Consider the following 121,896-nt stretch of genomic DNA (forward strand, 5'->3'; position numbering starts at 1 on the left):
TTATACAATTTTCCTTAGGCCTTTGGTACAATAAACGCTTTGGCTGTACCTACCGGCATTTACTATACAACAGGGATATTTATTCCCCATTTTGCTATTTTATGTAGAAAGAATGTTATCACCAACATATCTCATTGTTACTTCCATTTCAATTGCTCTCTTGTGATGCAATTCAGAATTGAGGTATTTTTCATTAATGTGGTTTGCCATGGAAACTCATGTTAGGTAAATGTTGGCTGGATCTGTTGGTAATACATAGGACGTCTTTTTCTCGGTTATCATTGACTTCCTGACAGTGTAATTATTTCCTAGCACACACTTTACTGCAAATGGAACCAAAGCACAAGCTGTCATATTAAAAATATATTTGTTAGAACTGGTCAGGAATTGTCCAGCAAAATGTTTCCCCTTGGAAAATGATGATTTGTCAAAACCAAAACACTTTGTGGGAGTCAGTTTCAATGAATCTCCTCGTTCAAAAAAAAGAGTTTTGACAATTAAGAATAGGTCAAAACAAAACTTTCTGAAATTGAAACAAAACATTTAAGCTGACCTATTCCACCTTTTTTTTATTATTGGTTGGAGAAAGTTTCCAAGATTTTGACTTTTCTTCTTTATTTGAGACAGAACAATTATGTGAAATTTCAAAAATTCTTGTGGGCTGGGAAAACCATATCCTGCCCTGCTCTAATTTATATAGGGCCAGATTATACTAATTTGCCCTTCACGCAGAAGGACATTCCATACACAGATCGTAGAATCATAGAATATCAGGGTTGGAAGAGACCTCAGGAGGTTGTCTAGTCCAACCCCCTGTTCAAAGCAGGACCAACTTCACTTCCACATGAAAGGAGGGCTGAGCCACTTCCAAAACACCATCCATCTCACCCCAGATCTACCTGAATCCTCTCTGTGCAATCTGGGTTTCACTGAAACTTTGGTACATGCATGGGATGCTGGCCCAAGGGCCAGAAGCTTCCCTGGTGCCCAGACTGTGGCTCTGCCCTGAGGCCCTGCCCCTGTTCAGCCACCTCCCCTAGGCCCCCCTGCCCACTGCTGGCCGAGTCCCTCCTCTCCTCCGCCCCCCTCCCCTGTGAGTTCTCCCTGTCTGCCACTCCCCACATCCCTCCTTTCCTCAAGACCCTCCCTCATCAGTCCCCCCTCATCCTCTGCTGGCTAAGTCCCTCCTCTCCTCTACACACCCCTTCCCTTGAGGCCCCCACTGCTTGAGCTCTCTGCCCCTCCCCCAAGACAAGTGCTTCCCCCACCCAACTTGAACAAGTACAAAAACTTGGATGGAAGCATTCACTGCCTAATTCCCCCCCTCCAATTGCTTACCAGGAGGAGGGACATGGTGAGCAGCAGGGTCCTTGAGGGGAAGGGGGGTCGATGAGAGAAGGGACTCAGCCTTGGGCGGGCAATGGGGGTCTAGGAAAAGGGGCAAAGCATGTATGGGAAGAGGTAGAGTGTAGGTAGGGCCATCACGGCCCAGGCGCCCATGCTCTGAAAGGCAGTGAGTTGGTGGCTGTGCCGCAGGGGAGGCTAAGCCTCCCCTGAACTATTATACCCATTTTTTTGGGTGCATGCTTCATTTGCTGAATATGGATGGGACTACTCATAAGTTTAAGCACCTTGCTGAAATAATGCCAAGGGCTTTGTCTTGATGAGGGAAATTGCTCAAGTTTAGGTCAAGATTAGCTAACGTATGGCACCAAAATCCAACTTTAAATCTTCTAAATCTTTTTCACGGTAGATACCTCCTCAGCTTGATTTCAGTTGGTCACCCTCGGCAATAGCATGATCAGCTAAAATTGAGCTACAAGGCATTCCCCTGCATCTACACTAGGAAAAAAGTTAAATTTAAGTCAGCTTTAGCTCCCATATGCTTACCTAGTCAAGACAAAATTTATGTGACTTACCCAAAGTCACACAAAGGTCTGTGGCACAGCCAGGAATTTAAGCTACATCTCTGCGTCTGTCTAGTGCCTTAATCACAAGATCATCCTTCCTTCCAATCCACAAGATTAGTCCAACTTCCAATTAGCAGAATTTTAATTAATGTACTACAATTATAATTTGAGCTAGCTAACATACAGTATACAATCTTTGAACTTTCCTTTCTGATTATTACTGGTTAAAAATAAGAAAAAATATCTGGGCATCACTCAAATCTATAGCTATGTCTGATGCCATTAGTCAGAACAAAGCCTTTCTGCAGTGTTATTTCATAGGTTTCTTAAGGCTGTAATGAACCTATAATGGGTCATCCCTAACCTCTGTGTGTGCTGGATTCTAAAAATAATGAACAGCTGCTGGAGATAACCTCCATGATAAGGGAGTAAACAAGCCTGCTCTAAGAAGTATATAATTATAACGTTAACAAAAATGAAAGTGACTAAGCCTTTACTAAAGCAAGAAGATGTCTCTAACTACTGAGCTGGGAGAATGTTTGGTACTGATTTCTTACTTTGACAGTACGAACACTACCTAGGAGAGCCTCAGAACAAATGCTAAAACTACAAATATTGACTTGATTTTTTTTTATAGAATGTTTGACCCACAGTTATCAAGGGCAGGATCCACAAAGTTACTTAGGTGCCTAAACCCCACATTTAGGTGTCTATGTCTCAAGTTTAGGTGCCTAAATCCCAATTTTGGCCCCACTGTGATCCACAAAACTCCTGCTGAACTATGTAGGCACCCAAACCAATTTTTCAGTGTAAAAGTTCCCTACATGCATAAGTTTCTGCCTCCGGACATGTGCACTGCTGCCTTATTCTAGGCGTCCAGGTGCCTATCTCCAGCCTATGTCCCAGAGCAATTCATGAACCAAGGACAGAAAAGGTGTTCAGATACCTAAGCCCCTTGAAAGATCCCACCTTGTGTCTAGCACATTGTTGGTACTGTGTCCCTAATTAAAAAAGCATTTAAGAACCTGCTTAAGTCCATCCCTATTTACAAAAGTGCGTGAGCATGCACTTAAATCCCAGTGAAGTGAATGGGATTTGAACACATGGGGAAATGCTGTGGTGGATAAGGCTGGATTGCTGAACTAGGGCCTCTTTAGATAACAAAATAGAACAATAATAATAGTGTTCTCCCGATTACCTCCTTTCCCTCTGATTTATAAAAGCATTTCTTGCTCTCTTGACTCCTTTCACAGTTTTGCTTTTTTACTACCCTTATATGTTTCCCTAGAAGCTATTACCTAGGCGCTAATATTATGTGGCTATGGAATTTGCCATGGAATTCACCCTTATTGCAGAATTGTCCTCGAGAATCTCAGCTTTCATTAAAAAAAAAATCTAATGTTTATGGATGCAAAAGAAAACATGAACCAAATATAAATAGATGCAGCTACATCGGCCAGAGTTTACAGTTTGGGAGGCCTAACTCTGCAACTTCAAGATGACAGTTTAAAATGTCAATCTTGTTAATATTTAATTGTTGACCATTTCATCTGAAATAATCCAATAGTTTTCTTATCCTGTAACCCCTAAAATAACCAACACAGGGGATATTGAGCTGACCAAAATGTTCATTTTAATATTTATTTCAATAGAACATAATATTTTAAACAGCCATAGAATCTCTCCAGTTTTTCACCAGCATGCTGTGGAATCCAGGGAATTTGCTACAAAATTTAGACCCAGCTTGACACAGAGTACACAAGGCTTTGCTCGTGAAGTTTGCAGTGCTCTTGTTTGCGTTCCTCCTCACTTTTCCATTTCCAGTACAGGGTTTCCATTTAGCCTCAGATCTTTGAGAAGCCCCTTATGAAACTACAGTCTTTTATTTCTTTGATTCTTCTTTTTCAGAGAAACTGCAGTTTGTTCTGCTTTATTTACAGTTTATCTTAGAAAAAAGAAAAGGAGGACTTGTGGCACCTTAGAGACTAACCAATTTATTTGAGCATAAGCTTTCGTGAGCTACAGCTCACTTCATCCGATGAGCTACAGCTCACTTCATCGGATGAAGTGAGCTGTAGCTCACGAAAGCTTATGCTCAAATAAATTGGTTAGTCTCTAAGGTGCCACAAGTACTCCTTTTCCTTTTGCGAATGCAGACTAACATGGCTGTTACTCTGAAACCAGTTTATCTTAGGATTCCTTGGTCTTTGCCTACAGAATAACCTCTATGCTGCTTCTTTTATGACTCTTGCAGGAGGGAGGACCCATGTAGTGAGGGATTTTTTTAGCTCCCTCCCTGTCTGTCCTCAGTAAACCACTGTAACAATATATACTTGTGCTTCACAATGCTTATGTCCTATGGATGGAGTGGAGCTTCCTGATGGAATTCTTCTAGAATCCTGATATCACCTGACTCCATAAAGAAGAGGGGCCCACACTATGTACAGAAAAGAACTGGGAAACGGTGGGTCTTAATCAAGACAAAGATATAGATTCTATAGCTACTGAATTATGGAAGCAAATCGTTTGATATTGGTCTCCTTTTTTGTGAACTCTTCTCCTCTTATGACCAAGACTCAACAATTTCTCATAATTTTGTAAAAAATATTATTTAAATGTTGGGTTTTTGCATTGTTTCACATTATTTTTCCCCTTGGAAATTCACTCTGCACTCATGCTATGGAAACAGAAGAAAATGGTTTCCTTGCGCTGTTCCCATCCATTAGCAAGGCAATTTCCCTTATCTGTTTATATTCTGTACTCTTCCTCTTGTGTTCAAAAAATGGAACCTATTGATCAGGAATACCAAAAATACAATCCAAACTACAGGTTTATTAATCTTCTATTAACTTTATGATTGAATTAGTGAAAAGCGTTTGATGAGTAGGTCCAGACAGAGAATATAGCATGCCTGAGGCCTCTTCGCTAAACACATGTTTTGATAGAGGTTTATGGGTCAAAAACAAGGCTGTCACACAGATCTACCAGGTTTCAGGGTAGCAGCCGTGTTAGTCTGTATTCGCAAAAAGAAAAGGAGTACTAGTGGCACCTTAGAGACTAACCAATTTATTTGAGCATAAGCTTTCGTCAGCTACAGCTCACTTCATCGGATGCATGAGCTTATGCTCAAATAAATTGGTTAGTCTCTAAGGTGCCACTAGTACTCCTTTTCTTTTTACAGATCTACCAGTTACGCTTTTGATATTGTAGACAGGATCTTCACTAATCTATATGTTTTCTCAGAGAGAAAGCTGGTAATATTTCAGGCAGCAAAGGGTAAACAACACTCCAGGGCAAGATTATATATATATATACACACAGAGAAGGGGGGGCGGGAGCAGTAGGGTACCAACTACATCTCTTTCAGACCAGTAGACAAGTCAAAATACAGACATCATGCATACCAATATTTTTCCAGAAGCCAAATAAGCATGAAGCTCTAAAGAGCCATGCATCTCTCCTGACCACAATAAGGATCATAGGAATTAGAGAAAGAAGAGACCAATTAGATCATCTTGTCTCTCTCCCTGCCAATGTTCCCTCCAGTCTATATGGAGTGCTTTGTGTCGACTGGTAGTGAAGTTTCACATAGATGCTGCTTCCCTCTAAAATGCTAGTCACTTTTCAAATACTCAATACTAAGGAGTACATTTAATGAGGCAAAGCATTGTCTGAAACACTACATATGTGCAACGTGGTGGATAACATTGGTGGTGTGAATCCTATAGAATTTCCTGAATTTGGGGTATATATGTTTTGATCCTATATATTACATTTTAATTTTTTAAAAAAAATCTATAATAATGTGAAGTATATTATAAAAATTGGTGGATAAGTGCATTACTAATGTCTTATTTTTACTTATTCATATTTTGTAAATTAGAAAATCAGAACTGTACTAGCTTTGTACACTCAATAAACAAAGTTTTACTGCCTAAAGCTACCTACCTATTTCTAGTAACTCCATTTGCCTGTTTAGCAGAAACCCTAATACTACTATGATGAATGCTACCTAACAAGCTGCGGTCATTATTAACACCAAACTCCATGACACTCAAGGCTGTTCTTTAGGGTCTCATCCTACAAACCTTATTCATGGGAGTAAATGCTATTCACTTGTCCAGCTCTATTTGAAGTTAATAGAACTACCTGCATGAGCAAAGACTATTCAGGTGACGTTTTGCAGAGTAGGGAGTTATGCTATCAATCAGAATGTTTACTAAAAAATATATCACACAGTACACACACCTGGAGAGTATAATCAGCCAGTTTCTGATGCCCCAGCTTACACTGGTTTCAACTGAAGTAGCTGCTCACCAGTGGGAGCAAGGGGTTCATGATGTGGCCCACAATGACTGAAGGCATCAGAGTACGTCCCCAAATTAGATTGTGAGTGTTTCTGCTTTGGATAGTCTTTTTCTACATAATCAGAGTATAAAGTGAATACATTATATGGGATGAGCTGATTTCTTATCAGTTGTTTTTACTGAACAGCACCTGCACTGCACTACTTTCATCTAAAGAATCAATCAAGAGGCAAACAGCTTAAAGATTAATTGCTTCTTTGTTAACTCTTCTGTGCACTCAGCTAAAAATGGCTCAGCCTTCATTAAGTCCATGAATAATTCTTTAACAAACACTGCAGCGTAGTCCACCATTAAAGGCATTGGTCCCCATATTATAAAGCATACCTCAGAGCTACTGAAGATGTGATTAGATGGGTATGATTCCCCACAGGCCATGTGCATGATCAAAAAGTCTCCCCTTGACTCCAATGGGTTTGGTTCAGGCCTTGTCTGTCTTGAAGGCACTTTCCTTCCTTTTATATGGGAAGGTGATTTCAAGGAAGAAGAAGAAGAAGAAGTTAAAGTTGGTGTTGTTGAGGGCTTGTCTACACAGGGAGTTATTCTGGAACAGCTATTCCTGATTAATACTGTGTGTGGACACACTTATTCTGGAATAAGAATGCCTTATTCAGAATTAGCAGAAAGTATGTTAACGCTAATTTTGAATAAGGCACTCTTATTTCAAAATAGGAACATCCACACATTAAGTTGATCAGGATTAGTTAATTGCTTTAAATTCACACTCAATTTTATTCTGTATTAACTTTCATGTGTAGAGAAGCCCTTAGATGCTGTGGAAAATTTTACCCTAAGTCTTTCTTTTCTAAAGTAGTTAGGAGTTCAAATTCTGCCCTGAGTTAAAATGAAAATACCTGGTGGCTTCATCACAGCCCCATATGTACATTTTACATGCTTGGTTGTGATTTGCTATCCCTGCTTAAGAGAAGCCCTGATCAAACCTGTACTGAGGTACACCAGCAAGATTACCTGCACAGGCCTCACTGAGAGGGCTCATTAAAAAATGTGTTTTGTTTTCTGTCAAAAATTGCACAACAGCAAAAACTTTTTATTTCTTCGACTTCTTTTGCTGATTTTTTTTTTTTTTGGAGGGGGGTTGGATTTCAGGAAAAAGGAAAATTTTTGAGGAAAATGAAAAAAATTCACAACAAAATTTGATTGAACAAAAAGCCATTTTTCAAAAAAGAAGTCTTGACTAGCAATACTCACTGGTTTGTGTTCACAGCTGTTAGGTCTTCACTGTTAGGAAGGGCAAAGGGACTTTCTGACTTGAACGAGATAGTCCCCCGGTGACAGGTTTTCTACATATTCCATCTGGTAACTTTGATATTCTGTCATCCTCTGCAACATTTGTATGGCGTGGCAGTGATCATTTGTGGATTTCTTTTTTATCCTAATTTTAATTTTGGCAGGATAGGTCCATCCAAAACCCATAAAAACTTGTAACAAGGAGGAGCTGCTGAAAGCACTCCATGAATCAATACATTGTACTGTGTGTGTATTTGTTGCCATTCTCAACTAACCTCCTTATGTAGAAAATCAGTTCAAACAGTTTATTACTATAAAAACCGAAAGGGCTGGACGTGGGACATGAGAAGAGCTGTGTGTGCAAAGGCAAGTTTAAGCCACCTTTCTGCCTTTCTAGCTTGGCCCATGTCATAAATATAAAGGGAAGGGTAAACCCCTTTGAAATCCCTCCTGGCCAGGGGAAAGCTCCTCTCACCTGTAAAGGGTTAAGAAGCTAAAGGTAACCTCGCTGGCACCTGACCAAAATGACCAATGAGGAGACAAGATACTTTCAAAAGCTGGGAGGAGGGAGAGAAACAAAGGGGTCTGTGTGTCTGTCTATGGTCTGTCTATATGCTGGTCCTTGTCGGGGATAGACCAGGAATGGAGTCTTAGAACTTTTAGTAAGTAATCTAGCTAGGTATGTGTTAGATTATGATTTCTTTAAATGGCTGAGAAAAGAATTGTGCTGAATAGAATAACTATTTCTGTCTGTGTATCTTTTTTGTAATTTAAGGTTTTGCCTAGAGGGGTTCTCTATGTTTTTGAATCTAATTACCCTGTAAGATATCTACCATCCTGATTTTACAGGGGGGATTTCTTTATTTCTATTTACTTCTATTTTTATTAAAAGTCTTCTTGTAAGAAAACTGAATGCTTTTTCATTGTTCTCAGGTCCAAGGGTTTGGGTCTGTGGTCACCTATGCAAATTGGTGAGGCTTTTTATCCAACATTTCCCAGGAAAGGGGGGGTGCAAGTGTTGGGAGGATTGTTCATTGTTCTTAAGATCCAAGGGTCTGGGTCTGTAGTCACCTAGGCAAATTGGTGAGGCTTTTTACCAAACCTTGTCCAGGAAGTGGGGTGCAGGGTTTTGGGAAGTATTTTGGGGGGAAAGATGCGTCCAAACAGCTCTTCCCCAGTAACCAGTATTAGTTTGGTGGTGGTAGCGGCCAGCCCAAGGACAACGGGTGGAATATTTTGTACCTTGGGGAAGTTTTGACCTAAGCTGGTAAAGATAAGCTTAGGAGGTTTTTCATGCAGGTCCCCACATCTGTACCCTAGAGTTCAGAGTGGGGGAGGAACCTTGACATGGTGGCATAGTGGTGGGATTAACCTGAAATCATTTTGAGATGCAGTTGAGATTTTTTGAACTAGAAATACAGATTTTAAAAAGGAATTTTTTTTCCTTTGGAAAGGAAGTCCAGAAAGCAGCTGAAACTGAAAGCAGCTTGTTTGTTCTCTGCTTTGTGGCCAAGCAGAGACAAAAGGGGATTATCTTTGTGAATTGCAGGTTTTCTTTGCCTGGAGGCAGGGTACTTAACTCCTGCCGGGAAATTCACAGTCTTCCAACCCAGAGTTTTTTTTTTCTTTTCTTCCTAAAAGTAAATAGGGGGTGTGTGTTCTACCCATTTGCTTTTTCTTTGGGCTGGGTAAGCAGGTTTCCAAGTAGTTGGAGGTTTTTTGCTTTAATTTGGGCCCAGAGCAGAGACAAGGGAATTGTCTTTTTCTGTAGGTTGACAATCACTATCAGAGAATAGGTATTCTATTCCAGCACAGCAAAATTTTACAGCCAAGTTTTGTTTGTTTATTTCTAAAGCTCGAGTGTAAAGTTAGTTAAAAACCGAGAGGTTAGAATGACCAAATCCGCATCTCGACTACAGCTGGAATTAGCCAAATTTCAGGCTGAGGAAAAACAAAGGGAACATGAAAGACAGATAGAACTCATGCGGCTGAAGAAGGAGGAGAAGGAAGAAGAGAGGAGGCATGTGGAGGAGGAGAAGGAAAAAGAGAGGAAGCATGTGGAGGAGGTGGAGAGGATAAAGGCCCGGCAGAATATACCAACAAACCCTAGCAATCCTTCTCCAGGTACCACTTCCCATCCCAGAAAGTTCCCCACCTACAAGGCAGGTGATGATACTGAGGCCTTCTTAGAAAACTTCGAAAGGGCCTGCCTTGGGTACAACTTCTCTACTGATCAATACATGGTAGAGCTGAGGCCGCAGCTCAGTGGACCCTTAGCTGAGGTGGCAGCTGAAATGCCTAAAGAACACATGAACAAGTATGAACTGTTTAAATCCAAGGCGAGAGTCAGAATGGGGATAACACCTGAGCAGTCTCGTCGGAGGTTCAGAGCCCTAAGGTGGAAACCAGACATGTCATTTACCCGACATGCCTACCACATTGTGAAACATTGGGATGCCTGGATATCAGGAGCAAGTGTTGAATCTCCAGAAAATTTGCCCTTCCTAATGCAAATGGAACAATTCTTAGAGGGTGTTCCTGAGGAAATAGAAAGATACATCCTAGATGGGAAACCCAAAACTGTAATCGAGGCAGGAGAGATTGGAGCCAGATGGGTGGAGGTGGCAGAGAAGAAGAAAACTGGTCGCAGTTGGAGCGGAGACCAGAAGGGACCACCCCAGACCACACCCTATTACCGGGGGCCGCCCAAGGCCCCACCTACCTCCCAAAGAACCCTCCAGACCCCTTATCGTCCCGCCACCCCGTTCTCCAGCAACCCTCCTCGCCCCAGTGACCCGTCAGCTGGACGATGTTTTAAATGTAACGAGCTGGGGCATGTAAAGGCCAACTGCCCCAAGAACCCCAACAGATTACAGTTCATTGCACCGGAATCACACCAGAGGTCCACAGGCCCAGATACCTCCCAGATACCCTTGGAGCGGAGGGAAACTGTGAGTGTGGGCGGGAAGAAGGTCACCGCGTGGAGGGACACCGGAGCACAAGTGTCAGCTATCCATGCTTCCTTAGTGGACCCCAATTTAATCAACCCAGAGATCCAAGTGACGATTCAACCCTTCAAGTCCAACTCTTTCAATTTGCCTACAGCCAAGTTGCCTGTCCAGTACAAGGGCTGGTCAGGAATGTGGACTTTTGCAGTCTATGATGATTATCCCATCCCCATGCTGTTAGGGGAAGACTTGGCCAATCATGTGAAGCAGGCCAAGAGGGTGGGAACGGTCACCCGCAGCCAGGCTAAACGAGCCGTGAGGCCTAGCTCTGTTCCGGAAACTTCTATCAGGACCCGATCAGAGGTGATGGACCCGGACCCCAGGCCAATGTCTGCAACAGCAGTAGTGGATCCAGTCCCAGAGACCCAGACGGAACCAGTCCCAGAACTGGAACCAGCCGAACAACCAACACCAGACCCCGTGTCAGCACTGAATCCAGTACTTGCAACCTCAACACCAGAGGGCCCCACCGAACCTGAACTGGCAGCAGCCGATAACCCCTACACAAGAGGCTCAGCCGGAGCCTGAATCCCAACATAGTGCACCAGCGGAGAGCGGTTCACAGTCAACAGAAACAGCTCCATCCCCTATATCGCTTCCCGAGGGACCAAGCCTAGGTCCCCAATCCAATGAGGAACTGATGTCTCCAGCATCAAAGGAACAGTTCCAGACCGAACAGGAAGCAGATGAAAGCCTCCAGAGAGCTTGGACGGCGGCACGGAGCAACCCACCGCCTCTCAGCTCTTCTAATCGATCCAGGTTTGTTGTAGAAAGAGGACTTTTATACAAGGAAACTCTTTCTGGTGGACACCAGGAAGACTGGCATCCTCAGAGACAGTTGGTAGTTCCAACTAAATACCGGGCCAAGCTCTTGAGCTTAGCCCACGATCACCCTAGTGGCCATGCTGGGGTGAACAGGACCAAAGACCGTTTGGGGGGGTCATTCCACTGGGAGGGAATGGGCAAGGATGTTTCTACCTATGTCCAGTCTTGTGAGGTGTGCCAAAGAGTGGGAAAACCCCAAGACCAGGTCAAAGCCCCTCTCCAGCCACTCCCCATCATTGAAGTTCCATTTCAGCGAGTAGCTGTGGATATTCTGGGTCCTTTTCCGAAAAAGACAGCTAGAGGAAAGCAGTACATACTGACTTTCATGGATTTTGCCACCCGATGTCCGGAAGCAGTAGCTCTAAACAATACCAGGGCTAAAAGTGTGTGCCAGGCACTAGCAGACATTTTTGCCAGGGTAGGTTGGCCCTCCGACATCCTCACAGATGCAGGGACTAATTTCCTGGCAGGAACTATGAAAAACCTTTGGGAAGCTCATGGGGTAAATCACTTGGTTGCCACTCCTTACCACCATCAAACAAATGGCATGGTGGAGAAGTTTAATGGAACTTTGGGGGCCATGATACGTAAATTCGTAAATGAGCACTCCAATGATTGGGACCTAGTGTTGCAGCAGTTGCTCTTTGCCTACAGAGCTGTACCACACCTCAGTTTAGGGTTTTCCCCATTTGAACTTGTATATGGCCGTGAGGTTAAGGGGCCATTGCAGTTGGTGAAGCAGCAATGGGAGGGATTTACACCTTCTCCAGGAACTAACATTCTGGACTTTGTAACCAACCTACAAAACACCCTCCGAACCTCTTTAGCCCTTGCTAGAGAAAACTTACAGGATGCTCAAAAAGAGCAAAAAGCCTGGTATGATAAACATGCCAGAGAGCGTTCCTTCAAAGTAGGAGACCAGGTCATGGTCTTAAAGGCGCTCCAGGCCCATAAAATGGAAGCATCGTGGGAAGGGCCATTCATGGTCCAGGAGCGCCTGGGAGCTGTTAATTATCTCATAGCATTCCCCACCTCCAACCGAAAGCCTAAGGTGTACCATATTAATTCTCTAAAGCCCTTTTATTCCAGAGAATTAAAGGTTTGTCAGTTTACAGCCCAGGGAGGAGACGATGCTGAGTGGCCTGAAGGTGTCTACTACGAAGGGAAATGTGCTGGTGGTGTGGAAGAGGTGAACCTCTCCATGACCCTTGGGCATATGCAGCGACAGCAGATCCAGGAGCTGTGCACTAGCTACGCGCCAACGTTCTCAGCCACCCCAGGACTGACTGAACGGGCATACCACTCCATTGACACAGGTAATGCTCACCCAATTAGGGTCCAACCTTACCAGGTGTCTCCTCAAGCTAAAACTGCTATAGAATGGGAGATCCAGGATATGTTACAGATGGGTGTAATCCGCCCCTCTGAAAGTGCATGGGCATCTCCAGTGGTTCTAGTTCCCAAACCAGATGGGGAAATACGTTTTTGCGTGGACTACCGTAAGCTAAATGCTGTAACTCGCCCAGACAACTATCCAATGCCACGCACAGATGAACTATTAGAGAAACTGGGACGGGCCCAGTTCATCTCTACCTTGGACTTAACCAAGGGGTACTGGCAGGTACCGCTAGATGAATCTGCCAAGGAAAGGTCAGCCTTCATCACACATCTCGGACTGTATGAATTTAATGTACTCCCTTTCGGGCTGCGAAATGCACCCGCCACTTTCCAAAGACTTGTAGATGGTCTCCTAGCGGGATTAGGAGAATATGCAGTCGCCTACCTTGACGATGTGGCCATATTTTCGGATTCCTGGGCAGACCACCTGGAACATCTACAAAAAGTCCTTGAGCGCATAAGGGAGGCAGGACTAACTGTTAAGGCTAAGAAGTGTCAAATAGGCCTAAACAGAGTGACTTACCTTGAACACCAGGTGGGTCAAGGAACTATCAGCCCCCTACAGGCCAAAGTGGATGCTATCCAAAAGTGGCCTGTCCCAAAGTCAAAGAAACAGGTTCAATCCTTCTTAGGCTTGGCCGGTTATTACAGACGATTTGTACCGCACTACAGCCAAATCGCTGCCCCACTGACAGACCTAACCAAAAAGAAACAGCCAAATGCTGTTCAGTGGACCGGAAAGTGTCAGAAGGCTTTTAACAAGCTTAAAGCGACACTCATGTCTGACCCTGTACTAAGGGCCCCAGACTTTGACAAACCGTTCCTAGTAACCACAGATGCATCCGAGCGTGGTGTGGGAGCAGTTTTAATGCAGAAAGGACCTGATCAAGAATTCCACCCTGTAGTGTTTCTCAGCAAAAAACTGTCTGAGAGGGAAAGCAACTGGTCAGTCACTGAAAAAGAATGTTACGCCATTGTCTACGCTCTGGAAAAGCTATGCCCATATGTTTGGGGACAGCGTTTCCACCTGCAAACCGACCATGCTGCACTGAAGTGGCTTCACACCGTCAAGGAAACTAACAAAAAACTTCTTCGGTGGAGTTTAGCTCTCCAAGATTTTGATTTCGACATCCGACACATCTCAGGAGCTTCTAACAAAGTGGCTGATGCACTCTCCTGTGAAAGTTTCCCAGAATCAACTGGTTAAAATCGTCCTTGAGATGTGGAAAATATTGTTAGTCTTTATGTACTTGGTAGTATATTTAGGGATGCATATGTCTTATTAACTCTGTTGTTCCTAGAGCTCCAGGAAGAAATCCCAGCCAGTGTTTCACCCTAGCTGAGATTTGGGGGGCGTGTCATAAATATAAAGGGAAGGGTAAACCCCTTTGAAATCCCTCCTGGCCAGGGGAAAGCTCCTCTCACCTGTAAAGGGTTAAGAAGCTAAAGGTAACCTCGCTGGCACCTGACCAAAATGACCAATGAGGAGACAAGATACTTTCAAAAGCTGGGAGGAGGGAGAGAAACAAAGGGGTCTGTGTGTCTGTCTATGGTCTGTCTATATGCTGGTCCTTGTCGGGGATAGACCAGGAATGGAGTCTTAGAACTTTTAGTAAGTAATCTAGCTAGGTATGTGTTAGATTATGATTTCTTTAAATGGCTGAGAAAAGAATTGTGCTGAATAGAATAACTATTTCTGTCTGTGTATCTTTTTTGTAATTTAAGGTTTTGCCTAGAGGGGTTCTCTATGTTTTTGAATCTAATTACCCTGTAAGATATCTACCATCCTGATTTTACAGGGGGGATTTCTTTATTTCTATTTACTTCTATTTTTATTAAAAGTCTTCTTGTAAGAAAACTGAATGCTTTTTCATTGTTCTCAGGTCCAAGGGTTTGGGTCTGTGGTCACCTATGCAAATTGGTGAGGCTTTTTATCCAACATTTCCCAGGAAAGGGGGGGTGCAAGTGTTGGGAGGATTGTTCATTGTTCTTAAGATCCAAGGGTCTGGGTCTGTAGTCACCTAGGCAAATTGGTGAGGCTTTTTACCAAACCTTGTCCAGGAAGTGGGGTGCAGGGTTTTGGGAAGTATTTTGGGGGGAAAGACGCATCCAAACAGCTCTTCCCCAGTAACCAGTATTAGTTTGGTGGTGGTAGCGGCCAGCCCAAGGACAACGGGTGGAATATTTTGTACCTTGGGGAAGTTTTGACCTAAGCTGGTAAAGATAAGCTTAGGAGGTTTTTCATGCAGGTCCCCACATCTGTACCCTAGAGTTCAGAGTGGGGGAGGAACCTTGACAGCCCACTACAGCACTGGGAAAGTGCATAGGAAAAATTAGAATAGCTCGGGGCTGGTCAGAATTATACCCAGTTACCCAGAGCCCCAAGGGTTCACTCTGATAGCTGGGGATTGCTGGATCACAGCAACCCTCTTAGCATACGCCAGCCACACCCCTTTTGCCCAAGGACTGAGAGGGAGGTGGCTTAGAGCCCGGCTGCATGTCGCTTCCTGGATATGGTCTTAATGGAAAATGTCCTAACATAGTACGTGCTGTTTTACAACAAACTAAAGAAATGGCATATCTTGGAAAAATGCATAACACCAACAATGAATCTTTTTGTCTTTCATGATCATTAATTACTTGATAAATTCTCAAGAGCCTAAGTATGGAAACAACTGACTGGTAATGCAATGGCCAGCATAATTTTCATTATTATGTAAGCATAACTCACTGATCTGCATGGTTTTTTTATGACTAGTTGATTTCTTCAACATGCTTTTCAAGGAGGATCAGCAATGACTTGGCATTTATGCTTCTGTCCCACACAGAATGTTTTCATATTACATTTTTGTAAACCTGAGTGGCTTATTTGGTGTTTTGTCTCTCTCAAATTTGATTATAAAAACAAAACAAAAACTTACAAACCCAGATGCCCGTCTGGTTCTTTTAATCTTTTACATGTCTTAACAACAATGTATCAGTGTACCCTTGTAGCTTATATTTATTGCAATAGTTTATCTGATGATCTCTATAAAGTGCTAGTTAGTGTTGTTGCAAATATTAAATTCTTAATCGAATGAGCGACTATCACAGCTCCAGGCATTTTTTCCGTATTTAAATGCTAGGGAGAAACATGGGATTCATTTTCTGAATCAGAACACTTTTCAGAGTCCAGTTTTAAGAAAATCCTTGTCCTCTGTTATTTTAGCAAATATCACGCAGTGTATTTTCTGTTGAAATATCTGCTCCTGCATTGTGGCATCACTTTTCATTTCCTATTGAAAATCTACCAAATTTACTGCATGCATGTTTAACTGCTACTTATCTAAAATACTGCTGTCACTTTTTTTTCTATTCACATTATAGATTTTAGGTGCCATTAGTTAACTGATAAGGTGTCCCAGCATTCTAAACACAAGTGTAGAAGTCCTAATAGTTGATTCAGTTACCAAGACTATTGTCCCATATATGAAACTGTATGGAGAGAGAAGAGGCCTCATAATTTGGGATCTCAACATGACCAGTAATAAGGTTGTTTCTTGGACAGTATTATCTCTTGAAACAAGCCAAATAAACCAGCATTATCTAATCACCATAACACAATAACTTTAGGTACGCATTGTTTTGCCCTGACACTGCATCTGTCCTCTCATCATTTGCTGGTGTGTGTGTTCATATTCTATCCAGTATTTTACCCTTTTGAAGTATACAAGGCACAGCTGCGTAAGCACTTGGAGCAACACCCATTTTTCACCTCATATAGTAAAGGTGCAAATGCACGTAGTTAATGTACAGAAGCCATTACTTTGATCGCTATAAATATGTCTGGGAAGCAAAGGGAAAGCCCAAGAGAGAATTCTTTCAGGATGTGTTAGGGCCAAAGTGGAATATCATTAGGGACCACTTCAAAGTTCTTCTTATCCATTAAGGAGGCTTAAATTACATCACATGAGCTGCTCTAATTACTTTATGTGAGGTTTTGGATTGCTTGGAGAATGAACCCACTATACAGGGTGGTGGGGGGTGGAGGGTGAGAAAACCTGGATTTGTGCTGGAAATGGCCCACCTGTTGATCACTTTAGATAAGCTATTACCAGCAGGACAGTGGGGTGGGAGGAGGTATTGTTTCATATTCTCTGTGTGTATATAAAGTCTGCTGCAGTTTCCACGGTACACATCTGATGAAGTGAGCTGTGGCTCACGAAAGCTCATGCTCAAATAAATTGGTTAGTCTCTAAGGTGCCACAAGTACTCCTTTTCTTTTTAGTGTTCAGTTAGTTATTTGTAATTTTGTGCTAAGCTTGGCAATATTTTACTATAATTTAATGTATTGCCATTTTGCATATTTATATTGCCTTATTCAGTTGCAGTTGTGATGATATGTTTTGGAGAATAAAGAATACTTCTATAATATTACATTATCTGTAAAGTAACAAGAAGTCACATTGCCCACAGTATGAAGTTTGCTTTGTACACTTATATTTGCTTGGTAATTTAGTAACTTTCCCCCTGTTGTGTGAACAGGTCAATTTGATAACTTTATTGACTGACTTTCCTTAAGGGAAATTTCCCTTACGGGAAATAAAAGGAACTAGCCAGGGGAGAGTGGCAAGGTGGTAGAGGAATTGGGGATAATCTTTATATCTTTCATTAGGAAGAAATGACTATTTAAACTTGTATTATCAGGACCTGGCAAACTACCACCTGACCACTGTACCTGTATTTTGTGTCCATTTCTCCTATACTCCAATCTTGATACTGAGCTGTACCATTCTAGAGGGGGGCAACGGTGACTATACCATCTTTGCACTTCCAGGTGGGTTGCCAGGGACCAGCACAGTTCCTGACATAAAATGTAACAGTTCCAAGGGTTAGTCTAACATGCTGACTCTGCAAAAGTGCTCAGAGGACAGCCAGGCAATCCCAGAATAACTGGAGCACAGAGTGCTCTGGCCTCCTCCCTTCTCGTAATCCAACATGTCCCCTCCCAACGCCGTGATAACCGGCACTATGCCCCTTTGTAAGTAAGGCCATGTCTACACTTACAAGCTTACAGCAGCACAGCTGTGCTGCTGTAAGAGCGCTTCTGTAGCCGCATGATGCCGTCGACACAATAAAACCAGCTCAATGAGCGGTGGTAGCTATGTCGGTGGGAGAGCGTCTCCTGCTGTCGTAGCACTGTGCACAGGAGTGCTTATGCCGGCAACACTTATGTCGCTCAGGGAGTGTTTTTTCACACCCCTGAGTGCCAAAAGTTTTGCCAATATAAGTGCTAGTGTAGACATGGCCTAAGACGAGCAAGATTCCCCCCATATCTTTTTGTGTAAACAATAGGTGTGCTAGTTGCATAGGCTAGGGTTATTATGCCTGCAGTGTGCCAGGTGCAGCACGAATATAAAAAAGGCACACTCCCAACCATAAAAGCTCACACTCTAGAAGGACAAAAACAGGAGACCTGTGGCCCTGATTCTGCATTCAGGGGCTATGAATGGGGCCAGTGTTGCACTGTTGATGTAACAGCTATGCAAAGGAACACTCCTGCACCGGAATAAGTTTCAGGTAGGGAGAGCCAGATATTTTGTGACCCATTTATACACTTGAAGCATCATAAAGAGGCCAGAACACAGAGCAGAATCTGGGCCATACTTCTCCCTGTCTTTGTCCTTTAGAGTGTGAGCTTTTTATGGTAGGGACTGTGCCTTCTGATATTTGTACAGCACCTGCCACATTGTAGGCATGATAATAACAACTAGCCTATGAAAATGGGACACTAATTGTTTAGGTAAAAAGATAAAGGGAGAAATCCTGCTGATCTTACTTAGAGGTAGGTCCTTTGAAGTCAATGGGACTACTTGCCTGAGTTGGAGAGAGTTGGTTTTGGCCCATATTTGCATATATTTATTTCATGTTTAATGAAATACTAGGCCAGCCCCTTGGGGTCTGCCAAAATGCCCAGAGCACACGTGAGGGGAGTGATGGGCATTAGTCTGATCCTGGTGCTTCTCTATGCATTTCTTCTACCATGCAATGTACTGAAGCAGCCTGAAGAGGCTACAAGGGCCAAAACATTAACCCAGATGGCATAAGAATAGCCCATTCTTCCCTCCCTCCATCATCCATGCTCTCCCTTTTCCTGCTACGCTCATAACTGGGAGGATGTGTAGTATGAGCCCCTATGCCAGCTATATGGCATTGTAGAATCAACCTTACACTGGGCTGATCCTCCCTAGGTCCATTACTCAGGTTTTGTGGCCAAACGTTGCAGGTGGTGTTGCTCAAAGCAGAAGCAACACATTCAGGAATCTGGCTCATTATGTTTACAACGTGCCAATGTTTACTCTGTTTACAACATTGTCAAAGTATTCAGTTTCATGTTACTAAATATGATGTATAAAATAAACATGACACAATTATACTGAAAGTAGAGGATGCTCTGGCTCATAATAGTGAGCTTAGAAAGTATCTTTTATATGGAGGGGAAAAAAGCTCCCCTAGGGGAAATGAGACGAATTCTCATTCATGGAGTTCCCCCTATGCCATTCCATCACAGGCTTGGGCAGAGAGTTTTGCTCTACCCCTGTGGAACTGACAGGGGGGTTGACTCTATAAATCTGTGGGACATGAGAGATTAGTGGAGTCCTGGTACTTCTATGCTGAGATCCTGTGCCGCAGTACTGTTTTCATGATGCTCTGGACTCCATGGCAGCATGTTCACTCTTGAGGCCATGATCCCATGCTGTGGCCTAACAGTCTCCCATTAAGGAGCATGTTTGAACCACCCAGATCGGATCACGGTGAATAGGTCAGCATGATCCTTACCTTGGTAAAACCCGTGGGTTAATTGCATGGCCATGTCACCAGCTAAGCCCTTCCTGTCCTAGCCGACCGCCTCACATACAGGTTCCAGTCATCATCGTGCAGCTATAGAGCAGCTTCTGTGGAGTCAGGGGAATGATGTTGCAGAAGAGAGACTCTCTGCCCTTCCACTGGGATCAGCTCAGCCGGTTGTATTCAGTTACATCCATTAAAATAGATGATGTGCACATCTGTGCACTTCAACAATCCCCATAGCTGCAAGACTGATTCTCACATTGCCATGGGGGCAAACATAATAGAGTGTTTTATAACCTGTCTCTCTTGTGGAACTACTGATAGGTTTCACTGTAACATAGCAAAGGGGAGAGGAAGCTGCAGCCAGATCAGAATAACATAAAAAATATTCTCCAACTGACTGACTCACTGAGAAAGGTTGAACGGGAACAATCAAGTAAGCCTCTTTCTTCCCTATCTCTTTTGAGGCTGCTGGGAAAGAATACAGTATGCATTTTCTCCTGAGAATTCGATTTTTTGTGACTTTTCCCATTATTCTGAGTACACGATGTAACAGTTGTTGCGTAGCACTTCTAACACATGAATAGAAAGCTTTATTGAATGGATTTTTCATTTTAAGTGTTTTACTGGTGTTTTTGTCGTAGACAGACCTCCCTTCTCCCAGTAAATTAAGGATTTTGTAGACAGCTAGCTACTCGACAGCCAGAAGTTAAATATCTTTGACTGCTAGGCACACGAGCTAGCCCTCTGCTCAAGCACTAAGAATCACTGAAGTAGACTATATGAACAATAGAACAGATATTCTTCTTTTGTACGAGGACTTGTCAGTGTGGGTCAAATACCCAGAGACTAGACTTTGAAATACATGTATATTGAAAACAAAAAATATAAATCATCCCAGTGCCTTGGCAACTGCCTTTTGCCTCAGAACCCCTGCTCCCTGCTGGAGTTTTGGCAATGTCACTTCAAGTTGCCTGGGGAGCAAACAGGTCACAGAACTCAAGCTTCTCTTCGTGGCTAATGTTTGAGGCCGAGTTCTAATGCTTTGGAAAAGTGAAAAGCCCAGAGGGGAAATAAGAAGCTGGAAACTATTAGGATTAGAACAACAGACGGACAAGAATTCAGTTACTCTACATGTTTCACTTCCTCATTTTGGTAGGGACTGTATTATGCAAGTTGGAGTCTTTGTTACAGATAAATCTGGGCCAGGTGTACAAGGAAGAGCTTATCCTCACACTGTTTAGGGCTCCCTCCTAAAAACCACCACCACTGTCAGGGCTGGATGAGCTCTCCTGTGAGCCCGGGGCTGTTAGATTTTGTGGGGCCCCTGTATACAAGTCTTTTTCCTAATTTAAAACAAAATGATCACAATTATGGCATTGAGGCTGATAATGCTATATTAAACTTGCCTTTTAATTAACAGAAAGCCTTTCTATGGTTACATTTCAGTCTTAAAACATGTAGAAGATAGTTAATTCAAAATAACCTACTTCTTACCTTAGAACGGCTGTTATATTAGTTCCTTTCGGGGAGGGAGTTTGGGTGCAGGAGGGCGCTCCAGGCTGGGGCAGAGTGTTGTGGTGCAGGAGAGGGTGAGGGGTGCGGGCTCTGGGAGGGAGTTTGGTGCAGGAGGGGATTCTGACGTGGGGCTCATTTTTTCTGAATATACAGATGAGAGCAATCCAAGCTGCACTTTTGGTAGTTCTGTCCTCCACCTTAAATCACCCTTGGCATAAAGACATTTCTCCTAAACTACTTTTAGAGCTTGTCTTCACTGTGGGGATAAGTCGACCCAAGTTACACTTCACATAGCTGGAGTTGACGGAGCTTAGGTCGACTTACTCCGGTGTCTTCACTGTGCTGCGTTGACAGGAGAAGCTTTCCAGTCGACTTCCCTTACTCTTCTCGGAGAGCTGGAGTACTGGGGTCGACCGGAGAATGCTCGGCCATCAATTTAGCGTGTCTTCACTAGGCCTGCTTGTAACAGGGCCTCCTTGGTCCCGCTTCTGTCTCCGTCAACAAAATCATGCAGAGACCCTTGTGCTGGTTCAACCCCCTGTGCGGTTTATTTACAATTGCGTCCCACACCTTTATAGCATACCTACCACCTTTACAAGTAGGGGGAGAGTGGTCTCCCTCTCACTTCCTGCTTCCTCTCTTCCTCTTGCACTTCCCTCCTGTGCCTATTTATAGGCTTGGGCCAATGCAGTGGTGGGCAGCCTGTGGGCCACACATGGCCTGTTAGGGTAATCCGCTGGCAGGCCATCAGACCGTTAGTTTACATTTCCATGGCTGCCTGCAGCTCCCAGTGGCTGCGGTTCACCGTTCCCAGCCAATGGGAGCTGCGGGAAGTGAGAGAAGTTATTTATGCCTTTGATGTATTTATAGAGAGTAATCATATCTCCCCTCAGCCTTCTTTTGGTTAGGCTAAACAAGCCAACCTCTTTGAGTCTCCTCTCATAGGGTAGGTTTTCCATTCCTTGGATCATCCTAGCAGCCCTTCTCTGCACCTGTTCCAGTTTGAATTCATTTTTCTTACAGATGGGAGACCAGAATTGCACACAGTATTCCAGAAGAGGTCTCACCAGTGCCTTGTATAATGGTACTAACACTTCCCTGTCTCTACTGAAAATATCTTGTCTGATGCATCCTAGGACTGCATTAGTCTTTTTCACAGTCGCATCACATTCGTGGCTCATAATCATCCTGTGATCAACCAGTACTACCCAGGTCTTTCTCCTCTGTCACTTCCAACTGATAAGTCCCCAGCTTATAGCAAAAAATCTTGTTGCTAGTCCCTAAATGCATGACCTTGCATGATTAAATTTTATCCCATTTCTATTACTCCAGTTTTCAAGGTCATCCCGAGCTTCTTGTATAATATTCCAGTCCTTCTCTGTATTGGCAATACCTCCCAACTTTGTGTCATCTGCAAATTTTATTCGCGCACTTACACTTTTTGTTAAATAAAATTGGTCCCAGGACTGATCCGTGAGGAACTCCACGAATAACCTCCCTCCAACCTGGGACAGTTCACCTTTCAGTATGACCCATTGTAGTCTCCCCTTTGACCAGTTCCTTATACACCTTTCAATTCTCATATTAATCCCCATCTTCTCCAATTTAACTAATTGTTTCCCATGTGGAACTGTATAAAATGCCTTACTGAAATCCAGATATATTAGATCTACTGCCAGAGGCGCCAACTTTGAGAGTTCCTGGGGGGTACTCGACCCCTCCTCTGCCCCAAGTTCCGCCCCCACTCCACCCCTTCCACCAAGCCCAGTCCAGTCAGCTTGCCTAACTAATTCCTTTAATTTTTTAAAGTTTTCCTTTTTGAAATCAAGGACACTAGTTGCAGACCTATTTTTGTTTATCCATCCATTTAGTTTAAACAGATGGTTTAAAGTTTCCTCCCACTATCATCCGTGGACCCTTTTCTTGATGAGTGCATTGCAACCTTTAGAAAATAGCCATTTAGAAAAAAAAGGAACAACCTTGCTTACGTCAACATAAATAGAAGTATTGCCATTGACTTCAATTGGGACTAAGTTTTACTAGTGATCCTTTTATCAGTTTTCAGCCATGTCCTCATTGCTTTATATTTATCTACATGAAATTGAAAATATCATTTTCATTTCATTCTTATATCCCCCTTCCTCACAAGCTGCTCCAGATTTAGCTTCCCTCCTTTTGGGTATTGGTAAACCCACCCAATTGTGTCATCTGCAAAATGGCACCATTTGCTGCAGATTTCTTTTGCAGGTAATTTGAACAAACTTGAGCTCAACACCAGTCACCATAGCAATTGCAATTGATTCCTACATGATTTGCCACCATTTACCACTACTTTGGCTTCAGCTACCCAGCCATGTTTTGTGTGTTTATTTGAACACTGCATTTCACTGTAGGACCCTTAGCTTTTAATGTGTTTTAAATAATACTAAACTTGGCCAATAAGAGTTCAAGGATGCTGAACAGTGAGTGTACAACTATGCAGTTATTTCTAAGTTGTGTGTAGTTCCCTGCACTCAAACTGGTTGTAACTGTGATTTACACCATCACTGCAGTGTTATTTCTCAATAACAGTTCAGTAGTCAGTCTATCCTCTGTGGGCAACATCAATCAATATGCTGTGACAGCTGTGATTAACCACTCACAGTGCAGAGGTTTGCATAATCATATAATTGTTATTTTAAAATAACTTTACTGTGAATATGAAAATACCTCTCTTCTTATTGGCTTCTAAAATTCCTCTGCTCTGGTTGGCTGCTGTACTTAGGTTTTTCAAGTGTCAGCCAGCAACAGATACTATCTCAGATTTTCTTTCATGCTGATTTTGGACAGAAGGGATTGCGAAGAGAGGGGAAAAAACAACACAAAATATAAGAAAATGAAGCCGAGGAGGGGTAAAGGTGGGGAAAGGACATAATAGGAAGGCAATAAAGAAGAAAAATATGATGGGAGGCTAAAGACATGACATGCTGTAAATCATAGAAACATAGAACTAGAAGGGACCTTGAGAGGTCATCTAGTCCAGTCCCCTGCACTCAAGGCAGGACTAAGTATTATCTAGACCAGGGGTAGGCAAACTTTTTGGCCCGAGGGCCACATCAGGGTTGCGCAACTGTATGGAGGACCAGGTAGAGAAGGCTGTGCCTCCCCAAACAGCCTGGCCCCTGCCCCCTATCCACCCCTTCCCACTTCCTGCCCCCCTCAGAACCCCGACCCATCCAAACCCCTCTGCTTCTTGACCCCTGACCGCCCCCTCCCGGGACCCCCGCCTCCCAGGACCCCTGTCCCCCTATCCAACTCCCCCTGCTCCCCATCCCCTGACTGCCCCCCCCCCGAACTTCCGCCCCATCCAACTGTCACCTGCTCCCTGTCCCCTGACTGCCCCCCTGGACCCCCCTGCCCCTTATCCAACCCCCCTGCTCCCTGCCCCCTTACCATGCAGGAGCCAACTACGCTGCCACGCTGCCCAACAGGAGTGGCAGGCCAGAGAGCTGCCGGGGAGTGGGGACAGCAGGGGAGTGGCCGGGGGCAAGCCTCCCTGACCGGGAGCTCAGGGGCTGGGCAGAATGGTCCCGTGGGCCGGATATGACCCGCGGGCCGTAGTTTGCCCACCTCTGATCTAGACCATCCCTGACAGGTGTTTGTCCAACCTGCTCTTAAAAGTCCCCAATGATGGAGATTCCACAACCTCCTTAGGCAATTTATTCCAGTGCTTAACCACTCTGACAGTGAGGAAGTTTTTCCTAATGTCCAACCTAAACCACCCTTGCTGTAATTTAAACCCATTGCTTCTTGTCCTATCTTCAGAAGTTAAGAACAATTTTTCTCCCTCCTCCTTGTAACAACCTTTTATGTACTTGAAAATTATGTCCCCTCTCAGCCGTCTCTTCTCCAGACTAAACAAGTCCAATTTTTTCAGTCTTTCCTCATAGGTCATGTTTTCTAGACCTTTAATCATTTTTGTTGCTCTTCTCTGGACTCTCCAATTTGTTCACATCCTTCCCGAAATGTGGTGCCCAGAACTGGACACAATTCTCCAGCTGAGGCCTAATCAGCGTGGAGTAGAGCGGAAGAATGACTTCTCGTCTCTTGCTTACAACACTCCTGCTAATACATCCCAGAATGATGTTTGCTTTTTTTGCAACAGCATTACACTGTTGACTCATATGTAGCTTGTGATCCACTATGACCCCCAGATCCCTTTCCACAGTACTCCTTCCTAGGCAGTCATTTCCCATTTTGTATGTGTGTAACTGATTGTTTCATCCTAAGAGGAGTACTTTGCATTTGTCCTTACTGAATTTCATCCTGTTTACTTCTGACCATTTCTCCAGTTTGTCCAGATCATTTTGAATTTTAATCCTATCCTCCAAAGCACTTGCAAACCCTGCTAGGTTGGTATTGTCCGCAAACTTTATAAGTGTACTTTCTTAAAGGAGGAAGAGCCAGAATGGTGTCTTAACTTCTTAAAAACTATTTGCCTTTTAGCAAAAACCATTTGCCTTTCCCCCTTTAATTTAAGATTAAAATATTTAAACATTCAGTATAATGATTTGGTAATATCTCACTATGGCTAATAAAGTCCTTGGTCTTCAGCCTTGTAATTTATTAGTTCACATTATGCATATTGACTTGTAAACAAGAGGCACCCTCAAGCTGTTATTATAATCCGATTTCTTGTTAACTTCTACTACAGAAAACACTAACAAGTATTCTTTCAACTTAAATGTAATACAATAACTAAACTTGAATGACTAAATACAATAAGTACTTTTAAATATGAATAATCCCCATACAAATATTTTGTTAGTATAAGTTAGCTTCAATTGTTCAAACTACAAACAAGTTTATGCTTTGAAGAACTTTATGGGCCCCAGTCAAAATGGTGAGAAGAAAAATCTCGATTTCTCTTGGTCTTGTAGATCTGATGAAAACACAGTTATTCACAGGCTGTATGATTGTTATATTCCAAGTTTTTCTGCACTCAAGTGGGGTCTTTTATTAATGAAATATTTATATACAGACTTCATTTCTCCTTCAGTTTCGTTACTCTTGATTTACAAGTGAGAGGAGAATCAGACCTGTTGTTTTCATGTGACTTTAAGCAAGTGCTTTTGTTATGTTTAAATTATAGTTTGTTCATAGCATACACACAGAGAAGTTTGATAAAAATATACATGTGTCTGCTGGAAGGTTGCAACCTAACACTACTTCCTGTTTTAGAACTCAGAATGATTACACACCAGAACCCCAAAAAAGAGAGTAAAACCAGGTTTCTCTCTAAGGCAGTGAGGCACAACTCACTACACTTTGCTTTAAGCTGGCTCTTTCCTGTGTGGCTGACACTGATTAAACACTTTCCTACAGAGCCCCCTGCTTTGCAAACATGATCTGGAATTGCCCCCTTCCTCCCTCCCCCCTACTCAAAGTGATAGTTTGCAATTCCAACACAGACTTCAGTACACCACATATTTAAATCCTATTTTTATTATGCTGATCAGCCCCCTGAATACCTTGGCAGAAGGGAGCATGTCATCAGTTATCTGTTGAAAAACAAAAGCCACTTGAATTCTCCCATATTCATTTGGTCTGAAATATGCTATCAAATAATAAGAATGTTTTGATGACTTGCATCTAGGAATAATTTTGAGTCAGTTGCAATGATTCAGTTTCTACGAGTACCAGAGAGTGCCAAAGTTCCAACCATTGCTTGGCTCTATGTAGTGTTATTCATCCCCAATTTTTAAGAGAAAAAACCCAAGGAGAAATCATTTAAAAACACAAGCAAAATTAAATCTTAATATGAAAGAAAGTTTTCACTGATTGTACAACATGATATTGTCTTAGTTCTTTTTGACCTACAGCAGGTGATAGAGTTTCAAAAATGTTTGGACACATAAAGAGGCAGCTAGACTCTTAGTGAAACTTTAAAATCCTAACCTGTTTAGGCATCTTTGAAAATCCCACGAGGCACCTAGCTGCATATTTAGGCACCTATGTACTTTTGAAAATCTGTCTCTTGGTACACGCGAAGAGGATAACTAACAATTTCTGCTTGTGTCCTGTGCTTAGGAATGGCATTCACAAATGCCAGCTTTGGTTTGGCTAGGCAGGCCTGAAACTTCATTTTAATTATTTTATTAGGAATGCTAAAAATGAGAAACAAAACAAAGAAACAACCTGAAATAAACCTGTCTATTATCTGGAGTAAAAGCATACTGATTATTCACTCACTCCACATTGCTATAGCAGAGCCGAGCCAGCATATAGAAATTGCACTTTTAATTCTTAAAAGTAATAACAGATATTAATTACATAAATAATGTACTGCTTGAATAAATACGTATGGATAAAAATCCCCCAGCTACAGTATTTACTTTGTTAGGCTTAGCCGAATTCAATTTTTTAAATAATTTTGACAGATATCAATGTTTATTTTTAAGCATTTAAAAATGTTTCCAATTTAAATGTTCACAGTTGTGCAAAATTCTGGGTTGTAAGCATTTTTTATGGTTATTGATCAAAATTTTCACACTTGCGGGAAATTATGGGGGTGTTAGACAATAATTTAATGAACATAGGTATTGAGATTCAAAAAGTTAAATCTTTATTAACCCTTGAGATGCAAATTGTCAACATCACGTCTAAAATAATATATATCTCCTTAAATTAAACTCTAATAAGTTCTCAAGCAGCATTTTTCTTACTTTGCCTATCTGCAAATGTCAATTATCACTGATGGAAATATTTTTTCATCAGCCTATGTGTGTACAGTGAAATCGATGTTTACCGACATTTACTGATAAAAATCGAATCCTTCCAAGTCTAATGATAGTAAATGAAGACTGCATCCCACTGTGCCAGAATACTGCCAATATTAAAGTGACATCCAGAACGTGAAGATGATACATGAATGCAGAATATTATCGGAACTGTGAGTGTTTATTTTTCAAACATTATTTTTGTTCCTCTCCTTGCTCGCCCACTCAAGACTTTCCCCCTTCTTGCCATTGCTTCTGGTGAATACTATAGTATGATACCAAATTCCCATGTCTGCATGACAGAGAGAAAACCTGGTTTAGAGCTGAGGCTAATACTGTTTCCTAGACTGGCTTATGTAACATGACAACTATATTACTGTCAAAACAATCCTCTTCCTTCCCAGAAATTATAAGTACTTATTTACTACTAGGATCACTTTCTGTCTTCTCAGAACCTAGACACTTGAATTGGCTCTTTGGTGTTCTTATATGGTATATCATTAAATATCACTGAGGACCCCATAGGTTGCATGCTAAATATTGAATACAAGCAAATGCAACATCAGTGATTTAAATCACTTCTTACATTTGGAGATGGTAATCTCTACAACTCAGGTTTGATGTACTGTCTTACCATCTCACATCTGATGAAGTGAGCTGTAGCTCACAAAAGCTTATGCTCAAATAAATTGGTTAGTCTCTAAGGTGCCACAAGTACTCCTTTTCTTTTTCTTTTGTCTTACCTTTTCTTTTTGTCTTACCATTATGTGTTATCTACCATGGTAGCACTAATTGCATGGTCTGCTCACAATGCAGAGGTGCCTTTCGTGTGTGTCTCATGCCAGCCAAATAAATGTGAGATCAGAATTTCACCTGGCAGCGCTAGTGTCTTCTACCTGCTGCAGCATTTTCACACATGTATTGTTTGTTTATCAAGCAGGCCCAGACTGACATGTAGCTACAGTTTGGAAGATCTCTTTTAAGCAACCCACAGGGTAATTTTTGACAAGAAGAATAAAGCTCTTATTGGGAAGGTTTGGAAGTATTCTTCCCCCCGGGAAGTAGATTTAGCCAATGATAACGGTTATCCCTTATAGGGATGGTTTAAACAATATCCAGGCAAGGCAGGGATGAATGGGAACATTGACATTACCAGATCAGGCCAGAGCAATGATCCTCTAATCCTATGGCTCCTAAACCTTTTAGGACTGTGACTTCCTCACTGATCCACCAAATTTTAAAGTTTCTCTACAACCAAATACCATTTTTATTTATTTAACCAGCTCAGAACACTACAGTTTTGCAACTTTATTCAGCTACATATAGCTTGATTATATAATCTGATCTAATCTGGGTTTTTAAAATTGTCATTTGAAACTGGATTTTTTTGCCATGTTTAGACTCAGACTTAGATTTTAGTGACAAGAAGGCAGTTCAAAACAGTCCCATAGCTGCACAATGTTTGGCTGAATCTAATAGGCCCAGACATAAGTCGTTTTCCAAGTTTAAACAGTTTCTATGTTTAGTCTTCATAGATATCATTGCTGAAAATCCCGCCTCTCAGAGATAACTGGAAGCAAATGGAAGCAGCATTTTCATAGCTTCATCACTGAATTCTTCAGAACTCTCCTTTTACAGAACTCCAGAATTTCAGGTTGGTTAGATTTGAAAACTTGGTCTTCGGCATGTGATCCCTTGATAATTCTAAGAGCTTTTATTAAGCTGATATACTTAAAGTTGGAGGAGAGTCAACTCTTACAGAGAATGTATTTCAGATCCAATCAGTATCCAGCAATACATGTTCAATTCCAGGAAAATCATCAACATGGGAATACAGTCCAGACAAATGAGTTAATATTTGGTCTTTAATAACATTTTGATTTTTTAAAAGAACAGAGTGAAAGCAGTCTGATAAAGCTGGAAACATCTCAGTAACTCCTATTTCAAAATCCCCCCCAATTTTTATTTTCACATCTAGTACTGTATATTTGTATTCCTGCCTTGAAGTATTAGGATCAATGCCTTCAGTTTGCCAAATACAGTACACCAGCTAAGCTAACATAGTCAAGGAGACCACATTACCTTCGAAATCTACAAGGTTTGTTTTCCCAAGGAGAAATATTCTAATTTTGTCATGTGATTCAAAGATGTGCTGTAACACTTTCCCATATGCTAGTCACCTGACTTCACTATGAAACAGAAGGTCTGTGTGGTCCGAGCCCTTCTCTTTGCACACCTGTGTATTCACTGCTCAAGATTTAATAAATTTAACAATTTTAATAACAATGTTGAGGGCCTCACGTACTTCAGGTTGCAGCTTCTTTGATGCTATAGCTTGGTGAAGGATCATGCAGCGTGTCCAAATTGCTGCTGGTGCCACTTTCTTTTCTTGTGCTACAGCCCCACTATTCTTTCTGGTCATGACGGCTGCCCAAGAGTGCACAACGGCACACACATGGTCCAGTTAAGACTTTCATCCACGTTGAATTTATCAAGGTTCTAGACTATTTCCTCATCGGTTGTTTGGGTTGGAATTTCTTTGCAAAATAAAAGTTCAACTAGTGTACCTGCTTTGACAAATCTCACATAACTCAAAAGCTGAGCCATGTTGGCTATGTCTGTGGATTCATCAAGCTGGGGTGCCAAATATTGACTTTTCTTAACTTGTTCTATCAACTGATTCTGGACATTTTCTGCAAGGTCACCAGAGCATTGTTGGATAGTATTTGACATACGAATGGTGTTCAGTGCCATGGCTGCTTGCTTCCTATTCATAATTCTACATCTCTATTGCTTCTGGAAGCAGAAGGGGCTCACCAATGGTGTTTGCATTTTGCAATTCATATGGTCACAACATTAAGGCTTTTTGAGGAACAGCTGTTTCATTAGAAGTGCTTTTTTCTGCTTGAATTCTTTTGGTTTCAGAAGGAAAAAATTGTGTCTCTTGTTCATGACTTCAGGGTGTTTGATTTCTAAATGTCTCTGTAGTTTCCCTGGTCTTACACTTGCATGCACTTGGAACCAAATGCCTCATTGTGGCTGTGGACTTTCTGTAGTAATAGCAAGACACAAAAATCCAAACATAAAATAATGATCATTGTATTGTGTATGGTTCTTTTGTTTAACTTTATTAAAATAGTCTTCTGTTAAGTGTTCGCTAAATGTAGGCTTAGCACTTAGTAGATATCATTCCATTATAAAGATCAGACACACCTGTCTCTTCCTCAGCCCTCTTCCCCTATCTGCTGGTGCTGCTGGTACTGGGAGCCTCCCTTTACCCTGCACTCTAGTAGGGGGCTTTCATAGATATTAAGGTCAGAAGAGACCATAATGATCATCTAGTCTGACCTCCTGCACAACGCAGGCCACAGAATCTCACCCACCCACTCCTGTGAAAAACCTCTCACCTATGTCGGAGCTATTGAAGTCCCCAAATCGTGGTTTAAAAACTTCAAGGAGCAGAGACTCCTCCAGCAAGTGACCCGTGCCCCAGGCTACAGAGGAAGGCGAAAAACCTCCAGGGCCTCTTCCAATCTGCTCTGGAGGAAAATTCCTTCCCGACCCCAAATATGGCGATCAGCTAAACCCTGAGCATATGGGAAAGATTCACCAGCTGAGACTGCCTGATGAATGTTTCTCCAAGCAGGAAGTCTCTCTGCTGAAGGCCCCACTGCAGCAGTGGAGGGCACAGAAAGGCTCCCAGGTCATGGAAGCAGCAACAGTAGCATAAAACACAGACCCATAGATAAGACAGGTGATTTTGAAGCCTAGTTTAATAGTCTCTTAATTAGAAACAAAACAAACAAACAAACAAACAAACAGGCGTATCAATTAAAATTTTTCCCCAAACACTTGGGGAGCTGGGAAGGGTTCATGGGAGATCCCCAAGGGAGGCATGACTCCTAGTTGGGAAGCACTGTTCTTATCTCGTAACCCATCTCCAATAATGGAGACCAGAGACGGAAAGATACCCCCTGGTTCGCCATGGGTACATGCAAACATCTACATATAACTCTAACTGACCTATCACTTGGGGAAAAAAAGCCAACCCCATACAAAACACATCTTCTCACTAAAAGTCTCACATGTGTCTTATTCTGCCATGCTAGACTGGGCAGTGGTTTCTCAAAGCCACCCAGCAGAGTCCAAAGGTAAAGCGGAGACTACCATATGCTGCTTCCATGACCTCAGTAAGATTTATACCCATAGTGCCAGGGGGAGATTATTATTTGCAGGATGATTTCATTGCTCCCAACACCATAAATCATTTTATGAAACAACAGAGTAAGAATAACCGAGCCAAGAAGGAGGTTTAAAGTAATGCGTATCTATGGAGAGGGAACAAAAAGCTTTTCTCTCTCTCCTTTCACCCCTGTGCAGGAGTCCGCCATAAAAGGTGGGATTTCCAAAGAGTTCTATATGCTGGTGTAACTCTGCTACCATTGACATTGATGGTACGACTCCCATTGATGCCCAGGGGAGACTTGGGCCAGCACCGAATGCTTTTAAGAATCCCACCCATTGTGCTATGCTAGCGGTGCTGATTGCATAAGCCTTCCTAACCAAACAGGGCAGGCCCATGACTGCGTTCTCCCTCCATTCCAGCCAGTGACAGTGGCCAGTTGCAACGTTTTTGCCCCATGTACTCAGTTAAAAGGTGGCAGCACGTCTGCTGCAGTCTGCGTGAGCCAGGAATCCTCTTGGGGCTCCTACTGCAACACAGCCCATCACAAACAACTCTCCCATGGCCGGGGCCAGGGCTGTGCCTCTCAGACACAATCTAGCCCTTCGTGTCATTTCTCTTCGTAATGAGTAGCCACGCCTGAGCAAAAGGTGCCGGGACTATAAAATACGGAAATGATTCAAACAGTGAATCTGTATGGTAGAGCATGCAGAACACGACCTCTATTTGAGATTTAGTTTGCTTGAGAGCAATGGTGAGTGACACCCTTCCTAGGTGTACCCAGAGTTGTGAGGTGCCTTGCTCGCAACTGTCCTTTGCACGGGGAAATCTTGTCTACCCCTACCGTGCGTCAGCTTCCCAACTCCACTGGCCATGGACAACACAAGCATCTTTCTTTAGGCCTTGCGGGCCCTGCTGTCACTTCTACAGGTTGGTGACTGCCACACCCTAACCCTTGAGCCCTCCCAGTGTCTCCCTGGAGTGTCCAGCCCGTGGACACTCACAGTATTAACACAGATTTGCTGCTTCCAAAGAAATAGTACACCCCAGATTAACAGTTCTATCTCAGATCATTGCTCTGCTTCACACACAGCTCTGAGTTATGTTTAAAGTAAAATGAAGTATATGTTTATTTAAAAAAGCCTGGAGACTTGAGTAATAGCAAGTAGAAGTCCAGTATTGGAAACAAATGATTATATATAAAATAAAAACATAACATGCATTCTAGAGAATAGACTTAATTAACAAGATGCTCTCATGTCTTCTAGCGTATTGCCCACCCAAAATCCTTGCAGCTCTTTCCCAGCCAGGCTTGGCTGTGACCCTCCTTTCAAAAGACAAGCAACAGCAGTTTGTTTCCTAGGCGAAGGACCCTGTGTGTTTCCTTGCACCCCAAGATAGACCAGAACAAGCCTCTCTCTCCATTCACAATCAGGACAACCCCTGCTGTTTGTGAAATCTACAAGAGAATAAATGTACAGAATGAAGCAATGGGTCTTTTTGCCTGTGGCTCAGTATGCAAATGAGTATACAATGCACACATGATCAGACAGGAAGCTAGGTGTCTGTTACCTCCTGCCTGAAAGGAATATCTTCTTGATATGTCACCAGCTGGTGACCCGCCTGAACTCCAAGATCTCAAGAACATAGTTTTTAGTATAGATACATAACTCCTTTAATATTATCCATCCATATATTACACAAGGATTATGATGACCAGTGGGCTCCCAACTCTCAGAAGAGACCTCACATGCCCCCCTTTGGTGAACTATTATGCATATATCTGACCCAGGGGATCCCTGTAAAATGCTATGCACCACCTGTGCCCTCTGCCAGTTGGCACCAGTGGGGTCCCTGGGTCACAGTGGGGTAAATTCATTTTTGTGAAAACAGGTAATCAGTAATATTTTTGTTTGCTTCCAAAGGACAGTTATCTGTTGTTCACCATCAGAGGAAGAACTGGCATAATACATACTATGGGATTCATACCCTGTTTTAAAATGGAAAAAACTCATTGCAACATTTAATATGGAGTCACTAGGGTGCCTCCAAGATGAATGGGATAAGCACATGTGGAAGCTTGTTATGTATTCTGCTAAAGAATATTTTGAAGTGTATCTGGTTACTTGAGGCTACTGGAAATGTTACTTAAGAAGGATGGCCCTCCAGAGGGTGACTGGTGTTCACTGGAAAAATAATGGCAAGAACTAAACTGCGAGGTGGTTGAGAAAATTACATATTGATTTTAGGAGTGGGTCTGGTGTGTGGTGTTATTAAACTCAATTCAGTGGTGTTAATCCTAGGTTTCACACTCTCTCAGAAGATTACACCAGTTAACACCACATTTTAGCTTCAAACACCAGATACATGATCCTTAGATTCTCTTCACTCAGAGAATCTTGTGAAAACTGTGATTAAAGATAATAAGGAAAAAATTGTCCCATAGCACAGATTAGTACTACATTTCCTAGTACACTATAGAAGGCCTGGGTCTAATCTCACTTTCCTGTTTTACAGAACTATGGTTATTGCATGGACTGCAGTGTAGTTACTCCTGATTTCACTGGTGTAAGATAAGAATCATGCCCATGGAATTTAAACAGTTGAAGTAACTCTGAGTGTAAGAGCTGTGTTTGAATCTGCTTCCTGATCTGAAACCCCCAACAGCTGTTGTGTGCTATTACATAAAATTACATTTTGATTTCTCTTATTCTGACATGCTTATTAGAACAGCAGTGGGCCATGCATACTGCTGCCATAACGAGGCTCAAACTCAGCTTAGCCAAAGGGCCAAGTTCTATTTTTGCAGTTATGCTGGCATAAATCCAAAGTGATTCATCTGAATAATAATCCAGCAGATTTACAACTGTATAATTTAGAGAATAGTTTGGCCCAGAGGAGTTACACCCACTTATAGCAGTGGAGCTTTCATCCCATTGTGCCTCCCTTTTAGTACTGGTATCCCAAAATAAACAGGGAAATGAAAAGTGTAAGACCACACTTTGGTCTTGCCTCCAATTCCATTCATAAAGAAACACGAGGCTGCTTAGGAGTTAGCCAGGACGGGGACTAAGAAAGCAAGGTTCTACTCCAATGCTAGTGCTCCTCCTTTCCCACAGACTATTCAAAAGTGGGTCTGTGTTGCCAGGATGACATTTGAATTAGGAAAGGCTTTCAGCGCTGTGTGTCTATATTGCTCTCTAGTATTTGTCTCATCAGTGCAAGAACATTTATAGATACCTATGATTCCAAAAGCCAATATAAATTCAGGTAATAGATTTCCCAGTCTCTGAAAGCAATTTGTTAATTTGGAAGCAGAGATGAGCTTGAGAGAAATACAAAGTAAGGGACTGAAAGCAATATAGAGGACAGACTTCATTTTTCTATTTTGCCTCACGTTTGCAGTGTGACCTACAGAGATAAGATTGGGGTGAGGAAAAGATTGCATTTTTTTGTGCTAAATCAGTCCCAAGATGCTCCTGGGCCAAGATTGCTAAATGAACCACATGTTCTGATAGTGGTTAGATGGTAGTGTTTAGTTTTTGACTAATTCTCGGTATACTGGGAGCTGAAGAGAGACCATATGTTTCATGTATTTTAATAACCCTCTCATAAAATCCACCTAGTTGGTGCTGGATTTAAACACTCCATTTAAAGATAAAAGTTAAAGATTTAAAAAAAAATAAATTAAACTACTAACCATTAGGAAAAACTGTTGCATCATTAAAAGACCAAGTTGAGAATTACCGTGTTGTAGCTGTGTTGGTCCCAGGATCTGAGAGAGACAAGGTAGATGAGGTGATATCTTTTATGGAACCAACTTCTGTTGATAAAAGGTGTGAGCTTTTCAAGCTACACACAGCTCATCTTCAGGTTTGGAGAAGGAAGTCAGAGTGAAATCAGAATCAGTCCAGTAAAAGACATTACTTCACCTACCTTGTCTATCATATTGACAATGTCAGCTGATAGTTTAAACACGTTGTTAATAAATGTGCTACTATTATGAGAACATATTAGTGCAAAGAAAATATATAGGCAAATCGCTCCTTTTTAAAAAAACACCCTTAAGATAAATGTCCAGTATAATAATTCTAGCATAAACACTTATACATTTGTTAATTTTCTTTAACAGCAACTCCTTTCACTCCCTCCCTGCAAAATATCCCAGCCAAAGAAATCCTTCTATCCAGAGCTGGAGGCATATTAATTAGTGCCTGGAGTCACCAAGGGTCCCAAGAAAACTCATATATATATATATATATATATATATATCAGATTCTCCATTGATCTACATTCTTTCCAGACAAACATGTTGTCGTCCTAAACCTAGTTTTTCATCACAGCCTTCATTCTCCCTTTATGTCAGGTGCAGGTGATTTCCTTATTAGTCTGTGAGATATTGAACCTGACCCACACTCCCTCAGTGTTTGGCCTCTCAAGGTAGTGTGTTCAGCATTCTAACTCAGCCAAAAAAACAGAGTCATACTGAGAGTTGCTAATGCTAAGAGAACTGCCCAGCCATCATGTTCCCCGCCCTGGTCACTCACAGGTAGAGCTGAGCAAATAATTGATTTTGCTGTTTGGTGACCAAACCAAAGATGCCCCCGAAACGTGGTTCTTTTCAAACTAAGAGTTTGTTTCAGCCTTTTCACTTTCAAACTAAGTGTTGATTTGAATCATTTTGAAACAAAAGAGTTCATTGCAAAACAAAATGTCAAAATGGTTTGTTTCAAAAATGTCAAAAACTATTTTGACTTTTTTGAAAAAAAAATCTAATTTTTTATTCAGCCAAAACTACTGAATTTGACCTGAATTCTTGAATAGCTTCAGTTGCCCTGAAACAGCATTTTCCAGCAAATTTACTATTTTACCGAAGTGTTTTTCCCAGCTGTACTGAGGGGTGGTATGAAGGTCTTATACTCTGGCTCCTCCACTTGAATTCTTTGCTGCAGCAAGCACCAATTAGTTAGAAGGCATCATCCAAGCTTTGCTCCTCTACCCTCTTTCGTCTGTTACCCCAACAAATGGATTTGGGGACGCTGCTGCGATAACTTGCCTATTGCCTCCTTAGTCTGTTCTTCCCGAGGTAAAAGTTCCCGGGATTGCTAAGGAAACATTAAGGACATGGACAGAGCTTTCTGTTAAAGTAATTGACACAGGCAGTAGCCTTTCCAAAACAAAAATATTTTTTTTAATTGATGTAACTAATGATCCCTACTACAATATGATCTTATATCACACCTGGTTTGACAGCTTTTGAACTGAAGTGTCTTTTCCCAAAGATTAGACATAGTATGGACAGTAATAATATAATATTGTCCAAATCACCCCTGCTCCCATAATGCCTCATTCCTGAATTCCTCATTCCTGAAGTAAGAACTACATTAAGGCGTGAGAGAGCAACTCACTCTCCTTCAGTCTCTCATAAATCACCAACAAGAGCATTAATGGTGATGGTGGTCTTTGTACTGCAGACACCTGTCAACTAGGACCTGGACTAAGACCACAAAATCATTGAACAGTGTAAAATAGTATTGATTTTCAGTCACAGCTGATGGGACTGGTTTTGAACCAATGACCTAGAGGTGAAAGGCACTGCTTCCCATTAATTGTCCTCTGAGCCAATTTTCCTTCTGCTTGTCCAGTTGAGTTTACCTTCCCACTATTCTTCCTATAGCTTCACAAAAAAACCCAAACAAACGTTTATGTCCAAGTTAATCTCTGATTCCTATGTCATACAGGCAAAGAGTCCTTTATCCATCGTGTATGTGTAATCAGTTGCTATAACCCATAGTAAATATATTTACTAAATTAAAATACCTATTTTCCAAGCCTATTGATTGAACAATGTAAATGCTAGACCAGGGATCGGCAACCTTTGGCAGGCGGCCCAAGAAGGAAAGCTGGTGGCAGGCTGGAACCGTTTGTTTACCTGCGGCATCCGCAGGTTCGGCTGATCGCAGCTCCCACTGGCTGTGGTTCGCCGTCCCAGGCCAATGGGGGGTGCAGAAAGCAGCGGCCAGCACATCCCTGGCCCTGCACTGCTTCCCGCAGCCCCCATTGGCCTGGAACAGTGAAGCACGGCCAGTGGGAGCTGTGACAGGCTGAACCTGTGGACGCTGCAGGTAAACAAACCGTCCCAGCCCGCCAGCGGCTATCCCTGATGTGCCGCGTGCCAAAGCTTGCCGATCTCTAGTCTAGACCATGGGTAACTTAGCTTCTTGATTTTTTTTTTAAACTACGGAATTGTTAAAAGCTTCTTTTTTCCAGGCAACTGACCCAGAGTTAAAATACAAGTGATGAATTATCTGTCAGCATTCAAACTTTTCAGCAATGGATATTTTCTAGTTAGAGAACCAAGTGGAAATCTGTTCTTAGCCATTAAGACCCCTGACACTTCATTCTAAAACTATGATCCATTACCATTTTGCATGTTAATATGTAAACTGGCTGATCATTTATGAAAAGCCACTTCAAGACTCCTGTTCTGCAAGCCTGAAACCTCCAGAACACTCATTATTAAAATAAAAGGAGCACTGCTTAAGCAGAGCTTGGAGAAGCAGTCACTAACGCTTTATTTAAATAGGATTCCCCCTCATAACTAATAATCTGGATAACATGAGCATAACAACAACAGGATTTAATAGTGGACAATTATCATCGAACATCCCCTCCCATCACGTTTTCCATTCTAGTTTTAGTTAGGTTTTTATCCCTTTCCTTACCTCCTTCTAGGATGGTGCTGGCACTGCTAAAAAGCACAGTGCATTGTAGCACAAACTGTCCAGCAGTGTGCGACTCTGGTTCTTTTGAATGAAGGGAGCTACACAAGTGTATTTATTATAGATACTTCTGTCTCCCCCACAAAACACACACTTTGATTTCTGTAGACTAGAACACTTGATTCTCATAAGAATCCCAAGTATCTTCTTATGGAATATGATCCAAATCACAGAAGTTGTATTGCCATATGTAGTTTCTTCTTTTCCCTTTCTTTCTTTCAAATCTGCAGGGCGTTTTCTAATTACAGTATTTGAAGATTGCATTTGTTTGGCTCAGAGAGCCTTCCATTTTCCCTGTTTGATTGATATTTTAGGGAGAAAATTGGTATAATGAAAGTAGAGCAGAAGAATAGTAAACTAACTCCCATGTTCCCATGACAATAATGTTTTGCAGTAACAATGCATCAAGCAATCATGATAATTTTTGGTTTGTGATGCTGGTCTCCACCACCACCCATTATGGTGTGAAAAGGGATTTAACAAGTTGTAAGAGACTCTGACTTAGAGTCTGTTAGTTTTTGTCTACTACTCAGCTCTTTAGGGGCGAAGAGACCACTGTATCAAGGCCTGATACTGATCTCACAATGGTTTTCCATCATGTAATTCCGTAGGCTTCAGTGGAGTTACTCCATTTTTCATTTTTGACATGAATGCAGAATTTTGCCCATTGGCTTCAATGGAGGTCTCCTACAATGGCATAACTGAGATTAGAATGCCTGATTTTGAATGCAGCTATAGGAGGTTTATGTATCCCTGTATGCTTATCAACAAAGGGCCCGATTCTGCTATTCGGTGAGGGTTGAGGAATACATAACAGCTTGTACTGGTACATAAAAAAGATTTCTTGGGTGAGGAGAATGGTGTAGTATGTAAATGAATTTCTGCTGGACTGGACAAAAACACTGCTTCATTTAAACTGTCAGAACATAACCTAACTTTGGAGGTTACCTTAAATTTCTCCCTGTAATTCTACCTTTTCCTGCAAGTGTACCTATTCACCTGAAGTGTTCTGTCAAACGCTGTGAACATGCAAATCACCAGCCTACATGGCACCTGCTGGCTGGGCAGGCTTTCTTCCTGAGGGACACCTTCTGACAGCTTCACTCTGGCCCTGTGGTCCTCTGCTTCTACTTGCAAGTTAACCCTGTAGCCAGGTCACATATAGTCCCACCCCTTCAGAAGTAAACCAGTAGTCCAACAAACAATCGTCCTTCAACCTCCAGACCCCAGAGTCACTAGTCCTTACCCATGTTATCAGCGGGTTTCAATAGTTCTTACCCCTTACCAGGGGATTTCCACTTCATCTTCCAGCGTGGGCTGGTAGGGAAACCCAAGCTGTCCCTCTCCCCTGGGTTCCAGTCCACGGATCCAGTAATAAGTAGTCAAGGCCTAACTATGCACATCTCGGATTGCCTTCCTGTACCGCTTCCTACCTTCTACAGCTTGTTCCCAGGCTCAAGGTATATCAACTCCTCCCTCTCCAAACGTCTTCCATAGGCTCACTGCAGAACTTCTTAACACTGTCTGCCCACCCAGTGAGTTCTACTACAGGAGAGTTTTCTCTGTTTCCCTGCCAGGGCAGTTCCTGACTCAGCTGACGTTTTTCTGCCCCATGCAGGCTTCCATTCTTCCCCCAGCAGTGGACTCACTTCCTCCCACTCTCCTGCCCAACTGCTTTGGGCTCCTTGTTGCAGGTTACTGTCCTTCAGGGAAGCTCTGTCTGCCAGCAGTCCCACTCAGCGTCCTGACTCCAGCCAGGCTTCTCTCATTGAGTGAGAGCCAGCAGACTGCTTTCCTGTATCCTACCCTGGTCCCCTGGCCCGCTGGGGATATTAGTTGATTGCTCCTTTGTGGAGCTATGAGCACAGGCATGTACCTGGTGTGGTTCACCCCCCTTTCCAACACTTGCCCCTTCTGCAGTGTGGGGGAGATCCTGGCACACTTCTACCTCGAGTGCACCAGGTTTCAACCCCTTCTCCAGCTCCTCCAGAATCTTCTCCTCGGGTTCTGGCTGCACTTTTCCCTGCACCTCCTGATATTTGCATACCCCATCCATGGCCCCATGAATTCTCGAGACCTCTCATCATTGTCCTCCTGGTGCTTGCCAAGGTGGTCATCCCACACAACAGAAGGAGGAAGCTGGACGGGGAGTTGCTCTGCAACTGTGCGACCTGTTTCTGCTCCTCCTTCAGGTCACATATCCAGGCAGAGTTCATCTGGGCTGTGTCCATTGGTTCACTGGATGCCTTTGAAGAGCAGTGGGTGCTCCCTCTGGTTCCCTGATTTTGACCCTATCGCCTCACTCCCATTCCTGTTTTATCATTTGTTGCCTGGGTCCAGTGGTTCCTCCCTGTAGGTTGGGGGGGGGGGGGCGTGGTGTCCTTTACACGTGGATAGGATTGCAGGTGCCCATCCTTAGCCTTTATTAGAGGTAGGGAGGATTCAATTGCCTCTTTAATAAAAGGTGTTTGTGTATGGGGGGTGGGGGAGGGGGACTAGTCCACACAACCACACTGACACTGATACCTCATTTAAAGGTAAGAAAATATTACTACCTAGAGTGTGTTTTCTAGTTATTTAGGACTCCATTTGAATCCCATGCTAGGAGATGGCATGACAGTGTTTCCTTATTCATTTTCAGAGTGTAAAGGATTCAAGATTGAGGTAAAAAAAACTCAGATCTCACAGATGACCTTCTACAAAGCTCTCTACTTATCATACCTTAGCCTTGCAGACTACTGAAGACTACAATAAATTAATCAGGTAAGAAAAAAAGGCAGGTTCATGGGATTCATTTTTGCAATATTTACTGAATTTTTCTAAAAAACTATTTGCGTATTTGCAGCCTGTGCAAATTCATTAAAGTTAACGGGGCTTGCATTCCGATCGCACAGTGTTAGTAAAGACAGATTTGGACATGAATAAATATTCTTTAATAGTAACCGTCTTTAGGCACAATGGATATTAGATCTTTTTTCAAAAATGGGATTTTAACATCTTACAAAATGCCATTACTACATTTAGGGCCCAATATTGTATTTGAACTACCTGTGCGACTCTGAGTGTGCACACACACACACACACACACACACACACACACACAAAAGCAGCTCTATAAATTATATACTTTGACTTGATCTTGTTCCTAATCACTTCTGTTGGTAAAACTCAGATTAACAGTAGGGCCCGTTATTGGAGTAAAATTTACTGTAGTTTGTAGTGCAAGGTAAGATTGCAGCACTCAAGTGTTATATCCAGGCAAACTTTGCATGCCAGCACTTTATAGTCTGTGTATTACATTTAGCCATAATACATCATCACTGAGAAGATTTGCAATACTTTTAGATTGTTTAAAATAGCCCTATGTTTTTAAACCTTCTTTTACTTCTAAAAAGAAAGATCATGGGTGGTCCTTATTGCAAACTCCAGCTATTGTCTAGAAAGTTTTTTTTTTAAATTAAGCTTTTTTTAAATTAAGGGAGAAAAAAAATCTCAGAAATTGTTTCTCCAGTGGCTTTTAAAAAGCATTTTACAATGAAATTCTCTCCCTGTCTATGAATTTAATAGGCCAAGCTTTTCCTCCATGGGATTTTTTTATTGTGTATGGGACCATTAAAATTGGGGTTTATAACTGACAGTCCATAACACACCTACTGAGTACTGTTAAATTAAATGTCTTAATTTAATCATATAGAAAGCTTGATCCTGTCAACCATTAACTACCATGTGTTTAAAGTTTGCAAGTTTTAAAGTCCATAATTATTGAGCTAAATCAAAATATATTATCTATAAACTTGATGTTTATACTGCAAGATTCTACTTTCAGATGCAACTTTATAATTCTGTATATGTATTATTGCTTCATTAATAACCTGTGGCAGAGGTCCGACCTGGTCCCCATGGGTCCCACGCTTCCAGGCGGTTTATGCTAACCTCAGAGGCTCACTGCGACCCTCCACATAGCCCTTCTTTCTCTAGGGGTAGGGCTACAGTCTACTGAGCCCTTTTCATCATAAGCCAGCAAGGAGGTTGGTGAGAGAACTCCCACAGTCTCTGTTGTCCCTAGGGGCTTATTCCAGTACAGTTTAGTTTCCTATCCTGACAGGGGCCTGTCTTCCCCCCCGAGGAGGTGTTTCAGTAGTGGCAGGTTGGGGGGAACCTAGGCCCGCCCTCTACTCCGGGTAAAGGCCCAGGGACCCTAATGGTAGCAACTGTTGGCAGCCAACCTTTCCCTGCCAGAGCTGCTACATTTCCCTGGGCCACTTCCCCACAGCTCTCCCGCTTCTCTCTTCTTCACCCTTACCTTAGGGCTCCCTTTTCAGTGGCTTGAGGGTGTGCTCATTAACCAGCCCTTCAGCCGCACTTCCTCTCTCCTGGCTCTTCTCTGCCTGACAGGAGTGAGCCCTTTTATAGTATCAGAGGGGCCTTAATTAGAGTCAGGTATTCACATTAGCTTAACTGCCTCACCTGATTCTTTGCAGGCTAATTGGAGTCAGGTGTTCTCATTAGCCTGGAGCAGACCCTGCTTGGGTCAGTCAGGGAACAGAAACTGGCGTCTCGTCTCACTCCTTAGTACGGATTACGGATTACAAAATCGTAGCGAAAGCAATCTCGCTGCGGCTAGGGTCCGTGATGGCGGACGTGATCCACCCAGACCAGACCTATACTGTCCCGGGTCGCAGCATTTTTGACAACCTCTTTCTAGTCCGAGACCTTTTGGAACTCGGGAGGAGAGATGGTCTATCGTTCGCCCTCCTGTCTCTTGATCAGGAGAAGGCGTTCGATAGAGTAGACCATGGGTACCTCCTGAGCACTCTGCAGGCGTTTGGATTTGGACCTCAGTTTGTGAGCTTTCTCCGGGTGCTGTATGCCTCCGTGGAGTGTTTGGTTAGGCTCAACTGGACCCTGACTGAACCGGTCAGCTTCGGGCGAGGAGTGCGGCAGGGGTGCCCCCTCTCGGGCCAGTTGTACGCTCTGGCGATCGAGCCTTTCCTCTGTCTCCTCCGCAGGAGGATGACAGGGTTGGTGCTGCGGGAGCCGGAGCTGCGGCTGGTCCTGTCGGCGTACGCCGATGACGTACTCCTCGTGGTCCAGGACCCGGGCGACTTGGCGCGAGTGGAGGCATGCCAAGCCATCTATTCGGCAGCCTCCTCCGCCCGAGTCAACTGGGTCAAGAGCTCTGGCTTGGCGGTGGGGGACTGGCGGCAGGTAAGCTCCCTCCCACCCGCACTTCAGACCATCCGGTGGAGTGCGGGTCCACTGCTCTATCTCGGCGTTTACCTTTCCGCCACGCATCCTTCCCCGCCGGAGAACTGGCAAAATTTAGAGGGCGGGGTGATAGAGCGGATCCGGAGATGGACGAGGCTACTCCGATGTCTCTCCCTCCGAGGGAGAGCACTGGTGCTTAACCAACTAGTCCTGTCCACGCTCTGGTACCGGCTCAACACCCTGGCCCCGGCCCCGGGTTTCCTGACCCACCTCCGGAGATTGATTCTAGAGTTCTTCTGGTCAGGAATGCACTGGGCCCCTGTTGGAGTTCTTCATCTACCCCTGAAGGAAGGAGGGCAGGGCCTGAAGTGTCTGTACACTCAGGTCCGCGTTTTCCGCCTCCAGGCCCTGCAGAGGCTCTTTTATAGTGCACGTAGTTCGGCGTGGAGCATACTGGCGCACGCCTTCCTGCGCCGTTCCAAGGGTTTAGATATGACCGGCAGCTCTTTTATCTTTCACCGAGAGGTTTTCCGCGAGACCTCTCTGGGCTGCCGGTCTTCTACCAGGACCTCCTCCGGGCCTGGAAACTGTTTTTAACAACCAGGTCCGTGGCGGCCACCGTGGGAGCAGATCTCCTCACGGAGCCCCTGCTACACAATCCCCAGCTCCGTGTGCAGGTGGCGGAGTCCCGCTCGGTGCGCCAGAGGTTGGTCCTGGCGGAAGTCACGAGGGTCGGAGACCTCCTGGACTACGACCGGAGAGACTGGCTGGATCCCCTGATGCTTGCTCGGCGCATGGGGCTCTCCAGCCTCCGAACCCCCCGGCGCGTACTTCAGGAGGTGAAGGCCGCTTTGACCCCCGCTGCTCGGGCTTACGTTAGCCGAGCCTTGTGCGAGGGCGCACCCCGCCCATCCCTTACCCCAGGCCCGCCGGACCTTTCCATCGGGCCGCCACCCCGTAGATCCCAACAAACCCCTCACCCTTTCACTGCAAGCCGGCTGCACGAACTGCAGCCGGTAAGCTTTCAAATTGCTTCACGGAAATACTTATATACACTTACGCTTCACACCCTTCATGCCCATACCCTGGTGTCCCGCCCCGATACAAAGTGGCGGGATCTCCTGCCACCTTTGGAGGGTGAGCAACCTCGGTGGGCCAGCCTGTATTCCACTTTGGTCCCAAGGCCCGTCGGGGACATCAGTTGGCGGCTCCTTCACGGAGCTGTGAGCACGGGCGTGTTTTTGACACGGTTTACCCCCATTCCGGACACTTGTCCTTTTTGTAATGTGAGGGAAACCCTGGCGCACGTGTATTTAGAGTGTGCCAGATTGCAGCCCCTTTTCCGGCTCCTCACAAATATTCTATTACGCTTTTGGCTTCATTTTTCCCCCCACCTTTTTATCTATACACTTCCCATCCGTGGCCCCACAAAGTCGCGGGATCTTGTGGTCAACCTCCTCCTAGCTTTGGCTAATACAGCCATTTATAAAACCAGAGAGAGGAGGTTGGCCCATGAAACGTCCTGCGATTGTGGGGCCATTTTACGATCCTCAGTACATTCACGTATCCGGGCGGAGTTTCTCTGGGCGGCGTCCACCGACTCCCTTGACGCCTTCGAGGAGCGGTGGGCACTGTCTGGGGTTCTCTGCTCGGTGACCCCATCCGGTTCCGTCCGTCTGACCTTTTGATTGAGGGGAAGAGCGAGAGACGCCAGCCCCAGCCGTTGCCGCTGTGGATACCATCATTCCTGCCATCTAGGAGGGGTCCTATAATACATGGGTGTCTACCCCCACCCCTAAACCGCCCACCCCGCAGCCGTGCCCATCTTACCGGGCACTCTCAGGAGAGGGAGGATCGGTGACACTGGGCGCGGCACTGGGTAACTCGAGGGGGTGGAAGACCACGAGTGTCGAGGAAGCCCCCCCGCTCTGGGCCCAGGCTAGCCTGAACACTTCTCCCTCCTGAAAGCTGCTGTGTTATACCTTCTGTTTGCATTGTTTTGTTGCACAGTTGTTTTGTTTCCTTTGGTAATTCTTGTAAGTGTTCCCATAAACTTCTTTTCTGTTTTAAAAAACAAAACAAAACAAAACAAAACAAAACAAAAAAAACCCAGAAAACTGATTATCTAGTGGCCAGTATATCTGTTTTCTACTACTCTGCTGTACCCAACTGGCCTGGGTCTATCACAAACCATAAGAAATTGTGTGGCTAGGGTACAATAATTACATCTTTAGGACATTACAAAATGCAAGATAGGTTATGAGTAGACCTTGGTAACCAATCTCTCAAGTCATCTTTTTGCTAATATTGTAAGTCTGGTCGCTATTGTAGAGAAGTGCTCACTTCAACCTAATAGAAAGAGACAAAGTTGGCAGTTCAAAATGATAAATAAAAGTTTTAGGTGAGAAGTATGAGCAAAATAATGTGACCCATTGCATGCTCTGCTTCTCTGTACCACTGTGTTAAGTATCATCTCTTTTTTTTTGAAGCAGACATAATGAACCAAGCCCTTTGCAGTCCTGGCAAGTTGACATTTATTTATAAAAAGCACAACATGATAAGGTGGTCTATTGGAGCAGTACAGAGGGGGGCAAATTCAACCTTGACACTCGTAGGCAAACGGTGATTTCAACTGACCATTTTAGACAAGTTTTTAATTTGGTCCATAGGGCAAACCTGAGATATTTAGGGCCAGATTTTAGAGGTATTTAGGCACCTAAAGATGCAGATAGGCACCTAGTGGGACTTCAAAGCACCGAGGTGCCTAGTTCTCATTGTAGGAGTTAGGCATCTAGGTACTTTTGACAGTCCCACTTGGTATCTAGCTACACATCAGATAAAATGGATTGGGAAAGAATTTAAAGGAGGTATTCTTTAAAGGAGTGGAAATTTGGGGGGTCGGGGGTGTCTGGGCTTCTATGACTCGTATGGCACCGAGCCAACCTCCTCTTTTATATCCCCCCTTAACCCTCATTCGAGGGGGAGGGGATGGCAAGGTGCCAGCAGCAGGTTGGTGGGGGACCTGGCTGACAGCATCCCCCCTCCAGGGGGGATGCAGTTAGTAGACTAACTGCGGTGTCAGAGCAACCATGATCTACCCCTGAGGGGTATGGAGTGTGCATACTCTGCCACATAATCATATTTTAATAGGACTGAATGTTTTCAAATAGTTTCATAATCAGTTACCATTGCTTCATAATTCCTAGTTTGCAGCATGATTCACTGCTGTTCTGCTGTATAAATTGGCTACATATAATTTTAATGTACCACTGATTAGAAGAAGCCTTATTCACATGGAAAAATCAATGGGTAGGTCCCAGTGTGAGGCCTGTAGTAGTCCAGGCATGCATTATGCTTTCTTCTACAAAGAAGACAACCACCACAAAAACACTGCTCAAAAGACAGCCTATGGAAATTTCTGTTCAGGTAAGTGGATTTATTTCTGTTTTACACCTATGAGTAGAGAGAATTGGGGCCTAAAATTCTCTGGATTAATCTGTTGTGGTCTGTTTAGACACTTATGGCTCAGTGCAGAGTTGAGAATAGGAAAGCCATATTTTTCCATTTCCCTCACTTGTCTCCCACCTGTTTTGTCCTTTGCTTTTTTTAAAAAAAAGTTAGCAGTATATTCAAGAGGCTCATCTCCCTCTATGAAATAATTTACTCTAATCAAAATGGTTATTTATCTGTTTACAGTTTTCCTTCCCTCCCTCTCCCATCACCAGCTTCTTCCATTCCTCTTATTTTCTTCACCATTAAATATAGTAAATTATAATTCTGCAGGATCTCAAAAATATCCGGTTCTCTACTTAGCGAAACACCTGCTCTCAAGTAGTAAAGTGGAAAACAGTTTTGTTCTTTCAGACATTTTTTTGCAACTGGCTTTCCAGCTAAATTGTGCAACTGGCTCACTGTTTTTAAGGGATGACACATTTTTTAAGATTCACTGAAAATTGTCAACAGAAACTATTGTACAACCTTGATGTGACACTGCCTTTTGATTTTGCAGAAAATATTTTGCAAAGTTAAAAGCAAGATTTGCCTTACTCAAGTAAATGCAGGACAAAAGGGAGGATGTAAAAGCAGCTTACCTGGTCCAGCATCAGGAGTTGTCTACTGCGTCAGTTTCATCTCACTCTACCCAATAGTGTCTCCTCAGGCTGAACAAATGATTTGGGGTTTGTTGATTTGACCTTGGCAAAGTAAGAATCCTGGCTGCCCAGACCAAATTAAAAGAATACAGACAAAAAACAAAATAGACCTTTATCAGCCCTCCTCAAACTCACTAGTTCTTTCCCTATGGGTGCAGTATGCCCATTCCATCTCTGTAGGTGGCACTGTTGAGACATCCTCTGCTACAGACTCTAGCCCTGGACTCCTAAAGCATGGGCAGCAGTCTGCTCTCAACCTTGGACTGCCCTGCTCCACTGACTCCAAGTCATTTCCTCCAGTGCCTATTGCTGGTCAGGCTTTCTTTGCCTCTTTTCTGGCTTCTTCTGCTAAGCTCCCACTCAGCCCAGAGCCACAAACAATTCTTCACCAGTTCCAGGACAGCTTCCCAAATGTAGTGCTGCTCCTGTTAGTTCTCCCTCTAAGAACTGGGGGCCTCTTATATTTTCCAGCAGGCCTGGTTTGAAATCATCTGCTCTCTGAATTATGTGATCAGGAGGAGGTGGGAACCAGGCACAGGTCAGAGCTTGGACCTGAACCTCTTAAAGGTCCAGTGAACCTTGTGATACAGCAGGATATATAGTCCTTTTGTGGCATATCCTACCACCCTTACCTCCTTGGAGTAGTGTCTAGTACCACTGATGTCAATAGGACCACCCATCAAGAAAAGTACTGCTCCATGGAGGTAAGGTAAGGGTGGCAGAATCTGGCTGTTAGAGGAGAAGAAGTTATCCAAGAACATGATGGCACTAATAACTAATTTCGAGTACTGACAAGTGAGTTTCCTAAAAAAAAAATATTTCAGTCTCCTAAAGAACGCTAAAGTGCGTGTTGTGTAAAATTATACATTGTATTATTATTCCAAGGTTTAAATACCATGCTTAATGCCTGCAAAAGCTCAACATCTCGACACACACATGCTTATGAGAAAAATGAAGAGCTTGTTAAAAACCTTGGAAACAATAGCACAAACTTTTTGTTGTGCACTCTATACTTGGGACAGTTAACGAGTCCGTTAATATGTTCAGAATTTCTTATCTAAATAGATCTGGCTCAATGATTATTGCAAGCCATCAGTCACTGGTATTGCTCCAGAGAACACATACTGTCTGAATTGTACTTCATTAATTCCCTTCCACTTCACACATAAATATGGTACTTGACACACCGTCCTTGGTGATGTATAATAGCAATCTGCTTCTGACCTCAAGGTCCCTTTCTTTTTCATGTGTGCTACACACTGAGACTTCAGGAAGCTCATATGCATGCTTATCATGGAACTAGTTCTCTCTAACAATCTCTGTTGCTGAATGATAAATAGTTAATTACTTCTCAGATTATCTTTTGTTCTGAAGATCGAGACCTTCCAAAGGAAGGACTGAAGAGTATAGTTTTTAGAAGGACATGCATGTAAGAATGCCTAGATTTTATGGACAGGAGGGAGAGAGAGTATCTGCCTCCATACATATACTGAAACAGGATATACTTAGTTCTGGCTATTAATGCCATTTTAAAGATCTCCAGCACTAGTTGCTGTTATATGTAGAAGGCTAGTGTTTTATAACTGACCAGGCTAAGAGTGAGGAGATGTTTGACGAAAAAGCAGCTTGTTGAAGGAAATTTTAAAATCTCTGGTTTAAATACACAATGGTGACTTGATATTTAGTATAACCACTCCTATTAAAAATAAGATTGATATAGCATTCTGCCCTCATACAGGCACCACAGTAAATTGTCCCTGGCCCCTGCATGAATTTGCAAAGCAGTGAGGGTATGGGGAACTTCTCCTCTTGCACTGAAGTCCTTGCACTCACTGAAGTTCTAGCACCCAAAAGTGATGAGAAGAGCTATATCTGTGCCTGTATCTCTGGCCCCCATGAACAGGAGCATACATTTCACCCACTTCAAGAGTGGAGCAGTTGTCACATTCCATCTGCTTTCCTCGATGCAGTGCTTATAGCAGGTCTCACTAGGGTGTTGGTCTCTAATACCCCCCCCATACACCACTGCACGTGAAGCTTAGTGATACTACCAGAAACACCTATCAAATTCTAATGGTTAAGCTGGAACTTAACAGCAAAAGATTGTGAAAGCACAATTAGTGTTCTAGTTCTTCTTCAAGAGGCCATTTTCCTACCAGTTATGTTTAACTGCGACTAAGGAAAATCCCTCACTGATGTAAGTACAAAGTTTTACTCAGTTTAACTCTGACTAACATAAAGACCCACATCCATTTTGGGTGCTAGGACTTTAAAGAGTGCAAGGACCTCAACACAAGAGGGGAAGTTATTTATGCCCTCACACATCCCTACATACTGAGTGGTTGTCAAACTGACTTCAGTAGTTCATGGACCTGCAGCAATGGAGTCTTTAAGCAGTGATATTTCCTACTAGTCTTCACACAGTCCAGAAACTTCTCCCTGTAACCTAAACCTAAACCCACATCATGAATCTTCATGGTTACCTATCCCTTACATCACATATATTCCCTGACACCTACTCATATCCCATGGGACTCCATACTGACTCCTTGGGCATCTCAGGAGATGCCTTAATAATTTTATAGGCATCTCACTCAAATGACTTTCTTCAGAAGAACAGTGACTTGGGATACTTGGTCATGGAAAAGCATGGTTTTGAGGTCAGGAGACTCCCGTCGATCTTGCCCCTTGGAGTGTAAGTATGAGAAATAATGTTTAGAAATCTGAGACACATCAGTGCTCCTCTGTAGCTGCCATAAAGAATGGATGCTTGAGAACCTAAGCAGGCAGTTCTGGGGTAAGCTTCTCAAATATATGGGACAGAGCACTAGCCCTGTCTGGTGTTTAAAGTTATGAATTCAGCGACCTACAATCAAAAAACTAAGAAAGAGACTGGTTTTAGGGTTACTTGTTTGTTCTTTCCTCTTCCTGTTTATCTCTGCAGAAAACTCCTTTTGAAGAGTAACAGTGATTTCTGTAGTGAGGGGAACTAACCAAATAACTGCTGAAAGGCAAATATGTGCAGACTTGCACAGCTAATTTTATAAGTCTTCCCATTGTACTTTTCGGGCTCCTGACCAATCCTAAACAGTTCAGAATCACAGAAAATCAGAAGTCTGGGAAGTTATAGCAGTTTATATTAGGGAGACAGGAATGTCAAAATTTTCAATAAACAATATTTCTAATATTTTGATAATGATTCCAATAAAAATCTTCATAAAATTGCTGAAAATGAAAAAAGTGGTGCTGCAAATTTGAAAAAACAAATGATCTGAATTATTTTGTGAAATACTTTTCCTCAATCAGGCAGTTTACTGCAGCAGTTTGGGTTCACTTTGGCAAGAAAACTCTGAAATGACGAGAAAGGCATTAGCATTTAACTAAAACTGCAAAATAACACAGACATATCTTTATTATCACAGAGAAGCAAGCTACACAGCTCAGCCCTGGGTCACTGATGGCAGGCAGCCCAGAAATACATAGGTTTCAAAGTAGCAGCCGTGTTAGTCTGTATTTCTGAAAAAAGAAAAGGAGTACTTGTGGCACCTTAGAGACTAACCAATTTATTTGAGCATAAGCTTGAGCTGTAGCTCACGAAAGCTCATGCTCAAATAAATTGGTTAGTCTCTAAGGTGCCACAAGTCCTCCTTTTCTTTTTTCAGAAATACATAGTACCCCATATTAAAAGTAGGGAGGCGAGAAAGGGTCTCCTTATCCTTCTCTCAAAGCCCGGACAACTCATTGATTTTTAAAATGTATTCTTCTCTTTAGCCACCCCAGTACCAGCTGCCACCCTTCTGATAAAAGGAAGGTTGGCTGAGAATCCAGCTGTTCTTTCATTGGCCAGTGGATCACCATGATCACCCAGAGTACTCTTTGGGTTTATCTATACTGCAGCTGAGAGGGCGCCTCCTGTCCAGGTAGACAGACTTACTCTAGCTCTGCTAGACCCAGCATGCTACAGGTTTGCTGCAAGGTTTGCTGCAGATCATTGGCACTCACTCTAGCCACCCAAGCTCAGAGCCAGGGCAGGCTTGACTTTGGGAGGCTGAATGCCCACACTGCTATTTTTAGTGCACTAGCACTAGCAGAGCTAGCATGAGTCTGTCTGCCTGGACTTGGGGGCCTGATCCCAGTTGCAGGATAGACATACCTGTATATGCCGGGGGGTTGAGTGCAGCTCCATGCTGTATGGCCGAGATGGGCTGAGACCTCGTCTGTTCTGCACCTCTCATTCAGAGAACAGAAGAGCCACAGAGCTAGTCCCCTTCTGTGGCACCTAAGTGGAATCACAGTCTAGATGCAACCACTGGAACTCGGTAGAAAACTGAACCAGTTAAGAGACTGATTTGTCTGTGGTTCTTTGTGGATCATTTCCCCTTCCTAGTTAAATCTGAATATAACATGTAAGTGAGCGACTCACAGGTGTGCCCCTTTGCAGCTGAGCACAGTATAGCAGGCTCTCCTCCTTTAGTGTCCACTGCTGACAGCTGCTCTGGCCCTGCAGGGGCTGCTTCTCCTTGCAATTTGGCTCTCCAGCCAGGTCACATATAGTTCCACCCGTTCTGGGGTAAACCAACTGTTCAACAAACAAATGTTCACAGACCTCACAATTGGAACTAAGGTTCAACTCCTGACTTACCTCTGGTATCATGGGGTTTCAATAGGCATTATTCAATAGGCATAACCTCGTCAGGAGGTTTCAGCTCCCCTTTCTTCAGTAGGGGAAACCAGGCCATCTCTCTCCACTGAGTTCTGGTCCAGGGACCCTTTAACAAGTAGGCAAGGCCTGACTATATAGACCCCTGGCTATCTCTCTGGACCACCTCCTACCTTGCCCTATCTTGTGCCTCTGCCACAGACTCCTCTTAGCTCACTGGGTATCAGCTACTCTTTCTTTAAGTCTCTTCCCAGGCTCACTGCAGAGCTCCATAGTGCTTTCTGCCCAAGCAGTGAGTTCTGCTGCAGGAGAGGTTTCTGTTTCCCCTGGCAGGGCAGTTCCTGACTCAGCTGGAGTTTTCCTGCTCTCTGCAGGATACCCCTGCCCCTCCCCAGCATGGAGAATCCTAGAGGACTCACTTCCTCCCACTCTCCTTCCTATTGCCTTGGGCTACCTTCCTTCATGGAGGCTCTGTCTGCCATCAGTCCCACTCAGCATCCTGACTCCAGCCAGGCTTCTCTCACTGAGTCAGAGTCAGCAATCTACTTTTTCTTCCTGGTCAGCCCCAACAGGGCTGGGTTCAGTCCTTTTAACTCTCTCCTCTTGGTGCGACACCTATTGCCAGTATAGTAGGGCAAGGCTGATTGAGCCCACAGGTTCTTATTAACCCCTTCTAGCCCAGCGTGGGTTTGGTACATCCCATCATAAACATCAGTAAACATTCTTGGTTGAATTGTCCAACTTTTACTGAAAACTTTTACCCAAAGAACAAACAAACAGGGCAATTTCTTTGACGTGGTGATCTAACAGAGGAAAGCTGGCAATAGTTGACTTCATTGTTAATTGCTGGATGTTACTATTATAAAATAAAGTTCTAGGAAGAAGACCATTTTCATTGAGAATTGCACACGTTACTGTCTGATTCCTGCTCTGTCTTGATGTGGATGGTGATGATGGTATGGACAGAGGCCTCAGGATCAAACAGCAAATCCACAAGAACTGGAACATAGAACAAAGTCCAGTTAGAACCACAGCACAAAAACCATCAATTTCCTACAGAAAAGGTCTCCACTAGAATTGGCCACAACATTTTTAACAACTTTTTTTGGGTCTGAAAATGCAGTTTTCATTGAAACAGCAACTTTCTGTAGAGATGACGATTTTGACGACCTATTTAATGGAAAAGTTTCTGATGTGGACTCTCTGGTCAGTTAGGAGGACGATGACCTCACTTTTCAATCTGAAAATGGGCATTTCAACAACATTCTGTTTTGTGAAAACTTTCAAAAGGTTTGGTTTTCATTCCAATTCAGAATGAAAACAAATTTTGAAACCTTGAAGTCTTCATGAAACAAAATTGTTGGCCTCTGGCCAGCTCTAGTCTCTACATTTTTCTGACTGACCTAAATCCAGTATATCCTTCCCTTCCCCAATATCCTAGTTGGCACCCCGATCTACTGCTTGTATCCTATCGGGACTCCTCTGTGATCCCAAAGGAGATGCCATTATTCTAAAGGTGGCTCATCCAGTGCTCTTTTTTCAGAAGATGTTGGTTTGGAATACAGGCTCTCCAGCGGAGAACTGGAGAAGTTGCCAGTGTTTCAGGAGGGATGTGATGGATCCCTTTTAACATCTGAGAAAACCCCACCTGGGTACCTCAATGAGCTGCATCCCTCTAGATTCAGAGATACAAAACTGCACACAGTATAAGATCTCTTGTAATCAGTGGGAGCTTTGCCACTGATTTCAGTGGACACTGGATCTGAGCCCTGTTTATTTATATTTCACTATTGTACCTGTAGGGCTTCTGGCTATTCCTGAGTTCTCTGATTTTAAGCTTTGCTACTATGACACGTTATATTAGAAATGCAGAAACTTCAAAATTCAGTGGTTTGAGTTATATCCTTTCTAACACCTCCTCTAAACTTTCTGAGCCTCTTGGGTTTGTAAAATTTGGGATGGAAATTTCAACAAAGCAGCATTGCTTGATGTGTTTTCCTGGTTGTGGGTCCAGCTCTAAATATAAGCACAAATATTGTCACAGCTAAGGGAGATTCTCCTTTAGCTCAGAAGATAGCGGCTTGTACTTTTGGAGAAGGACCTGAATTTGATAAAGATTATGAATATTAAGTCTTTTGTAGTTCTGGATCCATTATACCAGCACTGACAATAATTGAGGTCATTGCTCATTTTTGCATGTTTCTATTAGACAAAATGAGGCAAAGCTTACCACAGGAAGCAGCAGGCCATGGCACATGGTGCTGGGTAAGGCCTGCATACTCGCTCCACCTCCTCAGTGGTGATACTGGCAACTGTCTGGATTGATAGTTCTGATTCTAATGGTAAAGACATGAAAGCTCAACCAAAGAGCAAAGGGCAGGGCAGAACTGCTGCATAAAGACAGAAATGACCTGGATCTTCACTGTCACCAGTCCTAGCTACCCTGGGGACTGCTGCATGATCACTCGCACATCCCAGAAGCCTTCCCACCCCCACTGCCAAGTTACTTGGAGAGCTCTGTCCTTATTCTTAAGCAACTTTCATTGAGCAGTCTGCTCTCATCTCATCTTGCACAAACTTTGAAAGCTGGATCTCTTTCTAAATGTCATGTTACTACTCCATGGGTGAGGGAGGGGAGCAGTTAAATGCTTGTCTGGAGTAGATGGTAATGATTGATGGAATCATAAGTAAAAGCTACAAAAAGTCTATGATTAAGTTATCTATGCCAGGGTAGTCCAACCTGTGACCCAGGGGCCACGTGTAAACCTCAAGCCTCTAAACTGTGGCCCTTGAAGGTGACTGTTTTAAGAAGAAACTTGTATTTGATTATGAATGTAACCGTGTTATCTGAGCTGCATCCTGTGGTTTTTAAATGAAAATGCCTGAACTAGGGGAGAGTAGGTAGGGGGTACCACCTCCCCCATTTGCCTCCAGCCACCACATCTGTAGCCCAAGGTACTCAGCAGCTCACCCAGTGGATTGGAGGGAGTAATTCTGGGTGATTTTTTTGCCTGTTTCCCTGCTGAGCAGTAAGAGCCCCAGGGATAGAAGGATAGGTGCTCAACTCACTCTGCCTGAGTATAGGAGAGTTCCTAGCAATGGGTGGCTCCCTGCCCCAAACAGCCACCCAGGGCAGTCCAAGGGAGGTGTGGTGACGAGATGAGAAACTGAGCACCAGCAACAAGTTATGGCACCCTGATTCTCTACCCTGGTACAAGTTAGAGCAGGCCAAGGGTGCCTCTAACTTGTACTAACTGCCAACCCTCTCCAAGAGATAGTGCAAGGTAGAGGAGCTTGCTTTGACCTGTGCTGGGGCAGAGAATCAGGAAGTCATAACTGGTTACTGGTTCTCAGCTTGCAATCTAAATGCAATTGTCATGCAAGGGTTAACGTGCAGATACCGTGCCTGAAGTGAAGGATGGACATGTGCACTCACAGACAGGGATATGTAGATGTCTGTGTGTCAATGCCAAGGAAACACACTTGGTTTTAACCTGGAAGTCATTACTTACCACACTGCAATAAATCCATGGCTTTCTTTTCCACTAGGCTGTATTCCATATGCTGGATTATGATGTCTAGAGGTAAATAAAAAAAATTAATGTCACATAACATTTCATATCTTCCAGTGATAATGCCAAATTTGTTCTGCCACCAAACTCCTAATAATGAGGTGGATGTCTGGAAAGTAGTTTACTGCCAAATGAGCTAATATCTACAATGTCCTAGGGCAGGACTCCTCTGGGAGCAGACTGGGGCAGTTAGGGGTAATGCAGGAGATGTTAAGGCTCTAATATGTTTCTTCTATTTTTGCGTAAACTCTAGCGTTAAGCCCTTCGGGTGATGGAAATCAAGACTCTTGGAACTAAGGGATAAGCTCTTGCTGCTGTAGGAAACAGTCCTGAACTTGTTAAGGGTGGTGGTGGAAGGTGAAGGAGATCAAATAACTTAGTGTTTACCTACGAATATGCCAGCAGCTCTTCCTGAAGAAGTCCATGGGCTTCTGAGATACTCTTGGGCCTGGTGTAAGAAGCTCCATAGTCTTCCTGGGTATTGCTCAATCTGGAAAAAAACAAAATCTCAGATTAGTGAGGAGCAAACATCCCTTTAGTACCTATATTCCACGAGCCTATGCCTAGTGTCTATCAACAAACAATCCTTTCCAAACAAAACTTCTTAAGTATCTATAGTCACTGCCTGGATTACCCCCAAAGACTGGAAATACCAGATGGTGATGGTGTGGAACTTCATGAGCCATTCCAGGTGATGTACTGGAGGAGATGGAAGGCCCTCACAATTTAAAAATGAAGCTTATGTTTGTTACCCTTCTTTCCCTCCTACACCACTGAAAAAGCACACAGAATGAAGGAAATCCCAGAGTTCTCTTACAAGGTGCTCACAGATAGTGTCCCAAGATTCCTGGTTGTCATTTAAGGTCCATCCCAAAAAGACTTTACACTCTTGTAAGGTGTCTGTAGAGCTCTACAAAAGATGAGACAGGAAGGGTTTCCAGAGTTAACAGAGATAAGTACTGATATTATTATCAAATAGGTGACAACTGAGAATGGAAATCCAGTTGAAATGAATGTTAAAGGGAGTGCTCAGTAGGCCATATGTTCCCCCTGGCTTTACCATACTTTTGTTCATAGCAATCACAGGGAAGTAGTCTGTTAGGGGCCATATAGTTGTCTGAGCCATTCATATCCCTCTCTTTCTGGTAATGGAATAGATTCTTAATTGCCACTCCACTATCGACCTGCACAGAATGTACGATAGCATGAAAACCAGGAGTCTTGTCACACTAGCATGAAAAAGGTGAGATGATGCAGCCTAGGGAATTTAGCAGGAAAGTCTGAAGATTAGGGCTTGTAGTGTTGTGCTGTGGAATTTATGGCAGTGGCATTTACCTTGATCACATCAGGATGCTGGTGCTGCAGATTCAGCAGCAGTGGGACCATACTGCTGAGGACCTGCTCCTGCATGAGGGATTTACCTTTCCCATTCAGGGCCCTGAGCAGATCTCCAAAAAGCTCAGTTGCAGCACTGCATATTTTGTGCCTCTCCTGTGAATGACAAAGGAAAGAAGCTCAACAAAGGGCATTTCCAGGCAATTTGCTGGGTGGTCACGGCATACTGCAAACCACGGAGAGAGAATGGTTTAACTTACCAAAACCAGACTCTGTCACCCATTTCTATTGATTAAATGGGTTAAAGAAAGGCATGGTCAAATGAGTACTAAAGCCAGAGCCAAGAACTCCCATTTGTTTCTATTTCATGTCTGTATGAGTACAGCTCATAGTATTTAGGGCCCAAAAGAGAGTCAAATAAGAGAGGGGTAAGATTCTAGTTTAAAGTGTTCTTTACTTTCCCTCTCCTGGGGTTTGGCCACTTATACTTTGAGGTTTTTGTGACCCATTGTGTGACCTTGGTTGTGTAAGGCATTGAACATCTGTGACCTGGTTTCCCCATCTACACAAATGGGGATAACATTTACCTACTGCACAGGGGTTCTGTGAAGCTTAATTAGTTAAAGTTTGTAAAGCACTTTGAAGATGAAAAGCTCTCTACCCTGTAAGTGCTAAATGTTACTGAATTAAGGCAATGGTAATATCCCCAGCATGTGCAGTATCCATGACAGATGCATGCAGGAGATGCACCACTCTCTGCTTAGGCATCTGCACACCCTGACAAGTAATACGCTGGGTGTGTGGTCTGTGTGTGTCTGTATGTGTATACAGAACACCAGATCTGCACACCAGACCTCTTATTTTGTTGTCTGTGATCTGCGTATGACAATAATAGCAAACCCTGTAGTGTATTATTGCTTATACACTCTGGGCTTGATTTTGCGCTCTCACAGATTTCATGCTGGTGTAACTCCATTAGCATTAGTGGATTACTCCTCATTTGCACCAGTGAGAATGCAGACGCAGGCCTTTTATATTGCTTCAGTCCAATCAGATACGATTTTAGCCTGTCAGTATTTAGTCTTTGTCTCCTGTCCTTATGGGAGCAAGTCTCTTTTTTCCATCAGAAATTATTCTGACCTAACAGGACCTGCAAACAGGAGTGTTCAGTTGCAACCAACACAGCACTAGACAAGAGTAGCAACAATGTTTGCTATAGAGTAAGATTTGGCTTCTATTTTTATTTGACATGCACACACAAGCTTTAACCCTCCCCACCAAAAAGGTTTAACCACACTCACTTCAACAGTCTCCCCCACCATTGTGCCTTACCTCAGCCAGGAATGGGTGAAGCTGTCTGGCAGTTTTCACAAATTCTGTGCCAAGATGGCCCTTGTGCTTGCGGTGGGTGACAATTTTGGTAGCAGCCTCAAAAGCCATCAGAATTACCTTCTCCTCAGGGTCATTAAAAGTCTCCAGGATATCAGTAAGCAGGGCTTTGACTTCTTTCTGCTGCACGAAATGGAAACTTGCTCAAATCCCTACAAGTATAATAAGGATCTCACAATCCCATAGCCATTTCTTCTAAAATGGGTGGAAAGGAAGATACTCTCTGCTTCAGCTACAGGGGGATGAGAACCTTTGCTGTATATCTGGGTATTAGAGACAATGAGGAACAGTTATTTTTCTCCTTGAAGATTCATGGGCAGCTGCTGTGACCTTGCCAGGTATCGCTCACTGAATCCTGACTCCCTCCAGCACTTCTTATTCTAATTTGGCAGAGGTGTGGTTTGTTTCATTGCTTTCATGGTAGGTTTAAATATCCTTGACATTCCTCTAGAGTTTGGTTTAATGTATAAATGAGCATCACTCACCTTCTGCAGGTGAAGTGCAACATTTCCAAGTCCAAGAAGACCAAGCCAACGGACAGTAGGACTTGGGTCAATGTGCCAGTTCTTCAGGTGGCCCAGAATATATTGCTGTTTTAATGTCACATATGTGGACTCAGTAGAGAGAAGCTAAAGAGGCAGAACACATAATAAGTAGTTGACAGGCAAATAGAGAGATTTTCCTATGGGTCATATCAGATATAAAACTTCCTGGACTCAATTCTCTGTTGCCATGCACCTTATATGGTCATTTTAGGCCAGAGCAAAGTGGAGGTAAATCACACCAAATCAGAATGGCAATGTTTTATGCCCACTTTGCATTGGTAGAAATGACTATACAAGGCGCAGGGCAATGGAGAGATTCTACCCATGGGTCAGCTGAGACGTTGATGCAAATGACCCATTACTTCACTGAGCTAGCCTGAAAGTGAGCAGTTCCCAAGAATCCCAAACATTCACAACAGATAAGAGTCTTACCCCAGTGAACAAGGCCATTGCAGTCAGCTTCTGTTTGTCATCCCCGTGGTGCAGGAGAGGGGACACCTTGGTAAACACGGCAAAATCCAGGCTCCGGTGGTGTTTTACAATGGCTCTGTAGAACACATATCAAAACTTTTACTAATGGGGGAGAAAGAGTAAACAAGCCAAGGACTAGAGGATACTCCAGACAGAAACCGTGTTGGCCAGCACAGCCAGAGGAACTCAACGCTCCAATCACTTACCTAGCCAGAAGGAGAACTCCTTCTAGGTAAGTCTCTGGCACAGATAAAAGGTCCCAGCCTCCTGCCAGATTCACAGATTGCATCAAAGAGGATTTTTCTCTTTTAATGACAGCTTTCAGAGCCTCCACTGCACAGCTAAATTCCGGACAAGAGAGTGATAGATGATATTTGGAGACACACCAAAACATAAATTTTGTTATGCAAAGCAATTGAAGGGCTAAACTTGTGTTTTTAATTTTTGTTTTTAAAATTTGTATCTGTTTTTAGGGGTTGTGTCAATTTAACATTTGTATTATTGATTTGTATTTATTGATTGTATTATGTGCAATGGCCTATGGCTAAGATGCTAAGTTAATAAACTAATATAATTAAGCCCTCAGTACCATTCTCATGCACATCTCCTATTATAAATGAGACTGATCCCACCTTTTTCACCACATGGTGTATTGTACTGGATAGAGTGAGAATTATGTGACTGGTGTCTTAAAGACTTATTCAAATGGTTACGAGTATATGTCACCCTACAAGGGAGTGGCTGGACTGGTCAAGAAATATGGCTAATGGAGACTTTATTTGGTTCCAATAGGACAGGCCTGTGTTTTTTGGAGCCAAAATTCCTGGGGTCTATGCCTTCACATGACACATGTGTGCAGCATAGATAACACTGATGTTTGCATGTTTGTTACATTTGTAGCCCTGGTATACAGCCAAGATATCAATCCTATGAGCATCACCATACTAAAGTGCAATAAGTGTTGAGCAAAACCCGTCTGTTTAGGTATGTGTGGGATTTGTGCCCTTTGAGGTTTACTTTGAATTTTTAGTACACCTGAACTTGAACCCCTAAGTATTTGCCTTTCTGAGTCAGGGAAGGCCAGCGGGTAGTCCCACTTCTCCCCTGTTTCATAGCAAGCATCTGCTGGGGATCATCCTGTCCCCATGCTAATTAAGCTAAGGAAAGGAATGCTGAGGATGACTTATCTTTTGAAGGCAAACTGTCTTTTTTGCGCTTTTTTTTTTTTTTTACCCTAACCAAGAAAAAACACAAACATTCCTGCTGAATGTCCTTTTGGGGGTTTGGTTCATCTCAAACAAAAACCCCAAATGAAATTCAAAGGAGTAAGAAACTCCAAAAAACATAATTGGAAGAAAGCTCCAGTATTTACTGGAAACCCAGTGAAGCAAGATCAGCTGAGTGTCACACAGAGCTCACCTCCCTAGATTATCCCTGGCCTGGCACACTATGTTAGAAACATTTCTCTTTTCTTTTCGGTTCTTTTAATGCAGCATCTTATGGCTTTTTAATGTTTTTGTTAATTAATTGTTGGCACCCAGTGCCTAAGGCCGTTTACGCAAATAAATAAGCAGAGAAGGCAGAGGGTACAGGTATCAAAATGAAAACAAACAGAAGAGATGAAGCAGGAGAGATTCTATTTCCAGACATTCTAATACTTTGCTTGTTATCTGCATGTAAAAAATCATACGTCGATTAACCTCCTCCCACCCCATCTTCCAAAGAACATTCATTAAATATTGATACTGTTTCTTTTGCATTAATTAAAGCCTCTTATCTCAAACCCATCAGGGAGCCTTAAGAGATTGCTCTGTTAGAAGTATTCTTCCAGGAGATAGGCCTGACTGGGGAATTGTCTTTTAAGTGGGGTGTCCTAAACACTCTCCTCAGAATTTCCCTATTTAGATCATCCCATAGGAGAGTTTCTAAATCAGAAGTTCCTCATAGTTTGAGAACCTCTGCACTAGGGGTTGTGGATTACCACGGAGACGGTGATGGTGGTGGTTCACGGAAATAGGATAATCTGCCTAATTAGCACCTTATCAGAAATTACCTCACAAAGCTGGATGTTTGGAACCTGTCGTCCCAGCCACACACAACCTTTGGGAGGCTCACCAGGTAATGCAGTTGAATGATCAGGAAGATTAACACAGATACATAAAAGGCATCCATAGGCACTGTGCACTCTTTATTACTGAATATTATGCACAGGGCCCTTGTTGCCTGAAAAAGATAAAAATTAGACACAAATTTAACTCTAAAATCCTCCATTTTCCTCCCAACGTTTCTTTTTCTCTGCCACAAATATGCTTTGTTCCTCTCCTGGCTCACAGTAAATCACAGAAGATGGAACTGTGTCCCCTGAAATATTGTCATTAGAGCAGCCAGTACACTGCACTGCCATGCTACAAAGGCCCAACTTTGATTTGCATCCCGGGTTACTTGTTTCATAAACTGCAGGGCCTGGCTGTACTGAGGAAGTGTGAGAGTCCTAAAAAGAGAAGTGCCAGAACGTAGTTCTGGAACTCTCATTCCTACGTGATACTACCAGAAGTATCAGAATGCTCTCCAAAAGTGCCAGAGTGGCATTCCGGAGCATTCCAGTATGACATGAGCTTTTCTCAGTCTGCTTCACAGTGATCCCCTCGTTGAATGAGTAGCTTATGTCATGACCCTACAAAAGGACTCATGTTCCGTGCTCCTGTAAGAAGGTTAATGGCTTGGGTGAGGAGAGAGACAAAGCAGGAAAAGATGAGGAAGCTGTCATGGCTTTGGCAAGGACATGAAGGACCTCTCTCCTGTTTCCCTGTGCCATCATGGAGCTCTCTCTCTCCAAACTCAGACGTACAGTACTGAGCATAATACTGTACATTTCTTTCTTGGTGGAGAGAGACCTTACCTTGTTGCAATAGTAACATGGACCCTTCTGCCATTTTGCTGGCCTGGGGGTTGTTTGGCTATCCAGCTAAATTAAGACCAGCTCTACAGCAGGAGCATTTTGACAGTATATATACCAGTATACTATACCAGCAAAGAGCTCCTAATGGGGATGCAGCTCATACCAGCAAAACTGTGCTTTTGCCAGCACAGCGTCTTGCTGCCCTCCTGAGAGATCTAACCTATGCTGGCAAAAGTGCAGTTTTACTGTTATAATTACATTCAGACCTGGGGCTTTTGCTCACACAGCTATGTCAGTTAGAGCTCACTGCTCATTGTACCCCCAGCTGACATAGCTATGTCAGCAAAAGTTTAGATCTGGGTTAAATTTCATCCCTTTCAACAAACATGGACCGGGCCTTGCAGCAAAAGTCCAAACAAGAAATCTACCCTTTCCCAGGGTTCTTCCATCTCCAGTGGGCCCAGACTCTTCAAGCCCAAACGTAATGATCCAAGCCCAAACGTAAACAAAAGTCCCCACAAATAATACCTGACCCAGTCTTCAGCCACTCTGGTCTCAGGCTCTCTGCAATGTTTACAATGAAGTCCCATACCAATGCAGTGGAGGGCGATGAGGAGGTAAAGGGGAGATTTTGACCAGCCTCTACTGCAGGTTGAGACCCTAAACGTACCCAAATGTACTATCCATCATTAAGGACCCCAGTTCCAAAATGCAAAGCAGACCAATTTCCCTTACCCTTGGTTTCTCCTTCCTTGCTGCTCAGCTCTGGAAAGGCTGCAGCAGTAAAAGCCACCATCCAAGAGCTGTCCTAGAAAGACCCAGCAGCAGATCAGGCTCTCTAGGTCTCTCCCTCTTCCAAGGGATGAGAGCTCCCTGCACAGGGTGCCATGAAGTATATAACTCCTAGGTAGCCATATAGACAAGCCCAGAAGCTGGGGGTAAGAGGGTAATATTTGGGTTATGACTTACAGCTAGAGGCAAAAGAGAGGCATTATCCTCAAAGCTACTTCTTGACTCAGAGGTTTCACTCTTCATGAGGCAGGGTCTTCTTTTCAGCATCTCCAGGAGCTCAGCAAGCACCCGAAGGCTGGCACTTTTTTTGGCTCTGCCTAGGGCCTCCCAGAGGTGACTGACATGGCTGCGGATTCGAGAACATGGGAATATGTGATTTACAGGATCTCTTCACAGTCCCACTGTGCTAGTAAGCAGAGCTATGCCTATGAGTGGAGGTCAGGGAAGGAACTGGACCTTAGTTCTGGAGTAGCACCGTTGGGAGCTGAGGCATAAATTTAGTAAGTGGGATCATGTAGTCTTCAGTAGAAAGAATTGCTGTCCTTCAAAAGGGCATGGAGGAACACCCTCAGAGCAGAAGGCACTCTGGGTCTGCATCATAGCAGAGTTTACAGGGATTATCAGACTTTTGCTGCTCTATTTGGTTTTCTTGTTTTTAATTACAAACACTATTTTACATATAAGAGAGTCATTGGGATTAACTCTATTGTATTCAGCATCCTGTTCCTCCTATCTCTCCATCTATGGGGAAGTGGATTGAGATGAGATTCCATCCCTGTCCTCACTCAGTTTTGGAAACATGAAGGAGAGCAGTGCAGCAATTTTACCTGTCACATGGGAGTGAGAGTCTCAGTAGGGCTGAGACTACTTCTCTTGTGTGCTTTTCAGCTAGTAAACACACAGCCCCCATAGCTGCCTGTCTGGCACTGGCCTCCTGGGTAGCCTGCAGGTGGAAATAAATAATATCCATGATCTCTGGCACCTGTAAGGAAATAATAAAACTGATTTAGAGACTGTTTCTTCTGTGGTTTCATTCCCCTTCCAGTTTATGTCTGAATGTAGCAATTATGAGCGTCTGGGTGGGACTGATTCACGGTGCTACAGAATACTCCCTGCTGAAAAACAAACAAAGCAACTCCAGGGATCAGAACTAAAGGCCTTATGCCACAAGGTGATGAGAATATCCTGTGCACCCTCAACTTCCATCAGTTTCAACAGGAATTGAGGGCACTAAGCATTTTGCAAGATTAGGCCCTGATAGATAGACAAACAAAGGGCATATATGGGAAGATTTGCTAATCCAGTTCATCGAGTGTCACCATTGTAATTGCTGGGCTTCTGAGTAATCCTGATCTCATGTGACAATTTACATAATGATTGCCCAATGACCATTTATAATTAGCAAAAGTTGAATCTTTAAGGGTTTAGATACTTGTATCAGATACGCATCCAAAATGTGGACACTCATTCAAACTATCTGAACCTCCTGTGTCTGCAAAACTGGATTTAAGAGCTTGAACATTGGGTTCCTTACAGGATTTCTGATAGTTCCTGCCTCTGTTGAGTCTGGAAATACTATGAATGTGGTTTTTCTTGCATTATTTTGTCTTCTAGTCCCATCCAGATCTAGAAAATGCAAAGATGCAGTGAAAATGAAAAACAGTGAAAAGAAATAAAAGTCAAGCAAACTATCTCAATTCCCTAGAAATGCTTTGTTTAAGGTTTGGACGATCAATTTGCTGACCCCAATTTACAACTGATATTTCAGATGCATTTTCCTGTTTTGTAGACTATTATTTTATACAAACAGGACACAAATACTCATAGAAAGACATAGGAAGGATTTAATCATCTATCTTTTAAGCAGGGACTGCACAGTCCTTGAGGAAAGAGTTTGGATTATCTTTTAAAAAAGATGATTCTGAGCCTGTGCTCCAGGCTTCAAACTTGTAAAGAGAAAGACAACTCAGAGACTCTAAAGAATGCAGATTCCATCTTCTAGATCCAGAAAAGATCATTCTAACTTTCCCAACCTCTTACCTTTTCCTTCATATTGTGCCTGTGCTCTTTCAGGACTGAGGTCAACATTACTGCAGCTGCCTGAGCATTGGTTTTCACTGTGTCTCTCAGACCAGCCACAGCTACAAGGATCTGGCTGGTAACTATAGCCAGGGGATCAGATTCCTCATAGATCTGATGGAAACAGGGAAAAGCCTTTTGTAAATAAAAACATAAGAATGGCCATATTAGGTCAGACCAATGGTTCATCTAGCCCAGTTTTCTGTCTTCTGACAGAGGACAATACCGGATGCGTCAATGGGAATGAACAGAACAGGGCAATCATCAAGTGATCCATCCGCTGTTGTCCAGTCCCAGCTTCTGGCAGTTAGAGGCTTATGGACACCCAGAGCATGGGGTTGCATCCTTGACCATATCAGCTAATAGCCATTGATGGTCCTATCCTCCACAAATTTATCCAGTGCTTTTCTAAACCCAGTTATATTTTTGGCCTTCATAACATCTCCTGGCAACGAGTTCCCTGGGTTGAGTGTGCACTGTCTGAAGAGGTACTTCCTTATGTTTGTTTTAAACCTCCTGCCTATTAATTTCTTAATTAATTCCCCTGGTTCTTGTGATATGTGAAGGGGTAAATAACACTTCCTTATTCACTTTCTCTTCACCAGTCATGATTTTATAGACCTCTATCATATCCCCCCTTAGTCATCTCTTTTCCAAGCTGACTAGTCCCAGTCATTTTAATCTCGCCTCAGATGGAAGCTGTTCTAATTCTAATAATTTTTGTTGCCCTTCTCTGTATTTTTTCAATTTCTAATCCATCTTTTTTGAGATGGGGTGACCAGAACTGTATTCAGTGTTCAAGGTGTGGGTATACCATGGATTTAGTAGTGGCATTTACTATCTTATCTCTCTCTTTCCTAATAGTTCCTAACATTCTGTTAGCTTTAATGACTGCCACTGAACATGAGCAGATGTTTTCAGAGAACTATCCACAAAGACTCCAAGATCTCTTTCTTGAGGGAAACAGCTATTTTAGACCCCATCATTATGAATGTATAGTTGCAATTATGTTTTCCAAAGTGCATTACTTTGCATTTATCAACACTGAATTTCATCTGCCAGTTTGTTACTCAGTCACATGGCATTGTGAGATCCCTTTGTAAATCTTTGCAGTCTGCTTTGGACTTAACTGTTTTGAGTAATTTTGTATCATCTGTAAACTTTGCCACCTCACTGTTTACCTCTTTTTCCAGATCATTTATTCATATGTTCAACAGCACTGATCCCACTACAGATCCCTGGGGAAACCACTATTTACCTCTCTCCATTCTGAAAAGTGACCATTTATTCCTACCCTTTGTTTCCTGTCTTTTAACTTTTACTGATCCATGAGAGGCTTCCCTCTTATTCCATAGCTCCTTACTTTGTTTATAAGCCTTGGTAGGGAACCTTGTCAAAGGCTTTCTGAAAGTCCAAATACACTATATCCATTGGATCACTCCTGTCCACATATTTGTTGACCCCCTCAAAGAATTCTAATAGACTGGTGAGGCATGATTTCCTTGTATAAAAGCCATGCTGACTCTTCCCCAACAAATCATGTTCATTTAACTGTCTGATAATTCTGTTCTTTACTATAGTTTCAACCAATTTGTCTGATGCTGAAATTAGGCTTACCAGCCTGTAATTGCCAGGATTGCCTAAGGAGCCCTTTTAAAAAATTGGAGTACTTGTGGCACCTTAGAGACTAACCAATTTATTTGAGCAAACCAATTGGATAGTCTCTAAGGTGCCACAAGTACTCCTTTTCTTTTTGCGAATACAGACTAACACGGCTGTTACTCTGAAACCTTTACAAAATTGGTGTCACATTAGCTTTCCTCCAGTCATCTGGTACAGAAGCTGATTTAAGTGATAGGTTACATATCACAGTTAGTAGTTCTGCAGTTTCATATTTGAGTTCCTTCAGATGACAGACATCACCTTTATGCAAAGGACTGATACTACCAGGAGTCTAGTTAAAGCCCTGAGTTGGAAAGGAAGTTTCCTTCCTGGTGTCAGATGAGTTATAAAATCTCACAGCAAGCTTGCTTAATCTTTAATATCATATTTATAGAATGGCTTGAACTGTATGAGATAGGTGTACAAAAAGAAGGCCCAGAGCATGCAGGATAAGTGTGTGGAGGGAGAATGGGCTAGTAGCATGCACATGAGGGCCAGAAACGTGCAGGAATAGATGTGTGAAGATAAGGGCCAGAGCATGCAGGGAAATGTGTGCATAGAGAGAACCTTGTTGTATGTAGGGTTAAGTGGGCAGAGAAAGATCCTGGAGTGAGCAGAGAGTTGACCAGGAGCATACAAACAAGATGCTCTGAGCGTGTGGGAATAAACAGGCCAAGCGAAGGCGTGGGGCATGCAGAGAGAGGGCCAGAGCATGAGAGGCAAAGAAGCAGGGGTGAAAGGGGCATGGTCTTGGGCGGAAGGGGCGGGGCTCGGGTCAGCCTCCCCCAGCCAGCCCATCCGCACTGCCTGGCCTGCGCTGCCCGGGGCTCCAGCAGTGATTTAAAAGGGCCCCGGGCTCTAGCTGCTGTTGCGGTAGCGGCGGCCGCAGCTGGGAGCTCCAGGCCCTTTTAAATTCTAGCCCCGGGGCAGCTGCCCCTTTTACCCCCACCCATCAGTGGCCCGTTAAAGCGCTGCTACAGCAGCACTTTAAGGAGGGTCCTTTGCCGTGGCAGTGCTTTAACATCTGCTGCATACAGGCTGGTACCGGCTTCTTACCGGTACGCTGTATCAGCCCGTACCGGCCCACTTTTACCCTGCAAATATCCATGATTTGCATAATAAATGGTGAATGTTTGTACCTCACAGTTGCTCTTCTCTTCCTGCTGTGGGGAGACATCTGTATTAAAACCGAGATATGTCTTTGTGCTTTTCCCTTGTGCACTGATATTCTCTTTTTCCTCCTCCTGCTGCAGGGTGATGCTCTCTGCCTCCTCCATTATAATCCTGGGCTCTGGCTCTAGTTCACCAGTTAGACCTTTCTCCTGCACCACTGTGCATCTGATTTTCCTTTTCAGCACACAGCGTCTCTCCTTCCCATGAGCAATGTGCTGAGATGTTTCAGAAGTTGCCTGCTGCTGTTGGTTCACAGTGTTTGCCTCATTCCCCACGCGCAGCTGTATATTTTCATCTAAGAAGATGATCTCTGGCTCTCTGGTGGGAACCTTCTCCAGCTCCAAATAGATAATATAGGTTGTTTTGATGAATTTCTTTCTAGCTAACGCCATCCTACAAGCAAGACAGAAAGAAAATCCACCCATTTTTATTCCTTCCACAGAGAGACAGTGTGGTCTAGTGAAAACGTATGAGACTGAGAGCCAGAAGCTCCTTTTTCTAATTCTAGCTCTGCCACTGTCTAACTATGTGTAGCCTTCGGTGCATACTTTTGGCCAGAATTTCCAAACTTGGGTGCCATTGACTTCAATGGAAATTGTGGATACTCAGCATCTCTGATAATCAATGTAGGAACACAAGAAATGCCAGATTGGATCATACCTAGGGTCCAATTACTTAGTATCCTGTCTCCGACAGTGGTCAGCACCAGCTGCTTAAGAGGAAGGTGCAAAAACCCTGTAGTAGGTAGATGTGGGGTAGTCTGGCCTCCACATTATGCCTCATCCGAATCTCTAATAGTTAGAGATGGGTTTAAACTCAGCAAGGTTTTCTATCCCTTCCAACATTTTTATCATCAATTATGATAACTTCAGGCATTCAAGTTTGAAATGTTGGCCCTAAATTATTGATGCCTCAGTTTCCTGTTTGTAAAATGGAGATAAGAATTCTTATCTACTTATCATGCAGGGCTGTTAATTAATGTTTTTTTATCTATGTGGTAAATTTAAACCTTTCTCTTTATGTTAGTAACCTACATTTCTACCAGCAGGTATACTTTGGTCATGAGAATGTCTTTGTTTTCAAATATTAATTTATATTAATTAAAAGTTGATATACCAAGACAATCTTTGCCTAAAAATATTTCCTATTTGTTTCAAATTCAAAGCGACACACTGACTAACATGCTGTGGAGATAAGATTACACAGACTTTCCAAAAATATTAGAAGCCGCCATTAATGATTAACATTTTATTTTGCTTTGGAACAGTTGAGCTCACATATGGTACCTCATTTTGGCACTGGAAGCATCTAACAGCCATTTCTTCATCCAGACAAGGCCTAGAGTTTCAGTAATTCAAATTCTCACTTCACGAATCATGTAGTTCAAAACTCTAAGCTTAAAATTTAATGTTTTTTAATTGCCATTCCCAGGGGACAACACTGTCTGCTCAAATAGTGGATATGTTCAGGTGAAGAATTTTCCCAGTTATATCCCCTGTAAGAATTTTACTTCAAATTCTGTGTCCCAGCCAGGAAACTGAGAGCTACCTCACAAAATCTGGCATTCAAAAAAGTCTTAGCCTGGGGAAGGCTGGCTGCTGCTGGCAAACAACCTTGAGGATGGCATCAACCTGGTAAATATCACCTGGAAGCTACAGCACTGGGGGGAAGCAGCCAAGTGAAAACTGCATGAGTGATGGTGCATCGAAGCAGATGATATCAGATTAGATTGGACTGGAATAATAAGAGTTAGGGAGAGTAAAAACCATCAATCTGTATTGGGTAACAGTGCAGGGCTCCAATGTCAGGGCACAATGGACAGGAATGTCACTCATAGGTAGCGTGGTTACCAAGTAAACACCTTTTTGTTTTAAAATTAAATGAAAAAACATTGTGAAACCAGCGCCACAATGTGATCCTGCAACCTACTATTATCAGTGTGGTATGTGTCCCCACTCTGTGCGCAGTCCACAAAGGATATGAGTCTGTTATTGTTGCCAGCTACGGGACTCAGTCCTTTAGCTGAAGCAGTATCTCTTAGCTTAGCTTTTAGCTCTGTGCAATACTCACTCACAACCAAGATGGTGGCCATCATGCCACAAAAGGCACGGAAAGCAACCTGGAAAAGGCCAGGCACACCCTGAATGATATTCAGAAGCTGACAGTAATTTCCACCCAGAGAACAGCAGGGCAAATGATGGCTCATGGGATCAACAGAGGAAATGCCATATGGGGATGCAGAATGTGTGTAGAAGCATCTGGGTGAATGGAAACATCCACTTATATGTCTGAGATGATGGGATGCTGAGTAATACTGTGTGTCTCCAGTTTGATTTCTGCAGTCAGGAAAGCAGCATCTGCCTTAGTGGAAGTAAAGCAATCACTTCAGGCTAGGCTAGGGAAGGATCTCATTCCTGGTTAAGGGGCAGGAGCAGGGCACAATGGACTCACTTACGTCACAAGGATTATGGTTACTATGGCAATGGCCAGGTGATTGTTACTGAAGGTGTGACATTCTCCTCAGGGCACCCAGAAGCATAACCCACCATGTTACCTCTCTACCTCAGAGAGAGAGCCCTTTGCTGGAGCTTAAACAATAATACAAGTGTGTGCTGGGGGAGTGAGAGAGAGAGACAGAGTGTGTGTGTGTGTGTGTTTGTGTGTGAGGGAAAGACAGAGTGTGTGTCGGGGCAGTGTGAGAGACAGCGTGCTGTCACTTTAAGCTCAGCACTCACCAGTCTGAACGTTTGTTCAATCTGGCAGCAGCGGCCAGCAGCTCCCACTTGTGGACCCAGAGACAGCAGCACAGGTCCCAGTCTCCCAACCCCAGATCAGCAGAGACCAGCTGCACAGGTCGGGGGATGTTGATACCGCAACATCAGCCCCCCATTGCCCAGCAGACAGGAGGGGCCCAGGATCAGCGTGGCCAGGGGCAGCTCTAAGCAGAGGGAGGGGGCAGGAGCAGGGGTGCCAGCATGGGGGGCCGGGGGTCAGAGAGCCATGGTCCCATCACTTTTAAAAGTAGGAGGGCTATGCTGTAAGGGCGAGTGATGTGGGCGGAGAGGAGTAATCAGGGGGCGGGGTCTTGGGGGGAAAGGCCGTGCAAGGGTGGGGACTCATGGGGGAGGGACAGCGTGAGGGCAGGGGCGCAGGGGGAACAGGCAATGGTGCCCCCCCCCCACTTTTTAGGGAGGAGCAGGAGCAGCAATGGCTGCAGATGGCCGAAGAGCAGTGGTGGGAGGAGGGACAGGACACCCCTGCTCCGGAGGCACCCCTCAGCAAGGCGCACCCTGGGTGGTCGCCTAGCCTGTTCACCGGTAAGGCTGGCCCTGATTACATATTTTAAAGCATAATATCAGTAAATATCCATAATTCCTCATGGAGTATTAATACCATTAATAATAATGTATTAATATTAATAATTAATACATTTCACAATGAGATTAGTCACCAGGTTTCATAAAAGACCTTACTCAATCCATTTTTATAGTACAATAATATTACATAGAATCAGTTGATTTCATTTTTTTATTCTTTGGAGTTTGTATCCCCTGTTCTCCCCTGGGATGTCTGGTCTCTGATTGTCACAGTGGGGCTCTTGGCTCAGGCTCTGATTCTGCTCCCATTGAAGTCATTGGCACAGCTCATGGTGCAGGATGAGGCCACACATAAGGTTAAAACTGATTTTCCTGTTACTGACTTTCTCACTCTTAGAGGAGTTATTATTTCCCCATATGTAATTTTCTGGGACCTTGGAATTCAGGGAGGACTTTGGTGGACTAAAATACTGAGCTACACAATGAGTGACAGGTCAAATACAGACGCAAGAAACTGAAACGTTTTTCTTGAAAACTCAGGGAGCTTAATCTGAGAACTGTTCACTCAATAATTTAGGGAAAAAGCTAGTGAATAACTTAAACGTTTTAGGGAAGCCATCCCTGATTCTGAATCAGTCAGTGTAGCTATCTTCTTTTATTCTTTAGCCTGTACACCCTTCAGGCAGGGATTGACTCTATTCTATGTTTGTACACAGAACCCATGATAATGGGGCCCAAGGTCTGATCGGGCATCATCATCATCAAATTTTGTACCAATCAGTATAAGATCATAATGACATTCCGAAAAGAGAAAAAAGGGCATGTTTGCTGATGCCTGAGATGACTTACCTGTCCGGATGCAAGAAAGAAGCAAGGAGAGAAGATACACTGTCTGAGACTGATAATTTGGCCAAATTTAGGCCAATTTTCATGTGGACATCCACAGGTTTATTCCTTGAACAAAGGTGACCCCCTCTGCCAATTTGAAGTCCTTGGTCCAAGTATGAACATGGAAGAGCTGCCCAATGAAACAGTTTTACAAGAATTTTTAAGATGGGTAAAACAATGTACTTTTTCTGAATTTCACCTGAGAATCATTTCAGCTGAAATTTTCCAAAAAGAATTCAGCCTTCGCAGACACAGAGCAGGGAAAATTTTAGCCCAACTGGTTAAAGTTTGGCGGAGTTACAAGCAACTGAAAACAGGCTGTTATGGAAAGTGTTGGACAACTTTAATTGTAGGCTTCACTATAGTGTGTGCTTTTTTTTTTAAGCTCAGAAGCCGTTTTTTTCAATAAACAGAAATATCCTTGAATAGAGCCAACAGCATGATTTCTTAAAAATACAGGAAAAAAAACTTTGCAAGCTCAACCTAGATTTGTCCAATAACAATTCACAAGGCTTGGAAAAAGCACAAAATACACAAGATTTGTCCTCCCCCCGCCATGGGCAGCACTCTCCTTTTGGAGTCATTAATGAACCAATACCCAGCATGGTTGTAGGGAATAGTCTGTTGCATGAAATGCCATCTTTTGAATTAAATGTAAAACCAAAGTTTAACCACTTGTGCTCATTACAGAATCCAAGTCACTTTTTATAAGAGACTGTGTGCTAGCTTTGGTATTCTGGCCAAATCCAAATTTCACTAGGTACATATTTCCTACTTAAAGAAATTTCAATTCTTTCCCCCTTTCATGTCCTAATTTTATATGTAATGCTGCTGCACACTGTTACTCAGCTCATAGATTTCCCCCCAAGAGTTGGCTACACTTCAGGGCAGGTGAAATTACTTCTGTACTGTAGATGTAAAATTGAAAAGCATTTTCGGATACTTCAATATATAAGTGGAATAACATAAATATTATGGAAAGGATGAAGCATACTTGTAGGATTTGTTCAACAATCCTTGACAGATATGAATCTGAGTGGGTGTACATGAAACATTTCAAATAGTACCTTAATATTTTGCCGGTTTGAAAAATACTGCCATCATAATTGTACCTGTAGACATCAGCGCTATAAATAGAGTGAGACAAAAGAAAATGAGATGTGAATGTGAATTTATAATAATGTTTTGTATAAAGTCCCTGTCATTAGCATCCATCTGGACAGAGCTGATTAATTCTCTTAGCACAGGTGCAGACTTCACCAGGCAGGGGATGTAAAGATGAAAGGATATTTGACAGTAGAGAACTCAGGAAGTTGAACCATCAGTGGAATTAGTACATGAACACTGACAAGCTGTAGATTGCCCTAATTTTCTATTATTTAACTTGTTATTGGTACCTCGTGAAACTTCACTGTATGAATGGTTCAAAAATATGTTATTTTCAATGAGAACGTATCTTTTTACTTCAAATTCCTTTCTAGAGATCCTCTTTGGGTGGCACAACTACACCCGGCCCCATGCTGTGGGCTTGGCTCTATCCCCAAGTGTGGGTCAAGGAAACATAGAGACTAATTACAGTCAGAGTAGATGGAAATGCCTTGAAAAGAATAGAAAGAAACATGTACTCTACAGACAACTAGAGCAGAAAGACAGAATATCATATATACACACTAGCATCTTGGATTGAAAGAAAGATACCCTTACGATAAATTTATGAGCGTGATAACTGATTTCTGAACAAGGACATTCAACTATAAAGGATTTAGTGTTCATTATAATCTTTTTGAATTAAAGGGTTAAAGGGAAAAATAGTTTCAAATATTTTAATGAGTCTATAAAGTCACTAAACACTTTATTTTACATACAAATATTTAACCCACTAAGTCTATGGCTACATTTAAAATGTTAACATCTGTGGCCCTGCAGCTTGGCTGCTGGATTGCTTCAGTGTAGACACTTACTACAGTAACGGAATGGGTTCTCCCATCACCGTAGTTAATCCACTAGGTTGAGGGAAGAATTCTTCTGTCAAGCTAGTGCTGTCTACACTGGGGGTTAGGTTGGCATAACTATGTTTCTCAGGGGTGTGGCTTTTTCACACTTCTGAGAGACATAGCTATGCTGATATAAGTTTCCAGTGTAGATAGGGAATTAGGCACCTAATTGCTATTTGTGCCTTTGAAAATCTCTCCCTAAAATCTTAGTTAAAAGTCTAATAGATGCAAAAGTTCATGGACATTATCCATCCTGAGTTACACAGCATTAACCTAAAATCAGATAGGTAATTTGTTGGGTTTTCATCAGTCTGGAACTCTAACCACTAACACCTTGTCTACAATCAGAAGATGTATATTCATTTTTCTGCATGGTTGAAGGTCCACCAGTGCTACCAATGTTGAGAAATACCTATTTTTCCATTGTATCATATATACCTTCCATTAAAATTCAGAGATATTACCCATTGTTCAAGTCCCTAGGCCATGGGAAAGGTTTTTTAACGGATATACTACATGAAGGATTGTCAAATTTACCACATTTTAATAGAGATGATTGTCTTAGTAAATTCAAATGATCTTACAAAATCTAAACCTTTGAAAATCTAAAGGCTAGGGACTATATTCACTTCCATAACATGTCCCCTTTGTACCACTCTAGCAGTGCAAAGGGGCCATAAAGTTGCCCTGACACAGATCTGAGGATTCCCCCAGTTACTGCAATGTTTCCTGGTCTAAATCTACAGAAAATCTTGGTAACTATTAACAAATGCTGGGCTAGATCCTATGATACAGAGTGGTGAAAAGTAGTCATAAAAAGAGACTTAAATGACCCTTTTAGAATACCTACATCATAGGGGGATTCTCTAGCTGGTATAGAGCTAGTGTAAAAGCTGGCCCTGCTCCTTGGCATAGGGTGTATATTGGAAATAGACTGTGGGGTGGAAAATGTGTTTTCAGATGGCCTAATTTAGACTAACCCTAGGGCTGCTCTCAGTTGTGCTGGGCAAGATCCTTTGCACCTTGCTAATTCTAGTTGCCAGAATTAGCAAGGTGCAAAGGACAGGAGAATCTGGCTTTTTAATGTGGACTACTATATTGCTGGTGATATGCACATGAAAGATTGGGACCACTGGTATATCTTAGATTGGGAATCATAGCTCAGTTCTACCATTTATATGTCAGCTGTACATAATTATATGGATTAGTGTTCTAATGATATATTTTAACAGAGGAATGTTTGCAGCAAAATATATCAGGAAAATGAACCACTTAAAATGATATGACTATAAATATCTCCAGAGGAGTGCTTTGAAGATGTATGGTAAGAGGTTTCATTGATCTCAGGATGGGGGCCAGCTGTTTCTGTGAGCAATGAGTATACTGAAGCCATTTTTTCTTACATAAAAACAAAATTTGCTCATAGAGGATTCCATCAAGAAATAGCCCCTATATATACCCACAGTGAGACACACAGGCAGAATTATGCTACTGTGTATTGTGATATATACAATTAAAAATTCAAAGGGCAGGTTCCTTGGCTTTGTTAACTGGGCTTTGAACCCACTTAAATGGTGATTACCATCTGCAGGTTGTTTTTTACCTACAGTTCTTCCTTCTGAAAATCACATCTACTATGAAATTCATATCTCCTCTGTGGTTTTCCCAGTGTTTTCCTGTGAGTCTCAAAAGCTGTAAAACTAGGAGAGTTGCAAGAGAAATGGTTTACTGTATTATAAGTATTGTGACATAAATTCCCACTTACTAATCAGAGTCATAAATTCCTGTCTGATCTGAGCAGCAAAATAAGATAAAAAAGCATATTGGTGCCAGCATACATCAAAATAACTGTGAGCTGTGCTTCCCCATCAGACTTCATAAATATTAGGTCTGACATTACAACTGAGCTGCAGAACTGCAGACAAGATGGAAGCAAATTATTTATTTGATATGCTTATGCTATAAACTTCACATCTGATTTTTCTGTCTCTGATAGAGGAGTATGTTTGATAAGAGGGAACAACTGTATTGTACACAACATATGTATCATCTATGAATTTATAATCATCATGCCTTTTGCCTCATTTTTTTGATGCATGAGTGATCAATTTTGCTCCTTTTGCTTCATCAAAGAAAAAGCTAATTACATTAATTTCTGGAAATGTGGTTCTGAACAGTGGGAGAAATGGCTCTGAATAAAACACTGAACACACTATGAATGAAGATTATTACTATTATTAATAAAAAGACATTCTCTTTGCTGTAATTTTGGTTATAGTTGAAATCTGACTTCTGATAGTCATTGCAGAAGGCAAGAGAAAAATCTGTGTATTAAATAACCGTACTTCAGATAGATGTCTGATTCTCCATCAGTACTACAAGCCACATGTCAGCTACCTGATTGAAGGTGGTTTGGGAGGATGATCCTTTGGGAGAAGAGAGACAGACAGTTTAAAGGCGTTTTCACCTCATTCACTTCCTTTAATCTCTTCTCATGTTTCTGTTTTTTAGTCATTCATCCTATGGCAATGGTGCTGAATGCTAACAAACTAGTACCTGGTGCAACACAGACCATTTAGGAGTAATTATTGCTGGTACAAAGTGCCCTGTCTGCACTATATCAGGCAGTTGGGGTATATATATATATATGTGTGTGTGTGAGAGAGAGAGAGGGGGGTGTGTGGAATCAGGAAATACAATCTGAAATGTTTCTATTTACCACACTTCATAAGGAGATGGCAACAAAATGACATATGTCATTGTTCCAGTAAAGCTGTTTTCATTTCTGAAGCAGTTATTATCCTTCAGTTCATTGAATACTTCTATACATGTGTTCTCACTAAATCTAATTTGGTATTTGCAATATAGTTACACAGCAGATTCAAACCTCTTTTATTTGTACATTACCTTTGTAAATCTCTGATGGTTATTTCCTGTGGGATAAATACAATGATGCTATATTAAATACTATTCACAGATATTTTAATCAGCTTTTAGCAGAGTTTAAATACATTGAGTTCTCAAGGTGACGTCACAGTGATGGGCTTGTTGGTGTCTGTAATTTTATTTTAAATGTTAATATCAGTATATCATTTATTATTAATATGTATTATTTGTATAGTGCCATAAATATACATGGTACCTTAATCAATGTGTGGAAAGATGGGGTCCCTTTCAGTCTAAAGTTAGGTTAAAGATATAACAATTGGCAGTTGTCATGGGAGAATGAGAAGGTGACAAAAGAAAGATAACAGGTCTTGTTTGTTCAGAATCCTGCAGACAGCGAGGGGAAAAGGTGGCTGTCCCATTGATTTCATGGAAGTTCCTTTTGACAATTTTATCTAATGAAATGTATAAGCATACTGAATATAAAGGCATTAAGAAAATCATCCCTTTTAGAAAGAAAATATATTTAAAATATACTGCATAAACCATAAGGTGTGCTGATTAAAATGCCAGTATGCAAATTGTGGCCAAAGCTACAAATATTTTTATACCTATTTTTCTTACAAAGATTCAGATTATAGAAATGAAATCTGCCCGCCTATGTCACAATACAGTATAAATATGATATTGTATTCCATAAATAAAATGTGATTTAAAAGGGTTAAAGGTTGTGACAGGTCCCCCAACACAAATCCCCAAAGCAACAATTGCCGAGTTAGGGAACACCTATTAGCCATACTCTAATGCCTACAGAGCACATTTCCTTGCACAGTGTCAGAATCCACACAGAACTTCTCTTTCCTATCTGTAAATACACATACTGCACATTAATCTCCTTCCTAGCATCATGCAAAATGTTAATTACTGCCTCAACAACATTAGCAAGTTGGGTTGATTTATATGCCCTAGTTAAGTGTGTGATGTGTTATGTGTTTGTGGAAGAAGCATCAGGCCATAATTAAAGTTTTGTATAGCTTGCCTTAAGTAGTTAAAAGTGCATCAACCAATTCATGGGAGCTCACCAGTTTTGATAGCTACTGTCCCAGGCCTTGACATATTGCGATGCTGCATTGCTGACTGGATGTAGCAAAGGGCCAGAGAAGAAAAGGCTCTGGAAGAAGCACATACCCCTAAGCAGGCCCATAACCAGCCAAACAAAAGTGTGTGTGCTTGTGCAAATGTAGAATACACAGCAAAGTAGGGACACATGACTGTTGCTCCCTACTACCCCTTCTACCAGGCTTAAGAATTGGGTCAGGAGGGGAGGGTGATTCTGTATTGATGCAAAATTAATTCATTTGTTCATTAAAACAAAGGTGTCTGGGGGAGGAGGGGTCCTCCACAGGAATTTCAAAATGACCATTATAATTCTTTGTAATTCAAAAAGCTAATTCATTTTGTTGTAACGTAAACTCATCTCAGAAGAGGTATTATAGGCAAAATCTACCGAGCTGGAGGGTGGCTCTCCTTTTTCCTTTCTCTCCTTAGAGGGAAGTTGGAGGCAATGAGCATGAGGGAGGAGGGTTCTTTGTGTTTCCTTCTCCCTGTGCTGGGGACGGGAGCCTAGGGAGTAGCACAGATTTTCTTTTAGATGAGAAGAAAATGGGGCCAGCTTTTAAAACTGATTTAGGTGCCTAAAGAGGCAAATAGGCACCTAAGCCAAACATTTAGACGCCAGTGACATTTTCGAAGCTGTTGCTCAGCTGCTGCACAACCTCAGGAGCACCTAAGTCCCAGAGCTGCCTAAGCTTCCCCCAGAGAGCATTTTCAAAGCCAGTTTTGCACTGCTGCTGTCCCACAGCTACGAGCTGCTCACAGTCCTAGTTCAGGCCAAAGCTTTGGAGGCCCCGAAGTGGGATTTTTAAATGCCTGTCTCACCCACAAGGCCAGATCTTGTAGATGTGCTCTGAGACCAGCCAGACCCCTCAACAGGAAGGCTGGACGCAGGCCATTGACAGATGGAAGGACAGCACAGAGCCCACACAAAAGGCAGCCAGAGGCATAGGGAAAGGGTGAGCATGAGGAAAGTACTGAGCGTGAGCAAGAGAGAAAGAGAGAGTTCTGGGGAGTCAGAGACAAGTCACGGGCAACCTACACTGCTGACCTACATTGCTGGGGCAAACCTCCAGGAAAGGGTTTGTGGCTGAGGAGCCCGAGCAGAAAGAGGCATCTATCTCCGGTCAGTCACCCAGGAGCAGCAGGTCAGACACTTCGTTGCCTAAGCCCAATTCCTCTCCTTGCCCTGGCCCTCTGCCCCATTCCCCACCCCTCTGTTCAGAATGTCACTAGCTAGCAACATGTCCATGTACTTGCAACAGTAACATTTCCGGAGAACTGGGCTTGACTGCAACAATTGTCTTGGCCAGGAACTGCTGTGTGGTCTGCCCTGTCTCTCATCACTTCAAGGTTGCCAGGTGTGAATTTCGTCTCCTTCCTGGGTAGCCTAGGTAGCACCTTACTCAGCCAACCAGTTTCTGAAAATCCCTTTCTTAGGCACTTAACTATCCCCATACACTCCATAGGGAGCCTAGGCAGCACCTAATTTAGGGCTGAGAATTCCACTATGCAGAGGGCCACCCCAGAGATTAAGTGTTGTTCTGCCCAGTCAAGAAGCACCTAAATCCCTATTAAAAATCTGGCCACAGGGACTCTGAGCTGGGACACATCTTGTCATGTTAGATGCTGTTGCAGCTCCATCCACTGGCAGGAAGGCTAGGACTCCTAGAAACTCCTAGGCTAGGAGTCCTAGAAACCGGCTCCTCCTGCTACCACCAATTCAGATTCCCCTGCCTGGTGCAGCCTCTCTTTGCCAGTCAAGTGAGGAGCAGAGATCCCCAAAGCTGGGCAGAAGTGTGGGAGCCCTCCATCTGCTTGTAGCCTCTTAGTGCCCCTTAATTTAACCCCTGGGAGGTTGGAGCTGACAAAGAGAGATGAAAGTGAGTGAATTTCAAAGTGAATATTCTGCATGATAGGAACTGCAGTGTGTCTCGTCTCCTCCCCAACCCTCACCATGAAAGTAAATAGAAAAAGAAACTCTTGATAACTGAGTGGAGCTCTGAACTGGCTGTAGAAAGTCATTATAGCATGTAGATTTGTTTTCTTTTTACATAAAACTGGTACCAAAATCTTACATAAGCCTCTTCTGGCAGAACCTAAAATTGCATGTCTGATCTCTTATGCAACAAGCCTCCCTCCCCCCGCCCCGGAAATACTTTTGTAATTTAAATTCTGTGTGGAGCAGTGTGACAGGAACCCAGTGGTGGTTCACTACTCTGTGTCAGACACTCTTATCAAGTCTGACGTACTCACTATAGCTGTTATCATAATCTGCTGTCTGACATCTAAAAGGTGTCATATAAGGTTTCATTGGAAAACTAATACCTCACTGATCATTAATATTATTGCATGATGTACATACAATGTGTGCACAAAGAGTTATGGATATGTGTTAGAATTATATTCTTAAAATGTGTTTGGCAAACAATGCATAAGTGCAGTATGCTTAGATAAAGGAATGTGTATTTGTTTGTCTGACCAGCCATGTTGTCAGGCAGAGACAATGAAGGTATATTTACATAAAAGGTAAATAAACTTAGTGAGTGGGGGAGATAACCTCTTAGGTATAAAGACAGGGGTCTGAACCTCAAATGATAAGCAAATGAATCAACTGATTGTATACAATATTACTGTATTATAAAAGTGTATCAACTAAGGTCTTTTATGAGAGCTAATGACACACTGGTGATTAATATAATTGTGAAATGTATGTATTAACACTATATGAGGAATTATGAATACTCTGTGATATTATGCCTTGAAGTCTGTGACCAACCACAAGGAAAAACAGGTTTTTCCCAGACAGGAGGGAAGATAGCCTTATGGAATCAAACCAGTGGAAGCTCCATTTACATACAGATCAGCACGGGGATGGGAGGTATACAGGAAGGGAAGAAGAGCATAAGGTCATCCTGCCTTTTGAAGCATGGTCAGTGAACTCTGAGAGATATAAGGGAAAACAGAAAGCCATTTTGGCATCCTTCACTTAGGAAGACAAGGGAAACCAGCACCTTATACTGCTGTGGAAGGTCCTGACTGAGAGAAAGTCAGCTGTGGCTGGAAAGAAGAAAAATTGATAAGAAATCTACATTGAGCCAAGGCTATAGCTTGTTAAGTCTTAGCAACTAGAAAGCATATTTTACTTTTACAGTAGATTCTTGCTTAATAGCAATCCTCATAATAGCGACTTCTCATTAAGAACAACATTGTGCCAGGAACCAGTCCCATCCCATTAACATCAACGTTAATGGCTTTTGGATATTAGAACAGGCACAATGCTTAATAGTAACTTTTTTAGAGGGAAGACAGGGTCAGACCAACTTTTTGTGGGCCAGGCACCAAACATATTTGTGGGCTGCCATGGGTCAAGGTGCAGGGGGGACGGGATGGTCAGTCTCCAGAGTGAAGGGTGGGCTGGGGGCAATGAGGAACTCTGCACAGCCCAGCAGGAGGGCACTGTTTACGAACCTGCAGCTGCCAGACACACACTGGCCTGCCCAGCCCTGTGCTACCAGCAGGCCCCTTCTCCTTGAGGGTGGGCCCCCACCACACCGCCCCCCTGCCCAGGGCCCCACCCTTATGTCCAGCACCCCCTCGCCCAGAGACCTCCACCACAGATCTCTATGCCCAGCTCTCATCCCTCCCAGAGACCTCCCCCATTGGCCTCCCACCTCAACTGCACAGCACCCTGCACACCACACCACTCGCCCAGCGCCCCCTCCCCACTGCCCACCACATTCCTCACAGTCCCACCATCACAGCTACACAGCACCCTATATTCCTGAGGGGATTCTGCACCAAAAAATTAAAAATTCTGTGCACAATATTTTAAAATTCTGTAAATTTTATTTGTCAATAAATAAATGTGGAGGCTCCAACATGGCAGTGGGGAGCACAGGCCACTTGTTGCATGGAGGTGGGAGATTACCCTGCTGCCTCCCCCCACCCCACCCCAGGACAGGGACTCGGCAGTGAGGCTGCACCCAACCCTGACACAGTGCAAGGGCCAGGCCTGCCCCAGAAACACCCTGGGGCCCTGCCCCTCTGTGCCAGTGGCGCCATGGCAAATCCAGTACTGAGGGAAGGTCCTACTTATAATTAAATTCCTGCCTCTGATCACGCTCAGATGAGCTCTTCCACTGTGTGCCATAGTTTTCAAATGCATGGACCTATTTCTCGCTGATAGAGTTTGGGTCCTGGAGGACCTACATGAGCCCAGTGCTAAGCAAGTGAGAGCAGTGGAGAGGTTTGATTTCTCAAAGTCTGTGGTTTCACACAATCCGAAGAACAGCTACAACATTTTACAGGAGCACAAACCAATGCTCCAAGCAGCAATTTGAGGGAAAGGAGGCAGATGCTGGTGATGCTGTTTGGCTCTGGTCTCAGCATAGGCTTGTCCAAGGTGCTTGACTCTCTTGGCTGATGCTGAAACAGAAGGCCACTCAGCTGGCAGCAGATCAGGGGAAGGACTGTAACCCTTCTGATGGCTGACTCAGTCAATGGAAAGCCCAGTACAACGTGGTTCAGAGTAAGGAGCATGGAGGAAAACAAAACGCTAATCTTCCAGCAGCTACCGAATGGTGGGCAGACACGCTATCCAGCATTCCAGAGCAGTACGAACCACATAACATCTTCAGTGCTGATGAGACTGGTCTCTTCCACCAGGGCTTCCCAACAGAGGCCTTGGCATGCTGGAAGAAGGGTTTGCAGAAGGGAAAAAAGCTGGACCACATCACATTGCTGTGTTGTGCGAACCTGGATGGGACAGAGAAATGGCCTCTAATGGTGATCAGAAAGAGCAAGTGCCCTTGTTGTTTCCCTAAGCATCATGCAAAGCTGCCTGTGAGCCACAGAAACTCAGCCAATGCATGGATGACAATTTTCTGTTCGAAGCGTGGCTTAAAAACTGGAATAGGGAGCTCAGAACAAGGGAATAAGACTGGGGTGACCATATTTCCCTATGCTGAATACGGGACACCTGGTAAAATTACTCGTATTCAAGTGAGTTGAATGGCAATCAATCAGAACTATGCAGTACAAATGTTCAAATTAATATCAAGTTGACTGAGCCACTGTTAAAAAGAAATACTGCGCAGTTGGATTCTTTCTATTTACCTTCTTAGCTTTAAGGCTACAGGATTCCCATGGGGTGGGGTGACACACACACCTCTCCCTCCCCACATACAGGGAGAGGTGCACACACACACACACACACTCTCCCATACACCTCTCTCACATGGGGGGTGACCGACCTATTCGACCCTCCCTGCCCCGTGCTCTCCTCCCTCCATGCCTGGCTGGGCCCCTGGGACAGACCCACGTCCCCCATTACCCGGCACCGCATCTTCCTGAGAAAACATGTGGGGGGCACGCAGGGTCACTGCCACCCTTCCCAGATTTCTGCCAGGGTTCACATCAGAATGTGGCCTGCAGCAGCCTTTTGGCACTGTGTGGGAGGGAAGGGACGGGAGCTGCTTCCAGCCACAGGGGAGAAGGGGTGGGAGGGATGACCTGGCCTGTGTCTTTGCAGAGCTCATCTCTTATCCCCCCTGCTTCCCCTGTGGCTGGAAGGAGCTTGTCCCTTCCTACCCGCACAGTGTTGAAAGGCAGCTAACACCTCCAGGTTTGCTGCTGGCCACCGACATAACCCAGCTGCCTCTTGTCCGTCTCCACCTGGCTACAGTGCAGGCAGGAAGGGGTTAAGCCCTAAGGATGCATTGTGCTTGAGGGCCCAGGGAACCTGGCTGCAGCGGCTTCAGTGAACCTGGCCAGAGAGGTGGCTCAGCAGGGGAGGGTGCCTAGGTGATGAAGCAGCCCCATGCTCCCTGGGGGCAGGGCCCAGGGAGGAGGGGTGGGGGTCAAGAGGGTGCTAAGCCCCTGCCTGGGGGGCTGCTGTGGAGCCTGCAGGGTCAGGGCGCGAACAGGCTGGAAATCGCTTTCCCCCGCCCCTGGCCACTCCAGAGCTTAGCTGAGCAGAGGAAGTGGAGAGGCTTCCCCAGGCCAGCACTGTGTGGGACTGTGGCACACACAGGGCTTGGCTCCTCCTGGCCAGCGCCCCGGGCCAGAGGGTCTTGGGCTTTCCCGGGGCGCCAGCCCAGCCAGAGGCAGTGCTGGGTGAAGGAAGGAGCCTGCTGGCCAGGCTGTTGGTGAGCTCAGCACTCCAACCAGGGGCTGGTTCTCCGCACAACACTGGGAGCGGGATGCGCCCTGCACCTGGGGGAGGAGGGATATGGAGGAGCAGCGGGGCTGGTGTGGGGTTGAAGGGGAAAAGCAGAGAGAGGACAAGGCGGGGAGCATGTAAAGGGCCGGTGCGTGTGCAGCACAGGCAACACATAACTGGACACTGCCTGGCGCCTACCTGCACTCACCAGCCACCACAGCTCACAGGACACAGCCCATGCTAGCCGGAAACAGGACTGGGGGTGGGGCCCTGTTGGCTGAGAGCATGAGGCGGGGCTGCATTGATGGACCAGCAGAGAAGCGGCTGACCCCACACGCTGCATCTTCGCCCCACCACCAGCCTTGCACACCCAGCCCCACCATCAGCCACTGGACCCACCCCCCACTCACCGCTGGTGGGTGGGCGTCTGGCGAGCAGAGATCTGGCCAGCAGCAGGACCCACCAGTACCGATGGGAGGGAGACAGAAAATATGGGAGAATTTGCCCATTTTTAAGAAAAAGTTGGGACACCTTCAGGAGGGCTTAAATATGGGACTGTCCCTTTAAAAAAGGGACATCTGGTCACCCTAAATAAGACAAACATATGTGGCTCTTATTTGACAATTGCCCCACTCATTCAGCTAATGTAGAGCTATCACACATCATGTTAAAATTTTTGTCTCTGAACATAACCTTAGTAATGCAACAGGAGGACATGGGCATCATTAAAATCTTCAAAGATCACTACCGTGCACATTGTTGCTTCTCTGGATGCTGACCACACCTACGAGCTATAGATGTTGCCAGAAAACATCTCTGATTGATGTACTGCATCTTGCTAAGCTTTTCTCCCACAGACTGTTCTAAACTGCTTCAGAGATGGAGGTTGTGACTGGGTGCCTGGGATGGACCACACTCAGTGCAGACTGCAAGAATCAGGACAGACAATCCCCAAAAGCCAGTAACAAAAGAGCTTCTGCAGTACCACACTGATTAAGCAGAAGCCAGACACAGTCCCCCTTAGGTATTCTAGCCCTTGGCTCCTTTCCAGACATACTAATCCCAAAGGATCAGAGACTTACCCAGGTCAATATATCTCAGATCTTGCCCATATATCATGCTGTCAGCCAATGGTTAGTAAACTAACTAAAGATTTATTAATAAAAGAAGAGAGTTACTGAATGGTTAAGGAATCATATGCACACAAGTGATTGCAAAGTCCTTGTATCAGGTTTGTAGCAGTGATGGAATAGACTGCTGGCTTGCAAAAGTCTCTCTGGTAACAAAGATTGGAAGATCCTCAGTGCATAGTTCAACATATTCCTTTTAGCTGTAAATCCACAGTCAGAGAACTGGAGCAGGAAAGAGGCCAAATGGAGATGTCTCAGGTGTCATTTATATCCTTTGGCATGTACATGGAAAGGTACTGGCCCAAGAAGGAGTCCAGGGTCACATGAGCATGGAAAGTTACTGGTAAAAGATGGACTCTTAGGTCACATGTCCACATTACCTGTCTGTACATGGTTTGCTGAATCAAAGGGGTGGCCAAATGTGAGATTGGAGTATCCTTAATGGACCATCAACATATAGCTGGCTAGCTCTGATGTAAATCTATTGGGGGATGGGGAGATGTCACCCAGGCATACAGCACATATTTGAGGTATAGATACATAGTCAATATTCATAACTTCAGATACAAAGATGATACGTATCTATAAACAGGAAAAATCATACTTAGCCAAACATAACTTTCCCATTAATACTTTATATGACATACTTAGTACTAGATTTATTGCAACTTTGTAACAATGGTGACTGTTTTAGTGTAACTGGTCATTTCCATAAAGCATCACAGAAAGTTTTCATCAACAACAAAAATGGTGCTCTGGTGGACACGGATGTGCTGGCAAACGTTTTTGTTCCTGAAAATCTAACTGCAGAAGAAGCTGAGAGCAGTGTTGGGTTTGCTATTAAGGAGAATTTGTTCTATTTGCTTGTAACCATTTTGGTCTTTATCCATTGTACTTGAACTCACATAAAACCTCTCTCTTTTTGACTGAGTAAACTGGTTTTACTTTTGATCTAATCCAACCCAGTGGTGTGTTTGGATTGAAGTGATCGTTAACTCCAGTTAAAGGAATAACCTGTTTTTTGTTCTCTTTAAAGGAGCCACAAATATTATTACTTCTCTGAGTGTTTCAGGAGAAGTTCAGGATGGGAACGTGTGGATGTTGCCCTGCATGTAGTAACCAAGGCTGGTGGGGACCAGGATGGGGCTGTTGTAGGCAAGCTGCTGGAGTCAGAGTGCTGAACCAGGTGTGCACAGCAACAGAGCATTTAAGGCATCCAGGGTTACAGGATAACACAACCTCTCACTGGTCTGGGTTGCACCCCAAAATGCTACAAGCAGTTACTGTTCATACTCTAATGGAGGAAACTGGAATTTATCTTATTGCAGTCATGAATGTGACTCTCTGTAGCTAAGCAGTGCAATGCAGTATTCCTGGATATACAAAGGCATCAAACTGTATTTTTTATGATCACATATAAACTGGGCTATAACACCATATCAATAACCCTCAATTACACTCAGGAAAATACTAAAAGTGAAGCTCAATAAAGTCTGCAGGCACATGAGATCTGTATGGAATAGTGACATCCATCTGGTATTTTTCAGTGACTTCTAGTCAATTACTACATTTCATCATGTGTAATCCTCTTATCTTCAGTTCCTGCTGCTTCAGTAATTATCACTGTGCTATGTCTGTGGTTTTACTGTGCATTTTTATCACTTATGAGTAAGTGGATTTATATATACACATATAAATATATATATATGTGTATGTATGTGCATACACATACACATGCACTAGCCATTGAACTATATTGACTGAAAAATACTTAATTGCAAGAGAAATGAAACACAGATTCAAAGACTATATGGTAAATCTACAAAATACATGTATACCGATAACAGAACAAGCACTGCAAAAGCAAACTATAAATACAAGACATACAGTGTATGTGCTTGTATCCATAGTGATTATTTTTATTTAACCTGCCATGGTTTGATCTTAAGGTTCTTCTGGCAACCCATTAAAATAGAATTCTGGCAGAAGACATAATGATATTTTTCTGGGAGAAGGAAGCTTTTTGAGATTTGACTGTCATGTTTTTATTACGAACACTAAATCCAGAGATAATAAAAATATTATAAGTTGAAACCTGTAACGGGAGAGAGTTACTGAAAGCATCAGTGGTCCCACGCCAACCTAGTCAAAGGAAAAAGAACCACACAGGGATGGACTCTTCCTGGCCCTAGCACAGATGTGGGTGGAGGGCAGGGAGGGTGCAGGAAGAATCCTTCCACTGTCACACTCCGTGCAAAGGTCAAGGAGAGTTCCAGTCCTTGTTCTCAGGGAAGCATATGAACTGCTCTCTCTGGGCCACATTCAGCACTGCATTATGACCCTTTTGCACCAGTTAGGTTGGTACAGAGGGCCTCAGGGCTGGTGCAAAACCGTGTGGGGAACACTGTCTAGTGCATGGGGTCTCCGTGCCACCTCCACAGGAGTCCTAAATACAGGAGGCATTCCTGGGTGGGCCAGGAGGTGAATGTGGTTGGAGCGAGTGTGGCCTAGAGGAAGGCAAGGATGGATTGGGGGGGGGTGAGAAGGGGAATAGCTGGGGTGCACCCCCATGCTGACTATTCCACACACTTGGAACGGCCCCTAGGGGTCATTGCAAGAGGGACACAAATTAGGGCAGCCTTCAGGGGAGCTACTAGTTCCCCAGCAGGTAGCTTAAGGCGAGGGAAGGCCCATACTGCCTCCCCTCTGCCCCTACATTGGAGCAGAGGCCAGCGCAGGGATGGGTTTCTGCCACTGGGCACAAAGCCCAAAGATGTAGGGACTAGAGTTGCTTGGAGTTATTTGAATAAAAAGTTTTTTAATCAAAAATAGTCTTTTTAAAAAAAATAAGTTTCAAGAAAAAACTGACTTTTTCTAAAAGGTGGGGTTTATTTTGGTGCCTAATTTTAATTGGAAGCCCATTTTTCAGAAAATGAAAAATTTCAGTACCCTCTTGTTAAATATTTCTATAAGGCTCTCAATAAACATTTTTGAACATAAACCCTCCCCCTCCCCCCCACAATGGTCTGGTTTGAACCACCTGTAACGAAAACAACTTCAGAGTTTTTCTTGAAAATATATTTTCCATTTTTTAACTAGGTCTGATATGGAGAGGCAGCTGTGACGAATCCCTGAGTTACCATTGAGCCTAAAGCCTGGTCCATGCTACATGGTTAGGTTGACATAAGCTGCCTTGCTTAAATTTGACTCCCTCCGACGAAAGTGCTTCTTTGCGCTGATTTAGTAACACCACCTCCCTGAGCGGCGTAGAGTCATGGTCGATGTAATTAGGTCAACGCAATGTTGGTGTACACACTGCATTGCTTACATCAACTGTTACTGGATTTCAGGAGCCATCCCACAATGCCCCACACTGACAATACAGTTGATGCAGGTGCACCTGGTGAGGACATGCACCACTGACACAGGAAACCAAGTGTGCGCACACACAAGATATTTAATAACTGTGGTGGCTGTCTGCTGGCGTAAATTAAGTCAACATAATTTTGTAGTGTAGACTTGGCCGGAGTGTGAGTTACCGCTGAGCCTGAGTCTGCTCAAACTGTCAGAGTCACCAGGTGACTGGCTGAGGCAAGAGTGGATGAAAGTCTGGAGTAGGTGCTGGCTAGCATGGAAACAGGCATATGCTGGAGCAGAAGCAGTCTGTCAGAACTAGTAAGCGACGGAGTGTTCCCACCCACAGGTAGTGACACTGAGCAGACTAGAGAGTCTCTTTCCCTTAGGAGCCTGTATACCTGGGTTAAGATCAGCTGAGTGGGTCCTCACCTATGCCTTTTTGCCTTTTGTCACCTTTAAATGGTTTGTCTAAGTTACCTCCACTTAGGCCAGTCCTGAATTTTCCCCTTAATGTCTGCTGAGAGTTTCAATATATCACTTTCCAGAAATGAATTTCAGTTTCAATACCACTTTATCTACAATGGACCACTCAATTCTTTGATGCTTATCAATTTAAGTTTATGTTTATAGGACAGAATTGTCTTGGTTCAAGTCTTATCTTTTTGGGAGACCCCAATGTGGCTCTTAATGCCATTCCTGTGATCAATTAAAAACGTATTTGGTAGTGCTGTTCCAGAGCTTGCCTTACACCTTGTTTTATTTCAGGTGCCTTCACACTGTAGTTTCCTAATCTTCTGGGTACAGAATAACCCTGGAGTCTTCTTGGATTCACACCTGTCATTTGCTACTCCAGTTAGTTACATAGTTGCAACACAGCATAGTGTCAGTTACACAGTTCACCCTCCTGAAGTTGTGTCATTTCCCTGAAATAGAAGGCACACGGATTCACACACGGTGAATCCTTTAGCAGTTCTTCATTAATGTCATTCTGTTTATTTTGGCTACCCTAGAACTTTAATCATGCAATTACAGGTTGTTCAAAATGCTGCGCATTGTTGCAGGTTTAAGTGATCACGCTCCCTCTATACTTCCTTTGCTGTGCAGGCTTCCCATGCAGTAAATAACACTGCAGGCCAGGCCAGTTGCACAGGGTGACCCACAGGTATTTTGTCATTTTAGACCTTTATTTTTTCCATCCAATATGTCTGAGTCCCATAGCCTGAAAATTCTGATATTTCTTTAAAAGGAAGGGTGTCTTCTGAGAAACCCCACATCTCCATCCTCTTTTATCTACTCCAAAGTTCTGCATTGTAGCATCCTTCCCTCCAGCAAGTTGATACAGCTTCTTTACTTTACCAAAGGAGTGAATAAAGGGAGACGGACAAGCAAGACATTCCAGTCCTCTACTGAAAATTTCTGTTTGGGGCCTGCAATATGACAAGGCTAGGTTGATGGGTAGGAAGCTGAGTAAAGCCCAGGGAGAGAGGGACTGAGTTGCTGTGCCGAGGACTTCACGCTTCCCTCTGCCACCTCAAGTGACAAGTCAGTTCTGCTCTCTGGCCTATATTTAGTAGAAGCATACAGACAAAATGGGTGGTGATTGTAAGTCAGATTTTGCAAAACCAATCCCAGAAATAGTATGAATCCAGGTTTTAATTTATCCAAGCCCCTAAAGTTTGAGTTGGGAATGAGAAGCATTCAGATAAATTCATTCTAGCTTTGATTCATCTCTACTCAAAAGTCAGAAACGTTAGTGAATCTTCCAACTTCCCTGCTTTGACTTTCAAACTGTGCCAAAATCAGAAGCCTATTAGGTTTTGTGCAGTTTCACTGAAATCATTTCTCACCACTTTTATAATCTCCGATTCACTAAGTGCCTAAGTTGAAATCAATGAGACTACTCAATTGCTTAAAATTAAGCAAGTGTTTAAGAGCTTTATTGAATCAGGGCAATAATGAGCTTCTGATAGTTCACTCACCAAAGTGGTGGCTCCTGCTGGCCACCCTGAGAATTAGCTCCGCCAGTGCATACCCCCTCTTCCAGTGGTGCTCTCTAGTCATCATTTCTGCATGCCGACCTGCGTCACTCCAAGAATCACAGCATCTTCTTCATGACTCGGCCCTCTGGCTGAGTCACCATCCATATTTCCCCTTTCCAGGGTTCAGTCCATCATTCCAGCTACTTCCCCAGTGGCTAATAGGGGGACCCAGGCCCACCCACTACTCTGGGTCCCAACCCAGGGACCCTGCAGATAGCAGCCTCCAGCTGTGCCTCTTTAGCTAAACTCCATGATGCTTCATTTCCCTGGGCCACTTCCCCATGGTCTCAGGACCTTCTTTGCCCTCACCTCATGTCATTCAGCCAGCACGTCCCAGTAGCCAGCCAGGAGCTCCCTCTTGCTCCCCCAATCCCTGCCAGCAACTGCTCTGTCCAAGGTGCTACCTTTCCTGCAGCATGCTAGGAACACAATTCTCCCTCCTTGAGTTTCTCACAGCAACTGACTCCTGCTCTGCTGCACTGCAACTCGTCTTATATGGGCCTGCAGGGCCCGGATTGGCTGCTTCCTGCAGCTCTTCTGTAATTGGCTGCACCCCATGCAGCCTCTCTAGGCTACTTGGAGGACCCACCTCCACTGCTTTTCTTTGGGATATCATGGTTAATCCCTTCCACACCTGTGTGGGGTGGATACCCCATCACAGAACTACAAAGAGGAAATGCATACAGTTTGATATTATGTAGTTTGGGGCAGAGATATTTTGCTGGTTCATTCTGATTTTTTCTTTCTTTCTCTTATTTAGGGTTTTTTCGTTATCAATTTTTTGTAATGTGTGGAATTACTGCAAGTGTAAACATTAATTTACAGAGTAGGAGTAATGAAGTTCTGATTAGGCACATTAAGAGAAGCAAAGGTAATCAGGACAGCTTCCTTTGAACATCTCCAAAATTGCATTTATTTTTAGTCTTGTCTAAAAGTTAATGGCCCAATAGCATAATCTAAGTAGTGTGAAATGCAAACATTGTTCATTGTTGACTTACAAAATGAATGATAGGAGATTTTTTTAGGGTTACTCAATGTAAAAGTACTGAATCTGTACAGAGTGACTGACTTGAGTATGTATGCAGTGTTATTGTAGCCATATCCGTCCCAAGATCTTAGAGAGACAAGGTGGGTGAGGTAATATATTTTACTGAACTAAATTCTGCTGGTGAGAGAGACAAGCTTTCAAGCTTTTTCTGGTCTGGGAAATTTACTCAGAGTGTCACAGCTAAATACAAGGTGGAACAGATTGTTTAGCATAAATAGTTAACACATATTTCAAGGGATCATTTAAGGTGAAGTGGCCCTTACCACCCCTCCAGTCATAGGGAGGAAAGAGAGGATGAGGGGGAAGAAGTGGGGAGGGGGTTATTAGTGGATTACAGATTGTTGTAATAAACATAAATCCAATGTCTCTATCAGTCCATGATTTTTAGCATCCCATATGGTGTATCTCAGCCAGTGCACTAAATGCCCCAGTAGCAATTATGAACTATGTCCTTAATGGAAACCTGAACATTTTCAAAATTGAGCCTGGGAGCTTAAATTCGTAACTTTGCTAGACACTAAAAATCATGGGCTGAATACATTGTATTTATGGCTTATTACAACAATCTGTAACCCCCTAACATCCCCCCCCTCCAGCTGTCCTTTTGCCCCTCCCCCCCCCGCCCCAGTCCATTCCTTCTTATGACTACAGGGGTGTTAACAGGCCACTTCACCTTCAGTGGTCCCTGAGGGTATGTGCTAACAACTTATGCTAAACAATCTGCTCCACCTTCCATTTAGCCTTGATGCTGGGAGTGCCTTTCCCAGAACTGAGGAGGAGTCAGTGTGGCTTGGAAGTTAGTCTCTCTCACCAACAGAAAGTGGTCCAATGAAAGATTTTACCTTACACACTGTCTGACTGGAGTATGAACAGATATTTTCATAGCTCACCCTGGACACAAACAAGGAATCAGACTTACTCTAATGAGAACAGGGAGGTGTAAATGAAAGGTGAGATAAAACCAGTGAAGATAAGCAGAGAATGGACAAAGATTTGGAAATATATGTCTAAGTGGGTGTTGCTAGGATAGCTAAAGCAACAGTCCGTGGTAGAATGAGAAGGAGAAAGGTTAAGAAGATATTAAAGAGCAGCAAGCTAAGAGTGGAACCTTGTTCTATATAGTGGAGTTTTTTTGTCACAGAGAAGAACCACCATCACCAGAGAGCATGTTTTGAGATGTAGATATGGAACTATGACAGAAGGGAACCAGAGACCTCTGTACAACTCTTGAGGCAGCTTGGGAGGGTGCAGTAGTCTACAATATTGAAGGCTACAGTGATGATTCGAAACAATTTTTCCCTGGGGAGAAACTGACCATAGGAAGGTGCAGCTGGTGTCCCCAGGGACTCAGCCCTACTCTGTGGGCTGATGCAGAAGAGGGGCGGGGCATGGCTTTGCCTACTCTTTATCTTTGTTTGTCCAAGTGCTAGGACTGCAATTGTTACCAGCCCTTTTTGCACACAAACCCTATATCGTGTACCTGTGAAAAGGCCAGTCACAATACACATTCTGGTTTTAGAAAAGTCACACCTAGGCCATATATATAGGAGGGGGACTATATCCTGGAAAACAGTGACTTGAAAAGCATCTAGGGGTCATAGCGGAGAATAAGGATGGTCAAAAAGTGTGATTTTCACAAAAAGTGTCTGCAATCTGTGGAAAAATTCAACTTTTCAGCAAAAAAAATTTTTGAAAAAAGATTTTTTTCTGCCAAAAATGGAAAGAGTTCAATTTGGAAATGTGGCCTAGTCTGGTTGGGGAGGCCAGCCCATAAAGGAGAATAGGGACATAGAATCATAGAATCATAGAATATCAGGGTTGGAAGGGATCTCAGGAGGTCATCTAGTCCAACCCCCTGCTCAAAGCAGGACCAATCCCCAACTAAATCATCCCAGACAGGGCTTTGTCAAGCCTGACCTTAAAAACTTCTAAGGAAGGGGATTCCACCACCTCCCTAGGTAACGCATTCCAGTGTTTCACCACCCTCCTAGTGAAAAAGTTTTTCCTAATATCCAACCTAAACCTCCCCCAATGCAACTTGAAACCATTACTCCTTGTTCTGTCATCTGCTACAATTGAGAACAGTCTAGAGCCATCCTCTTTGGAACCCCCTTTTAGGTAGTTGAAAGCAGCTATCAAATCCCCCCTCATTCTTCTCTTCTGCAGGCTAAACAATCCCAGTTCCCTCAGCCTCTCCTCATAAGTCATGTGTTCCAGTCCCCTAATCATTTTTGTTGCCCTCCCCTGGACTCTTTCCAATTTTTCCACATCCTTCTTGTAGTGTGGGGCCCAAAACTGGACACAGTACTCCAGATGAGGCCTCACCAATGTGGAATAGAGGGGAACAATCACGTCCCTCGATCTGCTGGCAATGCCCCTACATATACATCCCAAAATGCCATTGGCCTTCTTGGCAACAAGGGCACACTGTTGACTCATATCCAGCTTCTCGTCCACTGTAACCCCTAGGTCCTTTTCTGCCGAACTGCTGTCGAGCCATTCGGTCCCTAGTCTGTAGCGGTGCATGGGATTCTTCCGTCCTAAGTGCAGGACTCTGCACTTGTCCTTGTTGAACCTCATCATATTTCTTTTGGCCCAATCCTCTAATTTGTCTAGGGCCCTCTGTATCCTATCCCTACCCTCCAGCGTATCTACCTCTCCTCCCAGTTTAGTGTCATCTGCAAACTTGCTGAGGGTGCAATCCACACCATCCTCCAGATCATTTATGAAGATATTGAACAAAACCGGCCCGAAACATGAGGCAACTGACCTACCACTTTGATGAGGCACGATGGCAGAGTTTCTGATTTGAAATCGTTAGTTTTTTGAGCATTCATTTTGTCAATGAAAAATAAAGAAAGCAGGCTCTTTTTTGTGGAAAAAAATTGAAGTCGTCAAAAACCCAATTGTCTATTGAAAACCTGTTTTGATGAAAAATTTTTGACCAGCCCTAGCACTTAACAAACCAAACTTGAATGAGATGTGGTAGCTAAGAGTGCAAATGCAAACCATGGGTATATAAACTAGGGAACATCAAGCAGGACAAGGGGAGGTGGTATTATCTCTGCATATGGCCTTGGTGAGAACATTCATAGAATGCCCACACTTCAGAAAGGATGATGAAAAACTGGAGATATTTTGCAAAAGAGCTACAAGAATGATTAGAAGCCAGTAACACTGCCCTACAGTGAGAGACTTAAGGAGACAATGTATTTCATTTATACTAGATAATCATAGCGTTCCCTTTTCACCTTAAAATCTATTAAGCTATGATTTTGTTTTCAATCAACCCAGCCTATCTCCCCTGTTCCATCTTTCCTCAAATAGCTCAACTGCTAACTCCATCATACTAGCCATCTTAGGGGGATTATTCATAATTATGGATCAGGATGTCATCTCTAGGAAAGAAAAGCAGGGAATATGATTTCCTTGCATTGTTTAAGTCCATCTGGTTTACCAGTTTAGGATAATGCAATAAGAAACAACAGATGAATACATGGGTCAATCAAAAGGAGAGCTGGTCTTGCAACTGCTTCAGAATGGCATACGCCTTCAGGCCACACCTCTGAATCCTCCAAGGCCCAAATGTGGGATGCAGTGTCACACACTGAGAATGAGGGGTGCAACATAATTATTTTTGCAGAAAACTTAAAAGTGACAGGGGATTCCTTCTGTTAGTGCAACTAACTTTCTCCATAACCTCAGTTTCTTGAGTCTTTGTTTCTGATGTAAATAATTTTCAACACCAGACATGAGGAGAAATCAAATCTGTATCAAAAAGAGGTAGCTGGAACTAAAGTGAGTGGTGGGCCTCAAAATGAAAGACATTTGAGAGGTATGGCTTAAGCTGCGGTTTTAAACATTCACACTTCCAAGATGTGTGTTCATTAAAGTGAAGTTATGTCAAATTAGCATTACTTTGCACGCATATGCAAACTTAATTTTTCATGCAGTGTCTCAGTGAAGAATCCAAGGAAAGTTGTCAAGAAGGATTTAGTGTTACATGGAGTCGGGGGAAAAGAGGCAAGTAGAGCGAAAGAGAAATGAGAATATTTATGGACTGAGTGATAGCATTAGAGTTATGTAAACTCCAATTTTTGGACTGTAAAATTGCTCTCTTTGGTTTGAGTCTCTACTTTCTCTGAGTCATCAGTCGTTTGCTCAAATTCTGTTCAGACTGTAGAAGGCTATTGCAAACTGTTTGGATCCAACTGGATATTCATGAAATGTGTTGGGCTTTGTTCATGGTACCTTTTGAGTGTGAGGCTGTTTTACTGGAATAGGTCACATAAGATGAGCCACATGGGATTCTTTTTATGTTCCTGAGTGGTTAAAATGCGCTCATGTGATCAAGAGGATCAGGTTAGCTCAGCAGAAGTCATTGCCGCAGGGTTTCTCTGAAAGAGAGAATGCATTTTGGTTAAGCCCAGTGATCCATAGAGAAAAGTGGGTAAAATAATGTGTCTCCTAGCAACTTCAGAATGAGTCCAACCCTGACTTTATTTAAGGAACCAGGCAAGACACACACACACAACCCTCTTTGTCATGCAAATTTTCTCTGAAAAGCTGTCATAAAGATAAAGGGAAGGGTAACCACCTTTCTGTATACAGAACTATAAAATCCCTCCTGGCCAGAGACAAAACCCTTTCACCTGTAAAGGGTTAAGAAGCTAGGATAACCTCGCTGGCACCTGACCAAAATGACCAATGAGGAGACAAGTTACTTTCAAAGCTGGAGTGGGGGGAAACAAAGGGTCTGTCTGTCTGTGTGATGCTTTTGCCGGGAACAGAAAAGGAATGGAGTCTTAGAATTTTAGTAAGTAATCTAGCTAGATATGTGTTAGATTTCTGTTTTGTTTAAATGGCTGGTAAAATAGCTGTGCTGAATGGAATGTATATTCCTGTTTTTGTGTCTTTTTGTAACTTAAGGTTTTGCTTAGAGAAAATCTCTATGTTTTGAATCTAATTACCCTGTAAGGTATTCACCATCCTGATTACAGAGGTGATTCTTTTACTTTTTCTTTAATTAAAATTCTTCTTTTAAGAACCTGACTGCTTTTCCATTGTTCTTAAAATCCAAGGGTTTGGGTCTGTGTTCACCTATGCAAATTGGTGAGGATTTTTATCAAGCCTTCCCCAGGAAAGGGGGCGTAGTGCTTGGGGGGATATTTGGGGGGAAGACGTCTCCAAGTGGGTTCTTTCCCTGTTCTTTGTTTAACACACTTGGTGGAGGCAGCATAAGGTCCAAGAACAAAAGGTAAAAGTTTGTACCTTGGGGAAGTTTTAACCTAAGCTGGTAAGAATAAGCTTAGGGGGTCTTTCATGCAGGTCCCCACATCTGTACCCTAGAGTTCAGAGTGGGGAAGGAACCTTGACAAAAGCAATGGTAGAAAAATGGCTGGAACTGTCTCTAACAGATTTTTTTTTTAAATTCTCATAGTAATAGATGCTGAAGCTGGAGTGGTGGAGAGTAGGTGTCCTTTGTGGACAATTTGATGGAATTATTAACTTTGTACTCCATAGTCAGATACCATGATATGCTACAGCTACCAATGCCTAGAAAACATGGGCATTCTAGAAATCTGATTCCTTGAGTGAGAGCACTGTTGTATCACAGTTTAAATTTAGGACCCACACTTTGCCCAATGTGTGTGCTATGAGAGAACATTCACACAGGGACCTTTACCAGTGCCTGAGTCTGTGAATCCATGCAACCTAGGCTATGTAATCAAACTTTGAAAGCATCACACAGTACTATCATGTTTACAGATAGAATGATCTATCATGTTTACAGATAGAATTTTCTGAATGGAAATCTAACAGACGTTATTCTCTGTAAAGACTTGTTTCAAGTTTAATTAGCCTCTGCTGGACTCCTTAAAGTCCTTGTCAAACATTAATGGAGAATAAATTTATCAGAAAAAGAATGTACCTGATCCTGAGGGAAGCTGAGCACTTTCAATGGCCAATGAAAATAACACAAATTATCTTTTTGTTATTGTTTGTATTACAGTAGTCCCTAGAGGCCCCAACTGAGATTGGGAGCCCATTGTGCTAGGTGCTGGACAAAGAGTAAGAAGTTGTCCCTTCCCCAAAGAGTTTACAATCTATATAGGCTACAGTAGACTAAATAGACTACAATCTAAATAGCACTCTGACTACTACCCCATGCTACCCATCCCTGTGGGCACTAATGATACAGGAAGGTATGACCCTCAGCAGATCAGAAGTGACTACAGGGCTCTGGGAATACCGGTGAAGGAGTTGGGAGCACAGGTGGTGTTCTCTTCGATCCTTCCAGTCAAGGGTAGGGGCCCAGGCAGAGACAGATGCATCCTGGAGGTGAATGCCTGGCTGCGAAGATGGTGTCGCTAGGAGGGCTTTGGCTTCCTTGACCACAGGATGCTGTTCCAGGAAGGACTGCTAAGCAGAGATGGGGTCCACCTATTGAGGAAGGGGAAGAACATATTTGTATAGACTGGATAGCCTAGTGAGGAGGGATTTAAATAGATTTGAAGGGGGAAGGTGACCAAAGCCCACAGGTAAGTCAAAAATATGGAAACCTGAGAGAAGGTTGGAATTTGGGGGGAGCATGGGCTGTTATAGCAGGGATAAAGGAGAGACAAGACAGAACTGAGAGGGGGAATCAAATCAATATCTTAGATGTCTGCATACTAATGTGAGAAGTATGGGAATAAGCAGGAAGAACTCAAAATGCGAGTAAATAAACAAACTATGACATAGTTGGCATCACAGAGACTTGGTGGGATAATACATATGACAGAGATATTGGTATAGAAGGGTACAGCTTGCTCAGGAAAGACAGACAGGGAAAAGAGGTAGGAGGTGTTGCCTTATATATTAAAAATGTATACATGGGACTGAGGTTGAGATGGAAATAGGAGACAAAGTTGTTGAAAGTCTCTGGGTAAGGATAAAAGGGGTAAAAAACAAGAGTGATGTCATGGTAGGAGTCTACTACAGACCACCAAACCAGGAAGAAGAGGTGGATGTGGCTTTTTTTAAAGCACCAAACAAAATCATCCAAAGCCCAGGACTTGGTGGTAATGGGGGACTTCAACTACCCAGACATCTGTTGGAAAAATAACACAGCAGGGCACAGATTATCCAACACATTCTTGGAATGTAGTGGACATAATTTTTTATTTCAGAAGGTGGTGAAAGCTACTGGGGAGACGCAGTTCTAGATTTTATTTTGACAAATAGGGAGAAACTGGTTGAGATTTTGAAAGTGGAAGGCAGCTTGGATGAAAGTGATCATGAAATAGTAGAGTTCATGATTTTAAGGAATGGTAGGAGAGATAAGCAGCAAAACCAAGACAATGGATTTCAAGAAGGGAGACGTTAGCAGATTCAGGGAGTTAGTAGGTAAGTTCCCATGGGAAGCCAGTCTAAGGGGAAAAACAATAGAAGACAGTTGGCAGTTTTTCAAAGAGACATTATTAAGGGCACAAGAGCAAACTATCCCACTGTGTAGGAAAGACAGGAAGCATGGCAAGAGACCACCCAGGCTTAACCAGGAATCTTCAATGATCTGAAACTCAAAAAAGAGTCCTATAAAAAGTGGAAACTAGGTCAAATTACAAAGGATGAATATAAACAAATAACACAAGTATGTAGGAAAAAAATTAGAAAGGCCAAGGCACAAAAAGAGATCAAACTAGCTAGAGATATAAAGGGTAACAAGAAAACATTCAGCAGCCAGCACATCCCTCGGCCCATGCTGCTTCCTGCAGCCCCCATTGGCCTGGAACAGCGAACTGCGGCCAGTGGGAGCTGCGATCGGCTGAACCTGCGGACGCTGCAGGTAAACAAACTGTCCCGGCCCGCTGGCAGATTTCCCTGACAGGCTGCGTGCCAAAGGTTGCTAATCCCTGGGATAGGACAAGAAGCAATGGACTTAAATTGAACCAAGGGAGGTTTCGGTTGGACATTAGGAAAAACTTCCTGTCAGGGTGGTTAAGTACTGGAATAAATTGCGTAGGGAGGTTGTCGAATCTCCATCATTGGGGACTTTTAAGAGCAGGTTGGACAAACACCTGTCAGGGATGGTCTAGATCATGGGTCTCAAACACACGGCCCACAGAGTTATTTCCTGTGGCCACCAAGCTCCCCTCACCCACTGCTCCATCTCCCCCACAGCATGCCACGTCCCCGCTCCTCTGCCTACCTCCAGGTGCTTAGCACTTTCCAGGAAGGAGGGGGAAGGAGCAGGGAGCTGTGCGCTCAGGGGTGGAGGTGAAGAAGAGGCGGGGCAGGGGCAGGGATTTGGGAAAGGGGTTGGAATAGGGGCAGAGGGGACAGAGTTGGGGTGGGGACTTTGGAGAAGGGGTTGGAATGGGGGCAGGGAAGGGGTGGGAAGAGGCAGGGCAGGGGCAAGGTCTCATGGAAGGGGTGGAGTGGGGTTGGGGCCGGGGGCAGTGGGGGGGTCAGTGATGTGGCCCTCGGGCCAATGTACTAGTCCTCATGTGGCCCTTGTGGTGATTTGAGTTTGAGACACCTGGTCTAGATAATACTTAGTTCTGCTATGAGTGCAGGGGACTGGAGTAGATGACCTCTTGAGGTCCCTTCCAGTCCTATGATTCTATGATAAGAAACACAAAGAATGGGAGGAGAAACAAAGGGACAGAGGTGAAGTTCTTGGCCCAAGATCACAAAGCAAATCAGGGAGACTTGATGATTACTTGATCTGTTCATTCCCTCTGAAGCACCTTGTATTGGCTACTGTTGGAAGACAGGATACTGGGCTGGATGGACCTTTGGTCTGACCCAGTATGGCCATTCTTATGTTCTTATGTAACTGAGAATAGAAACAGATCCACAGTGTCCAATTCACTGTATCACATTGCTTTTCCACACTCAGCATTTCAGAGGATCAGGGCCCTAACCCTTATGGTTTTGTTTAAGCAAACAACCTGAACATTTTCCTTATGCTGTTCCCGAATTAATGCAGAATGGATACTAGTTTCACAATCTGTTCCATTCAATTTCCCTGCTGCTGTTGTCACTTTTCAGCAAGTTACCCCAAACAGCAGACTGGCTCAGCAATGACAATTTCAATTAAAAACATTTGTTCTCACGTCCATTTCACAGTTTCCATATGGTGAGATGTGCCTCTTCTCCCCACGCGAGCTTCCAGAATGGAACACTGAGCAAAGGTGTGCAGTTTTCTTTTACATGGAAGAAGCAGCTCTATGGCAGCTTTATGTGGCATTACACTGCACAAGGTGCCATGATGATTCATTACTGTATAAGCTCACAGAACAAGTCTGGGTCAGTATCAGAAAAAATCAAATCTTTTCCATACAAATTAAAAAAAGCTATTTCCATTCCTTGTCCTGACCTGAATCCAGATTGTGCTGGGTCTAGACTATTAGCTTCAACCAGATGAGCATGTAGTCAGCCTTTAGCTAACTTCTCTGAGCTCACTCAGGAACAGTTGGATATTGGAGCTGTAGTGAGATAGAACCAATGTATCCAGGGTGGGTTCATTCAGTGTTGGTCAGACTATTGCATGTTTGAAGTAAGAAAGAAAGGTTCCTTATCTGAATGAGGCATGAGCTATTTCAGTCATGAGTGGCACCAGTTGCTCATGACTCTTCCACCAGCCTGGAAGGGCACGAGTAGGATTCACAGCTCTTGGATCCTTTAGGGTGTCCAGAACTACTCCATCAGTGAATGTATTGAACTCTGGGAATTCAGACAGGCTGTTTGTTGGTGGAAGTAGGCAGTGCAGATCCCTTCCTAGGGATATGAGGAAAGTGATAATAGGAAAATATTTAAAGTATGATTACTTTCTTTTAATAAAAGGAGTACTTACTAAGGTGCCACAAGTCCTCTTTTTCTTTTTGTGGATACAGACTAACACAGCGGCTACTCTGAAACCTTTCTTTTAATGTGATTTAGCACATTAAGGAAAGGAAAGGGAGCCAGTTGCTAAATCACAGTAAAGGAAACTTTTTTAAAAAAAATATTACATATAACTTTTATTCTGTAGTTGTCTCATGGATGCTATTCGATCACCAGTGGAAAAAGGAAGGTGGTGTGTGCAAGCATGAATGGGAGGGAAGGGCCCCATGGAATGTCTTTAGTAAGATGTGGACCACACTAAGGAAAAGATTGAAAACACCTGGTCTGGATTGTTCAAGCTCTTTCATGCTCACAGAGACCCTTGGCAGCCCTTCTAGGACACTGTTTTGGGAGGGAGGCCAAAGCCTCTTCTCTACTCAAGACCTGTTCATTTCTCAGTCTCCCATGGTAGACCTGAGCACTTTATTCCCTCTTTTGGGATGTCTGCTATTTCCCCAGTTAAGTTATGAAACCCAATTTAAATTCTTTTAAACAAAATATTTTTATTAGCAACTGCACAGAAATAGATACTCATTAAGTAAAAGAGAGGTAAAAATAATTATGGCAAGTCATAGTAAGTATATCTAAGATGGTACTCAGCAGAGTCATGCAGTACTGAAATATTATCTAAAAGCCCTATCTTACCCCACAATCTAAAAGTCGCCTGTCTTGCAGCTCTCTCTCACTGGTACCTATTCCAGCAAGGGGCATGTGCAATCCAGTGTAATAATTGAGTATGTAGCCCATTAGCTTTGGGAGTTCAAGTATGAAGTCCCAGCAATTGGGATTAAATGATCTTCCAGTCCAGACCCTGTGTGATGACCACTCATTAGTAGTAACAAAAGTATATTCCGTTTCAAGTACTAGATTCTGCTAAATAAGGGTTCCTACTGTCACCATATGCACGTGCACACACACACACACACACACACACACACACACACACACACACAGAGTCACCAGACATAAGTACTGGCTATTATAATATGGAATTGTCTCAACCAATCACAGCAGAAAAATGCTGTACACTTACTTACTGATCCATAACTCTACCGTTTTTTCCCTGGGTGTACATTTCTCTGAATTCTAGTTCAGAGTGTCTGCTCTGTACAAACACTGTGCGGTTATTTCTCAATATGTAGGTATTCCCTGTATGTAAATCTCTGTACTGACTTGTGAATAATGGATTTGCAGAGTAAAGGGATTTGGATTTGCATATTGAATAGTTACTGCATAATCACCGTACCGTTACATCTCAACAAATGCTGTGTGGGTCTATGCTTTCTCTACCCTGCACTGGCCACGCTAATTCCTGTGCTCTGCATGGCTCCTCTGCTTAGTTACTTTCAAGCTAGGTTGTAGTAAGAAAGAGGTCACCTCAGCTTCTCATTTCCTTCAGCTGAACCAGAAAAGTGCAAAATGCACAAGGACCCTATACAATCCACTGCAACAGAAAAAGCACTTAAAAATTAACCCTCTTTGTCCCATTCCTCTCCCCTCTACCTACAAACCAGCAAGACTCTTGTCCCCAGAATAAATGTAATATATAGTTGGGGGCCGAATCTGATACCACTCAATTAAATGGCACCCTTTTGTGAATGTGGTAATTAGTTTGTTTATCCCAGAATGAGAATCCAGCTACAGGTAAACACTAATGCTTACTGCACCCCACTTCAAGCATGCACTTTTTAAGATAAAAATATACTGTGTATAAACATAGATTAAAATGATTAGTGAAAATTAAAGCTGGTCATATTGGTCTTACTTGTGACAGTGACAAGATTTTTAAAAACTATATTATTATTAATTAACAGTAGATGATACAATAAGCAACTTTCTACTGAAACCCAGAGAAAAATTTCAAATTAGCAATTAGTGATCCCAAGCTTCCCTTAAAAAAAAGGGATATTTACAGTTCTGATTATCTTCCTTCCCTCTGTAAAATCCACAGCTGAAGTTAACAATTTTTTTTAAATATACAAATAGTTTACAAAACAAATACCACTCAGATCCTTATATGATGCCATTAAAATCAATAGAAATATTTCTACTGCCTTCAGTGGGCTATCAATCAGGTCCATAGGGACTGATCCTGCAAATCCCTGCTTATTGATTTCATTTAGATTACCTGCATGTGTAAAGACCAATTGAATACAGATGGCCAGAACTAGGCCCATATCTATAGACGTAAAGTTACGACAACTTTAGGTGCAACAAATAGAAAACATTCTTTTATCATGAATGAAGTTAAACTGCTCCGAAAGAGAATAATATCAGTTCTTGTAGGTTTTATGCAGCTTGCAATGCTCACAATAAAAAAGTAATAGGTTTTAAACACTAATGACCAGATTTTTAAATGTATTTAGGCACCTAGAGAGATTTTCAGAAAGCATGTAGGGGCCTAGCACCCACTGAAATAAATGGAAGTTAGGTGCTAAGATGCCTTTCAGACATGCCAAACCCATGGAAAAACACAGAAATTGGGCTTATTTTTGGCTTAACTGGCTTGTGAGTAGCTTGTTGGCTAGTTTTTGGCTTGTAGCTTGTTACTTGTTTGGCTAGTAGCTTCTTTTTTTTGATCGGCTCCCAGCAAGCAGGGGCAAGGGGGGGAAAGTCAGGGGTGCACAGTGCGCCCATCGTAATCCCAGACTGCATGGTGGGGGATCTACTCACATAGAGTGTTGGGTTCTTAGGGATGGCTTGTTTTGGCCTTGTTTTGAAATGGGATTAGCTTGATTTTTGGCTTATTGTGAAAGCCTAGGTGTTTATTTACCATGTGAAAGTTGGCAACTGTGATGCTTTTGAAAATCCTATTATGTGTCTAAATACTTTTAAAAATTTGGCTCTAACCCTTTTGTAAATCAATTAAACAAGTGTAACATAACAAAAATATAATTCTCATTACGACAGTTGTTTTTTTAAATCTACCACAACAGTAAAACTTCAGTGTCCATAGTATGACCATATCAAAATCATTTGGCATTATAACTGTCAGTAGACTAAATATTTTAAATTACTAGAACCAGCCTTAATTTGTAGGGAAATACATTGTTATGTCTGCCCCCATTCAAATACTGGTTTCAAAGCCACAGAACCTAAGCAATAGCAGGGAAAACAACAAATCATTTCTTAACAAAGAAAGATTTTCAGGGTTCTGGCAGTAGCCATCTGTCATGGTTGACTGTTGATAATAATGAGAAAGTTACAATCACAGTGTCCAGATGTTACACTTTTTATAGATACAGACTCCTGAGTGCTTGGTAGGAATGGAAATGTATCTGGCTTCCAAAGCAGTATTTTTTTTTAAAGAAACTAAAAGGTCACATTTTCCGATATTTTACTGGGTAATGACATTACATTATCTGTAGCACCAGCCACGCCTACCATCCAGTTTATCTGAATTTTCTTAAAACGAGTCTTTTATCTCATTTCCCAGAGTATCTTTGTATGAGAGGAAATCCTGCTCCTACTGAAGCTAAATTCCCGTTGACTTTAATAGGATCAGAATTTGACCCTTATAAAGTTTCTTTAACAAACAGCCCACATGGAGATCTTAAGTTTTATTAACAGTAGATCAGATCATGCTGCTTAGTGTGCAAGAATGCACACCTCTAATTATGAGCAAGATCCCGGTCAAAAAGTGCCTCTCTGAGGCTGCTTGCAGGGAATTCCCTATTCTCAGTGGCCAAGGAGCATTCAACTAGACGTTAGCTCTCTCAAAAGCATACTGAACCAGCAGGATTGTTAAATATAAGCAACCAAGCTTCTGAGAAACAGGCTTCTAGCTTCTGCACTGGTCTCACTCTCTGGTCTTGTGTTTTGCCATCCTTTGAACAAATCCATAAAAGTTGAGCATGTTTTGTTTGCTACAAAACATAGCTCTGCAGACGTTGCAGTTCTGAAGCAGGTATCAGGCACACATATTTGCTTTAAGTAATTGGATTTTGGAAGTTCTTAAGACCCCCAAACCTAAAATCAGATCTGTATGAGCGTTCCCTTCTGCCCATGCAGAGCCCCATTAACTTTAATGGGACCCCAAAGGGGCACAACAAAGGTCCACTCCTGTGGATTCAATTGCAAGATCAGAGCCCCAGCCTACATTCTATAAAGTTGAATTCAGAATAGGGCTATTTGAATCCTGTGAGATCCAGTTTGCAAAGGGGGTTCATGAATTGAACCCTGCAGGTTAATTTGCAAGGACTGGAAGTAAACCAGGCTCTGCAGGTTCACTTGAAGATGTGACCATTCCCTATTTTTCAGACATCCTTCTTCCTCCACCCTAGATCCCTCTCTATTGTTCAGGAAGCCCTGACAGTATCCCTTCAGATATCTCAGGAGGTTGCAGAGCTTGCAGATGGTGAGTGGGTAGAGCAAGCAAGACTGGTTGGGGACTGGGAGGTCCATTGGCTTGCCAGCTGTGCAAATAACCTTCACATGTTTGCACTGACTTTTCACAAGTACGAGCCAAAACTCACTAACTCTTTGAATCTTGAGCCAAAGACTGCTTAGGGAAGGCTGGGGGACTGAAGAGTCAACACTAATATTTAATACAGCGATAATAGAGACTAATAATATTTTAACTGTTACACACACACTTCATATTCTCTGTTCTTGGAGCGAATTATGCTTTTCCTTGGGTTTCTGATCACACCCTGCAAAACAAAACAAAAAACCTCCATGAGATTTGAGAAAAACTCGAACTGGGTTAACACCTGAATGAGTATCCCATGGGTTTGCCAAGGAAACACTGTGTCTCCTCCCTGGTCCTCCCCATCCCCTTTCATGGTTCCCTGAGCCTACAGTACATCCTGCCTTCAGGTCCAGGGACAGGGCATAGTGCCATGTGTGGTGTATTTATGTATGTAACTGTTATTGCTTTGTTTTTCTGTGTACTGCACCTTTAAATTTCTGTGCATTCTCCTGGTATGGTAAGTTCAGCAGCCATTTTGTGCTCACAGTCAGTGCAGACTGTCAGAGGGGAGGGACACTACATGCTCTCTCATAGACACTTTACATTTGTTCCCTTCTTTTGTCTTTTAATCTAAAATAAAGGTCACTGTGACTGAAAGTATCCATTTGTTCTTTGTGTATGGAAAAAAACATATCAGTATTGTCAAATTCAAGTACACAGAAATCTTGAGTTAGGCCATAAATCATGAAATTGGCTTAAAAATCCTTATATTTTTAAAAAAATAATAAACATCATAGAATCATAGAATAACAGAGTTGGAGGGGACCTCTGATGGCCATCTAGTCCAACCCACTGCCCAGAGCAGGACCAATCCCATCTAAATCATCCCAGCCAGGGCTTTGTCAAGCCTGACCTTAAAAACTTCTAAGGAAGGGGATTCCACCACCTCCCTAGGTAACGCATTCCAGTGTTTCACCACCCTCCTAGTGAAAAAGTTTTTCCTAATATCCAGCCTAAATCTCTCCCACTGCAACTTGAGACCATTACTCCTTGTTCTGTCATCAGCTACCACTGAGAACAGTCTAGATCCATCCTCTTTGGAATCCCCTTTCAGCTAGTTGAAAGCAGCTATCAAATCCCCCCTCATTCTTCTCTTCCGCAGACTAAACAATCCCAGTTCCCTCAGCCTCTCCTCATAAGTCATGTGTTCCAGTCCCCTAATCATTTTTGTTGCCCTCCCCTGGACTCTTTCCAATTTTTCCACATCCTTCTTGTAGTGTGGGGCCCAAAACTGGACACAGTACTCCAGATGAGGCCTCACCAATGTGGAATAGAGGGGAACAATCACGTCCCTCGATCTGCTGGCAATGCCCCTACATATACATCCCAAAATGCCATTGGCCTTCTTGGCAACAAGGGCACACTGTTGACTCATATCCAGCTTCTCGTCCACTGTAACCCCTAGGTCCTTTTCTGCCGAACTGCTGTCGAGCCATTCGGTCCCTAGTCTGTAGCGGTGCATGGGATTCTTCCGTCCTAAGTGCAGGACTCTGCACTTGTCCTTGTTGAACCTCATCATATTTCTTTTGGCCCAATCCTCTAATTTGTCTAGGGCCCTCTGTATCCTATCCCTACCCTCCAGCGTATCTACCTCTCCTCCCAGTTTAGTGTCATCTGCAAACTTGCTGAGGGTGCAATCCACACCATCCTCCAGATCATTTATGAAGATATTGAACAAAACCGGCCCGAAACATGAGGCAACTGACCTACCACTTTGATGAGGCACGATGGCAGAGTTTCTGATTTGAAATCGTTAGTTTTTTGAGCATTCATTTTGTCAATGAAAAATAAAGAAAGCAGGCTCTTTTTTGTGGAAAAAAATTGAAGTCGTCAAAAACCCAATTGTCTATTGAAAACCTGTTTTGATGAAAAATTTTTGACCAGCCCTAGCACTTAACAAACCAAACTTGAATGAGATGTGGTAGCTAAGAGTGCAAATGCAAACCATGGGTATATAAACTAGGGAACATCAAGCAGGACAAGGGGAGGTGGTATTATCTCTGCATATGGCCTTGGTGAGAACATTCATAGAATGCCCACACTTCAGAAAGGATGATGAAAAACTGGAGATATTTTGCAAAAGAGCTACAAGAATGATTAGAAGCCAGTAACACTGCCCTACAGTGAGAGACTTAAGGAGACAATGTATTTCATTTATACTAGATAATCATAGCGTTCCCTTTTCACCTTAAAATCTATTACTGCTGCCTAGCCAATCAGTCCCTAGTCTGTAGCGGTGCATTGGATTCTTCCGTCCTAAGTGCAGGACTCTGCACTTGTCCTTGTTGAACCTCATCATATTTCTTTTGGCCCAATCCTCCAATTTGTCTAGGTCTTTCTGTATCCTATCCCTACCCTCCAGTGTATCTACCACTCCTCCCAGTTTAGTGTCATCCGCAAACTTGCTGAGGGTGCAATCCACACCATCTTCCAGATCATTAATGAAGATATTGAACAAAACCGGCGCAAGGACCAACCCTTGGGGCACTCCGCTAGATACCGGCTGCCAACTAGACATGGAGCCATTGATCAATACCCGTTGAGCCCGACAATCTAGCCAACTTTCTATCCACCTTGTAGTGCATCCATCCAGCCCATACTTCTTTAACTTGCTGACAAGAATACTGTGGGAGACCGTGTAAAAAGCTTTGCTAGAGTCAAGGAATAACACGTCCACTGCCTTCCCTTCATCCACAGAACCAGTTATCTCATCATAGAAGGCAATTAGATTAGTCAGGCATGACTTTCCCTTGGTGAATCCATGCTGACTGTTCCTGATCACTTTCCTCTCGTCTAAGTGCTTCAGAATTGATTCCTTGAGGACATGCTCCATGATTTTTCCAGGGACTGAGGCGAGGCTGACTGGCCTGTAGTTCCCAGGATCATCCTTCTTCCCTTTTTTAAAGATGGGCACTACATTAGCCTTTTTCCAGTCATCCGGGACTTCCCCCAATCGCCATGAGTTTTCAAAGATAATGGCCAATGGCTCTGCAATCACATCCGCCAACTCCTTTAGCACTCTCGGATGCAACGCATCCGGCCCCATGGACTTGTTCTTTCTATTTGCCTTCTGGTTTCTGAGCCTTGAGGATGTGCACTTAATTCATGCTTTCCAGCTTTTCTCTACACCCTTGAGGGCCAGAAATTTAGCTTTAATAATGACGATAAAAAATAGATTTTTAATCTCTTGATTCTAGCAGCTGTTTTATTTTGTTTGTTTTTTAATCAAATATCACAAGACTTGTAATAAAATTGTGAGAATTGGCACCACTGCAATATGGTGACAGCTGACCACACTACCCCTACCTGACCAAAGGCCGCTAGCTACATACAGGTTCTTCCAATGCAAAGAGCTAGGGATACAACTGGGTCCTGTGCGCTGTAGTAGGAAGAGAGCCTGAGACATAAGCCCTTGTATTAGATGCCTGGTATGAGGCAGAAACTCCTTATAGAATTTGGCAAAAACTGGGCTAACATTGCAAAAATATACATTTCTAAAAAGTGCTAAGCACAAAGTACATATGCAAAAACATCCCAATATCAAGTGCTACCAAAACATCCCAATATCAAGGATGATACAAAAACATTCCCCCAAAATAACAGAAACACACCAACCCCTCCTAAAACATAAGATCAAAATAACAGTATGCAACTTGTTTGTATCAGGGTATAAAAATGTATCTCAGAGGGAGTATCTTCGTCCAGCCTAGGGGGCAGTGGAAAGTCCAGCCACTGACTGAGGTGTGTCCATTGTAATGAACATACATGTTTTAGTATCATTGTAAAGTCTGCCAGGTGCTATTACCGTGCTTTGTCAACAATAAACCTGGCCAGGTGCCTTTGTACCTTAACAGATCTTGTGGTCATTGGGCGGTTCGCTCAAGGTCTGCTATGCCAACTGTCTGTGCAGAGCTGGAACATTACACATGGAAAACACACACATGCAGCCAAATATCTAACCACATGTGCCAAACCTTTAATTTGCTCAGCACCATCCTTTGCTTTGCTCAGCACCAAAACAAAAACATATTCAAACTGCTGCTTTTGGGAGGGAGGGCAAAAATTGAGTTTTTCTCAGAACAGTCTAACAGTTTTCATAAACTTCTTATGGAATACCAGCCTGAAGCATTTTTCTCTGCAGTGGTATTAAAAACAAATTTGGGCAAACAGAAACAGTCCAATAAACAAGCAAGTCAAAAGTCTAAAAGATTCTAGAATATCTGGTGGCTGTGATTGCAGAGCCATTGGCCATTATCTTTGAAAACTCGTGGCGAACCGGGGAAGTCCCGGATGACTGGAAAAAGGCTAATGTAGTGCCAATCTTTAAAAAAGAGAAGAAGGAGGATCCTGGGAACTACAGGCCAGTCAGCCTCACTTCAGTCCCTGGAAAAATCATGGAGCAGGTCCTCAAAAAATCAATCCTGAAGCACTTGCATGAGAGGAAAGTGATCAGGAACAGCCAGCATGGATTCACCAAGGGAAGGTCATGCCTGACTAATCTAATCGCCTTTTATGATGAGATTACTGGTTCTGTGGATGAAGGGAAAGCAGTGGATGTATTGTTTCTTGACTTTAGCAAAGCTTTTGACACGGTCTCCCACAGTATTCTTGTCAGCAAGTTAAGGAAGTATGGGCTGGATGAATGCACTACAAGGTGGGTAGAAAGCTGGCTAGATTGTCGGGCTCAACGGGTAGTGATCAATGGCTCCATATCTAGTTGGCAGCTGGTATCAAGTGGAGTACCCCAAGGGTCAGTCCTGGGGCCGGTTTTGTTCAATATCTTCATAAATTATCTGGAGGATGGTGTGGATTGCACTCTCAGCAAATTTGCGGATGATACTAAACTGGGAGGAGTGGTAGATACGCTGGAGGGGAGGGATAGGATACAGAAAGACCTAGACAAATTGGAGGATTGGGCCAAAAGAAATCTGATGAGGTTCAATAAGGATAAGTGCAGGGTCCTGCACTTAGGACGGAAGAACCCAATGCACAGCTACAGACTAGGGACCGAATGGCTAGGCAGCAGTTCTGCGGAAAAGGACCTAGGGGTGACAGTGGACGAGAAGCTGGATATGAGTCAGCAGTGTGCCCTTGTTGCCAAGAAGGCCAATGGCATTTTGGGATGTATAAGTAGGGGCATAGCGAGCAGATCGAGGGACGTGATCGTTCCCCTCTATTCGACATTGGTGAGGCCTCATCTGGAGTACTGTGTCCAGTTTTGGGCCCCACACTTCAAGAAGGATGTGGATAAATTGGAGAGAGTCCAGCGAAGGGCAACAAAAATGATTAGGGGACTGGAACACATGAGTTATGAGGAGAGGCTGAGGGAGTTGGGATTGTTTAGCCTGCAGAAGAGAAGAATGAGGGGGGATTTGATAGCTGCTTTCAACTACCTAAAAGGGGGTTCCAAAGAGGATGGCTCTAGACTGTTCTCAATTGTAGCAGATGACAGAACGAGGAGTAATGGTCTCAAGTTGCAGTGGGGGAGGTTTAGATTGGATATTAGGAAAAACTTTTTCACTAAGAGGGTGGTGAAACACTGGAATGCGTTACCTAGGGAGGTGGTAGAATCTCCTTCCTTAGAGGTTTTTAAGGTCAGGCTTGACAAAGCCCTGGCTGGGATGATTTAACTGGGAATTGGTCCTGCTTTGAGCAGGGGGTTGGACTAGATGACCTTCTGGGGTCCCTTCCAACCCTTATATTCTATGATTCTATGTGCCATTCCCCAGCATATCTCAAAAATAATCCATTTTTTTTTTTTGGTTTGGTAGCCAAACTGAAATCGGGGAATGTTTTGGTTTTTTTCTTGACAAAATGAAAGAACACCACCCCCACAAATTGTTTGGGTCAAAATCAAATGTTTTGACACTTGTTTTGGAACTTATATTTTGTTTAGAAAATGTCATTTCAAAGCAAAATGTCAAAATGGATCATTTTGACTTTTTTTTTAAAAAAAGGGGAGGGTTTTGGATTAAACTATACACCCAAATTCAACCCAAATTTGCAAACTGTTTTAGTACCACAAAAAAACATTAATTTAATATTGGCTAGAAAAATTTCTCCCAGCTCAATTCCTCGGTACCGCTTACTTGTGCTAGTACCAGCATGGATCCTCTCAATACTAGAATCCCAAAACTCCTTGATAGTATTGGGTGTATTGCTAGCATTCATCCATCCCATGGTGAAGTCTAAAGCTCATATCTGTGCTTTCACCTTTCCTGCCAGCGAAAGAACAGACCTAAAGAACAGGCCCAAAATTGAGGGTCTTCCCACAATGAAGAATAAATCTGTATGCAGATGGTCCCTGAGGTGTGTGGCTCTAGAAGCCACAGTGTGAGCCACTGTTTTGGCGGTGAGTGCCTTTCTAATGGAATCCAGCTACAAATCTTTTCTATTCTTCCAATCCCTCAGATTGGTTTTTGGAAGCTATTTGTACCAAAAAGTTGTCTCTCAGCTTTAGCTTTCCTTGATGGACATAGCCTGATGTAGTAAAGCTTTTGGGGAATTCAACCTGTAGCCATCAGTTTGCTTGCCATACAGATTGCAGAAATAACCCTCAAATACAGAATTTAACTAGACACCTGAAGTCATTAAAATGTTAAACATTCACCTAACAAGGATTTATTTTTATATGTCGTATACTGTGCCATGTTCTTAACTAAAGCCGTTAGTTGCAGCTAGCAGGGTTGGGGTTTTTGTTTCTTTGATCTGTTTTAGTGATCCAAGGTCATGTGAGTAATTAACAAAAAGAACAATTTCTGCACATGGTAATATACTTGCAAAGACTGTATCATTTGCTTAACCGGTATGTGTAACAGGTAGATCAGAATTGTTAAACAGTGACCACTAATATGAACATGTGCTTTGCTGCTAACAAAGCTTGGGAAATGGACATTCAAAACTTCTTCCCAATCTTGTTTTTCCTAATCATTTTCCTAGATTGGCTCGTCTTTTCTGGCCAAAAACCTGGTCTCACAAGCCAGTCAGTCTGAACTTGTTTCTATTCTATTCTGTATCGCACTCATCATTGTAGTGGCTGAGCAACTTCCAGAAGTGCATTGAACAACATAAGCTCCTATAGTGGTGTTTATTTTAATCCATTCAAGAGTACATAACCATTCGGAGTGCACACATGCACACAAAGATTTACTCTTTGCTGGTTGGAAAAATGCAGTGGCAACAGCCCCATTGAATTATACTGTATCATGATGTGCCAGTCCTAAGTTGCTTAGTACAGCATCACTATTTCAGCCTTGAATCCTGTTCTAGTGAGCCGTTTCTTTGGGTTCTTTCTTGTACAGATGCTATTTTAAGGGGCTTCCTTTGAAAATTCAATGTTACTTTTTATTATAACCAGGCTGTAATAGTTGCAACATAGAGTTTAGTTTGTACTGTGACTAGGAGTAGGACTTCAGAAAGTTCTAACAGAGCTGAGGCAGATAATGATCATATTCTGTATGGAAGGCAGAGTTTCTTTTATGTATATTTACTAGCCTCACCAAATGAGGCACCACATTTAAACAGAATTTTTCAGAATACTTAGTATTTTTATTGCACATATGTTTAAAGCCCTGCTCCAATCAATGTTAGTTACAGTTGTGAGTGCTCAGCACTTTTGCTAATCTGGCCCCAGGTGTCTCACAAGGAACATCCAATCAGTGGCCTCCAATTAGTGTCCACAAATATGTGTGAAAATTTTGGTTTGAGTGACTTGCCTAGCATTACAGAGGAACTCCATGGCTGACTCAGAAAGAGAATCAACTTCCTTAATCACAAGGTCATCCTTTTTCTTCCTACAGTCCCCTGCCTCATTCACTACACACCTTCCAACTTCTGCAACAAATGAGGCACAGGTCCTACAGATAGGCTGCTTCACTATGCAACCTGATTTATTCCCAGAACACTGTCCATCCTGTGCACTAGAAACACCTTTTGGTAGTGGGTTTCACAACTATTTGCCGAATGCAGAGGAATATAGGGTACTTCTACATTGCACTTAGACACCCATGGCTGGCCTGTGCTGGCTGACTCAAGCTTGCAAGGCTCAGGCTTTGGGGGCTGTTTAATTGCTTTGTAAACATTTGGGCTCAGGCTGGAGCCCAGCGTCTGAGGTTCCACGGGGTGGGGGCTTGGAGGGGGGAGGAGGAGGGGAAGAGGGAGGGTCCCAGAGCTCAGGCTCCAGCCAAAGCCTGAATGTCTACACCGTAATTAAACAGCCCCTTAGCCTGAGCCCCATGAGCCTGAGTCAGCCGGCATGGGCCAACTGTGGGTGAGACATACCCACAGAGACCCAGGACCAGAGTGGAGTGATTTTTTTTTTTGACAAATAGTTTATTTGCTGAAAAATGCAGTTTTGGATTGACTGAAACTATTTGTGTATTCAGGTCAAATTCACCAAATAGTTTCAGAAAAAGGGAGGGGGGAATTTCAAACGAGTCATATTATTTCAGTGCAACATTTTCAAAACAAAATACTTTCTGCTTTTCAATTCAAAATGGCATTTTGTTCAGAAATTTAGCTAGATTTAACCCAAAAAAGGGGTAAGGAACACCCAAAAATATTTAGTCTAGGCCCCCTCCACCGCCCCAAGAAAAAACAACAACCCACATTAGAGAGCTAGTAAAAATACCGAAAAAAGAATCTAGACAGTACTGGAATTATTTTGTCACAACCTATTTAATAATACTTGCTGTAAATGGAAGATTCAGAATATAGCCAACAAGACCCTCAATGTCAAAAGGTGGCATCTTAAGCAATGGAGGTAAGATGTCACCTATCTTTTCTTTTGGGAGATATTGACAGTTAAATGAGCAATGATCTCAGTGCCACCCCACTGGTTTTCACCAAACAGCAGAGATATGTACCTACTCCACAGACTGTGGTTTCTACAGTCCCCAGCCCCTCAAGGCCCTCTGAGCCTCAAGCCATGAAGAGTACACGTGTCCCAAAGGACCAATTCTGCACTCAGAAAAGCTGAACTTGGCATGTGGTCCTCTCATTAAAATCAATGGGATCCCCAAGTGTGCATCTTATGGCAGAATTTATCCATCACATTTATTAAATCTTTTTATAAAGATTTTCGTTCCTGTTTAAGGATTTGATATGAAGGCAGACAGCCTTCCTAAAGATTTAGAGAGTATTATTGGATCTGGAAATAAATCTATCCACATATTAATAATAAAAATCTAACTTGCTGACTGGTAAAGATAGCTATATTTTACAGAGGATATTTAGCTTTAGAGTAATCCAAAGGGGCCATTCTGCATTGTAGTCCTGTGAGACAGCACTAATGTGAATCCTTCCTGCTGAAAGTCACTGTAAATGCCTCTTGGTTCTTTCAGTTAGTAAGATATGCCATGGGTAGTAGTAGTCCCCTGGAATTCAGAAAGTTCCATTCACCCATTGTTAGACTGAGACTATTTACATTTCATAGGTCAAGGCTAAACATGTTTTATGATGCATGGATTAGTTGCTTTTTAAAATAGTACCTGAAAGCTGATTTCACATATCATATATCAGCCATATAATTCACATATATAAGCTTATTTTTACCCCTGCCAAATCAGAAGGCTAATATCAGGGCAGGAATTTGGCTTATATATATGAGTCAGTTCTGCCTCAGATACCCACCCCCTGATGGGAGGAGGGAGTCCCTAACACAAGAGGGGGCATTGCACCCCTGCCCACATCTTTCCCCTCCCCCGTAGAAATTAAATTTGTTCCATTTCCTGCCCTCTGCCCCCCAGTTTCTTATCTGAGAGTTTTCACAGATAGGTGATTGTAGGCCTAAAGCCACAGAGTAGTAGTCACAATTCTGGTAGCTAGCAGAGGTCTGGGGGTGGGGCATTTTATCAACTGTCTTTCAGCTAAATTAAACTTGGGGATTGCATTGTAACCCTGTACAGAGAGGATCTCTGCAAGGAGGCTTGCAAATGTAAGCAGGGGAATAGTCCCGCTCTTGTAGGGAACTTTCCTGGCTTCTGCACTACCCCGGTGAAGTGGGCTAGCGAAAGGATCTGAGTCCTCGCTCCCACTTCCTTTACCCAATGGCCTCCCTGCCCTTGAGGACTCCCCTTCCACTCTCCTGTCTGGCAGAGTCCTCATAACCCCAACAAGGCTGGGCCCAGGATTCCTGGGGAGCTCGACCCCCAACCCTGCTGTGGTCACCTAGGACAGGGGCTAGGGTGTCCCCACTCTGGGGTACTCTCTCTGCACTGGGCACTTCTCTGACCCACTGACCATTACATACAATTTAAAGCAAATGCAAGTTATTTAATCAACAATTAATTTTAAAAAGAATAAGGAAAAATGGGAAAGATTAAAGGAAACACATCCACCTGCTCTGTGGCAGGGAACATCACAAACAGTGTCTCTGGAATGTCAGGGCAGTTCACAGTCTGTTCCTTGTAAGTCCCAGGCCTCCTTCTCAGACCCTGGCTGTGCTGCAGGGATACTGTGGGTTGGACACTTGCTTTGGTGGTGGCCACACGCTCTCAGGCTCTAAGTGGTAGGACCCTTCTTCCCAGTGTCGCCCCCACCCTGTCGGGATTACGATCCAAGCCTGGCCTGCAGAGCCTCTTGGCTGAGGCGTCTCCCTGTGCTGGGCCTGCTGCCCAGGGTCCCCCTTGGTCTCCCCAGCTGCTCCCTGCACCCAGCTCCAGACTGCTCCAGCCCCAGCTCCTCCACTCTGTCTCTGCTGCTCTGCCTCCAGCTCCCTGGGCTGCTTCTTTGGCCCCTCTGCCTCTGGTTGCTACAGCTCTGCTCCCAGGACAGGTCTGCTCTGCAGGCTGCTTCTGTGACTCTGCTCCCAGCAGTGACTTGCTTCATGCGCTGCTTTTCTGGCCCCTCTGGCTCTGGTTGCTACAGCTTTCTTCCCAGGGCAAGTCTGCTCTCTCTGGGCTGTGCCTCTGGCTTTGGGGCTGCAGCTCTGCTCCCAGGACAGGGTCTGCTCTCCCTGGGTTGCTTTTCTGGTCCCTCTGGATCTGGCACAGCTCTACTCCCCAGTTTAGCTTGGGCCCCCGCTTTCTCCTTAGCTCGGCCCCACTCTGTCTGACCCAGGCAAATCCAGCTCACACTGAGGACGGGACCCCCCTGGCCTCCTGACTCCCTGATTAGCCTGCCTACCCTGTCATTCAGGCTGACCTGGAGCATTGGCCTCTCCCCATTGTTCCTGGGGACTATCAGTCTCAGGGTCCTGATTCCCCATCGACCCTTCCTGCTTTTTAGTTTTGGGAGCTAGCAACTAAAACACCCCCACTGAATGTTAGTAAGGAGGCAACAGTCCCCTTACACAAAGTATACAAAGTCGCTAAGTGGGGACACGGTTCTATGCTGGAATTTCTGTGACCAGACCCTGCCTACCTGTTTGGAGGGAAAAGAAGGAAAGAGTTCTGTTCAAACTGAGAGAGAGGAGAAAGCTCCATTTAGAGCGCATCAGAGTGCACGGACGGGCTGACTTGAATTGGAAAACTCCTCTAGAGCCTAGAAGAAACATTAGATGGACTGTCCAGGTTCCAGGGATTGTGACATCATTGCAGAGTCAAGGGGAACTCCTAGACAGGCAACAGGCTATGAATACGAGCTCTGTTAAAGCTGATAAGGCCCTTTTTTTTAAACTTGTGGGATATATGCACACACTGGCAATGTGGGTGGAATGGGAGCCAATATAGTTTTTATCAAATCTGGATTTTTCAAATGGAAAAATACACTTTTGCCTGGAAAAAGTGTAATCAAATATGAAAACTGCTTCGTCCACTTGAATAAAATAGCGGATTGGACTGCAGCAAGGAAAAGAGGTGCTACAGATAATTTTTTGCTATTTCTACATTTCTGTGACAATCAGGGTCCAGACACCCCAATGGAAGAACAGGGAGTCTGAACTCCAAACAATATACAATTGAATCAATGGTCGGAACAATTTGAAACTGAATAAAACCCCTTAGTCCTGGAAAACTAAGGCTTGGATCTGCACTACAAACTTATATCAGTACAACTGTGTTGCTCAGAGGTGTGGAAAACCCACCCCTGAATGACAGTTATATCAACCTAACCACCAGCATAGGCAGCGCTATGTCAACAGGAGGACTTCTCCTGTCAACATAGTTACCGACTCTTGGAGTAGCTATGCGTAAGTAGTGTCTTCACTAATCGCTACAGCAGTGCAGTAAGTGTAGACAAACCCTAAGAAAGAAGAAAAATTTCCCCACACTGAAGAACCATGAATCACCATGCCAAGTGTAGGGGGTGGGGGAAGAAAGAAGTGGGAGAGAGAGAGCGAGAGAGAGAAACTAAAAAAAAAAGGATCTTTATTTATTTATACATTTTAAATTTCTTGTCTTGAGGAAAGCTTCAAAACTTGATGTGGTAGATCCAGCATACAAAAAATGTGCTAAATTTTATTATGTCAGTGTGTTCATTTTCTCAATAACATTAATGAATGATTTTGGATGATATTTATTTTATCATAACTTGCATTTTCAAGTTCCACAATTGCTGCTTTGGTGTCACCTTCACACTGAAAGAAACTAGCACTATTTAAAAACCTCGGCAAAAATTATCCAGTTTGCAGTGATAAATGAGTTGCTTTTGAGAGGAGATCAAGATATCGTAAACTTCAAGGACTTAGATCTTACTGTGAACAATTAATCAGGAATTTTCAATCAACATACTTACGTTTATCCACTGTTTTATGCTCTGTTGATGGCAAAAGCCAAGGAGAGACTTATTGGACTAGCCCAACTGCATGGACTCATTGCTGAAGAGATTACACAATAGATTTTGAAAGATCTCCACAAACTGGCTCTTAACCTTCAAAATACTTTGTTCTTGCTTTGATGATGCAAAAGTTATGTCAGGGTGCAAAGGAGGTGTACAAATGCTTTTACAACAGACATTGTGCCCACAAGGGTGAGGGGAGAGAGATACCAGTGAAAGGAGGACACTCAGGCCTAAGAATAGTAAACTATGCTTTATTGAAGGAAGGAAGGAAGGAAGGAAGGAAGGAAGGAAGGAAGGAAGAACTTATGCTCCAATCTGCGTGGGGAGCCCCTAGGACGCACGGAGGGGCTGCAGGGGACTCTGGCTGTTCGGGACAGCTGACCAGGCAGGACTCCACCGGGGGGGGAGTCCTCTGCGGAGCTATATTCTCCGCGCTTATCTCGGGGTCAACAGCTGGTTACATTCTTATATGTATGATTTATGCTTATTACATAAACTAACTTGTTTACAGGAAAAATATGCTGAGCTATGCTACAATATCTTTTGGCAGGGTCTGTCGGACAAAGTTTGTTGAAACTGTCTGCATCCTCCGCTTACATCCAGTCACGTACTCAGTCCACCACTTAGCTCCTTGCCAATCTTCCACAACCTTGCCTCTACACCCTAGGGGCTCCCCGCGCAGATTGGAGCATAAGTTCTTCCTTCCTTCCTTCCTTCCTTCCTTCCTTCCTTCCTTCCTTCCTTCCTTCAATAAAGCGTCGTTTACTATTCTTAGGCCTGAGTGTCCTTCTTTTGCTGGTATCTCCCCCCCTGCCCTTGCGGGCACAATTGGCATCACGAACAGAGTACCAGTGGAGGGATGCCTCTTTGGGGAAGGAAAGATAAGGGGGAGGGAGAGAGCCACATCCCCGGGTGGCCCTCCACAGGACGGTGGGCACTGGTGGCTTGCAAGCTGGTGGGTTGGTTGTCCCTGCCGCATGGCCGGAGCTAGAACAGGAGCTGGGGGTTACCCCAGTTAGGCTGGAGGAACTGATATCCAAGCTCTGGCTGGACAAAGTAGGACCCACGGAGTGAAAAGCAGTGGGGGACCTGGGATGGGTCTTCCTGACCGCGCTCCGCGCAGTGGACAAGGTGCTGCTGGTTCAGCAACAGAGGATAGGAAGATAAGAGGCTGATTTGCAGCAAGCAAATGAGGCCCGTTTACTAACCCAAGAAGTCATCACTAGTACGGCCGAATGGGCCGAGTGGTTAAAGCACCGATGCGCGGTTATGGCGGCTCGTATTGCGAACCACTGGCGGTGAAAGGCAGGACGGCAAGACGTGTGTCCCCTTGCCGTACGTGCACTGGTGCGCAAAAGCGACTGGGATCCAGAAACCTGGGATGGGGACATTTGGGAGACAAGCGAGGACGAATCTCCCGGGGAAGGCGGGGCTGTACCCACAACTGCGGCCCGTTGTCAAGACACTATATGAGGGACCGCATGGGGAGAACGATCAAATGGTAGGGAGGGATTTTATCCAGCAATATAAATCCTCCGAGATACAGGATTTCGTGCAGCGTTTCAAGCAGCGTCCCAAGGAACCGCTGCTGGCCTGGCTGCTATGGATGTGGGATGATGGAGCGGATGCGATTACCCTTACCCCTACTGAGCTAGGCAGGATGGGCTCGCTCACCACAGACCCCCTCCTTTGTAGGAGTCTCAAGATAGGGGCGAACTCGGAGGCGAATTATCCGTATCCCTCCCTCATGGCATGGTTGACCATGGCTATCAAAACCATCTGGAGCTCGCCCGCAGACATGGATGACGGGTTGAAACAGTGGGCCTCCATCCCAGAGGGGGTTAGCCAGCTCCGACAGCTGGGCATGCTCATTGGCATATTTGCCGAGCATTTTGAAGGGCATGACGTTGTAGACCTGACCAGTACCATCCGCACCCAGCTTCTGCGGAACTGCCCCCCCTCAAGGCGATGATCCTGCCAATGGTTGGGTGGCCATAGGATTGGTGGGGGATGCGGCACAGCTCATGATGCAATTAATGGAAATTGACAGTATGACGAAAACCACAAAGCTGCGGCAGGTGAATGAGAAGCAAAAGGAGAGGGTTAGCCGCAATACAGTGTTTAAAGACCTACTGAAAGCAG

The 121,896-nt window shown here is 43.4% G+C and overlaps 1 protein-coding gene across 1 annotated transcript; it reads right to left on the reverse strand.

Annotated features, from left to right (window-relative positions):
• Nucleotides 1-53,386: 53,386 nt before the first annotated feature.
• LOC125624452 (maestro heat-like repeat-containing protein family member 6) lies at nt 53,387-121,657 on the reverse strand. Its single transcript, XM_048825591.2, is given in 18 exon segments — nt 53,387-53,602; nt 53,604-53,759; nt 53,761-53,843; nt 56,357-56,422; nt 56,804-56,906; nt 57,234-57,326; nt 57,752-57,907; nt 59,084-59,263; nt 59,626-59,769; nt 60,118-60,232; nt 60,363-60,497; nt 62,210-62,379; nt 64,025-64,193; nt 64,675-64,829; nt 65,888-66,040; nt 68,728-69,154; nt 70,832-70,880; nt 121,429-121,657. Coding segments are annotated over 18 exon segments (2,799 nt in total).
• Between the last annotated feature and the right edge of the window lie 239 nt (nt 121,658-121,896).

The sequence above is a fragment of the Caretta caretta genome, chromosome 1 (genome assembly GCF_965140235.1).
Source record: "Caretta caretta isolate rCarCar2 chromosome 1, rCarCar1.hap1, whole genome shotgun sequence".
Taxonomy (NCBI): domain Eukaryota; kingdom Metazoa; phylum Chordata; order Testudines; family Cheloniidae; genus Caretta; species Caretta caretta.